At 43.7% G+C, this 144179-nt stretch overlaps 2 protein-coding genes and 1 long non-coding RNA gene across 5 annotated transcripts in view; all 3 read right to left on the reverse strand.

The window, feature by feature from the left end:
• Positions 1-21520: 21520 nt before the first annotated feature.
• rep15 (RAB15 effector protein) lies at positions 21521-22953 on the reverse strand. The gene is made up of 2 exons (XM_034084945.1): positions 22690-22953; positions 21521-22066 (listed from the first exon to the last, which is right to left on the reverse strand). The coding sequence occupies exons 1-2, from the start codon at positions 22951-22953 to the stop codon at positions 21521-21523; spliced, it is 810 nt and encodes a 269-aa protein (XP_033940836.1).
• A 2951-nt stretch (positions 22954-25904) lies between these two features.
• ppfibp2b (PPFIA binding protein 2b) lies at positions 25905-117315 on the reverse strand. Of its 3 annotated transcripts, XM_071203423.1 has the most exons (22): positions 117144-117314; positions 102490-102576; positions 81667-81780; positions 65661-65807; positions 58400-58492; positions 52499-52610; positions 50090-50151; positions 49881-49956; positions 49708-49790; positions 49485-49552; positions 48192-48257; positions 47986-48046; positions 46802-46952; positions 41814-41949; positions 41580-41699; positions 34638-34788; positions 30820-30931; positions 30648-30736; positions 30299-30421; positions 29859-29984; positions 29595-29783; positions 25905-27613 (listed from the first exon to the last, which is right to left on the reverse strand). In XM_071203423.1, exons 1-22 carry the CDS (start codon positions 117279-117281, stop codon positions 27470-27472), a joined length of 2448 nt encoding a protein of 815 aa, XP_071059524.1. In that variant the 5' UTR covers positions 117282-117314; the 3' UTR covers positions 25905-27469. The 3 variants fall into 3 exon arrangements, with proteins under 3 accessions (XP_071059524.1, XP_071059525.1, XP_033941298.1); XM_071203424.1 differs by lacking the exon at positions 65661-65807 and having other exon boundaries at positions 117144-117315; XM_034085407.2 differs by lacking the exons at positions 102490-102576; positions 117144-117314 and adding an exon at positions 83080-83229.
• A 16061-nt stretch (positions 117316-133376) lies between these two features.
• Positions 133377-144179, reverse strand: part of LOC139434040 (uncharacterized) — a 71460-nt gene continuing 60657 nt past the window's right edge. Inside the window, exons 2-3 of the long non-coding RNA XR_011643429.1 lie at positions 135644-135745; positions 133377-133447 (exon numbers count right to left, since the gene is read on the reverse strand). This is a non-coding gene — a long non-coding RNA (uncharacterized lncRNA). The remainder of the gene's footprint in view (positions 133448-135643; positions 135746-144179) is intronic.

Raw genomic sequence — 144179 nt, forward strand, 5'->3', positions numbered from 1 at the left:
GCTTTATTCATGCGGGATGCGTAGGAGATGTTTCCGTGTCCCACCTGCTCCCCCACCGCCAGCAGCACACTCTCCACCATACTGTTCTCCTGAGGGATCACCCTCACCCCGTGTCGCAGGGACGGCATCTCACAGGAAGCCATCCCTGCAGAGAAACACGCTTCTCTCACGGAAGAAAAAACTAACTACACTCACAACAAACAAGACCAATAAACAATCATACAATGAACAAAGTAGAAGAAGAAAAAAGTGAAAACTTTTTCGAAAAGTTACCATCAAACCTCACCACGCTCTCAACTCACCACCACCGAACTCCTCACACACTGTATAGGTTTATATATGTTATCATATTTATTGGCTTATTCTTCCTTTATTTTAGAGATGGATCATTATTTATTTTATTGTGATGTGTGCCTTGTTGAGCACTTGTAAGAAAACTGCTACACAAATACTGATACGAGGAGTGAAGCAGGTAGGACCCAAACGCAGATAACACTGATAATTCCTTTATTTCAAGGGCTCTTATCTAACATAACACATGGACAAACAAAACACTCCACGGTAAACTCGGTCAAAAACAAAAGACAAACCCGCCGAACACAGGAAGAGACAAGACTAAATACAGGGAGGGGTAATCACAAGACGAGAAACAGCCGGGCAGGGGAGGAGAAACACAACGGCCACAGGTGAACACAATCAGACAACTAGACACACCAGGGAAACTAACGACAGGAGGAAAAACACAGGGAAAAGGACCAGACAATAAACCAGGAGGAAAACATGACAGGGAGAACAGCAAAACACCCAAACCTAGACATAAAAACGTGACATAACATGAATATCGTGACAGAACCCCCGCCCCCTCAAGGGACGGATACTAGACGTCCCTAAACACCAAAAAAAAAAAAATCAAAAATCAAAAACCTCCAGCAGGGTGGGTGGAGGGGGTCCGGAGGATGGGCCTTGACTGACAGCCCAGGGCACGGCAGAGGACCAGGAAGGGGTCTCGAGCGGACGGCCCGGGGGCAAGGCAGAGTTCGAGGAGGGGGTCTCGGGCGGACGGCCCAGGGGCAAGGCAGAGTTCAAGGAGGGGGTCTCGGGCAGACGGGCCGGAGGCAAGGCAGAGTCCAAAAAGGGGCGAAGACCACAGCGGGCGAACCCAGGGGACCGGGCACTAGGGCGAAGGCAGCGGCAGGAAGAGTCAGGGGGCCGGGTCCGAGGGCGAGGACCGCGGCCGGGAAAGTCAGGGGCCCGGGCTCGAGGGCGAAGACCGCGGTACTCAGGGGGCCGGGCTCGAATGCGAAGACCGCGGCTCTCAGGTTGCCGGGCAGGAGCCGGTGTCGACCGGACAGGATCCGGAGCCGGTGGGACAGGTGTCGGCAAGATCCCCCACGGAAGAGGACACAGGGCCGGCAGGACCCCCGGCAGGAGAGCAGTCAGCGGGACCTCCAACGGCACAAGACATAGGGTTCGCAGGACCCCCGGCAGAAGAGTAGTCGGCGGGGCCTCCAAGGACACAGGGTTGGCAGGACACCCGGCAGAAGAGTAGTCGGCGGGATCCCATACGGGACAGGACATGGAGTTGGCAGGACCCCCAGCGGAACCTCCAACGGCACAGGACATCGGGTTGGCAGGACCCCTGGCAGAAGACTAGTCGGCGGGACCCCCAACGGGACAGGACATGGAGTTGGCAGGACCCCCAGCGGAACCTCCAACGGCACTTGAGTAGGGACTTGAGTGGGGACTCGTGAGAGGGCTTGAGAGGGAACTCGAGAGGAAACTAGAGAGTTGACTTGAGAGGGATCTCGAGAGGAGACTTGAGAGGGAACTCGAGCGGTGACTTGAGAGGGAACTCGAGAGGTGACTTGAGAGAGAACTCGAGAGGTGACTGGAGAGGGAACTCGAGAGGAGACTCGAGAGAAGGCTTGAGAGGGAACTCGAGAGGGGACTTGAGAGGGAACTTGTGTCGGTCGGTACGCCAACAGGACACGGGGAGCTGGCGTTGCCTGGAGAGCCAACAGGAGACGAGGTGCTGGAGTCGGCCGGTACGCCGACAGGACTCGGGGAGCTGGCGTTGGCTGGAGAGCCAACAGGAGACGAGGTGCTGGAGTCGGCCGGTACGCCGAAAATGGGGCGAAGCCAGCGAGCTAGTTCAGGCAGTCAACTCCAGCACTTATGCTGCATTCATACATAACGCCCCCGTGCCACTCTACAACCAACCAAACAGAGTCTCCTTAATATGCCGCTCTATTTAACCTGCCAGATCTCTCTCCATTCATTGCTTGCTGCTGCTATTGCTACGTCGCTGCTGCTTGCCTGCCCCACCACCACCCCAGCTTCCACCTGTAGGCTCGGGGGTTAGTTATTTAATCATCACTCATCGTGCTATGTATATCTGTGGAGTGATGATGCCCGAGCCTAGTCGCCAAACTTAACTATATGCTGCTTCTAATAAACATGTTAAAGGAACACGTGAATTGTCTGACTGAACTGGAGTCGGGACCATGGCTGCTGGGGCCGGAAATGGGGCCGGAACCATGGCTGCTGGGCCCGGTACTGGGGCCCGAACCATGGTTACTGGGGCCAGGAATGGGGCTGGAACCATGGCTGCTGGGGCCGGAACTAGGGCCGGAACCATGGCTGCTGGGCCCGGTACTGGGGCCGGAACCATGGTTGCTGGGGCCAGGACTGGGGCTGGAACCATGGCTGTGTGGGACGGTTCTGTAGCCGGAACCATGGCTGCTGAGCACGGAACCGGAACACGGAACCATGGCTGGTTTCTCCATAGCCATCTGGCGCGCCTCTGACAACACAGCGTCTCGTTGCTGAACTCCAGACACTCCCTTCCATCGATCTGAGCAGGAAAAATCCAATAATTCCAGCTCGAACGGATCTGCTGGGCCCATTTCACGGTTGGTTGGTTGGTTGGTTGGTTCGTTCTGATACGAGGAGTGAAGCAGGTAGGACCCAAACGCAGATAAGACTGATTACATTACATTACATTGCATTTAGCTGACGCTTTTTTTTTTTTTTAACAACTTTATTTTTCAGTTTATCACAAATACAGTATGTCCAACATTTATGACAACAAGTTGAAAACGCCCCAGATCCCACCCCCCTCCCCCTCCAGGTGGTATTCCCCAGTGAATAGACAAACGACAAAAAAAAAAAAAAACGAATGGTCATAGAAATAAAATATAAAATATAAAAAAATATATAAATACAAGTAAATAAATGAAAAATAAAAATAAGGAATAGACCAAATTAAACACATACAACAAAAATGACGATAATAGACAGTATACGAGTAGATAATCAGATATAAGACATCACACACATAACCCAAAAAAGCCTTTCAGTTTATGCTATTCTTATTGCCAGCCTTCTAAACCCTTAGTCTGACAAGGTACGTAACAACTTCCATCCCAAAGTTAGTGACCCCAGAGTGCCCAGGTCAATAGTCAAAGACAGATGCAAAGTGAATCAGGTGAGGGATAGGCCTCTAACATGGGTAATAAATAGCGACCAAGTTTTGCCGTATTTGTTGACTAAACCGCGCACCGCATATCTCAATTTCTCCAAGTCTAGCCCAAGCATCACTTCCCTGATCCAGTGAATATAGGAAGGGGGATTTTTTTCTTTCCAATTCAGCAGTATGAGACGGCGGGCATGCAACGATGCATAGGCAACCGCATTTTTGTGGAGGGAGGAGAACCCTAGTCCAGTATTAACAGTTCCAAAAATAGCTGTTTGAGGATTAGGCGATAGTATCCTGCCAGATATTGCAGAGAGTGACCGAAACACAGAAGCCCAGAAACTGTTTAATGACGGACATGACCAGAACATATGGCCCAGGGAAACTGGAGAATAATGACACCTGGGACAGGTTGGAGCGACACTGGGATAGATCTTAGCTAATCTTTCGTTGGAGTAATGTAGCCGGTGTAACACCTTAAATTGGATTAATCCATGTCTAATACAGAAAGAAGAGGTGTGTATACGTGAGACAATGTTTTCCCAGGCTTCCTCTGAAATAGAATCACCAATATCTCCTTCCCATACTTTTTTAGTTTTGTCCCATGTGGGAGGGCAGTTATTCAGAATCAATGTATATATTTTGGACACAGCCCCTTTATTAAATGGATTCACATTAAGAACCGAGTAAGCTAGATCTTTAGAGGGTGGACATGGATATCCTGGAAAATGTTTAGACGCAAAAGACCGAGCCTGGAGGTATCTAAAGAAGTGAGATTTTGGTATGTTGTGTTCCCTACACAAGTGTGTAAAGGATGCAAAACTGCCATCACTAAAAAGATCTTGAAAATAGACCAAGCCACTTCTATGCCAAAGAACAAATGCCATGTCCAAACGGGATGGTATAAAAAGGTGATTAGACATTATTGGCGAGAAACTGCATATGCTTTTCAGATTCATATGTTTCCTAAATTGACCTCAGATCTTTATTGAGTTTTGGACCACTAAGTTTGAGTTAAACTCACTTACTTTAACATTCAATGGAAGGGGGGCAGTTAAAAATGAGATTGGGAGACTGGGAGTGTGGACTCCAACTCCATTGTAGCCCATATTGGGCCCTCCTTGTCTGCAAATGTGGTAATCCAGTATGTGAGTTTAGCAATGTTAGCTGCCCAGTAATAAAATAGGAAATTAGGTAGACCCAAACCACCTTCAGATTTAACCCTCTCCAGATTTGCCTTCTTTGTGCGTGCAGGCTTTTTATTCCATATAAATGCAGAGCTAAGGCTGTCTAGTTGGGCAAAAAAGGATTTTGGGATGAAAATCGGAATAATTTGAAACGGGTACAAATATCTGGGCAATATTGTCATTTTCACAGCATTTATCCGCCCTGCTAGTGTGACAGGCAGCTTCGACCACCTATCTAGATCATTCTTGGTGCGTTCCAAGATAGATTTATAATTGTACTTAAAAATGTCCTTAACCGAGCCTGCTATCTCAATACCCAAGTAAGTACATTTTTCATTTTCAATCCTAAAGGGCAGATGACCATAATCCTCCAACCTTGCCAAGTCATTGAGAGGAAACAGTAAAGATTTTGACAAGTTAATTTTGTAACCTGATATGTTCCCAAATGTCTTCAGCAAGGAAAGAACACATGGCATGCTTTCTATTGGGTCTGATATTTGCAAGAGCAGGTCGTCCGCATATAGAGATGTTTTATGCACTGTGATGCCCCTGGAAACACCCTTAATCCTATTGTCCGTTCTGATAGCAATTGCTAAGGGTTCAATTGCAATGTCGAATAAATAGGGTGACAGGCAGCATCCCTGCCTTGTTCCTCTGTAGAGCATAACATATTCGGAAATAAGACTGTTTGTTCTAACAGCGGCTGTAGGAGCTGAGTATATTGTCTTAATCCATTTACAAAAACAGGTCCCAGTCCAAATGTTTCCAAGCCAGCAAAAAGATAGTTCCACTCAATCCTATCAAACGCCTTTTCAGCATCAAGGCTCAGGATAATTTCAGGCCGTACTGTGGATTTAGGGGACAATAATAAATTAAATAACCGCCGCACATTAAAAAATGAATGTCGCCCAGAGATGAAACCTGTTTGGTCTTTATCAATAATGGTAGGAATAAAGGCTTCTAATCGCTGCGCAAGGACTTTAGTTAATATTTTATAATCACAGCAAAGAAGGCTGATTGGTCTATAGGAACTACACTGTGAGGGATCCTTGTCTTTTTTCAATATCACTGAAATTGTCGCATGAAAGAGTGTTGGTGGCAATTTACCATTAACCAGTGATTCTTCATAAACCGATTTTAAAACCGGCACAAGTTTTGAGGAATATTCCTTATAAAACTCGATGGGAAACCCATCCGGACCTGGTGCCTTCCCTGTACTAGACAGTCTGATTGCGTTTTCTATTTCTCCAACCGTTAATGGCTGCTCTAAGGAGCACTGGGAGTCTGGTGAGAGTTTTGGGATATGTAAGGAATCCAGAAACGACTGAGTTTCAGACGAGTTAACATCTTCCTCTGATTGATATAATGTAGAATAGTATTGCTTAAACTGGTCATTCATTATTTGGGGATTATGCGAAGTCGAATCGGCACCTGTATTGATCCTTGGGATCGTTTGTCCAGCCGCCTGCTGTTTGAGCTGAAGTGCGAGGAGTCTCCCTGCTCTGTCCCCATGTTCATAGTAAACCTGTTTAGTTTTTAAAATATTTGTTTCAGCTCTCCACGTCGAAAGTGTGTTAAATTCAGATTGAAGCAGTACTTTTTCTTTAAAAAGATCTGCCGTGGGCAAGAGAGCATACCGTCTATCAACATCTGCAATGCTGTGTGTCAGTTCTTTAAGTTTCTTAGATCGCTCTTTATTTTTATGTGCAGTGTATGAAATAGCCTGTCCCCTGATGTAAGCTTTTAGGGATTCCCATAGAACACTCCTCGAAATATCCCTAGTGTCATTAATTTCTAGAAAAAAGTCAATCTGGCCACTGAGGTAAGTTTTAAAGTGTTCATATGAAAGCAAATGGGGGTCTAGACGCCAGGTGCGTTGGGGTGCTATATTACCAGGAAACATCATATCCATTTGTACTGGACCATGGTCTGATAACACAATGCTGTGGTACTGGCTCCTGGGGATTAAGGGAAGTAATTGGTCATCTACAATGAAATAATCAATCCTGGAATAGCTATGGTGGACAGGGGAGAAAAACGAAAATTGTTTAGTATTAGGATGTTTTGCCCGCCACGGGTCGGATAGGCCACAGGAGCGCAGGAAGGAGTTTATAGCTATCGCAGATGTTGACAGGGTACTACCAGGTCTAGGGTTGGATCTGTCAAGGCGGGCATGGAGAACGCAGTTAAAATCACCACCCAATACCAATTTATAGGTATTGAGGTCAGGGAGGGCTGAGAAGAAGTTTATGAAAAACTTTGAGTCATCCCAATTCGGTCCATAGATGTTAGCCAATATTAAAGGAGTATTAAACAACCTGCCAACTGCAACAATATATCTACCATTGGGATCAGATATTATTTCAGAGAGTTCGAAAGGTATCCCTTTTCTAATTAAAATTGCTGTGCCCCTGGTTTTGTAATCGAAACGCGAGTGATACACTTGTCCAATCCAACTGCATCTTAGTCTCTTTTGGGAGTTAATATTCAGATGTGTTTCCTGCAGAAACATCACATCAGACTTCAATGAGTTTAAATGGGCAAGTATTTTACTCTGTTTCACCATATTATTTAGGCCTTTGACATTCCAGCTGATGAAAGAGAGTGCACCTTGTTGTTTATCTACAGCATCAGGAGCCATAACTCTGCCACTGGATACATGGTCTGGACTTGAAAGTTGGCAAAATCTGAACACACATGTGCAATCTTGGGTTAAGACATGAAACAATAGAAAAACAAAAAAGTACCATAAAACAGACAAAAGTTAAGAAAGTAACAACAAATAAACTCTTACCATCCTGGATCCCCGGGCTGGTCTTCTTAAAGCCTGAGACTGCCCTACAAACACTCGTCCTACTCTTAGGCATATAACACGTCAAGACTAACCTAAACACTCGACTGAACTGTGCAAGGTCAGAACAATATGAATTTAAATGAAACATGGCCTTTCACATAGCACCGACATTGCTGTACTTATGTGGTCGTAACTTAAAACAGCCTTAAACACCTACAGTTGGGAGATATAAACAGTTGTAACTTAAGAAAATCTGCATTGTTGTAATTTCCCTGACTCATTGTCCATAGTCCACACATAAAGCGCAACCAACTGTAGTGTAATTAACAGTAGAAAATGTAGTCATTGTGACGCAGGCTGTGACATTATCCTGCAGCTCCAACAGTACCTGTCATGGCCCCAATATTGATTATCACTCTCCCTCCGGGTCCCGCGGGTGCAAATCCGTCTCAATGTAGTGCTTTGCCTTGGTTGGGTCTTCAAATGACTTTTGCTCTCCAGCTGAGGTTGTGATTTTAAGTGTGGCTGGATACACAAGTCCATACTTCACACCAGGGCATCTGCGCAGCAGCCCCCGGACCTCAGTAAATGCTGCCCTCCTTTTCCTCACCGAGAGCGTGTAGTCCGGGTATATGTAGAAACGCTTGCCGTTGTGGAAGATGGGACCCGCTCCCATGGCTTTCCGTATAATATCTGCTTTCTCCTGAAAGTAGTGGAATTTAATTTGTAGTCCAGGCTCAGAGCATCCTGCAGTAGTTGAGCTACGGCTTTCTCTGGCCGAATATTCCCAGTCCCTTCCGCCACACCGACTAGTCCACCAACTTGTTTACTTGTGAGGACAGCGTAGTAACTTTAGACTCGAGTTCCACTACCCGGTTAGCATAGCAATTAGCCCCCTCCTCAAGGCCTTCAATGCGCGTTACGAAAGTTGCGTTCTCCTTCCTAACATCTTCAACAACCTTAGTAAACTCTGTGCGCACATTGAAGATTTCTGATCTTAAGTCCCTCGACAGATTGTCTATTTTTGTGTGCAACAGTGGCAGCCGCCGTCACTGTTGAGTCGATCTTAGTTAGCACACACTGCTCAATCCGCTTTAGGGCGGCCATGATTGCCTGTGTATCCGACAGCGGCTCCGTCGACCCGGCCTCGTCTTCTTCAGGCGAGTCCGCGGCGTTTGGGCCTGTTTACGATCTTTGGGTCCTCTGCATTTTTTGAGAGTTTTATGTACAATCAAATCAAAACACGGTCACTTTTAGATAGCTGAACACTTTAGAGACACATTTGCCCCACGGGAGCGAGAAAAGAGGCGAAAATAACTTTTGAAATGTTCCTTCCAAGCAGAGCTCAGAAAACTGCGTCCTCACATGTCGCTGCTCCTACGACCCTCTCTTAGCTGACGCTTTTATCCAAAGCGACTTACAATAAGTACATTCGACCAGGAAGACACAACCTTGAAGAAAACAGAATCATATAAGTACATCAGGTTTTATAGAGCCAAGCATTTCAAGTGCTACTCAACTGGCTTTAGATAAGCCAGTCCTTTATTAGTATATAAGTGCTCTGTTAGCAGTTCTTTGTTAGTAATTATATCGCTCGAGGTGGAGTCGAAAGAGATGAGTTTTCAGTCTGGAAGGTGTGTAAGCTATCTGCTGTCCTGATGTCAATGGGGAGCTCATTCCACCATTTTGGAGCCAGGATAGCAAACCCACGTGTTTTTGCTGATGGGAACTTGGGTCCCCCTCGCAGCGAGGGTGCAGCGAGTCGTTTGGCTGATGCAGAGCGGAGTGCACGTGCTGGGGTGTACGGTTTAACCATGTCCTGGATGTAGGAAGGGCCAGATCCATTCGCAGCATGGTACGCAAGTACCAGTGTCTTGAAGTGAATTCTAGCAGTTACCGGAAGCCAGTGAAGGGAGTGGAGGAGCGGAGTGGTGTGGGAAAATTTAGGAAGGTTGAAGACCAGACGAGCAGCTGCATTCTGGATGAGCTGCAGAGGTCGGATGGCACATGCAGGTAGACCAGCCAGGAGGGAGTTGCAGTAGTCTAGGCGTGAGATGACGAGAGCCTGGACCAGAAGCTGCGTCGCTTTCTGGGTCAGCTGGGGACGTATCTTCCTGATGTTGTAAAGCGTGTATCTGCAGCAGCGGGTTGTAGCAGCGATGTTTGCAGTGAAGGACAGGTTGTTATCTAGGATCACACCCAGATTCCTTGCAGTCTGGGTCGGGGAAACAACAGAGGTGCCGATGTTGATTGTCAGGTCAAGAGTGGGACAATCTTTTCCTGGAAGGAAAAGCAGTTCAGTCTTGTCAAGGTTGAGCTTGAGGTGATGAGCGGACATCCACTGAGTGATGTCAGCTAGACAAGCAGAGATGCGTGCGACGACCTGGGTCTCTGAGCGGGGAAAGGACAGAATTAATTGGGTGTCGTCAGCGTAGCAGTGGTATGAAAAACCATGCGGGCTAATGACTGATCCGAGCGAGTTTGTGTACAGGGAGAAGAGGAGGGGACCAAGAACAGGGCCCTGAGGGACCCCTGTAGTTAATTGACAAGGGTCGGACTCGGACCCTCTCCAAGTTACCCTGTAGGTGCGGTCTTTGAGGTATGAGGTGAGGAGGGAAAGTGCAGAGCCTGTAACTCCAAGTTCTTGGAGAGTGTGAAGGAGGATCTGATGATTCACCGTGTCGAATGCAGCAGACAGGTCCAACAGGATGATGACAGAGGAGAGGGAGGCTGCTTTAGCCGTGTGCAATTCCTCAGTGACAGCAAGGAGGGCAGTTTCTGTGGAGTGACCTGCCTTGAAACCAGACTGATGCGGATCCAGAAGGTTGTTCTGATGGAGATAACAGGATAGTTGTTTAAAGACAGCGCGTTCAATGGTTTTAGACAGGAACGGGAGGAGAGAGACAGGCCTGTAGTTTATAACATCAGACGGGTTGAGAGTGGGTTTCTTTAGGAGAGGGTTTACTCTTGCCTCCTTGAGAGTGTTTGGAAAGTGACCAGAAGTTAGAGAAGTGTTGATGAAATGGGTGAGAAACGGTAGAATATCAGGAGCGATAGTCTGAAGGAGGTTTGAAGGGATAGGGTCCAGAGGACAGGTGGTAGGGCGGGCAGAGGTAATGAGGGTGAGAACCTCACTTGGAGAGAGAGGGGAAAAGGAGGTCAGTGTGTGGGTGGAAGGAGGGTCTGGTGTCCCAGCGGTGAGTAAAGGTGAGTCAGAAAAAGAAGAGTGAATATCATCAACCTTTTTTTCAAAGTGGTTAACAAAGTCGCTTGACAGAAGTGAGGAGGGGGGAGGGGCTTTGGGGGGGGGGGGGGGGTCCAAGAGGGTGGAGAAGATGGAAAATAGTTTTTTGGGATTGGAATAGGAAGATTGGAAAGAAAGTGCTTTTTGCTGAGAGATGGAAGCAGAGAAAGAGGAGAGGAGAGCCTGATAGGTTAGGAGGTCGTCGCGGTGTTTGGATTTCCACCGTTTCCGCTCTGCTGCCCGAAGGACGGTTCTATTAGCATGCGGTGCGTCATTTAGCCAGGGAGCAGGAGGGGACTGACGAGCCTGCCGAGATGTGAGAGGACAGAGAGAGTCCAGAGAGGATGAGAGAGTAGAGAGGAGAGTTTCTGCAGCAGAGTTTGGAGTTGGAACGAGTCAGAGGAAGGGAGGGCTGAGAGCACCGAGGAGGCAAAGGTAGGGGGGGAGAGGGAACGGAGGTTACGGCGGACAGGTGCAGGATGAGAAGAGATTAGTTTGTTATGTTTGGAGAGGGGTAGAGAGAATGAGATGAAGAAGTGATCGGAGGTGTGGAGCGGGTTTACAGAGAGGTTAGAAGTAGTGCAGTTCCTTGAGAATATGAGATCAAGGACACTGCCAGCTTTATGAGTTGGTGGGGACGGAGACAGTGAGAAAGCAAAGGCGGTTAACAGAGATGTTAGTTCGTCTATCTTCCCCGTCTGGAGGTTGAAGTCTCCGAGAAGTACAGCGGGAGGGCCAGTTTCAGGGATGTGTGAGAGGAGATGATCTAATTCCTCCAAGAAGTCCCCCAAGGCGCCTGGTGGACGGTAGAGAAGGTTCATTGTATAGGATGGGTTACTGTGACGGCATGGAATTCAAAGGTGGAAGGAGTGAAGTTAGGTAGCTTGAAGAGGGAACAGCTCCATTTGGGAGAGAGCAGGAGACCAGTCCCACCTCCTCTGCCAGTGGGTCTGGGTGGATGGGAGAAGGAATATGCTCTGGAGAGAGCAGGAGACCAGTGCCCCCTCCTCTGCCAGTGGGTCTGGGTGTATGGGAGAAGGAATATGCTGTGGAGAGAGCTGCTGGGGTGGATGTGTTGAATGGAGTAATCCAGGTCTCAGTGAGAGCAAGGAAATCCAGGGTCTGCAGGGACGCGTAGCCAGAGATGAAGTCAGCCTTAGGAACAGCTGACTGGCAGTTCTACAGGCCACCTGAAACTAGATGCTGGATGTCAGTGGCGCACGTGGGATAGACGAGAGCAGGCCGGTTATAGCGATTAGGAGATACACGGGGCCAGTGATAATTGCGAGAAGACACATGAACAGGAATGGAGAAAACACACATGCTTATAGCATGAGGGGCTAGAAAGCTACAGAAAATAAAAATAAAACACCAGCAATACTTAGCTCAATCAGAGTAGGATTTGCCTCCTCTTTGCCACCCTCGGGACTCCCGCAGGACTCCAATGTCTTTGTCAGTCTTACTCCGGCAGGACTCCAATGTCTGACGCTGACGCTCCAGGAAAGAGCTACCTAAAATGGACGCCTGATTGCTGAGTTCTCACAGCTGTGGGGCCACGCCCCTCTAATTAGTTAACTCTCTACAGCTGATGGGCGACAGCAGAGAGGCCCTGCCTATTATAATGCAGGCTTGAGTGCCTACTGAGACCTGTGTAACGGGTTCACGTGATCAGATCTGAGATTTAAAATCTCTCAAAAGCGCCGTTTTAGCTACAATAACTACAGAACAATTATATAGAGTAGAATAAATGAAACAGAGAAGTCTAATTAAACAAGAATATAACTTACAGTGGTTGCTGCGTCAATAGGTATTGTCGTCACCCGGTCTAGATGCACACATAATACCCGATAATACCTTTATTTTAAGGGCTCTTATCTAACATAACACATGGACAAACAAAACACTCCACGGTGAACTCGGTCACAAACAAAAGACGAACTAATACTGAACACAGGAAGCGATAAGACTACAGATGTAGCACTCCAGATCAGACTCAAATGGGTGTGTCCCAGTCAAAAGCCCAGCGGATGCCAGTGGCTGGGGGTGTTGCCAAATTGCTAGAGGGCATTGCCCAATTTCCCCATTTGTTCAATTACAGGATTTAACCATGAGATGGCGCTTCATTCACAAAATACACAATGGGTGTTTTAGAAACATCAATATTTTAGATCAAATAAAGTATATAGTTTGCTTTATGCATTATATTTATTGTAATATTGTACAGTAGATTGAAGTAAATCAACTTATACATTAAGATAAGATAAGATGGACCTTTATTAATCACGTCGGGAAATGCAGTAGTTCAAACAGCAACAGGGTCAGAGTGAAAAACAGGACAGCACAGATTCACACAGATTAATGAAATCAAAAATAAGATGAGCAATAAAAATAATAATAATGAGAAACTATGAAATAAGAAATGAATAAAACTAAAATGTAATTATCATATCATATATTATAATGTATTGTATTATTAAGTAATATCATACATTAACCCCATTATAGCAGATGCCACATTGAATGGATGAACACATGTATGCATCAATAATTACAACAGAGTATTTCTAAATACAAGTTGTAAAAATACTTATATGTATTTAATATTAACCCTTTGGAGTCGACCGTCACGCCGGCGTGATCAGATCACATGACCTGTTCAAGCCGGTGCCGCATAAAAATAACAGTCCGGACAACATTGCCGTGTGTTTCTGTCGAAAGTACTGGCTTGAAACTATATCCCAGTCTTTGTTTCATGCAAAAATACCCAGTAAACACGGAGATACGATGATATAAAGTCAATACATTTCAAAAGTATGAAATATGGAAGCACATATTTGAATATCTTCGCCGTACTTGATCAATTTACAAAACGGAAAATACTGGAAACTGTAGATCCTGCTCAACAGGATGTATATGTGTATTTCTGTCGAAAGTACTGGCTTGAAACTATATGCCAGTCTTTGTTTCATGCAAAAAGACCCAATAAACACGGAAATATGATGATATAAAGTTAATACAGATATATTTCAGAAGTATGAATAATGGAAGCACATATTTTAATATCTTCACCGTATTTTATCATTTTACGAAACGGAAAATACTGGAAACTGTAGATTCTGCTCAACAGGATGTATTTACCAGGGAGGGGGTGAGGTAATCAGGTAAACGGAGTGATACAAAACGAGACGAAAATAGACGAAGAGGGACGGTGGGAACCGAAGAGAGACGGCGGGAAATGGAGAGAGACGAAGATATACGAAGACAGGCGGCGGGAGACGAAGAGAGACGAAGAGAGACGAAGAGAGACGGCGGGAGACTGCGATTGAAGTAAAGTGACAGACAAACATTGAGAATTTAGATATAGTTAGATAGATTTAGAGTTTTGAAGATTCAACTATGATGAAGAGAACTCTGAACGTGAGTCAAGCTTTAAGCTTGTTTTTTGACCTGGAGGAGGAGGAATCTGTGATGTTGCCCTCTGTGTCGTAGTTGACAGAAACCACTTTGAAGCGTGGCACAGATAAAGACAGAACAAACTGATTTTTGTACATAATGTGTATATATATATATTTGTATTATATTTATAATAACACTTTTGCCTTATCAGAATGAAATCCCATGCTAACTCAATCAAACTTTCACATTATCATAGTGACATCCCATGTATATATTTCCAGCTTTTAAATGGTTTCGTTGTGTATGTTTGTGTTACCTATATGAAAAATAATATCATTTTCAAAATCTGTTTTTACATTTTTTTTGTGCAAAATGTTCATATAGGAGAAGATCACTGCTCTAAACAAAGTCAAAAATCCTACATCCATACGAAATAAATATAATTAATTATGATGAATACGTTACGTCTTGTTCATTGTTTTTCACTTTTATTAAATGTTTGATATTTCCGGTGGAAATGGTGGACTATCGGACATTCAAAATGCAGCATATTTTCACTCTTACACACATATATTCTCCTTTTACATACATACATTTTCACTCACACATATATTCTCCTTTTACATACATACATTTTCACTCTTACACACATATATTCTCCTTTTACATACATACATTTTCACTCTTACACACATATATTCTCCTTTTACATAAATACATTTTCACTCTTACACACATATATTCTCCTTTTACATACATACATTTTCACTACACACATATATTCTCCTTTTACATACATACATTTTCACTACACACATATATTCTCCTTTTACATACATACATTTTCACTACACACATATATTCTCCTTTTACATACATACATTTTCACTACACACATATATTCTCCTTTTACATACATTTTCACTCTCACACACGTATATATTTACACTCACACATTCATACATTTTGCTCTCATATTATCATATTTCAATGCACACATTCATACATTTTGTTCTCATATAATGTAATGCTCATATTTATACATGTTGCTCTCATGCGAAATATACTAAAACAAAGTATGTCATGGTGGTCAGCTGTTAAACACAAAAGTGTATCTTAAGGGCTGTAAATATAATAAGCCTGTTGTCAATTTTAGACACAGGCTTATTATATTTACAGCCCTTAATAACATTCATTTTCTAGACTCAATGTGTGTCTTGGCCGTTTTCTTTGTTCCAAGCAAACGAGTGCTTTTTGTTTTGAAATAACCCGAAGAATCTACGAAACAAATTATCTAAAGATATACTAACTATGGATGGCATTAATTTGGCCTCCAGTGAGACTGTAAGGAATCTTGGTGTTATATTTGATCAGGATGTATCCTTTAACGCCCACATAAAATCAATTTCAAGGACCGCCTACTTCCATCTACGTAACATTGCAAAAATCAGGCATATCTTGCCTCAAAACGATGCAGAGAAACTAGTCCATGCATTTGTTACTTCTAGACTGGATTATTGTAACTCTTTATTATCAGGGAGTACCAAGAAGTCAGTCAAGTCGCTTCAGCTGATTCAAAATGCTGCGGCTCGTGTACTAACCAGAGTTAGGAAAAGGGACCACATTACTCCGTTCTGGCTGCCTTACACTGGCTCCCTATAGAACACAGGATATAATTTTAAATTCTTCTTCTCGCCTACAAAGCCCTTAATGGGCAGGCGCCATCTTACCTTAAAGAACTCATTATACCCTACTGTCCTACTAGGGCATTGCGTTCCAGGAATGCAGGGTTGTTGGTTGTTCCTAGAATCTCTAAAAGTACAATGGGAGCCAGAGCCTTTTCTTATCAAGCTCCACATTTGTGGAATCAGCTTCCAGTTTGTGTTCGGGCGGCAGACACCCTATCCGTTTTTAAGAGTGCGCTTAAGACCTTCCTTTTTGATAAAGCTTATAGTTAGGGCTGATTAGATTCAGCCCCTAGTTTTGCTGATATAGGCTTAGTTTGTCGGGGGACATCTTACTTCTTCCTTCTCTCCTGTCTGTACCTGTGTCCTCTCATGTTCCCATTAACCCAGCTTCCCCACATGTCTTTCTTTTTGGTGTCTATATACGCCTGGATCCGGAGTCATGGATGATCCTGCGGTCCTGTGTCCTGGATCGCGAGCGCTGGATCTTGAGTCGTGGCTGTGGTCCTGGATCATCGGTCCTGGATGGATATCCTCATGGATTCATCTTCCTATTATACACACATGCATTTCCAAACATCTGGACTACCTATGTTGCAAATGTATTATCTTTTCAATTTACACACGGCATCTATTGCACGTCTGTCCGTCCTGGGAGAGGGATCCCTCCTCTGTTGCTCTCCCTGAGGTTTCTCCCATGTTCCCTTTAAACTGGGTTTTCTTCGGAAGTGTTTCCTTGTACTATGTGAGGGTCTAAGGACAGAGGGTGTCGTATTGTCATACTGATATTCTGTACACACGCTTGTACTAGCCGACTTCAGGCAGACATGAAATCACATGAAGAAGAGGTACAGAAGTGAACATCATGCCCGGCTGTTTCTCGTCTTGTGATTACCCCTCCCTGTATTTACAGATGTAGCGCTTCGTTTCAGACGCCTACCCGTGCGGGTCCGTGATTGGCACGGGGTGGGCCCCTGCTGAAAAGGAAAACCCCCCGCAGGACTTGAAACGCCCCATTGATAAATACATTTAATTATAATGAAACCAGCTGCAACCTGGATCCACCAGGGGGAGCCGTGAAAAGCTGCCACACTGGAACTCATGTGAAATAAACAGCTGATCTACAGGTATCTGATATAGCGGATATTTGTTAAGATCCATATATGTCACGGATAGGATCATATTATGTGCTTAAGTAAGAGACATGTAATCATTTACTAAACATCACCATGTTTTTATTTAACAAAATAATGTTTAATTCACGTTGGCGTAAGTACAAAACCATCGCTATGTTTTTAGATCAGGAAATGCATCCAGGGTCAAACAAACGATGTTCGATCGTCATCCTCGCGATCATTTAATGTATCATATGTTTGCGAGTTGAAATGAATGCACTAAATGTAATCCACGTGAGTTTACAATATCACATCCGACCGGAGGAAAATGCAGCGGCTCTCACTACCGATCATCCTAATCCCACGGGCAAACAATAATATGTACAGTGTTAATAGTTTACTGTATTATTAGTGTCTAATATTACTGGGGATTTCGGAATGGTACTGGATTTTGATTTATTGTATCGGCTTCATATCGCAATATATTCCCGAAGTCTGAAATGCAAAAATGTCCCACATTAGGGCAATTCACCCAACATTTAATCATTCAAACAAAATCATATTTTGTTTCTTGTTAACGAAATAAATGTGGTTTAATCCACATAATTTACTGTGTTAATTGTTTACTGTAGTATTGTGCACATTACTTTTCGCTGCTTGTTGCACCTGGTGAGAAGCTAAACTGCATTTCGTTGTCTCAGTAGGTCTACTTGCAATATGTGCAATAACAATAAAGTTGAATCTAATCTTGAGCAGGAACAAATGTATTTAGGCTACTTAGTACATATCTGACATAAACGATTAAACACATTTGTGCATTCTTTAAACCGAGTCAAGCCGAGTCCGGAGGCGGCGGCACATTAAAGTGTGCACCTGATTGTTTAACTTGAAGGTGCCTGATGACATTTAATCATTCAAACAAAATCATATTTCGTTTATTTTTAACGAAATAAATGTGGTTTAATCCGCATCATTTAGGCCTACTGTGTGAATTGTTTACTGTAGTATTGTTTAACTTGAAGGTGCCTGATGCAGAGTCCTGCACGGGTCTGATTTTCAAGACCCGCTCCCGCCCCGCGACGTGCAATACCGAACCCGCCCCCCGCACATATTGCCAATTAGTTCCGCAACCCGACCCGTCGGCACAAGATCCGCAACCCGACCCGAACCCGCATAGCCTAGCCTATATATGAGTAGTGAAAACGTGCAATTATTAACACATGCAGTTGCATATTTGTCTCAAAAAGCGTGGGATGCTGGTTATTTCCTCCATCTAGGATGACACCAAAAGCCTCCCAGACGTTGGATTTCGCTCTTGAGGAAGTGTTATTGAAAATGCTGTATTCTCCACTTTCACCTCAGCCATTTAGAATGTGGCGCGCACAGCAGCAGATTGATGCGCTGCAGAGGTTATGATTATGCACAGTCCCGCGGGGGAGAAGTCTGAGGATATAAACATTAAACTAAATTATTATTATTTTAATATATTTATTATGCGAAACCCGCGACCCGACCCGCATCATCTTTGTTTTACCCAGAACCGAACCCGGAAAAAAGCGTTTGAAAAAATACCACCCGCGAATCACCTTTTTTGCGGGTCACCCGATGCAGGACTCTGGCCTGATGTGAACATTTCCAGAAGAACTCTAGCTTGAATGGCCTTTGTATGTATACAGTAGGCCTACAGTACAGCCCAACCATGTACACCTTCCTTTTTTCCCGCCCAAAGTTTGAATTGGATAAAGGTAATGGTTATCGATGGTGCTTTTATAGCCTATTGTATAATAACTGTGTGATTTATATTGCTTTTCAAATGCATATGGCCACCCATTTACATGGCTCTTCCCGTCAAGAATATGAATAGAACTTAATTAGATTACTTTACATTTCTGCAAATTAATTTGTAATCACACACGTCTCTCCACGTCTCCCCGTCCCGAAAATGATAAATAAAATAAAAAGAGGAAACAAGTTCAGTTTTCAACGTTTTATTTAAAATAACTGACATAACAGACACCGTATATTGTAGGCCTATCTGCTGCGGAAACCAGGACGCTATTTTGGGATCTGTTTTTCGGGGGCTCCCTCTCATTTACCCGGCTGCTGATCTTATGCCACTGGTCAATGTTCAGATTTGGGAACCAATTGGAAACATAGGACTCAATCTTTTTCAACCTCTTGATGAGAAAAAAGGAAGGTGTAAATGTTTGAATGATGACTAAACAGTGAGGAGGGGTACAGTATGAATACACTAGATATACACAGCAGCCCAGCCTGTAGCAGTATGAACACCAATGAGCACTCAGCTCGAGATACCAGCGAGTCGAGAGAGAGAATGATATCTGCATTTTCTCTTTTGGTTTGATTAGGACACATCCTGGGGATTGTGTTTACAAACATTGACCAGACCATTCACCAGCCCCCACCCCCCATGTTGCCTATGCTGTCCTGTGTTTAAAACGAATTGGCCATCGGAATGTGTGGAGGAAGGGTCACATTCAATCAATCAATCAATCAATCAATCAATCAATCAATCAATCAATGTTTATTTATATAGCCGGCTGCAGGAGCCGCTGACCCTGTGACATTTACACTCCAGAGACATGAAGCGCTGCACCGCCTAAAGGGACACAGGACGTGAGATCAGAGCAGAGTGTGTGTGGATAAATAAGATTCAAAGATTCAAAGGTTTTATTGTCATATGCACAAAGCTTATTCCATTATATTTCAATGTAAATACTGCTTTATTTTATTTTACTATATTTTATCTTATTTTTTAATGTTTTTATAGTGTTCTTAAAATAATTCTCTATCAGTGTTTTTTTAATTTTTGTTTTATGTTTATATATGCACCATGCCACCAAGTGAAATTCCTCGTATGTGTCATCCTACCTGGTAATAAAACTGATTCTGATTCTAAAGTGTAGAAATGGCAATGGAAATCTTTTGACCTGAGGCCTGTACTACGAAGCCGGATTTTCACTTAGCGAGTTAACTTCAGGGTTAACTCAGGGTTTCCGGTCCTACGACGCTGGTTCGCTTCTTACCAGGGTAGATCTCACCAATCAGAGCTCAGTGTGCGGAGCTTAAATCTATCAAGTCATATTACAGGATAAAGGAAATACAGAAAGACGGCCGGCAAAAATCACAGTGTGAACGTGAAAATTAATAGAATATCACCTCCCATCTTCAGAGCAATCTGACTATTATATATATACTATTATTATAACATTAGCATTAAGAAAGCTTGCTTAAATATCCGTAACTGGATCAAAGTAACATTATGTACAGCCCGCGGCACTGTGAGTGCATACGTCGATGTGTGTCCCATTATCATTCATATCACATTCACATCATCAATCACATCATAATGTATCACATATCTCCTGATCTGAGTCAGCTGATCCGTATCTGGCCGTGCAACACTCAGCGTCACAGACTGGATGCAGAAGTATCATTTTAAGCAACACATTAAGTTGACGAAACACTCGAGTCAAATGTAATTAAAGTCAGATCCACTCGTGTTTTAGACGGGGCATATCATAAAACTGTTCATGTACGAATTCAAACACCAGCTGTTCTGTATTCTCCTTGCAGGTGCAACTATGTTGCTTTTATCCTGGGTAAAGTGTTAAAGTCATGAAATTAAAATGACAAAAAAAACTAAAGTAACAAACCTGTTTTGAAAATGTAAGAAGTAGAAAGTACAGGTATTTCTGTTAAAAATGTAAGAAGTAAAAGTTAAAAGTCGTCAGAAAAATAAGAAGTGGAGTGTTAGTGTCTCTGTTAGTTTTGTTTGTGTAAAACAATGACTCATCAGCCCCTACATTAACATGTTTATTTTCTACTAATCCCAAAACAATGCCACCATTTTACAGAAATGCAAGACTCAAACTTTATTTAAATCCATTACAATTTGCAATGCTAATTCAAAGACAACAAGAAAATGTACCTCAAGCAAATATACTCAGGTTAATGCTTAAATACACATTTCGGAGTAAATACAAACCGTTAACAGTATTGCCTAAACGCAACTTGTAGCTCAGGTTGATTATAAGCAATATGCAAGTGGGCCAAAAGCAGCCAACTGGTGAGACACTACGTTGCTGTTATTGTTGTCAATCTTTCAACACCAGGTTGGGATTTTATTAACATACAGATGTGTTTTCACTTGCATGCCGGTAAACACATCTGTATTAATCTTGTAACATTTATCATTGTGAGTCTTACAATTAGTTTGTCTCATTTGAGCCTTCCCTCCAATATCAAGTGAAGTTGTTTTTCTTTTCAAAACCTCTTAAAGCAGCAGTTTGTAATGAAAACATTTAAGTGATTTGCAGCTTTTATTCATTTTAAAAGGTATAGATCATTCCAAATGCTAGTTGTGACCCTCTGCCAAACCGTTATCATGAGGTTGGTGCTTTAGAGATAATTCCACTTGTTTCCCTGTTTTCTATCCAGTTATCATGTAGTGAAGTTATCACACTGAAAAGGTCATAGGCATTTTCTTTCAAAGGCATTATACTATATCAAACCCAACATCTCTGTCAATAAAGTGTACCATGTAAGGTTTTACTACATATCAATGTATCATGTTATTATACAACGTTAAAGGTGCTTTGTTTTAGCTGAATTTAACCATGAGAGTGAGAGAGTCTCCCTCCTTTTTGGTTACAATTGCTTGCATCATTCCTGGAGGTGTATGCAGATACCTCGAGCCTTTGAAGAAGTTTTCGATAAAAGCTCTGTCAATCTTGTTGCACTTTCCGATTGCAGCCTCAAAGTTGTTGCTGAGGACTCCGTAGATATTCCCCTTGTCGTTTTTCTTTCCCAGGAACAAGAAGAGGGCGTAGCAGTCCTTGCCGATGGATGTGCAGAAGTCCACCAGTCTCTCGTATGTGGTCTTGTTACTGGACTCCTTTTGCGCAATCTGGATGGACTCGGTGCAGGCCTCTTGGGGGATGTTGTTCTCCTCGGCAGCCTCCCTGTCAGGGAGGTGTAGGACCTGCACAGCGATCTGGATCCGAGGGTTCTTGGTGGGCTTCTCAAGCATGGCCCAGACCCAGTCAGGCCCTAAGAGGATGCGTTGCTCAGGCGTCATGGCCGTGCAGTTGAATCTGTCTGTCATGTTCAGGCTGACACTCTGAGAGATGTAGGTCATTAGGAAGACCTGTTAAAGGGCAAGATGTTTAAAGACCACCGCAAAGACATTTTTGAATTCTAAAGAGGTTTTTTAAGTATAGATTTTAAGAATAGTTAACTTTATTATATAGCACTTCTAAAAAATAGTTACAAAGTCCATTATGATTAAACAGATAATAATGAGAATGTAACAGCAACAATAATAAACACACAATTAAAAACACAAAATGTCACAAGACATAAATAAAAAATACAAATCTAAAAGACAGTTTTTTTCAAAGGCGAATTGAAAGACACAAAATGGTTTGCAGCCCTGATTCTAATTTCATAGTTTAGAAGCCCTGACTTGATTTCCTAGAGTTCAAACCTTAGCAGTATAGTTTGGCTGAGCTGGAAGGATTACTTTACTGGTGCCAAGGTGCAAGGTGTTACAGTTATCAAATCAACTAAGTATAAAGGGCAGGTTCTTGGGAGAAATAAATGATCTGATCCCTGAATATGTTTGGATTTCTGCAATGCTGGGTTATTGAAGCCGAAAGAGAACCAGCAGCAAAGAGTTCAATATACTGTATGTAAGTGCACTATCTGTGTGACCGGTAATGGTTATAGGTCTAAGATTGTTAAGATCACAGCTTTCAAAGGATGGCCTACCTGGGTGAGCACCTCAGAGCTTGCTTGGAACTTGTCCTCTGGGTCTTTGAAAAGGAGGTATTCTCGTGTTCTGGATGCAGCGGCAGAGATGCAATCATTGAATAGCGGTATGAAATCATTGGTTTTGGTGATGAGGGGCCTTCTTAATGTGGAGAAGATGCTTGGTCGAGGGGCCATGTTCTGTTCGTTGGAGCTGGGCGAGCTGCGCTTTAAAGACACGTTGGAGTTCTGGGGGTTGGTTGGTTTGCTGATTGCCTGACCCATAGTGGACTAATGCGAGGATGGGAGATCAGAGGGTGGTGTCCCTGGTACCCTGGAAAGATATTGATTGTTCCATGAGTTTTTGCGTAAAAAAGAAAATCCTCATCTGTATTATTTCTGTCCCACAATATGGAACCATTCCAACTGACTTTCACAGTGAGCAACCGTGTATCCATGTTGCACATTAGAAATGTACACCATTTCTGTCCAATTATGTAATGTGCTAATATAGTAGAAATTACAAGGTCTGAAATCTGATTTAGAAAAAAACGCATACAAAATTATTGCAGATACTCACCAGGATGCTCTAGATGTTTCTGTATTTCCAAGTACACTCCCTGCCTTCTGCTCCAGTCCTATCTGAGATGCAGTGTTTGAATGGTGCTGTGAAGCTTAGTCTTGTCTCCTGACATGTACTGAACCTTCAGTAGAATAGAGAGGACCCTGTGTGACAAGGGTGTGGTGCCTGTAACGTGTCACATTGTATAAGGCTAGGTACACAAAGACTCATCTTACCAGTTCACCTTGGTGACCCTGAAGGGTTTGATGAGTAAACAAATGGCTTTCTGAAGGAAGCACAGAAGAAAACATGGGTTTCAGCCGCTTCACCTTTGGCTCTATATTTTAATGTCACGCTAGAGAATAAGAAGAACATTGTATTTGTGTTTTTATTATGAAAGATTACATTGAATTATAAATAAAAAATCTTAATCTATCACCTTGCAGAAGGGTACATATTTAATAGTTACCCAGAATCTTGCCAATACAAAGCCCTGATATAAATGTATCTTTAACACAGATTTATTTGAGCTCCAACTCTTTAGAAGACAGAATAAGAGGATGAACCCCTCTGTAAGGGTCACACATGCAGAGCACACAGCACACAGTGACATGTGGCCTCTGCATTGAACCCATCCTAGTAGTAGGAGCAGTGGGGAGCTATTGTTCAGCGCTTTAGAAACATAAACTGGTTCTGTGGCTTCTAGAGCTCCATCATATCCTCCAAATAGTGACTCGCTACTGACTATGTCTGCCTGCTTCTGGTGCTGAGCAGCTGATTAGGACTAATGCATGTCTGTCAGAAGTGTTGGCTCTGAAAACAGCTGCCAGCTGCTGAGGTAGGAACAAGGCTGACCGCAGCATTGCAGTAAACCATAACAGTAAGGACTGTGGCCGTTCCAAAACAATGAGCTAACAAGCTCTCCAGGTAGATGATGGTAGTGCAGCTTTATTTATTCAGAATTGTGACCAAAATATGTGGGACAGTTCATATTTAAAATGTACAAATTATTTTATCGGTTACACTGTTTCAACATTTCCTCATATCTGTTTTTCTGAAATGGATAATATCCATGGAACTGAATTGTTCCAACCATCAGGTCCACCTTCACAAGCTGCTAAAGTTCCTTTGGTTAGCACATCATATATGACCCTACCTGACAGATTAACTGTTCAATTGTTGGATGCTAATGTTTGCCTTTTGTTTAAAGATATCTTTAGATGGCATTTTACTAAGGAGCGCCCATCATCTCCAGTGACTCACTGTCTCGTCTTTAACGTTTCATGGGTCGAAAGTCTTTAGCTATTGTATCTTAACATATAACTTATAATATGAAAACTTATTTCCACTGAATATTTCCCTCCTAAAATAATAGAACAACTTTTAACAAAGTAACATGGCTTAAATAGGTTTGTGTCCTATTCAGCCTTTTCACATCAGCATCATCCTTATTGTAAGTCACTTTGGAGAAAGAGCTAAATGAAACGTTATAGAATGCAGTAATATCTTACAAATACACAACAAGATCACACTGAGAAACTTACAGAACAGATGCTCATCCAGATAGTATACCCAACAAAGTAGTTCTTCCTTTATGAATGACCTTCACTTCCTTGGTCAGTCAGCCATTAGGCAGCCTGCACAACACACAACTCAATCATGATAACATACACCTGTGCCTTTGGTGCATTGTATCCAACTGATCCCAACACTAAACCAGCGATGTGGATTTAGGAAACTACCAAGACATGGTTTCACCTTTTGTTATCCAAAGCCTTCAGGGTTCAAGTATTGAGATGACTTCAGCAAACCCAGCAGGAGCAGAAGAACCGAGACGTATTACAGCAAGTGAGATACCAGCGCACAGGTTCCTCTCTCGTTGCCGCTATAAAGGTTCTCTCTCAGAAAGAGAGTTGTTTATAACTAACTCATAACCAGCAGCTGCTGTGAGGGCGATGCTGCACACACACACACACACACCCACACACACACACACACACACACACACACACCCCCACACACACACACACACACCACACACACACCACACACACACCCACACACACACCCACACACACACCACACACACACACACACACACCCACACACACACACACACACACACCCACACACACCCACACACACACACACACACACACACACACACACACACACACACACACACACACACACACACACACACACACACACACACACACACACACACACACACACACACACACACACACACACACACACACACACACACACACACACACACACCTTGGCTTCAGTCTATACCAAGTCATCCCTTCTGTAATACATTACTGACTGGAGTGATGCGTGTTTCTGCCGTGTGGTATTTAGCAGCTAGCGCAGCGCAGCCATGACAGCAGGACAACGTGATGGTGATGATGAGAATTATGATGGTCGTGGTGGAAGCAGGTTACTCAGACATCGGTTTCGCTTTATGGAATGTGTATTCATTTGCCTTTTAAAATGTATGAATAGGGAGACCCCGAAAACAGCACATGCGTTTACTTCCTGAAGTCTATACAGTTCCTCATATGGTATGCATGACATTTATTTGTTTAATTAATCAACTTTACACACGTGATCTTGTATTAAATGGTTTGAATCATTGACACCTGTAAGCTTCCTTTACGGAGCAAGGTTTTATTTACAATACATGTACTATTACAGCGTATATGAAAATGACTACAAAATAAACATGCTAGTATTTGTTCTGCCATGACACACACAAAGGAAAATATTGCACAGCGTTTCTTAACCACATGACAGAATGATGGTATGAACTAGCGCATATAATCATCTGTTGCTGGGGCACAAATAAAATAAAATCACTCAATACTTTACAAGAGATCTTTGTATTAGCTCATTTGTTGGGTGGAATCTGGAGAGGTGGGGATGCGTTACGTCACGGCACACGTGTGGGTGGAATCTGGAGAGGTGGGGATGCGTTACGTCACGGCACACGTGTGGGTGGAATCTGGAGAGGTGGGGATGCGTTACGTCACGGCACACGTGTGGGTGGAATCTGGAGAGATGGGGATGCGTTACATCACGGCACACGTGTGGGTGGAGGTCGGCGAGTGAGGTGGAGATGAATTGTCTCATTTCACCCGTCATGATAGGCAGCATTAGCTTGTTGATAAGCTTGGGATATGAGATCTTTCGTGGTGAAGGCATCTGTGCTATTGTATGCATTATTTTTGACCCAACATTTCTACAGGCAGGCAGAATATGGCACTATTTACACATGAATATTCTAGCCCTTGTCTATTTGTATACCACGAGCTGCAAAATGACCACCTAACCCCACTGTACAGGCGGGTACTTGTTTAGATATACCTGGGCAGGCTCTGTTTTGCCGTGGTATCCTGGCTGGCACCCGCGGGCCGCAGAGGGGCGGCGTAGTTTCGGGCAACGAAGAGTGCTGCTCCGGGGTTGAGGGCGGCGAGTCAGGCGGGAGTAAGCTAGTGTCCACAGCGGAGGGTCACGTGATGTCCCCATCCGACCTGTTGCTACGGTCTGCAGTAGATGCAGTGTTGCTGGCGTTTAGTGATGGCTGCTTTCACCATGTTTGTATAAATGATTATCCACAGATGTGTGTCACTGCTGTGGAAGCACTTTGGAAGTGATGCACGCGCAGCGGAGCAGGTCACGCGCACCTGACACAATTTGTTGTTAGTATTTTTCGCTCCGTTCTCTTTTTTGAATAGAGGGTGCATAACATTCAACTGCCCCGAAGATCCCGGCGCGAAGCCTGAAGAGTAAACACCAGGTTTACTAATCTACCCGCACAATTTGTCTGGTGTCGGAATGTCTCGCTATGTTAGTACATTGTTAAAAAACAAAACACCATTTAATTTCGGGTTAAAATGTGTTGTAACTGCGTTACTGAGCATTGTAACGGGTAATATATTACCCACATGTCATAAGTAATGCGTTATATTACTTTGTTACAGCACAAAGTAATATATTACTGTAACTCCGTTACTTTTGTAACGCGTCACACCCAACACTGCTAGTAAGGCACAGGGTGGGGTTCAGAAGCAGTGACGGCTGATGGTTGATAGAAAGAGCTTTGGTATTGTAATGTTGCTGTCACAACTGTTATCTTGGCAATTGATCATCTCTGCTCTCGTCCATCCCAACCCGGGCCCTGGGGCAGTCTGACTCTCGGTCCAGGACTGCGCTCAGACCCATGAAGCCAGCTTAGGGCTGCACCTGCACTTCATCGTTCACTGCAGGCACTCCTGACCGAGGCAAGGACAACGCTATTGGACACACGTAGTCTTTGGATTCATCTGGCCGTCTCCTCCTGAGATGAGTCAAGTTAGTGAAGCCCAACTTCTTTGGCTGCAAATAAAAGAGAAGAAAAAAGGACATGACGTTCAATCTTCACTGTTGGGAAAATACTGAATGTACTCTTCTAATATCAGAGTAGCACATGATAACAAAGGCCCTACGTAGCTGTGTACGTAACAGGATGTATGACTACATAGAAGAAGCTCATGAGACAATGTGTTGAACACATGATAGCTATGTTCAACGATTAAACATGATGACACGGCCCCTAGGTTCTCAAACATTTTTTTTTTCTCCAAAGGGGGGCTTTGGAGAAAAAAAAAAAGTCGGGCTCAGTGGCGGCGCCGAGATTTATTTTGGGGTGCTTGACGTTTCATAGAGGGTACTCAAACATTTAGGGTTTCCCATTAATGTACCAGTCACTACAGTGGAATGTTCTACTGCAACACTCCCCACGCATATACACAGTGTGACAGTTACAATGAAGGCTCGAGGCATATAGGTGTAAGCAGGGGTAAAGTGCTATTTTTATAGGTGGTGTGTGGACCTCACATAGGGGGGTCCGTGGGCAAGCCCCCCCGGGAAGATTTGTTTTTAAATATTGAAGTTAAAAGCATCAATCTGGTGCACTTTGAGAGCAAAATGAAGAGATCTATGGATACATCTCTCAACACCCAGATGAAACAGAACTGTAAACAGATTTACTATTTCTTTATGGATATTTTACAAATCACCCTTTTAAACTTTATTCTTTTTACTGTTTTTCATTATTCTCTTATTTTTTTATAACTATAATGATCATTATAAACGTGTGCCTCGGAAATAATTGTTTATATTAATGGTGACCAAAACGTTTCAGACCCACTGAGATAACTTAGACTAAAGTTAACTATCTAAACACTGAGAGAGTCCTTTAGCTCACTGAGCCTCTCAGTCTCACGGGAGAGGGCTCTCCTCCACTTTGTTGTTGAAAAAACTCCTTATATCCGTTAGCGTAGCTCGCTAGCACCAGAAGCTAACAACAACGATCTCCGGTACCGGTGCGTTCTCTCTCTCTCGCGAGCTTTAATGAAACACAGAGACCCGTAATAATACTGGACTGCATCATATTATTTTCGAATCAATCATTTTTCAAATTATGATTTTTTTATAGCCATTTTTCCTCCTGGTCTCTCGCGCCCCACTTTGAGAACCACTGCCCTAGGGAGATAGGAATATGACTGCAGAGAGATAGGCATGTGACTGTCATGTTAATTGCTTACGCAGGCCTTAGCTAATCTGAACCAAGGTCAGAATACTGCTTTGAACCAGTATTCTCTCATCTTGTGACTATAACACTCTCTTGTATATAAGGCATGTCAAGGACTCTATTCGGAGAACTATTTGTCCCATGCAACCTCTGTGTGCGATGACTACTTCCATTCTTGCAAGGATAATAAATACATGTATCCTGATATTGAAGCTAAAGCCGGTGACGAGTGATATTTTCCTAACATTCACACACAGCACTACACACTTTGAATTGAACCGTCCTAGAATTGGAAGCATTGGGAAGACACTTTAAAGTGCCTGGGAATCAGTGTGGGGGTCCAGCGCACCTCTCAAGATTACAGTCCACAGTCCGTACTTGGTCTGACTATCCGGTGCCCAAGCCAAGTCCCTACAGACTTAAGCATTTACTGTACATAGTACAGTATATGTGAATACATGTATATGTCTTAGAGGTTTTTCTCTCCAAGTGTCCAAGTTCAGGATTGGATCAACATTGTTGTGTTATGGTGGAATATTCTGCACAGAAGGACCCACAGTGGAGGGTTTAAAGCACTCCCATACTTCAAAGTAAGTCTGTGATAGCAGAGAATGCTGTCAGAGGCTTAAACAAACTTTCGAGGCTCGGAGCTTCAACTGTGATGGCACACCCAGGTCTTACCTCAGATTAAAGTGCCTTTTTTCAGCATACAGGAAGAGAGGGGCAAGTTCTTCATGTTCCATTCCAAACTGTAAACTGTTGCTCGCACATGCACTATATTACCTTGACTTTAGCTGTGATGCTGAGTGGGGTGTTCCCCACTGCCTCTGTGTACACCTTCTTCTCGAGGTGAGCCTCTGCTCCCACCAGGTTGTTAAAGTTGGTTGTTAGGTGGCGCCTCAGCAGTGTTTTCTCCGGTGGGATGTTTAGCAGCATGGCCAGCGTTTCTGGGTTAAACCGAGGCTCCAACATCTAGAGTAAAGACACATTTAGGAGGCTTTCTGGAGAATGTCCATAAACTACAAACAAGTGATATTGTGCACTCACTAGCAGCCCTCCATGCACGCCACTGCCCCTCAGGTTCGGAGCGTACTCTGCCAGGTCCACAGATCTCAACCACTCCATGACTCGGTGGTTGGACCACTGGACAACCTCACTTGGAGCCAACTGGTTCTGTAAAACACACACACACACACACACACACACACACACACACACACACACACACACACACACACACACACACACACACACACACACACACACACACACACAATCACACACAGACAGAGACATGCACACGCACACACACACACACACACACACAAACAAATATGCTCAAATGTAACAAAACAAATGAACAAGTAGAATAAACAGTGTAAATTAATATTTCAAAATATCATTTAATAAAAGTTGAAAGTCTTGATGGACAGCCAGAGTGGTGTTGTTTCCAGACAACAGGACTCTCACACAGCACACACACCTACCTGATTGCTGGGCCTGCGTTTGAGGCAGTTGGAATTGAACTTGTTGACGTGAAGAACGTGAATGGCACTCTTGAGGCTGAGGTGATGCAGCTGGCTGGTCACTTTAAGGAATAACAATTCATTCTGAAAAGAAAAGAAGAAGTACAACAAAGAAAACAGACAAAACGCATTTAGTAAAAGTATAAAAGTTACTGGTATGATACTTTAATCCATAGCGCAAACATGTGTTTCAAATCCTTATGTTATCCAGAAAATAAACCAGAATGTGATGAATCCTGGTTTACCTCTAAAGCAATGTGCCAGTCAGCTGTTATTCGATCACACATTTGATGAATATTGAAAATCATACCACAGTGAGGAACTGCAGCATCTGCCCATCAACTCTTCCTTCACTAAACTGGTCTTTGTATTGAGGGAGCCCGATGTCATCAAGCCAACCTTTGACACATAAAATATTCCGTTTTAAAGTAAGGCAACTTCAGATGAATATTTTATTATGAGTGTGTGTTGGAAGTGCGTACGAGTGACCCAGATGTAATCGAGCTCTGCAGATTTATCAGGCTGTTTGCTGCTGATCGTCTTCATGGCCAATTGGAGCTTTTTCCTGTGGAGCGGATTCTTTATCGCCGGCTCCTGGAGACACAGCGACGGAAAACATGTCTTCACCTTTTGAGAGATACTTAAAAGTAGCAATACTTAATTGTTTAAATATTCTGTTCCAAGAAAAAGTCCTGCGTTCAAAGTCTTACTTAAGTAAAAATATACAAGTATCAGCATCAAAATATACTTAAAGTACCAAGTAGTTTGAGCTTTTTAAAATAACTTTATATACTGCTGCTGGATATCTTAACGATTATTATAAGTCAATGTTTATTTAACAGATGATTCATATTTTGTGTTAGCTAATATTCTGAATATGTAAAGTAATTCAATCAAAAATGAGATGGAGTATAATGTAGCATACAATAAAAATACCCAGTACTACCTCAACATCTTACTTAAGTAGGACACTTGAGAAAGGGTACTTCGTAATTTTCAATCATTGAATATTATTTATATTATTTATTATTGTGGTTTTTGTATTCCTTATTTGACCTTTACTTTACCAGGATAGGTCTCATTGAGATACAAATCTATTTTCTAAGAGAGTCCTGGCCCAAGAGAACTGAACACAATCACAATCATAACCCAATCACAGTCAGAAGAAGACCAGCCACAGCATTTACAGACCCAGCAGCCTGCGTCAGAGTCGCTTTGAGTCTGTTCACAGAAACCAGCTGTTAACGCTACCAATGTGAGCCAGTTTAGACACTTAAGTATTACAGGAATGCACCACATCATAAAACATAAACATGTGTTCTTTATATATAAAAACTAAATACATGTAGTGGAGTAAAAGTACAATGTTTGCCACTGAAATGTAGTAGAGAAAATAAAATGGTAAAGTACTAGTATTCTAAAGACATGTTTAAGTACTTGAGTAAATGCCCTTCGTTACATTCTACCACTGCTGAAATCCTAAAGATTCACCTGATAAAGGGAAAAAATGAGAGCGTCACCATTTGAGTTTTGTCTGTCTAGCTGTGGTTTTATTCTGAAATGCTGTTCTCCCTGGCTGAAGTCGAATAGTCCATTTAGCTTAGGAACCTTCCTAAAGGAGTGAAATGACCCGGAAGTCCCTCAGTGGCAGCCATGATAAGTGCCGTTCGAATTCTCTAGAATGATGAGAATGATAGGAAAGGAGGTTTCAAACTTCCTTTATAACCTCCTTTAGCTTAGGAACCACTGGACCTCCCTAACCGACAGGAGAAGCGAAAATGCTGCCCCACAATGCCTTGCAGCCGCAGCATTTGCCGTCACTCAACAGTCGGCCGTTCACGGAAACAACCGATTATGACCGAGAAATGATATCATGAAAGTTACGGTGCTTATTAAGCATTTTAAAACATAGGTGGTAAGTTGCCAAAGTGCTTTGTTCTGAACGTTCATCAGTATTATAATCAAAAAGAGAAATATGAACGTTAGTTTTTACTGAAATTATCAAATAAAGTCAACATTTCACAGTCTTTACTGAGCTGTGTGGGGTTTGTTCAACTTTTAAAAGATGTTTGAATGGTGATATACACAGTGATAGATGTTAAGGACTAATGTTTATAATAAATACATTTGTATTGATTTTAAGATCTTTAGTTCATACAATCATACGTGTTGGGATCATTGGTATTAATGTGGACCGGAGGGAGATGGGGACGAGCATAAGTTTCACTTTCCTTTTTTATTTCAATTCCAACTTTGGTCATGAAGAATATGTTTCTCTGTTGTCCACGTTCATAAAGCATCAGAGCACGGTGCAGAGTCTCTTGATGAATCCCTCGTTCTTATTATACATCCATGTTGTAGTCCGTTGTATAGAAAACTGACATTTCACTCAGAGGTCAAGGAATAGACGATAGGGTTAGAACTTAGGAGCTGATTTTTAAACTATCCGACTGCAGCCCCTGTCTCTAGTCTTCCTTCATGTGTTTGCCCTCCTGTGTCTGATTGTCTGAATGTGTTCACCTGTTGCCCTTGTGTTTCTGCCTCCCCTGCCCTCCTGTGGCTGATTGTCTGAGTGTGTTCACCTGTTGCCCTTGTGTTTCTGCCTCTCCTGCCCTCCTGTGGCTGATTGTCTGAGTGTGTTCACCTGTTGCCCTTGTGTTTCTGCCTCCCCTGCCCTCCTGTGGCTGATTGTCTGAGTGTGTTCACCTGTTGCCCTTGTGGTTCTGCCTCCCCTGCCCTCCTGCGTCTGATTGTCTGATTGTGTTCACCTGTTGCCCTTGTGGTTCTGCCTCCCCTGCCCTCCTGTGTCTGATTGTCTGAGTGTGTTCACCTGTTGCCCTTGTGGTTCTGCCTCCCCTGCCCTCCTGCGTCTGATTGTCTGATTGTGTTCACCTGTTGCCCTTGTGGTTCTGCCTCCCCTGCCCTCCTGTGTCTGATTGTCTGAGTGTGTTCACCTGTTGCCCTTGTGGTTCTGCCTCCCCTGCCCAGCTGTGTCTTGTCCTGTGATTACCCTTCTGTGTATTTAGTCTCATCTTGTTCTCCATGTCGGTTCGTTGTCTTTCATGTCACCCTCTATGTTTGTCACTATCGGGTTTTGTCTGGATGCTACCTCGTGCTACCTGTTTATAGATTCATGGTTTTTGTTTTGTTTTTCATATTCAACAGATTTTTGTAATTAAAGCTCGCCTTTTGTTACACTCTGAATCCCGCTTCTCCTCAAACTGCATTTGAGTCCTAATAATCCCGAATTCCGACAGAGAGGGAATGAACTAACTATGATCCTGGTGAAATAAGCCGCATTCACACTGCGGTACTTTTCCCACAAAGGTTCATGCGAACTTAGTTCATGCGAACTAAAGAGTTCGCATGAACTAAGTACAGATCGCGTTCACACCAGAATAAGTCCCTGGGGGTGGATTAGGCAAATGAAGCCGCTGACGTCACTTCTTCTTCTTCTGCTTTGGGTTTACTGGCAGGCCGCAAACCACTTCACGGCGTATACTGCCGCCCAAAGTCCCCGGCCGGAAGTCCCGGAGTTGGGGAAGGCTTCAGTAGAAGCTGCTGGGAGTCCCAGCAGCTTCTACTGAAGCCTTCCGAGTAAATCGCCAGAACGCCGACACCTCCTCATCTCCACCGCTCCCATGTTTTATTTTGTGTTGCCATAAGTTAGTCTCTCTGCGTTTCTGCGCGAGGCTATTGCTAATAATGCTAATGCTAATAATGCTAATGCGAGGATAATAAAATGGCGGCTTCACAAAACTTTTTGGGAGTTTTACGGGGCGTGGTTTGCAATTCGCCCAGCCAATCAGGAATATAGCTCTTTTCTCAAAAAAGAGCCGCTCGAAAGTCCCTGCTCTCTAGCAGGGACTTTCGAGGGGGTAAAAAGGTTCGCATGAACTACTTTTAGTACCGGCTCTTTTTGGTGTGAAGGCGATCATGAACTAAGTTCGCATGAACCTTTGTGGGAAAAGTACCGCAGTGTGAACGCAGCTATACAAACAGAGGCCGGGGGTCTAAGGTGAGCAATCTGATCGTGATAAAGGCATTAAGCATCATGGATCAGCCAGGTAGGAGCGAAACAGACTTGACAGGCTGAATGGAAGATTATTTGTGAGGTAGACCAACAGATCCAGACAGATGCATTAATTATGAAAAATGCAGCATACACAGTAGTTGGTCTGCATGTGTGTGTGTGTGTGTGTGTGTGTGTGTGTGTGTGTGTGTGTGTGTGTGTGTGTGCGTGCGTGCGTGCGTGCGTGTGTGTGTGTGTGTGTGTGTGTGTGTCAGTGTGTCAGTGTACCTTCTCTATGTCTTGCATGGTGGAAGACAGTAGAGTATCACCACTGGTGACCCAATGGCAAGCGAGGACGCCATACTGTCCGAGTCCAATTTCCTCCAGCCAGTCACACACCTGCTCTTTGCTCCACTTACAAAAAGGCATCTTCAGATCTCTGACATGGAACAAATAAAAAAAAGATCAACAGAGAACAGAGAATCATGTTTAAAGATTAGACTAATGGACCTGGAGCCACATACAGTTTTAAAGTGTAGGACTCAAGCTAATATTAGCCGTTTTCTGTTCCAAAAAAAAGCCCACAATCGAGTGTGTAGCGGAGTGCTCACTTTATGAAACATTAACCTGTTAAACCCCGAGCCTGTTTTTCAGGTCTCAGTCTCAAAAATGACATTCCCAGAACAAATGACCATATCTTCCCTTCTAAAAGGGCTACATTAATAATCTTTTTTCTCAAAGCAAGGTTACACCTGTGAGTTGGATGTAGAAGTGTCAGAATCAATATAGATGTTTTTATTTTTAAAATAAATTCAGATTGAACACAGTAAAAAATGTCAATTATTGTTAATTACTTATAGTGAAAACCACCCTTGAATGATGGGATGGTAGACTAAAAGCTTTAGGAATTCAAACTACAGCATATAAGTACCCTGTATCAAGATGGATGCAAAACAAGTGAAATGTGACCTTTTTAGAGAGATTTAGCACACAAAAAACCCACTTCTGGGGTCATTTGGGTGGACATGACCTATCTCTGGCCCCCCTTGTTCGATTTTGCTGATTGACATCTCTTTCTAACCGTCAGAGTCAATGGAATCGAGGGGAACTCCCACATACTCCTTAGTTGGTTATGTGTGTGTGTGAGACTGCCGCATAGCCAAGACCGGAAGCTGCGATAACTCTGGTGGCTATCATTAGCAGCTAACTCTTACTCTCCGATTTTTACATAAAAATGGAATTATGGACTATAAATAAAACAAATTATTACCCAGAAACATTATCAACCTATGGATTAACCGATTCAGCCGCGTTTTTTCTCATTTTAATGCCATTGAACACGTCTTTTGATCAGAATGACAGCTGGGTCATTCTACAGAAAAGGTGGAATCTGGGTGATACAAATCTGCTGAAATATATTCCTTCTAAAAACATCTAAAACCTGTTAAATAGCAATAACTAACTCTTAACTTGATGAATCCATAACAAGTAGAGCTTAAAATATTTTTATTATTTGTATTATTTTTATACAAAGCTTATTTGTATAGGAATGTCACTGGTGTTACGTGTTACCAGGAAGAAGAGTAACACCAGTGACAATTTGGAGAAAACACTACCATTTTAACAAAATGGCTGCAATGTGTCAGACCAAATATGGCTTCAGTCAATATCAAAATCTTTTAACTCTCCAATACTGTACAATACATTTTCCCATTCAAATGTTCACCCCTAGGGCTATGCAATGAGTAACACTAATGACAGACTTGAAAGACACACGTACAATTTGAAGATAAAATCACACCTTTAACAAACAAAGTAAGAAGTATCTGACTTTTCTTATGTCTTTGTCCACTGCACTGCCTCAAATGATCTCTTGTTACAGGAGGCACTTCAGAGACAGTACATTACTTCAAAATAAAAGCGTTTTGTGCAGCAGTAACACCAATGATGTAACTTTGGGTGACTGACATTTATTTGATAATATTAATAATAATTTGCGTTTTTGTTACCATTTCAGTGTTATATTTAATGCTTGTAATGTTATGTAAATATAAATTAGATTTATTTATTGAAAAAAAAATGTTTTAAATGAAAACTATAGGCTCCACTTCCATGTATGATCAAAGTGACAAGGCAGTTCCTTGAACTTGACATTTTAAATAAATTGCAATTTACGTATAAAACCATTTTTTATTTAGTACCATTGCAAAGACAATCTCTATTTATTCAACATATATAATGAATGTGAGTATAAGGTCAACGTCATGTATTTTGGTGTCTGCAAAAGTAAGTGACAGCACTTCCACCTTTTCTGTAGAATGACCGAGCTACGGTGAGAGGATCTCCCGGAAAAGCTACGTAAAGGTACGTGTTGTGATGTCTGAGTTTGCTTCCCCTGTCGCGAGTTCGGATGACTCAGTGATGATACTATATACCTAAAGGATCTGTGGAACCTCAGCTTTAATCGGATATATTGTATATGCAGCTACGATAAGTAATAAGGGTATCTTTTATCTTGAGTTCTGTGCCAAAGTGCGTTAGCATATGCTTGCTCTCACACTTTGTCTGAATGAGTTCACTGCTCGGTTTGACAGCACCAGGACAGTGATGTTGGGAGATCAAATTCACACTCACCGGGAGCAACATCCAGTGTCTGCCCGGATGATCTGCTCGATCAAAGTGGCTTTTTGCTCTTTGTTATGAAGGACAACTTACAGACACGTACAAAAAAAGTGAACATATTTGCAATTGGATGTGCTGCAAAAAAGGCGAGTGTGGAGAAAAGACCCAGGCGGTCAGAAGAAGACGCGATGTGAACATGGAGCCTTACTGGAGGGCTATGGGACTTAACAGGTTAATAACTGTTCATCCTTAAGGTATTTAGAAGGCACTGACCACATTTGAAACTGACAGATTAAAACTGTCGGAGGTGTTTTGTTTGTATACCGGCTGAAAAAGTCAAACAAATATGCCAAAACATCACACTAAATAAAAAAATTCTAACTGGTCGAATTCTTGTTGGTTTTATAGAATGAACCGTATCAGTGATGCAGAACATCTGATCAAGCGTACTGTTTTATGTTATTGTTATTTTAAAGGAAGTTACATTGTACACACTTTTTTCACTTTTTCCTCCCCCTACTACAGTAAGTGTGTATTTAGTTGTATTATCCAGTATAATCGTCAAACTGTATATTCCCAGCACGGAGTTGCAGATATTCCATCCATCCACTCTGTCTGCCGTCGTGTCGCACATCTGACGCGTCATCAGAGCCCGTTCATGGCGGGGTCAAATCGCGCCAGAAACATCGCGAGACCACTGCATGAATACACGGAGAGCATCGCGAGATCGCCACACACGAAGGAGTCTGGAAAACGTGGAGTGGATTACAGCCTACTCCGGCCCCTACAGAGATTCACCACATCTTCCAAAGCCAAAATAGAACTTCTGAATACACAATCCCTCAGTAATAAAGCATCATTCATTCACGACCACATCTCTGATGAGAAAATGGACTTCATGTGCCTCACGGAAACCTGGCATCAGCCAGAGGTTTACTCCACCCTCAATGAAGCTTGCCCTCCTGGCTACAGCTACTTGGAGAAAGCCCGCAGCACTGGTCGTGGTGGAGGCCTAGCTGTCATCTACCGAAAGGAATTGGAACTGTCACTCCTGGCCCTGCCTGTATTGTCCTCTTTTGAATGCCTTGCATTTAAATGTAAACCCCCCTTTGCCCTGACAATACTTCTGATCTACCGGCCACCCAAACCCAACTCAGCCTTCATCCCAGAGATACAAGACCTTCTCACTACGCTATGCACAACCTCTGGCAATATTATCATACTTGGAGATTTTAATATTCACGTCGACTCCCCCTCCTGCCACTTTGTCACTGAGTTTCTGCTACTTCTGGACTGCCTCAATCTGACACAGCATGTTAATGTCCCCACACACGGCAAGGGCCACACGCTCGACCTGGTCATCACAAACTCCGCCCCCATCAGCAATCTGCTAGTGTATGACCTGGGGGTGTCTGACCACAAGACCATCTCTATCGAGCTCTCTTTCCAATCCCCACTCAGCAAGCCCAAACGCCAAATCCGCTTCAGGAACCTGAGGAACATCAACCCGGTCACCATGACCCTGGACCTCCAGCATCTTTCTTCCGCCAACTTCTCATCAGTAAGTGAGTCAGTTGCATATTACAACCAGTCCCTTAAGAGTCTCCTTGATCTGCACGCCCCCCTCAAAACCAGGATGGTTACTTTCTCGCGCTCAGCCCCTTGGTACACCGGCGAACTGCGGAGAATGAAGACAGCTGGGCGTGTCCTTGAGCGGCGGCTCAAGGCCTCAGGACTCACTGTTCACCGGTTAGCCTATCATGAACACCAGAAGGCCTATGCACAGTCCCTCAGAGATGCACGGTCCCAGTACTACTCCTCCCTCATCAACAACAGTACTGGAAACTCCAAGCAACTCTTCTCCACCATAAACCACCTCCTCAAACCCCAAAGTCCTCTACACTCCGACTCCAATGAGAAGCAGTGTGGCAACTTTGCCGCCTTCTTCACTAACAAAGTTGACACCATCCGCTCCATCCTCTCTAGCCCCTCTGCACCTCCAGTTACGACTGCTGACCCACAGCCTGAGACAACCCAGCCTCTTCGCTGTTTCACGGACATCTCTCAGCGAGAGGTTGAGGGCATCGTTAGGAGGATGAGGCCCTCCACCTGTGTCCTGGACCCCCTTCCGTCAGCTCTTGTAAAATCGTACATCTGTTCCATGAGCCCCATGATCACTAAGATTGTAAACCTCTCACTCCAGGCTGGCCATGTCCCCTCTGCCCTAAAAACCGCTGTCATCAAACCTCATCTCAAAAAACCCTCCCTTGACCCGGGAGTGCTAGCTAACTACAGACCCATTTCCAACCTTCCTTTTCTATCTAAAGTGCTGGAAAAACTAGTTGCTGCTCAGCTCCAGGACCACCTAAACTCCAACGACTTATTTGAGAAGTTCCAGTCTGGTTTCCGCTCAGGCCACAGCACAGAAACTGCCCTGGTCAGGGTCACCAACGACCTGCTGATGACGGCTGATGCTGGCTCTCCCTCTCTCCTCATCCTCCTCGATCTCACTGCAGCTTTCAACACGGTCGATCACGGCATCCTCCTCCATCGTCTGCACTCCACCATCGGACTCTCTGACTCTCCCCTTGACTGGTTCAGATCATACCTCACCGGGAGAACAGAGTACGTCTCCTTGGGCGAGGCAGAGTCGGGTACCCACAACATCACCTGTGGTGTCCCTCAAGGATCAGTTCTCGGCCCCACCCTCTTCACACTCTACATGCTCCCCCTTGGCTCTATCATCAGCCGACATGGAGTATCATCCATTGTTACGCTGATGACACCCAACTGTACCTCAGGATCAACCCTACCTCCTCTGCAGCCCTGCCTTCACCCACACTCACTGCCTGCCTGGAGGAGATACAGGCGTGGATGAAGCAAAACTTCCTGAAACTCAACAGCTCCAAGACCGAAGCCATTATAGTTGGCACCCCACACCAGGTTCGGTCATCCACCATCACCACCATCACCTTCTCCGGCCAGGACATTACCCTCTCCTCAATAGTCACCAACCTGGGTGTGAAAATGGACGCCCATCTGACCTTTGAGGCCCACATTAAACAGCTGTGCAAGAACTCCTTTTACCACCTCAGGAACATCGCCAAACTCCGCCCCACACTCACTCTGTCTGATGCCGAAAAGCTGGTCCATGCCTTTGTCTCCTCCAGGCTGGATTACTGCAATGCACTCCTCATCGGGATCCCTAACAAAAGCATCCAGAAGCTCCAATACATCCAGAACAGCGCTGCTAGGATCCTGATGAGGGTGCGCAAATATGATCACATCACCCCCATCCTTAAAGCACTACACTGGCTACCCGTGGAACTGAGGATCGAATTCAAGGTCTCCGTCCTCACCCACCAGTGTGTCCATGGAACTGCCCCTCCCTACCTCAAGGAACTCCTCACCCCCCTTACCTCCTTGCGGACCACCCGTTCCAGCAACTCCAATTTCCTCAAACCCCCCAGGACTAAGCTCCGTACTATGGGAGACCGGGCCTTCTGCTCGGCTGCTCCCAGCCTGTGGAATGCTCTCCCCGACCAAATGAGAGCACCACAGACCGTGGAGGCTTTTAAAAAAGGCCTCAAAACCCATCTCTTCAAACGAGCCTTTGCCGAGACATTTTTATCACCCTTTTATTTTTATTTTTTATTTTTTTTTATTTTTTTATTGCTTTTTAATTAATTCTACCGTGTTGTGTAATGTTTATTTATACTGTTCATGCTCACTACTTGTAGCACTTCGGGATTTGCATTCAAATATGAAGTGCTTTATAAATGGAACTCATTATTATTATTATTATTATTAATCGTCTTCTCTGTGTATTTCTCCACATTGGCTCTTAAAAAGAAAACCCTACAAATGTGCATGGAGCATACATCAATAATGTGCTATATGTTTCATCAGTATGATGTTTACTTGCATATGAAATGCGGTACAATTCCTTCCAACCCTGATTTGCTAAAGTGTGTTTTAAACGGCTTGTATAATGCAGCTTTAACAGATTCTCAGTCTGGTGGTACATATCCCAAATAATAATAACAAATTGATTCAAGTGTTAGACCAAAATGCAGTTCTTGAGTATAACATTTAAATATGCTGCATCAAGTTTAAAGTTTAAGAACTGCATAATGTGCAATTGTCAAGTTAGAATTAAATTGGAGGCACAGATTGCATCGAGTGTACTTCAAATAAATAACATTTGACAGGAATACTAAATTTCTTCCAGTATTCCTTTCTTATTTGCAGTATAAGAAACATCAATATTGTAACAAGGCATAACTCAGTGGTCATTGATCGTTTTTCATGCTGTCGAAGAGGCAGGTGATGCACCTATTATTTATGAGAACATGCATGGAGGCTCAGGAAGGAATCTGGGTAAACAGAGAGACCTAACAACCACCTTTGCAGTACCCATTACTTTAATCAGGGGTTTTATTTGTGTCAAGCCAGCTAAGTCAAAGAAACCCTGGCTCTGTTTAACAGGGTTGTTAAACTTGTGTACCTCCTTCCAAACATACACAATGGATCAGCCTTATTTGTTTTTACTTGCTTCTCAGGGATCCAGGGATCTATATACTGTATGTAAGTATAAATGTGTTATACCGTGGGTTCCCTGAACGGGCCAGTCTTGGTCCAGCTGTAGCTCGGAAACCACCCCTCTTGAGCTCTCCCAGCTCGGGGTCGTGACCCTGGGCAGGACTGCCTGATTGGCTGTGACGTATCCTGGGGACAACAGAAACACTTGGTTTTAGGGAAAATATATCCCTGAACGTCACATCTGTGTGTGGTGTCTGTATGTATATATATATATATAACAGAGAAGTCTTTAAAACATACTTCCCCCAGAGTTTCCTAATGCCTCTCTGACTCTTCCTGTTCTCTGGTAAGACAGGAGATTGCTGTCCAGAGTCCACTCCAGAGGAAAGGGGGGACTGACCTGACAGAACACACTCCTTAAGTTGTTCTGGTTGATCTACCAGACACAAACACAAAAAAGAGAGTTCAAACCACACTATGCCATATGGCAGGGCTTCTCAAACTCCGGACCAAGGTCCGGATCCGGACCGAACTGCAAATCAATCCGGACCGAACCCTGTGTCCCATTATAAAAACAATAATAATAATAATAATAAAAAATATATATATAAAAAAAAAAAAAAAAGATCTGATTCTGATGTAAATTAAAGTGGACCTATTATGCTATATTGGAAACAATATATTGTAGGGCCATACCTATACAAATATAGGTCTGTGAAGTATTCAGTTCACCCATTTTAGCCATGCTCATACCCCTCTTGTGCAGCCCTGTTAGAGAAACGCGGATTTTGGGTGGAGCTAATGCCTGATCAGAATTCTACCGGAGATAAAGTTAAATTCTGTCGTGATAAAACGCCATCCTGTTCTTATCCACATCAAGGATTATTTCTGAAACAGTATGGATCTCAAATGGGTTTTCTCTTGCGGGTTTATCACAAGGTGAGTTTCTTTTTTGATTTCCTGCTTTTTAAAACACATGTGCTCTCCAGTACAGGTTAGCTCTGAGTGTTAGCGAGGCTAGCTAATGTAAACAAAGATGAGATTACGTCCAAAACACGTTCAAACCGCGTCAGGCATTGTTTCTGATAGCAATGTTCTGTGGGTCCGCTGGGTTAGGGTTATAATCGTTCGAAATGCCCACGTCTGTTTCCGGTTATTTTTATTTTTAAATTCAGTTCCTGACGGACGCCAAAAAAGCCCGAGATTATGGAATTAAACCAATAAATAAAAGCAAGGATAATTGTGTGTTATTGGTGAGTAAATAACAGTGTGTTATTTTGAAAAGAATAACAAATTAGAAGGAAAAATAGATTTTAAAAATACGAGGCTCTGAGCCCCATGTATTTTCCTCACAGACGTAAGGTAATCTTCGTCATAACTAGCAAACTAAACATCATGTACATGTACTGCACAACTAATCAGAAATAAAAACTCATTACTCGCATACAATGACATCAAAACGCATTTTAATGGCCAAATGAACCTTAAAATAGGCATTTTCCACCGAGAATAACACGAAGGACAGCCATTGTTGTTGATCACGTGGTCTGGGAGCTGTTGCAGCGTCCATAGCAACCACCTTAGCAACCATGAATGTGTACACATTCATGAAGTAATCTTCGTCATAACTAGCAAACTAAACATCATGTACATGTACTGCACAAATAATCAGAAATAAAAACTCATTACTCGCATACAATGACATCAAAACGCATTTTAACGGCCAAATGAACCTTAAAATAGGCATTATGAAGGTCCATGGGACGCCCTGCCCGTAGAAGCCTGACGGGCAAGGGGTCCGCTGTGTCCGCAATGAAGGTCTATGGGACGCCCTGCCCGTAGAAAAATGACGGGAAAGGGTTACCCTGCATGTAATATAGCGACGGGGAGGGGCCCTGACCGTCCGTCAATATGTGACGGGATGGGAGTGAGAACGTGTTGGTGTGTGTGTGCGTGTGTGTGTGTGTGTGTGTGTGTGTGTGTGTGTGTGTGCGTGCGTGCGTGCGTGCGTGCGTGCGTGCGTGCGTGCGTGCGTGCGTGTGTGTGTGTGTGTGTATGTATGTATGTATGTATGTATGTATGTATGTATGTATGTATGTATTGAATGTCTGTGTGTATACAGGGGCGCCATTTACCGACAGGCAAGTGCTTGGACCAGAAGGGGGCCCCCAAATAAGGTAGATTAATCCAATCCAATCCAACTTTATTTATATTTTAAAACCTCCTTACCAAAGTACATGCATAGCGCGCTGAAACTGCTTCTTCATTTCAGTCTCGTTGCTCCGCTGCGGGGGTGTGGGGGGGGGCTTTACTGGCATTGATCCGGACCATTGACCTTGTATACAATTCACAAGTGGACCTTTAACAAAAAGGTGTGAGTACCCCTGCCATATGGTACAATCAACAGATTTCTTGGAAACGTTAACACTGTAAAGCTGCACATTCATAGTTTGGATATTCTAGTAGTGGATGGTAAACTAGATTCCACTGATCCAGGAAGTGTTTCAGTCTTCTCTATGTTTGCTTTATTTGTGAGAGAGATCTGATAAACACAAAAACACTTCCTGCCATGCACCAGACAGGAAGCAGGAAGGTTGCTAAGAGACAGTGCATGCACCCCTACATGCTGCTTTACGTCTGATGGGATATGGAAACATGATTCAGCCGCTTCCTGAAATATTTCAGTTGAACGATTGATGACCAATAAAGTGTTCCTGTTTGATCCTAGCACATTCAGTGTCCATCATGAGATGCTATTATGTGAGACAGAAAGTATGCATCCTTTCTTTGTTAGACAGCAAGTATGCATCCTTTCTTTGTTAGACAGAAAGTATGCATCCTTTCTTTGTTAGACAGAACGTATGCATCCTTTCTTTGTTAGACAGAATGTATGCATCCTTTCTTTGTTAGACAGAAAGTATGCATCCTTTCTTTGTTAATACAATAATGCATTTAAGAACTGACAAACACTGGCGTTCAGATGCAATACCCAGTAACACCACAGTGAAGCCAGAGAGCCTCCTCTCTCCTCTATCCTCTACATCAGAGTATCCTCTGTTATAGCTCCTAGAGAGCCTCCTCTCTCCTCTACATCAGAGTATCCTCTGTTCTGTTATAGCTCCTAGAGAGCCTCCTCTCTCCTCTACATCAGAGTATCCTCTGTTATAGCTCCTAGATAGCCTCCTCTCTCCTCTACATCAGAGTATCCTCTGTTATAGCTCCTAGAGAGCCTCCTCTCTCCTCTACATCAGAGTATCCTCTGTTATAGCTCCTAGAGAGCCTCCTCTCTCCTCTACATCAGAGTATCCTCTGTTATAGCTCCTAGAGAGCCTCCTCTCTCCTCTACATCAGAGTATCCTCTGTTATAGCTCCTAGAGAGCCTCCTCTCTCCTCTCTCCTCTACATCAGAGTATCCTCTGTTATAGCTCCTAGAGAGCCTCCTCTCTCCTCTCTCCTCTACATCAGAGTATCCTCTGTTATAGCTCCTAGAGAGCCTCCTCTCTCCTCTACATCAGAGTATCCTCTGTTATAGCTCCTAGAGAGCCTCCTCTCTCCTCTCTCCTCTACATCAGTGTATCCTATCCTCCGGGTGCAGAGCTGACGATGCGTTTCGAGTTTTGGAGATTGGAGCTGGAGTCGTGTGCTTTGAGTATCAGTTTAAATAATGATACTTTATGTGTAAATTAAAACTATAAGCACTTGCTTGGTTTGCTTTTCCTGGGAGTGAAAGTACGCTCAGTGAAGCAAAGTTGGAAGTCAGTTGCATCTTTGTTTATACTGCGGATGTCTAAGCTATTTTAACTGCATACACCCTCATGCTTGAACTCCCTGCCGCCTCGCAGCCCTCTGAACCCACTGCTTCGAGCTCTGTTCATGAGTGGTGAAGAAGTCCTTTAATCCCAATGTTGAGTTGCTTGATGCCTTTTTATAAAAATAACTGACTGGAAAACATTATTTCAGTCACACAACTCACGTGTTTCTTTAACATGTTTATTAGAAGCAGCACAGTTGAGTTTGGCGTCTAGGCTCGGCTCTCATCACTCCTCAGATACACATAGCACCACGAGTGATGATTAAATAACTAACCCCGAGCCTACAGGTGGAAGCTGCGGTGGTGGGGGGGCCGCGAGCAGCAGCGACGTAGAGGTAGCTGCTGCATTGTGCAGCAATAGCAGCAGCAGCAATGCATGGAGAGAGATCTGCAGGTTGAATAGAGCAGGGTATTACGGAGACTCTAGTTGGTTGGTTGGAGAGTGGCACGGGGCGTTATGTATGAATGCAGCACAAGTGCTTGAGTCGAGCCTGAACTAGCTCGCAGGCGTCGCCCCATTTGTCAAAAGAGCTACACGATTATTTATAATCAGAGCATTAATTGATTTAATGGATGCAAGTAGTAGGAAGGAAGCAGTAGAAGTTCTTCTCTCAGCAGGCCTTCCAATACACTGTGAGCATGGTACACCTGGAGTATTGCCATTTCTATCGCTATCTCCGACTTTTATCTTTTCTTTTTTTTTTTAATCTTTGAAATTGTATCAGTGTCCTTCGCTGTGAAGCGCTTCGAGATTTGTCTTGGCAGATGACAAGCGCTATATAAATCAAATGTATTATTATTATTATTACACTAAAGGGTCTCTCCAAGGACACATCTGCCCCTTAGCCTCAGTGGTATTTTAATTTGGTGGTTTTAACTGCACTGCAAGAGAGTTACCAAAATGGAGGCGAAGTCAAATTAGTATGTAGTTCTTATAGCAGTGAAAAATTAGGTTTGAAAAACAGCACATTTTCAGAAAACAACAAGCTTTTAAAAAAAGATATATAGGTGTCTTTAGTGGAGGTGCTGGCACGGATGTGGGACAAGAGGTGGAGCTGGTATTGGCAGAGTTGAAGCTGCTAAGATATGAGCATGTAAAGACTGGAGGAGACGAAGACAGATGACCTGCTAACAGAGGCCGCCAAAAGGAGAAGCAGATTGTGATCCCTGTGACCGGTCTTGGATTCTTCCATGAGGAAATATCTGGTAGTCAGAACACCGGTTCCACATTTTATTTCCAAAGTCTTAATCACATTTTAAGTCTGCTTAGATCAAGGATTAGACTTCTACATTGCTCTCATTGTTCTTGCACACGGCTCAATGCCAAACTTACTCTGACAGACTCGACTCAACACCTTTCATTGAAACATTTTCTTTTTTCAGAAGTAGAAAATACTGAATGTTCCAAATGGTGACAGGCAGTAGAGACTCAATGGTATGATGTAAAGATGTATGAGTGATGAGTGGAAACACTCACTGAGACCGTAGTGCTCCTGCTGGAGGCAGTGGCCAGGAGACACATCTTCTTCTCCCTCTCCGTCGCCGTGCTTCCTGGCTCTCTGCTCTCTCTTATTCATCATCAGTTTCCCTGGCAACGTCTGGTACCTGCTCAGCTCCAAGTGAGGATCCTAAAGAGTATAGAACAAACCAGTGTGTCATTAGTCTGGTCCAGAACCACATTTAAATAAATGACCCAAGTGTCTGTGAAAGTATAGTAACAGAAGTGAACTAGTCTGTCATGCAAGATCTCACAGTTCACTGACCCCTGCTGCGAAAACAAAGATCCAATGATATTCTGGTGTTTATCTGCTTCAGCTGTGGGATGTTTGAAGCGCATTCAACTGATTTGAAATATAACCGCTTTGTATTTCCATAAAGGCTGGGCAGTCTCATTGCATGTCCTTCATGAGGTGACAGAGGGTTAAAGACGTGTTACATGGAAACATCTGGAGGCAGCCGTGGTACCGAGCACAGCTGGCACTCCACGTGGGGATCGGCCCTTTCTGTGTGTGTGTGTGTGTGTGTGTGTGTGTGTGTGTGTGTGTGTGTGTGTGTGTGTGTGTGTGTGTGTGTGTGTGTGTGTGTGTGTGTGTGTGTGTGTGTGTGTGTGTGTGTGTGTGTGTGTGTGTGTGTAGTCACATATTGGCTCAGATCATTCTCCAAATAGATAAATGCTGACAGAAGGATAAACTAATGTAATTTGCGTAAAAGCGCTTTTTGAGAGTGAATCTGATTTCTTAGACTCTCCTGACGTCGCTAGATTCACCGATGCATTTTTCTAAAGAGGGGAGTGTCTGTAGCCAATCAGATGTCTGCTTCATTTAAGCCAATCACATGATTACGTCCCCACGAGGGGTGTGCCATTGAAGCACTTCCGCATTAGAGTAACCCTGCTGACTGCCTCGTGCACTAATAAAGAGAAACATGCGCATGCACGTACAGCTCTGAGTTAGCAGATCAGCATTCACGCAATCACACATTAAGAGAACATGAATGTTTGTTCTTTATTTATATGTATCTCAATAAATATATCTAGATAAATATATAGTTTATATTAATGCAATAGTCTTTCTTTGATGATAACTTCATTATCTTGTCGAGCTGCCGCAAAAGTTATGGTGGTTCAAAAAAGGCTCATCTATGAAATATATATAAACCAACCTTCTGTAATGATCCACTCTGCAACTCTTCAAGACTGCTGGAGAGCAACCTGCGTTGATGCCTTGAAAGTTAAAACATAAGAAATGAATGCCACCATATCACTTCTTGCTTTCATATATTATGATGACTGTCTAGAATGTGAGTCCATTGAAGGCAAACAGAAGTCTGCGCTGTTAAATACACGGACATAAAAAGCTTCTACTCACCATGACCCATTACAGAAGCTTGTGTCCCCAGTGGACAGCAGTGATGTGTGCAGAGAGTCATGGATGCTACAACACATGGCACACAAAGGTTCAGATGAAAGGGATTACATGACATGACATGTTAGACGCTTTTATCCAAAGCGACTTACATACATTCAGTACTGTGGACAATCCCCATAGGAGCACTTTGGGGTGAAGTGTCTCAGGGACACAACGACATGCTGGCCCAATCCCAAACCACCCCCTCCACCCTACCCCTCCGTGACGGAGTGAACTCCGCCTGCAGCCACACTCGCAGCTCAACGAGGCCCCTCCTGTCAGATGGAGGGAGTAAACACAGCAGCAAGCTTTGGGACGGCCTCCCCTCTCTCCGGCAGAAACAGGAAGTGCCGTAAATGTATGTAACGACGGTTTCAAATCAGCATCTCTTTGACAAACAATGTAAATTAATAACTCAAATAAAACTCCAAACATCTTTCATTGTGTTACTTTTTTGTAAAGCTCTTTTAGTTTTAAACCTGATGTTTATAAGCTAATAGGCTTAACAGGCGGACCCTCCGCGTGAACGCGCAAACAGAGGGGTAGGGTGTAGGGGGCAGTTTGGGAATGGGCAGATGACTGCAGTGGGACTCGAACTTGAAACCCCCTGATTCAAAGTTCAGCGCACTAGCCACTGAGCCACAGCCTCCCGGGAAAATGTGGATGTTTTAAAATGTGTAGTTCTTCAGTGTATCACCTCCAGCAGAGTGATTGAAACTAGATATGGGTGGCTGGAAAAGGCCCCCCTTGATTTAGGAGCACGATATATTTAGAATGTTTTCACTGCTTGTCCTTGACATCAAACAGCCTGTGCAGTCCCACAACAAGGCTGCACTTCCACATCAGGGCTGTGTGATGCTGAGGTAAAGCAGTGAACATTGTTTACATATGTGTACACTTGAACTTTTTTAGAAGGACCTTTTCCTTTTAAACAACATTACATGTCATTTAGCTGACCCTTTTATGCAAAGCTACAAGCAAACACTTCAATTCCTACAGGAGCAATTAGAGGTTTAGTATCTTGCCCAAAGACCTGGAGGCACTGGGGATCACTGACCCTCTGATTCCAGCCCACAGCCACTCCTTCTGTGAGTGAGACACGTTTCGTCCACAGCAGTACATTGCTGAGCTCCTGTGCTCTCGCTGTCTGTTTCTCTTAATTAGTGCAGTGCTGACCGCCATCTACGCTAGGTAAAACACTGAAATGGATAAGCAACTTGTGAGATGCTGCATGTGTATTGTGAGTGTTTATACCTAGAATCAAATCCTCTCTGGTAGGGGGAAGAAGATAGCACAAATGGAGAAGATGACAGCGATGACATCTATGCAAAGGCAAAACACAATTTAGTTCATTTACTTTTGTAAATGTGTAGGGGGTCCATTTTCAGAAGCTGTTTGACAGGACATGAATCCTGTAGGATGATATGCAAAGTGCATTGAATGTAGGTTGGAAAAAAGTGTACACTAATTATCTTACCTGTGACCTGACAATATCAGAGTGTGCTTTATGTGTGAAGGCTCTGACTGCTGAGCTGCCACTCAGATCCTCATCACTAACCCCTGGTAAAACACACACAAAGAAAACCTGTATCTTACATTGTACTTCATCCAAGCCTCATATTGCATCAGAGAACATGATGTAATCCGTACCCTGTGTGAGTGCCATGACTTCCCTCATCTTTCTGTATTGGCCAAGCAGACTGGTCAGCTCCTCTATGCGTCGCTCCTGTTACCAGCAACACACACATATATAAATCAAGTCAAATAAGGGGACCAATTATTGTTCTTCAAAATAACTTTAAACGGAACATTAAAGAAATATGTGTCATGGTAATAGTGGTAGACCCAGTTCCATTGACCTTTTCACCATTTGAAGCTAACAGAGACTCCATCCCAGCCTTCAGCCTCTGGTATTCTTGGTCTAACAAAGCAAAAAGTAGGGGTGGAAATTACATGTTGTCGTATCACAGTAAGCACAAGTCTGTCATGTAGGGCATCTGATGGGAGCCTGTCGGATGTTGGCAGCAGACATGACTGCCATGCTGATGTGAATAAAGAAGCACGACTGGCCACACACAATCACCTGTGACACACACACTGCACATGTCAGGGATACAGTTGTTGCTGTGTATTGCTTCAATGCAAGTACCAACAACCTGAGTAATCCTGTGGATTCCTAAAGGAAATGTCTACACAAAATAAGCTCTTAAAATATTGTCACAAAACACACACACAGCTGAACCACATGCCATTTCATATCCTTTCAAATGCAAAAACACATCTTAAAAATGAACTACACAATATTACACGATAGCTTTGAAGGAGCTTTGAAGATTCATCTTGGGATACAAATTAAGAACAAAAACCAAACCTACAGCTACAGCAGTTATGAGGAGGGGGGTGTTAACGTAAAAGATGCAATTGATGGCATTGTGGTAAAACATGTAAACCTCTTTGCAGACAGCACCAATGGGGTTTGTGTATGGTCGTGCCGGAGCGAGAGAGATTGACAGCACTGTGTAATGTCAGCTCAATATGCAGAGCTCTTCTATAGTCTCCTAAATTCACAATTAGTCCGGATTAGTCTGGTAAAGCCTTAATAAGTAGCATTTATAATTTGATTTAAAATATGCCACTTTCTGGAGAGTAGCCATTGTATAAGTGGGACAAAATCCTCTATATGTATTCATTCCATGTTGCACTACTCAACACTCACAACACTATTGGAAACTCATGCTAACCAAAGGATTGAAAGGATTGAGAGACTTATTGGTTTAATGAAACAGGAAAGTTGACTACAACCCACACAAAATGAAACCAAACACTCCACCACCATAAACCTAATGATGAGGCTAAAGGCTTAAACATGTTTATGTTCTGGATTTGTTTAGATTTGAACTGATATCAGAAAAACGATCAACAGCATTATACTGAATAATTATATGTAACCAACTAACATATCTTGACAACATGGTTGTTACATGGCGTATAAGCAGAGCAGTTGGTTGAAAATGAGACCAGGGCTGAAGTCGAATAGTCCATTTAGCTTAGGAGCCTTCCTAAAGGAGTGAAATGACCCGGAAGTCCCTCAGTGGCAGCCATGATAAGTGCCGTTCGAATTCTCTAGAATGATGAGAATGAAAGGAAAGGAGGTTTCAAACTTCCTTTATAACCTCCTTTAGCTTAGGAACCACTGGACTTCCCTCACCGAGAGGAGAGGAGAAAATGCTGCCCCACAATGCATTGCAGCCGCAGCATTTGCCGTCACTCAACAGCCGGCCGTTCACGGAAACAACCGATTATGACCGAGAAATGATATCATGAAAGTTACGGTGCTTATTAAGCTTTTTAAAACATAGGTGGTAAGTTACAAAGTGCTTTGTTTTGAACGTTCATCAGCATTATAATCAAAAAGAGAAATATGAACGTTAGTTTTTACTGAAATTATCAAATAAAGTCAACATTTCAGTCTTCACTGAGCTGTGTGGGGTTTGTTCAACTTCTAAAAGATGCTTGAATGGTGATATACACAGTGATCTATGTTAAGGACTAACGTTTATAATAAATACATCTGTATTGATTTTAAGATCTTTAGTTCATACAATAATACGTATTGGGATCATTTGTATTAATGTGGACCGGAGGGAGAGGGTGACGAGCAGAAGTTTCACTTTCCTTTTTTATTTCAATTCCAGCTTTGGTCCTGAAGAATCTGTTTCTCTGTTGCCCACGTTCATAAAGCAAAGCAGCAGCATCAGAGCACGGAGCAGAGTCTCTAGATGAGTTCACAGCAGTCCCTCGTTCTTATTAAACATCCATGTTGTAGTCCGCTGTATAGAGAACTGTAGTTTCCATGGTTTCCCCACAGCAGCAGACCCAGCAGACGCACACAATGACGTCCGCTGGCGCATCATAAACACGTCGGATAGTGAAAGTGCATTCGATTCTCTAAAGTACCGCAGTCTCTTCTCCTAAGTCCTTTTGAATTCTCCTATCCACTATCCCTTAACCCCGTGACCTTTCACTCAGAGGTCAAGGAATAGACGATAGGGTTAGAACTTAGGAGCTGATTTTTAAACTATCCGACTGCAGCCCAGTTAAAACAGCACACCATGCCTTACATGTGTTCATCAGCTGCTTGACATACTCCTCCTCTACAGTAGGTGTCAGCAAAGAGTCAGATACAAGTGAAGCAAAGGAAAGAGACATGTTGAGCAGATGGTTCAGTAACGTGGCTGACACATGGGATTGGTCAGTCAGCTGTGTACCTCTCTCTGTGTTTGCGTCAGCTGTGCCGCCTCTTGCCATCAGTTGTGTCTGCAGACATTCGATCTCAGCGTCTTTGGAGGCCAAGAGTTGCTGCAGCTCTGATATGTCGGCCTGTGGAGAAAGAGTACACGTATATGAACTGCAGTAGTATTTCAGGTTTCATTTACAGGTCGATGTCATTTATGTGAGAGCCACATCGAGTCAAGTAGAATAAAATGTGATTTGTCAAATCTTTGGGCTGATTTAATTTCAAAGCACGGTTAGCTGTTGATAATGTATGCATCTCCTGAAAACCCCACTACTACACGATGGGACAAACAAACAGGTACTGAATGATCCATAATCAATCAAGGGAGGCCTAGAGCTCTGAAAGCTCAGATAGGACTTTTCAAAACATGTGCAAAATCCCCATTCCAGCACATTCACACCAGGCTTCGTTTTGCAAGAAAATAGATTTGTATTATTATTTTATAACCTTTACCTTCAAGGTCCCATGTCATGCTTTTCTGGTTATTACACGTCCGCTTGTGTGTTATGTAGCTTTTTCTGCATGTAAACGGTCTGCAGTCACAAACGCTCAAAGTACACCCTGTAGGGAGTGAAACTCTTTTCTCTTTTTCCATTGTTTACTTCTTGGGTATAGTGACGTATTTCGGGTATAGTGACGTAACGTAACGGTTCCGCAGATTGGTCCAAATAGACCAATCCGCGGAGCCGTTACGTTTGGACCAATCCGCGGACTTCCTCACACACGCACTCAGCGGGACGTTGCGCGGCTCGCTGCTGCGAGGAGCAGGACACTGTGAGCTGGCTCACTGGTGTGGGGTAGGCGAGACAGCGAGACACCGCGGAACTCAGCCTGGGCACACACACAAACTCCCAGCCAGGCTGCGGGTGTGTGTGTGTGTGCCCAGGCTGAGTTTCGCTGTGTCTCGCTGTCTCGCAGACGGCCACTGGGCTCACGGGGAGGGGGGGCAGGAGCTCCAACAAGCCGTTTAGGACAGAGAGTGAATACTATGCTGTATGAGAAACCAATGTGAGTTTGGAAAATTGCACAATATACATTTATTTTATTATACCTCAACAATGGAATTATGATCAGTAGAAATGGCCATGACATGGGACCTTTACATTTTGCCAAGAAGATTCTTGCCATCTTGAGGTCAAGAATTGTCAGATTTAGTTTACCATTGTTATGGTCCTAGCCACATTTAAGCCAGTGTATGTGTGTGTGTGTGGGGGGGATTTTATCCTGTGCGTCTTGTTGGGATACAACAAGTCCGGCAGTGGCTCAGTCAGTAGGGGCTTGGACTGTGAGCCACTCGTGTCGCGGAGTGTATGTGAGGAGGAAGAGCGGAGGAATGTTGGGTGCGTGGTGCCGTGTATTTTGGATTTGGAGGCTTCGTTTGGATTACATTTTTGATACTTTGAGTGGTTGATCTCCCCCCCCGAACAGCGAAGCTGTCTGGGGGGCTCCCACTGGATGAAAAGGCAAGAAGGCACGGAATGAAAGACGTGCTTTCAGGAATGCAGACAGCTGACACGAAGAATGCGGAGGTGGAGGAAAGATTAACGGTGGAGAAAGAGGAGAAAACCGTACGAATGGAGGTGGGAAACGATAAGAGGAAGGAGAAGGTGATAAAGAAGAAAACAGTGGAGGAGGGAGAGGACGAAAGAGAAAGATTGGGAGTTTTTAAAACCAGAAAGAAGTTGACGGCCCCTGCTGTAGCTGCGACAGCAGCATTAGCTGGCAGCGTCAAAGCGGGTGAGGGGAAGGAGAAAGCGATCGAGAAGGGAGAACAAATGGTGTTTTCTCTGAAGAAAAGACTGGAAGAGAGACGACAAAAGAGAGAAGAGGAGGACAAGCAGAGTCCTGGTTGTGAAGAACACTTCTGTTTAGCAATGTGATGAAAGAATGGAAAACTGGATTCTGCTTTATCATCCACTAAAGTGTATTGAGAGTCATACGGCCGGAGCGTTTATCAAGGTGTCTCATCATTTGAAATACCCTGACAACACTGAGCACAAAATGGCAGCAGCACCTCTATACATGAAGAGGGGGAAGCTGCTAACCGCGCGCTTTCCCTAATTAGTACCAGACATGTTGAAAACAAGTTAATGCCAACGTGCATAGTTCACACTTCCCCACAGGAAAGGAGAGTGCCTCTTGACCTGTGCCCTCCTCAAGTTACAGGCAAGAGCATAGGCGACTTAATGAAAAACATATCTTTGAAATAACAGATTCTCAGAAAAGCTGAGAATCACGAGACACAAACAGATCCCATTAAAATATTCTTTAACACTGGTGAAGGGACGTCTGGGTGGAAGGAGAAAGCTGACGGAGCGAACCCGGAAATGGGCAGCGGCGGTGAGGAGGCAGACGGGAAAAGACGAGAGAATGCGGGGAAGAGAAGCGAAAACGAAAAAATTGAAGGGGGAATAAATGCAGGATCGAGCAAGGAGAAGGAAAAGGAGGAAAGGAATGAAAGAGAGGAGAAAACGGATGAAAAAGGAAAGGAGAAAGATGCGGAGGATGTGGACTATCTGGCGGAGCTCACCCTGAAAGTTTCCGTGGAAGGTGGAGTAAACAAATTAACAGTGGGGGAATTACTAGTGGGGATACAGGAGATGTGTGGGAGAGTTTTGGGGTGCAGGGCGAAAGGGGAAAGGGAGTATGAAGCGACAATGAACACGTGGGTGGGGAAGGAAGTGCTGTTGGAGGGGCTGAGGGTGAAGGGGCTGAGTGTGAAGGGGGTGAGGGTGAAGGGGCTGAGGGTGAAGGGGGTGAGGGTGAAGGGGCTGAGGGTGAAGGGGCTGAGGGTGAAGGGGCTGAGGGTGAAGGGGGTGAGGGTGAAGGGGCTGAGGGTGAAGCGGTGATGGTGGAAGCACGGGAACTGGTGAAAAAGGACACAATTGTGTCTTTCATGTATTTACCGATATATTTAAGGGATGACGCGATATTGATCAAACTGTTGGAGTGGGGGGTGAAGCCTGTGTCAAAGGTGATGAGGAGGTTTATGCCGGGGACAAAGATAGCAGATGGCACCAGATATCTAAGGGTGGAGTTTGGGAGTGAGATAAGATCCCTCCCCTATTCAACCAAGTTTGAAGGGGTGGGGGGAGCAGAGTATTATAATGTTAGGCATGATGGGCAGAGCCAGGTCTGCAGGAACTGCCTCAGACCTGGGCATATTTTTAGAGAGTGCCCAGCCTTAACATGCTATAGATGCAAAGGGGTGGGGCATTTAGCTAGGAACTGTGGGAAGGGGAAAGAGAGGAGGGAAGAGGGAGGGCAAGGTCCCCACAATAGAGCGGAGGGTAAGGGAGAGGAGGGGTCTCCCCCCCCCCCTCAGAGGGCCCTGCTTCTCAACCCCCCCCAATTATGTGGAGGTTGAGATGGAGGAGACTGAGGGGGGGAGGGGTGAAGAAGTAAGGGAGGAAGGGGGAAAGGATGTAGAGCCTGGGATAGAGGAGGAAGAGGAGGATAGCGAGGATAGCTTGAATGAGGAAGAGGAAAGGCATTGTCTAAAAGTGGAGGAGAAAATGAGAGTGGAGAAGGAAAGGAAAGAGAGAGATGAAAGAATGAGGAAGGAGAAAATGAAGGACTGGAAGGTGATGGAAATAAATATAGGGGTGATTAATAAAAAGGGTGAGTGGGTGAACAGCGAGAAGGATGTGCATCGCCTCACGTTAACGAAAAGGCCGTATGGAAATAGAGAGGGAGAAACGGTGGAAGAGTGGGAGAAGGATTGGGAAAGGAGAAAGGAATGGGCGATCACTGAGACGCGGAAAGATGTAGAAAGTGGAAAATGGGATGAAAAGTAATTGATGGGTGTATGTATGACACAAGTGTGCGGAGGTGGAAAGCATTAATTCATGTGTGTACTAGAGAGATGGTGATGTGTATGCAGGAATAATATCTATGAAAACTGAGATTGAGATGCAACTAAATTGGAAGGAAGCCTTGGGGTCCTTTGTTTTGGGGGGATCGGTAAGGTGGATTATAATGTGTGCAAAATGTAACTATGTTTTGATATAATAAAAGATATAAAAAAAAAAAGTAGGGCCTTGGACTGGGAGCCTTAGGGTCGCCGGTTCAAGACCCCGAACTATGGAGTGTGGACTGGTACTTGGAGAGGTCCCAGTTCACCTGCTGGGCCCTGCCGTGGTTCCCCCACTGCTCCCCGGGCGCTGCCCACTGCTCCCCGGGCGCTGCCCACTGCTCCCCGGGCGCTGCCCACTGCTCCCCGGGCGCTGCCCACTAGCTGCCCACTGCTCCTGGTACTAGGATGGGTTAAAGGCAGAGGCCACATGTCACTGTGTGCTGTGTGCTCTGCATGTGAGACCCTGAAAGAGGGGTCATCCCTCCCATTCTCACATTATATTCTAGGGCTTTGATTTTTAAATAACATCCCTCTTCCTGCGCTTCCTGTAAGAATGCATATAAAAGAATATACAGGGATTAGTTTGTTGCCAGGTACGTCTACACACACAAGGCATGTGCTTTGGTATCTGGTGGTGCGAAAATAAACAATCTAAAAAAATAATAAGTAGGTCAAGAAAATAAATATATAAGGATAATAAAAAATAACAAATACGTATATTGATTAGATGATGTCACTCAGCTGTGTCTACCCCAATCTGCCCAGTAACCAGGTTACCATGGTCACCTGCAGCAGCAGAGGGAGGCTCATTCACAATGCATTGAGGTTTATCTCTGATATGTGGCCTCCTGTTCCAGAACTATGGCTGCTATCAGAACAATGACTTTGTGTGTGTAAGATGTGACGTCTATTGGGAAGCTCGGCGGACTTGTTGTCACTCAGATCACTATGGGCAGAACGGTGGGCCAGTCAATATGACGAAGGCAATGGAGCAGCCTGACTAACGTGCTCCTGGAAGCTGTGAGATGATTTGAATAGCACCACACCAGATATCAGAGGAAGGAACACATAGGAGCAGCAGAGAGGAGGAAGAGGGGCACCTGTGCACTGCGCCAGCTGCTGCTGCTGCATGTGCTCCACTTCCAGCTGCAGCCTGGACAGCTGGCCCATGAGCCACTGGTGACACACATGAAGAGAGTAAGAGATGGAGCTTGACAGAGCAGAGACACAGGAAGAGGATGTGACGGATGAGAAGACATGAGACGAGGAGAGTGGAGAGAAAGAGCTGCAGAGAGGGTTCATAGATACAGACACAGAAGAAGAAGAAAGGAGAGGCACTGGCACTTTGCAATGTGCAACAATGTGTTTAGGGATAATTAGCCGTTACACCCTATTGGTCCACAGTTGTTACGTGCCATAGTGTGTGTGTGGTCGTGTGTGTGTGTTTTCCTCTCTCCCTCTGATTGTCCCCAGGTGCAGCCTCTCCCCAGGTGATCCTAATCGACAATCAGGGCTTCCATATAGGACCGGAGGAGGACGGCAGTGAGGCCCTCTTCCTCTCCTTCTCGTCTGGCTGCGTGTGTGCAGCCTGTCTCTGTGTGAGACCCAGCCTAGTTGTGTGATGTTTATTGTAGTCTTGTGTTGTAATTTGGCTGCTGAGCCGCCTCACTTATTGACTGATTAAGTCTCCTTCAGCATTGAGTTTCCTCTCGTCCGGCTATCTCGTGTGTCGCTACTTCCCTTGGTACCCCTAGATCTACCAGGGAACGTAACACCAGTTATAAAGCCTTGGAGTGCAACCTCATCAGGTACAGTACAGACTTCAGCTTTACCAAATATATCTATGTCATGTGTTCTTGTGGAAAGATTGAGAATGAAATGATGCTGCGCGACTGTGACCTTGATACTTCAGTAAGAGTTCCACAGTACATGCAGGGAAAGGTACTAAAGTATATACTGTATGTGTAACAGCTGGCTGATCATAAAGGTCATGTTACATGTTGGTTTAGAAAGTACCTTTGTGGCTCTGAGTTTTCTCTCATACTGGCCCTTCTCGCCCTGCAAACCCTCCACTTCTCTCTTCAGCTGCTTTACCTCGTGAAGCAAATCCTGTAGAGAAAATAAAACACAGCATTGTTTACAAAAACACTTCTGAACTGTCCACAAGCCAACACGGGAGGGAATGCAAACATCAGGTGACATCAGTGTGGTTATAGAGGTGCCTGGGACTGAACTGAAGTGGTTAGCAGATACAAACATCATCCCCTGAAAGAGATACCTCAACGTGCAGCAGACACCTGAGGAAGCAGAACCAGACCAAAGCTGTCGAGCCTGCACACCAACACATACTGTTAATGACATGTACAGTAGCATGACCCACCCACCTGGTCACTGTAGGAGGACATGGACAGATGTCCACTTGTTAGTAGAGAAAGTAACCACTGTCATGCAGGCAAACCACATGGAATCGGACAGTAGCACCCTGCCTGGTCCAAGGCCTACCAGCCAGAGGTTGAAATGTGTTTTTCCAAATGCTTCAAATGCTTGAGGAGTTGAGCGGAGAAAGCTACAACTATTGCCCTCTTATATTCATGCAACCATTACAGAGGTCACTCACATTACTTATTAGGTTTCCCTATGCTGTTACTGACTCATTCAACAACCTCAATAACTCCTCAGATGCATGGAAGCATTTGGAAAACCAATCAAAGTATCCATGTCTGCAAAAACCAGAGTAGAGAGTGACCCAAGCATCTTGTAGACACACAGACATTCTGCAAAGAAAGTACAAGAGCGGTGTTAGTTGATTGATGATTTGAAATGTCCAATACCGCGCGGTGGGTGGACCGGTTAAAGTGGGAAGGGAGGAAGAGGAGAATGGTGGGGAGGGAGTGAAAGATAAGTTCAGCCATTATGTCTCCCTACGTGTACATTCTGTCCTCCATCGGGCCTCAGGGGGTCGGAGGCAGCCAGGCTCAGGTCTGAGCTGACTGACCCGGCCCCCAGGCTGCGGCCCGGGGGGCCTCTGGCCTCCCTCTCCTCCAGTGCCCGTTTCTCCTGAATGCGAGTGCTGATCTCTTCCTGAAACCTGCACATCTGCTCTTGAAGATCACTGATGAGATTTACCACACACTGGGAGGGACGGAGTGATGGGGGACACATTAAGTAGAAGAGATTCATTGGTGAGACGAAGAGCAAAAAGAAGCGTCCCTTAATAAAAACATATATTTCTTTACGAATGTGTTAGAGGGCTTAAGATTGGACCTCAAGCAGTAATTAAATGTCAAACATTAAAAGGCTAACTTTTCATACGGACCTTTGATTTTAAACAAAGTTGACTTAAGGGGTCAACGTATTTTGCAATATAAAAAGATCATAGCAGACATTCTTTACAGGATAAAAGCACTTCCGCAGACTGTAGCGTTGATATGGGAAGTACTGTTATGTTGATGTACTCGATACATTTTCACATTATTTCTGCCAAACATCCTGCTGATGTGATCTGTCTCCCAGTGGACCATCACAGCCTGTTAAACCTCTATGTGATAGCCCCACCCTGAACTGGGCCTTGACCCAGAGTTTAGCCCCAGACAGAGAGAGTGTTTCTGCAGACAGATGGAGAGGAACAGCAGCAGAGGTGTGTGTGTGTGTGTGTGTGTGTGTGTGTGTGTGTGTGTGTGTGTGTGTGTGTGTGTGTGTGTGTGTGTGTGTGTGTGTGTGTGTGTGTGTGTGTGTGTGTGTGTGTGTGTGTGTGTGTGTGTGTGTGTGTGTGTGTGTGTGTGTGTGTGTGTGTGTGTGTGTGTGTGTGTGTGTGTGTGTGTGTGTGTGGTTGGAATGATTTCCTGAGGTGAAAGTGTTGCCTGCCATTCCTCCTGCCAACAGACCGGAGCCTCGCAGCTGTCACACGGCCCGTCCACACTACAGCTTCAAAAAGCTTGGAGCTGGGCGTGTCTGAAGCTCGACCAACAACCAATCACATGAATCTCCCGCCCCTGACACACAAGCAGCGGTTTGATTGGCTAGAGCTTGTACAGGCATATGATTTGATTGGCTGACGCTTCCACCGAAAGCTTCAGAAACTTCAAAAGTTGAACATTGCTCAACTTTTGCAGCCTGAAACGCCAGGAAAGCTCCGCTCTGCTTCCCACAATGCAGTTTGGCGAAAAGTGATGTCACCCCATTCAGAGTGAATGGGCAGAAGCGTTGGAAACCGTTTTTGAAGCTGTCGAAGCTGTAGTGTGGACGGGCCGTTACACACTCTCACTTACTGTGACTAAGATGTAGAGTTCTTTTAGTTGCCATGTGTCAGGAACAAAGAAAATCATATCTGATATGTTGGATTAAGTTGTGAATGAATGTGTATCAGATCGTAGACAGTATCTCATTACCATGACAATTAAGTATCATTTGTAACTTTCGATCAGGCATTTGTGAATCCATTTTGTATTTGTCGACCAAAAATACGCTTGTGGATCTGAAATCTCCATCCATCCATCCATCTTCTCCCGCTTATCCGTGGTCGGGTCGCGGGGGTAGCAGTTCCAGCAGAGAGCCCCAAACTTCCTTTTCCCCTCATCAACCAGCTCTGACTGGGGGGTCCCAAGGCGCTCCCAGGCCAGCGAAGAGATATAATCCCTCCACCTGGTCCTAGGTCTACCCCTTGGTCTCTTCCCAGCTGGACGTGCCTGGAACACCTCCCTAGGGAGGCGCCCAGGTGGCATCCTAACTAGGTGCCCGAACCACCTCAACTGGCTTCTTTCGACGCGAAGGAGGAGCGGCTCAACTCCGAGCGGCTCAACTCCGAGTCCCTCCCGGATGACCGAACTTCTCACCTTATCCCTAAGGGAGACACCAGCCACCCGGCAGAGGAAACCCATCTCGGCCGCTTGTATCCGCGATCTCGTTCTTTCGGTCATGACCCATCCTTCATGACCATAGGTGAGGGTAGGAACGAAAATGGCCCGGTAGACAGAGAGCTTTGCCTTCTGGCTCAGCTCCCTTTTCGTCACAACGGTGCGGTAAAGCGACTGCAGTACCGCTCCCGCTGCTCCGATTCTCCGGCCCATCTCACGCTCCATTGTTCCCTCACTCGAGAACAAGACCCCGAGATACTTGAACTCCTTCACTTGGGGTAAGGACTCATTCCCTACTTGGAGTGGACAGTCCATCGGTTTCCTGCTGAGAACCATGGCCTCAGATTTGGAGGTGCTGATCCTCATCCCAGCCGCTTCACACTCGGTGGTGAACCGATCCAGTGAGTGCTGAAGGTCGCAGACCGATGAAGCCATCAGAACCACATCATCTGCAAAAAGCAGTGGTGCAATCCTTAGTCCACCGAACTGCAGACCCCCTCCTCCACGACTACGCCTCGAAATCCGATCCATGTATATGACAAACAGGATTGGTGACAAAGCGCAGCCCTGGCGGAGGCCAACCCTCACCGGGAATGGGTCCGACTTACTGCCGAGGACCCGGACACAGCTCTCGCTTTGGGAGTACAGAGATTGGATGGCCCTGAGTAGAGACCCCCTCACCCCATACTCCCGCAGCACCTCCCACAGTAACTCCCTGGGAACCCGGTCATACGCCTTCTCCAAGTCTACAAAACACATGTAGACCGGATAAGCATACTCCCAAGCCCCCTCCAGGATCCTTGCGAGAGTAAAAAGCTGATCCGTCGTTCCACGACCAGGACGGAATCCGCATTGTTCCTCCTCAATCTGAGGTTCGACAATCGGCCTGACCCTCCTTTCGAGTACCTTGGAGTAAACTTTCCCGGGGAGGCTGAGTAGTGTGATGCCTCTGTAATTGGCACACACCCTCTGATCCCCCTTTTTAAAAAGGGGAACCACCACCCCGGTCTGCCACTCCTTCGGCACTGTTTCCGACTTCCACGCAACGTTGATGAGACGTGTTAACCATGACAGTCCCTCAACACCCAGAGCCTTCAGCATTTCCGGGCGGATCTCATCCACCCCCGGGGCTTTGCCACTGTGAAGTTGTTTGACGACCTCAGTGACCTCCCCCCGGGAGATTGGTGTTGATCCCCCATCATACTCCAGCTCTGCCTCTAACATAGAGGGCGGAGTTGTCGGGTTCAGGAGTTCCTCAAAGTGTTCCTTCCAATGCCCTAACACTGAAATCTCTGCCTGTCTTATTTGTTGTTTTGACACACACACACACACACACACACACACACACACACACACACACACACACACACACACACACACACACACACACACACACACACACACACACACACACACACACACACACACACACACACACACACACACACACACACACACACACACACACACACACACACACACACACACACACACACACACACACACACACACACACACACACACACACACACACACCACTCTCGGGGCCCCCTGGTAGTCACACGGCTCCATAATATAACTGGCAAACATGTAAGAATTGCATGCATCGGCCTACAGTGGGAAAATGGTTGAATCTGTTGGAATAGAGTAGAAATATCAAATATCACTACTTTTCTTCTAAATGAAATGCTGACATTACAACATGCATGGTTTTAAACTGCAATGGCAGTGAGATAAAAAAAATGTGGTCTGAATGGAAGTCAATGAGGCATTTTTGGTAGTTTTGAGTACGTTAGAAGTTGTTTAAGTGATTCATGAAAAAAAAGTAGAAAAACATATTGATGTATGATGATTTAATAGCAGTTATTATGGGCGTGTACATTTTTGCCACGAAGGGGTCGAAAGGTTGAAAATTCGAGGAGGGCACAAGGGTTAAAAGTTTACTTTTATTTATCTAAACCAGTGTTATTGTTTAGTACACGTCTTTTACCGACGAGAGGCCCGTAGGCCTACGCCTGGCCCTGGATGTTTGCTCTTGTGTGCACGCGCCTTGAGTTCTAAATAGTTTAACTTTTGGAACGGGGGAGCAGCGCCGTGCACCGCTTGTCGTGTGGAACAACCAGTCACAGGCGAGAGGTATGATTACTTCCGCAAACTCACTTCAGAGTGTGATGGAAATATATGGAGGGGAAGTACATTTTTGTCAGTTTAAGCGCGGGTTTATCGTTACCCTGACTTAATCATCTGTCCGGTATGTCACCCTTCATGTTAAAATAAAAAAATTAAAATGTCGGACGATCTTCAATATCCTCCTCTCTTGTGTCCCAGGTGCCGTTTCTGGCGCACACACACATACAGCCACACACAAACACACACAGAGCACAGCAGAGGAAAGCAGAGACAGACTGCCTCCGCGCCCCTGAAAAGAGGACACAAGAGCAGACATCCAGAGCCAGGCGAACACAAACACTTTGCCACGCTTTTTTTCAAATGTTAGATTATACAACATAGCCTATAAAACGCCCCCCCCCCCCCAAACAAATATAAAATATTAAAAAAATATATTGCTGCCAGCCCCCCCCCCCCCCGACGCTCTCCGAACGCCCCCTAGGGGGAGCTGCCGCCCCCGTTGAGAACCTCTGTTGTAACTTTTACAACAAAGTAATAGAGATTGTTGTCCGGAAGGATAGGCGCATGGACTTCATCTTCAACTCAAGGTAAGACCACCATTTTATTGAAAATGGGATCTTACTAAGAGAGAACAATCCAATATTTAAATGCAGGGCTCAACGCTAACTTCTTTAAGTGGTTGCCAGGCTGGCAACCAGGCATCAGCTTGTGGTCGCCAACACTGAAAATATGGTTGCCATTTTTAGTCACCTTATATTTTAAATAATGAAGATACTATACAGTTATATATCAACTTAATAATGAAAATGTGACACAAAAGAATGTTCAAATGCTTTACAATAAGTAATTAACACAATTATTTGAAACTTAAGTGGTAGTAAACTTGTCCACCCTCAATTGCTGGTATACTACACTGAACAAAAATATAAACGCAACACTTTTGTTTTTGCTCCCATTTTTCATGAGATGAACTCAAAGATCTAAAACATTTTCTATAAACACAAAATAACCATTTCTCTCAAATATTGTTCACAAATCGGAAAAAATCTGTGATAGTGAGCACTTCTCCTTTGCCGAGATAATCCATCCCATCTCACAGGTGTGGCATATCAAGATGCTGATTAGACAGCATGATTATTGCACAGGTGTGCCTTAGGCTGGCCACAATAAAAGGCCACTCTGAAACGTGCATTTTTGCTTTATTGGGGGGGTCTGGGGGGGTCCGAAAACCAGTCTTGCCTCTGTTGCATTCACTGGACACGGGCAATTACAATGATGCCGTCCTCTCATGATGAGGTTCAGGTAAAGCACGGTTAATGCAGGCGACACACTGCATCCAATGATGGCAGGGCTTTCATAACAAGAGCCAAACTGCTCATCATATAACCTCATGCACATGTATACTCTCTCACACACAAGGCATTGTCTTCAGGAGCAAGTAGCCCACGGACACTTCCATATGCTCGCAGGAGTAGTATTGGAACGTCACTGATCTCCCAACAGGGAATGCGTATTTGTATAATTTGTGGGCAAAAGACTTAACATCTGCTAGACAGTGAGTGTCTGATAGCAGGAGGTGATACATTTTGAATAGGTAGGAATGCATATTGCTTTGAAAAAATGAAGTTCTAAAAAACACTAAGACACTGCAGAAGCAGTTGTGACTCACAGGCTGCTAGGATGAGCTACAGTACGTGCTAATGTCAGGCTCACAATGACAATGCTAGTTAGCATGGTTCTTATTTTCCAAGAGCACTTCAGTCCAGCTGGCTGATAGAAATGTCAAGTAAAACAACGAATTGGCCAAGCAGAATTGCATCCTGATGATGACACTAAAAGATTGCCAAAGCCATTACATGTATTGTATCATGAATGTCTGGGATCACAACACTATTATATACAGCACAATATATACTATATGTTCCATATATTTCATGGGAAAAAAGTGTATGGGTTGATATTTTCATTTTGGAAAATGCAGTAGGATCTTTGTCCAAAGCAACTTAAATACAAGCAGCATTTAAGCTGCTAATGGACCCACAGCTGCTCTGCAATCTTTACGGAGTTGAGCAGAAATTGCTCATTCAAACACGCATGCACGGACACACACACACACACACACACACACACACACACACACACACACACACACACACACACACACACACACACACACACACACACACACACACACACACACACACACACACACACACACACACACACACACACACACACACACACACACACACACACACACACACACACACACACACACACACACAGACACACACCTCTGCTTTGTTCTGCTCTGTGTCAATGGGATCTGGATCTGTGTTGGTGTGTGTCTCCTCTATGCTGACCAGCTTCAGTTTCAGGAAGGACACCTCGTCCATCAGATCCAGCTTCTGAGTCTCCAGAGAGGTCCTGCTCATCAGCTCCTGGGAGAAACACATAGCCACTGTCAGTTAGAGTAGAACGAGATAGAAAGCCGAACTTGAACAGCTTTACAAACTACACCTATAGCAATGTCAAACACTCACTGATAGTGGGCATACAAGCAGAGAGAAGTCAGATCCACTCAGAACAATGTTCTCCCCACACTAACATAGCAGGATAAGCAGGGGGCCCAGAACCCATAAGGCTAAACACACACACACACACACACACACACACACACACACACACACACACACACACACACACACACACACACACACACACACACACACACACACACACACACACACAGGCTGTCTGTGCTTCTTTTGTATGGGAAAGAAAAACACAAAGTATGTCGTAGACAGTGAAGCCACCAAACATGATGAAATGTGTGGGGGTTTTTTTCTCTGACACACACAAAACACACACCTCGGTGCTAACTCTCAGTGTGTCGGTGTATATCGTTTTTCTTCTTTAAAGGAATGGTCCACTCATTAGATAATTAATCAAAACGTCAGTATTTAGTGAAACGTTATGTTTAAACCATACCCTGAAGAAATCAGCGATATTCCCCGGTAAATAATGATTTTATAGCTCTTTTTTATCAAGACCTGTATATTCCATCTGGCCGCCGCCATGTTTGCCATTTTCAGTAGTCACGTGATGGTCGTGACGTCATCCATGCGTTCACTTTGTCAACACACGGAAATATGGTGGAGTATTTCAGTTCGGACTCGTCAGCAGAGGAACAAGTTTTGACCAATGTGAAGAGATTGGATGGGGGAATTCAGCCATACATATCAGTATGACAATACGACACCCTCTGTCCTTAGTCCCTCTGTCCTCAGACCCTCTGTCCTTAGACCCTCACATCGTACAAGGAAAAACTTCCGAAGAAAACCCACAGTTTAAAGGGAACATGGGAGAAACCTCAGGGAGAGCAACAGAGGAGGGATCCCTCTCCCAGGACGGACAGACGTGCAATAGATGCCGTGTGTAAATTGAAAAGATAATACATTTGCAACATAGGTAGTCCAAATGTTTGGAAATGCATGTGTGTATAATGGGAAGATGATATAAGATACTATATGTATGCATGTAGTACCACCCTTGCTAGCGATCTCTAGTTTAGCATACTCAGCTTCGTTGTCCCTGGCCATAGAATCACGATTTTATGGGGCCGGAAAAACTGGGGGGAAATACACACTAGCCGGTACTACGCTATATGGAAAGGCCACCAAAAACTGTCCTGGCCTGGACGTTAAAACGGGGCTAGCCGCTGCAATGGAAATGCGCTATAACATACCTTATTCTTACTCCGAGCACTACTTCTGCTCCTCCGTCGCTTCACACTTGCAGAGGGCGATTTCTCTACTGGCCGAACTGGTGTCCTGGTCGGTGATGACACCAGAAAGACCGATGGCACTGCATCTCCATTGAGTAATGGTTGTTCTTTAAATCCCATGTTATGTTTGATCATACTCTCAGAGTAGTCGTCCGGAAATGTGAAATGTTCGCTGCATACATGAGCCTGTAAATCTCTCGGTTCGGGCCGGCCACATTTCGCTAGCCACTGCCTCCGAATGTACTTCTTATGCTTACCTTTTGGCAACAGATGGAACCGAGCATTCCGTGGATTGTTCCTATCCGAATTATGGCAATATTTTGCGATACAGTGAGGCATATTTGAAGAGAGAAACTACAGTAAATAACATGGAGATCAACGTGTCTTCGAAAACCAAACGCATGGATTACGTCACGTCCAGGAAATGGCGGCGCCCACAGTGTTGATGTTATTTCGGTATATAATCAGTTTATGGGCAAGGCAAGGCAAGGCAAGGCAAGGCAAGGCAAGGCAGGTTTCTGGGAGTTTGTTCCAGATATTTGGAGCATAATAACTGAACGCTGCTTCTCCATGTTTAGTTCTGACTCTGGGGACAGAAAGCTGACCAGTCCCTGAAGACCTGAGAGATCTGGATGGTTCATAGTTTAGCAGGAGGTCAGTAATGTATTTTGGGCCTAAACCATTCAGTGCTTTATAAACCAGCAGCAGTATTTAGAAATCTATTCTTTGACACACAGGAAGCCAGTGTAAATACTTCAGAACTGGAGTGATGTGATCCACTTTCTTAGTGTTAGTGAGGACTCGAGCAGCGGTGTTCTGAATCAGCTGCAGCTTTCTAATAGATTTTTTAGTGAGACCTGTGAAGACACCATTGCAGTAGTCCAGTCTACTGAAGATAAAGGTATGGACAAGTTTTTCCAAATCCTGCTGTGACATTAGTCTTTTAATCCTAGATATGTTCTTTAGGTGATAGTAGGCTGATTTAGTAACTGTTTTAATGTGACTGTTGAAACTCAGGTCAGAGTCCATGACTACACCTAGATTTCTGGCTTTATCTGTTGGTTTGAACATTGCAGACTGAAGCTCAGCGCTAACTTTTAAACGTTCTGCCTTGGCTCCAAAAACCATTACCTCAGTTTTATCTTTGTTTAATTGGAGAAAGTTCTGACACATCCAGTCATTGATTTGTTCAATGCACTTACTCAGTGTTTGAATTGGAGCATAGTCTCCTGGTGAAATTGTTACGTAAATGTGTGTGTCATCTGCATAGCTATGGTAACTTATTTTGTTGTTCTTCATTATCTGAGCCAGTGGTAGCATGTAGATGTTAAAGAGAAGAGGCCCCAAGATGGAGCCTTGAGGAACCCCACATGTCATATTTGTCAACTCAGATGTGTATTTACCTATAGAAACAAAGTTGTTTCTATCCTTTCAGTAGGATTTAAACCAATTTAGAACTGTTTCCGAAAGTCCCACCCAGTGTTCCAGTCGGTCCAGTAATATGCTGTGATCAACAGTGTCAAACGCAGCACTGAGATCTAATAATACTAACACTGAAGTTCTGCCACTGTCTGTGTTTAAGTGGATGTCGTTAAAGACCTTTACAAGAGCAGTCTCAGTGCTGTGGTTTGGACGAAAGCCTGACTGGAACACATCGAAACAGTTATTTAAATGCAAGAAATTACTCAACTGTTGAAAAACAACTTTTTCAATGATTTTACCTAGAAATGGCAGGTTTGATATGGGCCTGTAATTGTTCATTACTGAAGCATCTAGATTATTCTTTTTTAAGAGCGGTTTAATGACTGCAGTTTTCAGGGCCTGTGGAAAAATACCTGAGTGAAGAGATGTGTTTACTATATGAAGTAGTTCTGAGGCCATGCAAGGCAAAACATCTTTGAAAAATCCTGTTGGAATAATATCAAGGCAGCAGGAGGAGGATTTCAGAAGTTGAATAATGTCCTCTAGGTTTTTATCATTAATCTGATGGAATTGTGTCATGATGTCTGAATTGATGTTAAGTGGACACAGAGACAACACATTTGCTGTTCCTGATGCAGAGGCACTGACTGCTTGTCTGATGTTCTGAGTGTTGTCAGTGAAGGAGGCAAATTCATTGCACGCCCTGGTGGATAGAAATTCGACGGTAGAAAACAAGGCACGTGCGTTGTTTTTGTTTTTGGTAATGATGTCAGAGAAGAATGATTGTCGTGCGTTTTTCAATTCCAAATGATAAAGGCCAAGTCTCTCTTTATAAATTTCAAAGTGAACCTGGAGATTTGTTTTTCGCCACCTGCGTTCAGCTTTTCGACATTCTCTTTTTTCTGTTTTAACGGTCATGGCCTTTCTCCATGGAGATATTTTCTTCCCAGTCACTTCCTTTACCTTAATTGGAGCAATGGCATCTATAACATTTTTAATTTTTGAATTAAAATGATCTACTAGCTCATTTACTGAGGTGTTAGCAGGGGCAAGTGTGGAAGAAAAATTCTGAGTAAACATTTCCCTAGTATTTTCAGTTAAATATCGCTTTGTGGTTACCTCTTTTTGAACACGTATGTGAACAGAAATAGAGCTCTCAAATAAAATACAGGAATGGTCAGAGAGTGCAACATCAGTCACCACAACCTTAGAGATATTCAGACCCTTTGAGATCATTAAGTCCAGAGTGTGCCCCTTATTGTGCGTGGGCTCCGTCACATGCCGAGTCAGTCCTTGAGAATCCTTGTAGCTGCTAACTAGCTGTGAGTTAGCATACCCTTTTCCATTATTTTGCAACACTGGTAAAGTGGTGTCATTCCCACAACATAGTCCATTCACTTCCACGTTAACTTCCAACCGTTGCATTTTCATTTCCAGCACAGCTATCTTCTGTAGAAGTTTGTGGAAGTCATCTGTCGAGAACGGAGACATTTTTCTACCAACTAGCTTAAGCTAAATAGCATGCAGTAGCCTACCAGGCTTTAGCTGTTGCTAGGCCACGCTACTGTAAGACTGGGGTTGCCGTAAAAATGTTGAAATATGGCTGAAAACCTCCGTCTATTTACGAAGATGAACTGTCCCAGTGATAGGTTAATGTCCAGGAGCTGCTGCTCGAAGTTTTCAGAGAATGAGAATAGGAAAATCAGCATAAAAAGTAAGCAGAGGCAGGAGCAAGCAGAAAAGCGTCTGCACTGTAAGAAAGATAAGCACTACGGGCGTCCCATAGACCTTCATTGCGGACAGCGGACAGCGGACCCCTTGACCGTCAGGCTTCTACGGGCAGGGCGTCCCATAGACCTTCATTGCGGACAGCGGACCCCTTGACCGTCAGGCTTCTACGGGCAGGGCGTCCCATAGACCTTCATTGCGGACAGCGGACCCCTTGACCGTCAGGCTTCTACGGGCAGGGCATCCCATAGACCTTCATTGCGGACAGCGGACCCCTTGACCGTCAGGCTTCTACGGGCAGGGCGTCCCATAGACCTTCAAAAAGCCTATTTTAAGGTTCATTTGGCCGTTAAAATGTGTTTTGATGTCATTGTATGCGAGTAATGAGTTTTTATTTCTGATTATTTGTGCAGTACATGTACATGATGTTTAGTTTGCTAGTTATGACGAAGATTACCTCATGAATGTGTACATATGGTTGCTAAAGTTTTTTAGGTAGAAATGTGTTTTTTCACAGCAGAGTCACCCTCTGTACTTGGACTTATTGGGAGAATCTAAAGGCAAGAACATCCCAAATATTAATTTAGGTCTTTATTTTAGACCTTTAGTGTTGCCGTCTGTGAGGAAAGTACATGGGGCTCAGAGCCTCGTATTTGTTAAATCTTTTTTTCCTTCTAATTTGTTATTCTTCTCAAAATAACACACTGTTATTTACTCACCAATAACACACAATTATCCTTGCTTTTATTTATTGGTTTAATTCCATAATCTCGGTCTTTTTTGGCGTCCGTCAGGAACTGAATTTCAAAATAAAAATAACCGGAAACAGACATTTTGAGCGATTACCCAAGATCCTCAGCTACGCTGATTGGATGTGTTAGCCGCAATGCATTCTGGGATTTGGTGTTTATATGATATGAAATCCGGAAAACATTTTTAAAAGAATAAAATAATACTTAATTCCGAGTGCTCTTGCTTTTCTCTTTGAAAGTCATCACATAACGGCATTGTAATACACGGTTCGGCTGCATTACATATTACAGATCTGCCGTAGTTCTCCATTTATAGAGCTGTGATGAGAAGACCTTTGGAAAAACTGAAGAAATGGCGCCGAAACTGAATACTTGACGTGGATCATAAATATATCAACAATTAAAAAACATCTTCAATTTCTCTTCACACAATACGTCTCCTTGCAGTATCAACACTAATTCGGCTGACAAATAATCAGAAATAAAAACTCATTACTCGCATAAAATGACATCAAAACGCATTTTAATGGCCAAATGAACCTTAAAATAGGCATTATGAAGGTCCATGGGACGCCCTGCCCGTAGAAGCCAGACGGTCAAGGGGTCCGCTGTGACTGCAATGAAGGTCTATGGGACGCCCTGCCCGTAGAAGCCTGACGGGCAAGGGGTCCGCTGTCCGCAATGAAGGTCTATGGGACGCCCTGCCCGTAGAAGCCAGGCGGTCAAGGGGTCCGCTGTCCGCAATGAAGGTCTATGGGACGCCCTGCCCGTAGAAGCCTGACGGTCAAGCGGTCCGCTGTCCGCAATGAAGGTCTATGGGACGCCCTGCCCGTAGAAGCCTGACGGGCAAGGGGTACTCTGTACGTAATATAGCGACGGGGAGGGGCCCTGACCGTCCGTCAATATGTGACGGGATGGGAGTGAGAACGTGTTGCGCGCGCACGCACGCACGCACGCACGCACGCACACACACACACACACACACACACACACAACACACACACACACACACACACACACACACACACACACACACCACACACAGACACACACACACACACACACACACACACACACACACACACACACACACACACACACACACACACACACACACACACACCACACACACACACACACACACACACACACACACACACACACACACACACACACACACACCACACACACACACACACACACCACACACACACACACACACACACACACACACACACACACACACACACACACACACACACACACACACACACACACCGTGTGACACACCGTGTGACACACGTGTCACCTATAGAAGGATAAGCTGCTATTTTTACAGGTAATTTATCATAACTCATCATCTCTGGCTTCAACCACAACCCCTCTTGCAGGCAGGCAGGGCTTAAGCTACATCCCATTGAAGCTACTTCTCCTCCCGGCTCAGTAGCCAGTACTGGACACCAAGTGCGTCATAGGCGGCTATCAGGTTCATTGCACAGCCCAGGCTCTCGCCTCTTTCCCTGTGCCTCACCTCTAAAACAGGCGTCAGGGTAGCACTGGCAAGAGGCAGTTGCAACAAATTCACGAGACGTTCGTTATATGCATTGCTGCCTTTAGTTAAGGCAGTGGTTGTCAAACTTTTTCTGTCAGGCCCCCCCTTTGGAGAAAAAGAAAAGGCGGGCCCCCCCGACACAAATAGTCAGGCTCAGTGGCGGCGCCAGAGATTTATTTTGGGGGTGCTGTGGGGTAGCTTGACGTTTCATAGATGGTGCTCAAACATTTAGGGTTTCCCATTAATGTACCGGGCGCTAGTGGAATGTTCTCCTGCAACACTCCCCACGCATACACACAGTGTAACCGCGACAGTTACAATGAAGGCTCGATAGGTGGTGTGTGGACCTCACATAGGGGGATCCTGGGGCAAGCTCCCCTGGGAAGATTTTAAAATATTGAAGTTAAAAGCATCAATCTGGTGCACTATTGCCCCTTTCACACCCGCGCCTTTTCAGCTCCGGCTCGGAGCTAGAGCCTGAAAAGCGCCGGGTTTTCCAGTTCACACCGGAGCTGCGCCGGCTCTTAGCTCCGGAATCCGCTTCATTTCCAGCTCCAAAAAATTGTCGGTCCAGAGGCAAGAGCTTTGGAGCTAAGAGGTGACGTCGCTTACGTCTCTCTCACGTCGAGGCGTGCAGGAAACTAAACCCACCTCCCCTGAACACGGGTCGACTGTCAGCCTGCCTACAAGCAGTAGTGCCTATAAACACACTTTATAAAGTCAGGCAGCACTAACCAGGCTTCGTGTGGTTCTGTTTATTTGTGCCTTACTTTGACCATCCGTTCACTGTTATCGATCATTGTGGAGAGAGGCAGACGTGTTGTTTTGTATTATTGCAGCTATCGGATGCAAGTAGTCAGTTTAGCTTCGGTTGCTATGCCAACATCACCCGTTTGATACCAGAGAAACTTTCATAACAGCGTTGTGATACCAAACAGTGTCAATTCAGACTGACACACATTCACTTAGGCTAAGGGGAACTGGGGATATGCATCAGCTGCTTGTGTGAGTCGGACAGTGAATACTTTAGAGCGGCCGCTGCAGTGTGAGCTAACCGGGAGCTAACGGGAGAATAAACTCCCGTGGAAGAGCAGCCAGCACTGCAGCGGTCGGTAAATGCTGCAGAAACACATTAATAAACAATGAACCACGGCACTCTGGAGAAAAGTATAAGGTTGGAGAAGTCGTTATTTAATGTATTCTGGCTTCGTGTGATTAAAAGCAACACGATCATCGACCCGACGCAGTTGTTGTTGTGAGCTGCTGTTGGGGGGGCAAATCAGCGATGTAAACGGTGACGTCATGACGCAGCAAGGGCAGCTCTGGGGCGCCAGTGGGCGGTGTGCACAGAGCGGGAGCTGAAAAGGGAAACCGGAGCTGAACCAGAAAAGCTCCCGCTCGGAGCTAGAAACTGAAAAGCGCTGGTGTGAAAGCCGCATATGAGAGCAAAATGAAGAGATCTATGGATACATCTCTCAACACCAGATGAAACAGAACTGTAAACAGATTTACTTTTTCTTTATGGATATTTTACAAATCACTCCCCTTTTAAACTTTATTCATTTTTTAATGTCATATAGTATTTCATACTTGTTTTTAATTTATTCTCTTATTTTTTTATAACCATAATGATCATATAAACGTGTGCCTCGGAAATAATTGTTTACATTAATGGTGACCAAAACGTTTGAGACCCACTGAGATAACACTCAGAGAGTCCTTTAGCTCACTGGGCCTCTCAGTCTGAGAGGAGAGGACTCTCCTCCACTTTGTTGTTGAAAAAACGCCTTATATCCGTTAGCGTAGCTCGCTAGCACCAGAAGCTAACAACAACGATCTCCGGTACCGGTGCGCTCTCTCTCTCGCGCACGCACACAAAATGGCTCGTTCCACACACACACAGAGCCGAGCTTTAATGAAACACAGAGACCCAGACGTAATAGTACTGTATCATATTATTTTCGAATCAATAATTTTTCAAAATATGATATATATTTTTTTTTATATATATATATTTTTTTATAACCATTTTTCCTCCTGGTCTCTCGCGCCCCCCCTGTCATGCCTCTGCGCCCCCCACTTTGAGAACCACTGAGTTAAGGTGAGTTCCAGGCAGTGTTGGGTGTAACGTGTTACAGTATGGAGTTTCAGTAACGTATCTTTGCCGTACGAAGTAACGTAACGCATTACTAATGCAGTTCGGGTAACTACTACCCGTTACAATGCTCAGTAGGTAACGCAGTTCCAAGCACAGTCACGGATGCTGCCCCATCCGCTGGTTTCGGGGGGTTTCTTTCAGGGAAAAAGAGAAGTTCATGTAAGATGATAGAAGAAAGTCGTAATCACCCAATCAAGTATATCAGCATCTATGACTCACCCTGGCACACTTAACTGCTAATTAAGCTAGACTATATCATGGGTCATGTTTCAGTATTTAACTAGGCTAAGTGTATGTTTTTTCTACGTGCACCCTGCACTTCATTCATATTCTTGGGTTCATGCTCACCTGGCTCGTGTTAAGCCAGGTTATGATATTCATGCATCACTGACTGTACTCAAGCTAACAGCTCTCGTACATTACATTGTCTACATATCCCTCTTCGCCTGGACATCGGCTCGTGCTGCCAATCCAAGATCTCTTCAGTTTACCTATGGTAAATATGCATATAACTGGTGGTGGTGTCTTAATAGCATATCAGGGCTTTCGTTCAGATAGGCCAGGGCAAGGCATTTCTCCCTCATCCCAGCAACTCGGGCGGTGAGCCTCCTCCGCCTTCATATCCCGCCTTCCCCCCGGACATCAGTGCGTGCCGGCTATCCAAAGTCTCAAACACTAAACTTGGTAATTATGCATATAACTGGTGGTGGTTTCATAGCACGTCAGCATGTCACTGTGTTCATGTTTAACTTCGCATGTCAGGCTGTGACCTCCGGGTCCGTGTTCATGTTTAACCCTACACGTCAGGCCGTGACCTCCGGGTCCGTGTTCATGTTTAACCCTGCGAGTGCAGGTTGCGGCCAGTGGGTCTGCGTGATGTTTAACTCGCAAGTACAGGTTGCGGCCAGCGGGTCTGCATTACGTTTAACCCTGCGTGTGCAGGTTGCGGCCAGTGGACCTGCGCCATGTTTAACCCTGCGTGTGCAGGTTGCGGCCAGTGGGCCTGCGCCATGTTTAACCCTGCTAGGCCAGGCATGAACCCATGGCTGGCGTTCACATAAGCCTGGCAGCGATTCCGGTATTCTCATCATGTTCCCTCGTTAATCTCTCATTCATCGACAGATCTCCGCAGTCAGCCCGTAAGGGAGGAAATGCTTCACATCTCAGTACTTCATACTTCACTTCTTTGGGGGTTCATCGGAGCGGTTTTCCCCTCCTGAATGATCACCCTGCAAACCGGGGCCTAATCGCCAAACATAATTTCATTCACTTGTAGTAATCCGTCAATCACTATTCCCTCATATCAGGCGTCCCGGTAATAAACCTGTCTTTCATACATCCTGTCTCTCCTGATTGAAATTAAGCTTAGTGCAAGTTCAATGAGGAAGACCAATCCTCTGGTGTTACACGTCATTTCAATACTCTCTCTTCTCCCAATAAGTGATCGGGGGCGTTACTCCCCAGGTAGCCAATCATCGCACCCGCTAACCCCTTTAAATCTGCTCTTCCCTCTCTGTCAGTCGTCATTTCAGGCGTCAACACACAACCCTCCTCCACCCCTTCGCCTCCTGTCTCCTAATACAGGGCCAAGCTAAAACCTTCTCCCTTCAGAACCGGACCGAACCACTTATCACCACCACTAGTGTCTAGACCCCGGGGGGTTCATCGGATCGGTTTTCCCCTCCTGAACGATCATCCTGCAAACCGTGGCCTAATCGGCAAACATCATTTAATTCACTTGTAGTAATCCGTCAATCACTATTCCCTCATATCATACATACATACATTACATTGCATTTAGCTGACGCTTTTATCCAAAGCAACTTACAATAAGTGCATTCGACCAGGAAGACACAACCTTGAAGAAAAACAGAATCATAAAGTACATCAGGTTTCATAGAGCCAAGTATTTCAAGTGCTGCTCAACTGGCTGTAGATAAGCCAGTCCTTTGTTAGTATATAAGTCCTTTGTTAGTATATAAGTGCTTTGTTAGTATATAAGTCCTTTGTTAGTATATAAGTGCTTTGTTAGTATATAAGTCCTTTGTTAGTATATAAGTGCTTTGTTAGCAGTTCTTTGTTAGTATATAAGTGCTCTGTTAGCAGTTCTTTGTTAGTCATTCTATCGCTCGATACATCACGTCTCTCCTGATTGAAATGTAATTAGGGACCAATTGAACACAGTCTGTTGGAGTTACACCAACTTCCTAATAATCCTAGCGGCTGCCTCTCCACGGCAAGGTGGTTCCGTGAAAACTCCTGATTTGAATACCTTTTCTTTGTCTGTCTCTCTAGACAAATCTCTCAAAGTACAGCACCTGCAAAAGGGGATGAATTATCAAAGCTAGCTGGATAAATATAACAAAAAATGTCACAGGGTTAGAGGGGTACTTTCTGTTGAAGCTGTTGCCTTTTCCTCTTTTGTCTTGAGGACAAAGAGCACAAAGAGGCTGTTGGGGCGTCCACACAAAGAGGCTGTTGGGGCGTCCACACAGAGAGGCTGTGGGGCGTCCACACAGAGAGGCTGTGGGGCGTCCACACAGAGAGGCTGTGGGGCGTCCACACAGAGAGGCTGTGGGGCGTCCACACAGAGAGGCTGTGGGGCGTCCACACAGAGAGGCTGTGGGGCGTCCACACAGAGAGGCTGTGGGGCGTCCACACAGAGAGGCTGTGGGGAGTCCACACAGAGAGGCTGTGGGGCGTCCACACAGAGAGGCTGTGGGGAGTCCACACAGAGAGGCTGTGGGGCGTCCACACAGAGAGGCTGTGGGGCGTCCACACAGAGAGGCTGTGGGGCGTCCACACAGAGAGGCTGTGGGGCGTCCACACAGAGAGGCTGTGGGGCGTCCACACAGAGAGGCTGTGGGGCGTCCACACAGAGAGGCTGTGGGGAGTCCACACAGAGAGGCTGTGGGGCGTCCACACAGAGAGGCTGTGGGACGTCCACACAGAGAGGCTGTGGGGAGTCCACACAGAGAGGCTGTGGGGCGTCCACACAGAGAGGCTGTGGGGCGTCCACACAGAGAGGCTGTGGGACGTCCACACAGAGAGGCTGTGGGGAGTCCACACAGAGAGGCTGTGGGGCGTCCACACAGAGAGGCTGTGGGGCGTCCACACAGAGATGCTGTGGGGCGTCCACACAGAGAGGCTGTGGGGCGTCCACACAGAGAGGCTGTGGGGCGTCCACACAGAGAGGCTGTGGGGCGTCCACACAGAGAGGCTGATTCTGTGGCACACGGAGCGGAGCTCGTGTTACACTCAGCTGACACAACTCATGAGTCAAATAAATACTCACCTCTTCATACTGGCAAGTAAGTGGGACCAGTCTACATCAGGGTTAAAGAAGGGTAGTGGTGGACATACTAATGATTTAAAGAATATATATATATATATATATATATATATACATATATATATATAAACTGCCAGCAGACCAAACTCAGTGCCCGGAGATCTCAAAGGAGAGCTGTGTAGGATGTAGCTGTGTTTGTTCTGGGCTACTGTAGAAAATGGTGGTGCAACATGGACATGAACATCTCTGTGAAAGAAGATATTAAAAGGTCAAAGTTAATTAAATCACAACAATTGATAGTTTGAGGGGATTACACTGAGGACAACATCATGGAACAACTGGAATAACAGCTATGATGTTCCATCTCCACAAATAGCCCCCCTGCTCTTTTAGGAATTGAAATCCTACAAAAAAACATGGTTAATGTTGAGCACCGACAGAGAGTGTTATTCAGCAATGCAGTTGAGAAAAACTGGCTCATTCTTAAAGAGATCTTTCTCAGAAATGTGTCAGTGTCTTTGGTAAAGGTAAACTGGCCACATGTGACGGTTGCTCATTCCTGTTGGTCTCTTCTATCTGCGCTGACACTGCTGTACCGTCATACGGAGCAAGCATGTGACCAAGGGCTGATAACAACGCTGGGCCTGTGTCCACATAGGGCCTTTCCTGGTGGTGCTGGCAGGACGTGAGCAGAGCCTCCGCCCAGCATTTCAAATAACGCCAATCTATTTATTATTGTTTCTATGACAATATTTCTAAAGCAAATATCCGCTGTTCAAATACTGAGTAGCTTCACCCCCTTTGATTAAAGTATCTGTTCGTGCTAATCAGAGTTGGGTGTAACGCGTTACTTTGTAACGCGTTACTTTGTAACGCGTTACTTTGTAACGCGTTACACCCAACTCTGATTTGTAACGCGTTACTGTAATAACATTACTTGTGTCGGTAACGGAGTAGTGTAACGCGCTACTTTTATAATTCAGTAATCACACTACAGTTACTAACATTGCCCCGACACGCGTTACTTCGTTACTTTCTAAAATCAGTCATAATCAAACCTCAACAAACACCTGCTAAGAACACATGCTAGGTGAAGCTAACGCGCATAGCTGTTGTTTATTTATATCACACACACGTAGTTCTTCTTCTCTGTTTTCCGGTTGTTGCTTGTTTTGAATGACGAATACACACTACCGCTGCCTGCTGGTAAGGAGAGTTATTGCCACTCACGCATGCGCAGTTCGTACGTGCTCGGCTGAAGTCTGGCTCCAGTGCAACACATGGCCAACACGCAGGAGAACACGCTGACGCAACAGCGTGAGCAGAGATAGACTGCGCAAAATATACAGATAGCAGGAGACAGAGGACAGCCACGGTCAGATAGCAGGAGACAGAGGACAGCCACGGTCAGATAGCAGGAGACAGAGGACAGCCACGGTCAGATAGCAGGAGACAGAGGACAGCCACGGTCAGATAGCAGGAGACAGAGGACAGCCACGGTCAGATAGCAGGAGACAGAGGACAGCCACGGTCAGATAGCAGGAGACAGAGGACAGCCACGGTCAGATAGCAGGAGACAGAGAACAGCCATGGTCAGATAGGAAAACATTCAGGAGCTATCTGGATTAGTCTTATGCGACAATGGAAACTGAACTAAAGAGAACATTTGAAACTTTAGCAGTCTGCGTGATCTGCCTGTAGGGAGGGGCGGGCCGGCCCTGCGAGTAAAGTAACGAGTAAAGTAACGAGTAAAGTAACTAATTACTTTATGTAGATAGTAACGAAGTAGTGTAATATATTACTTTTTTTTTAAAGTAATATGTAATATATTACTTTTTTTTAGTAACGACCCCATCTCTGGTGCTAATACATATATTATGTTTCACCATGAACATCAACAGGAAGATTCTTGCTCTTAGAACTTGTATGAATGAACTTCAGCTTAACCCACATGCGGAGAAAAAAGTACAACACTTACAGGCAGCAACATTCAGGGTCCACTCGGATAATCCGCTCCAACTAAGCGGCATTAGGTCTTTGTAAAGAAAATTTCTGTCTGAAGGACATTGGCCCAAAAGAAGCTTCTCTCTGGTGATGTACCCAGCACTTTTTTGAAAAGTAGAAATATCTTCAAGTCAAAGCACTTGGAACAGCCACACAAAAATGCTGCTCAGAAAAAAGCAGCTGGATGCAGTATTTCTCTTGAGGCGGAGACATGTGATAGCATCTGCTCTCTCCTGATTGGAAACAATTGAAAAAAGATGCTGCCGCATAGAAATCAGCAATACGTAAAGACGGGCGCTGTGAACAATAACAGAATATTTCAGTCCTCATTATATTATTATGTGCTTCACACTGACAAAGTATTCAGTAGTAGCAGAGCAGTCCACAGTTCTTGATCAAAAAGGTCACCTTCGCTTTGTTCTAAATATGACATGTTGTCTATACTCATAACATTACACTGTGTCTACAGCAGTGTACAGCTCCAGCTCCCGCCCTCAGCAGCTTCACCTGTATGCCGCTGGGGGCGGCCTCAGGTTCTACGCCTCTGCCCTCTCTGTCTTCCCGAGATCTCCCCCAAGCTGAACTTCACAGCGGACACAGAGATCTTCTGCACAGCTGGCCAGGTTAATGATTCACTGAAACAGCCAGTCACTCGAATATCATGGCAATGATTCATGGCTTCACTGGTAACTCATGGCACTTTTTTTCAATGAACATGAAGCCAGTGTGCCAAAAAGCCCATGAATTATCGTTCACACATTTGATTACAAAGGTCCTTTACCCTTGTATTATGTTCACATTTTGCACCTGGTGGTACTGTTCGGGTCACATTTACAGGAGGCATTATTTATGTTTAAAATAAAATGCAAACATTAAAAATAACATATAAAGTCGCTAATAAATATTTTCTTTATCTTAATTCCTAACTGTAGCATTTATGATGAATGTTTCCAAATACTCTCTGCTAGATCACTTTCAAAAATTGAAGTTTAATTCGTTTCTTGGGATAAAGTTATAACTTATGTTCAAATCCACATCCAAAATAATAAGACTTGGAATACATATTCAGGCAAATCCAGCAACATACAAATTGAACTCTTCCTCTTAATGTTTATTATTTTGAACATGTTTTACTTTATCTTATTTATAAAGCCGCAGACAAAACACAGGTTTGAACAGCACGGAAAACACCTAAATCAAATGTTGTTTTTGAAGAAGTATATCTCTCCAAAATTATTTTGGACTGTGTGTGTACGTGTGTGTGTGCGCACGTGTGTGGGTGTGTGTGGGTGTGTGTGTGTGTGTGTGTGTGTGTGTGTGTGTGTGGGGGTGTGTGTGTGTGTGTGTGTGTGTGTGTGCGCGTGCGTGTGTGCGCGTGCGTGTGCGCGTGCGTGTGTGCGCGTGCGTGCGTGTGTGCGTGTGTGTGTGTGTGTGTGTGTGTGTGTGTGTGTGTGTGTGTGTGTGTGTGTGTGTGTGTGTGTGTGTGTGTGTGTGTGTGTGTGTGTGTGTGTGTGTGTGTGTGTGTGTGTGTGTGTGTGTGTGTGTGTGTGTGTGTGTGTGTGTGTGTGTGTGTGTGTGTGTGTATGTAGTGTATGTGTGCATTACCTGTTGCAGCATCACCTCTGTAGAGGCCAACTTTTGCCGGTGTTCCTCCAGAGAACTTTCTAGGTCTCTGATCTTCTCTCCCTGCGCCTTCACCTGGTCTGTCAGAATGCTCACCTGAAGGATCAGAATCCGATCAGAACCAGAATACCTTTATTAGTCCCACAGAGGGGACATGTACATAGTTACAGCAGAACAAAGTATGTTAGTTAGGACGCAGTGAGAGACAGAGCTGAATTGACTAACACACACACGGAAGGTCTCTGTTTGCAAACACAACCAGAGACATGGAAACACCCATACTGATGGAAACACCCATACTGATGGATACACCCATACTGATGGAAACACCCATACTGATGGAAACACCCATACTGATGGAAACACCCATACTGATGGATACACCCATACTGATGGATACACCCATACTGATGGAAACACCCATACTGATGGATACACCCATACTGATGGATACACCCATACTGATGGAAACACCCATACTGATGGATACACCCATACTGATGGAAACACCCATACTGATGGAAACACCCATACTGATGGATACACCCATACTGATGGAAACACCCATACTGATGGATACACCCATACTGATGGATACACCCATACTGATGGAAACACCCATACTGATGGATACACCCATACTGATGGAAACACCCATACTGATGGAAACACCCATACTGATGGATACACCCATACTGATGGAAACACCCATACTGATGGAAACACCCATACTGATGGATACACCCATACTGATGGAAACACCCATACTGATGGATACACCCATACTGATGGAAACACCCATACTGATGGATACACCCATACTGATGGATACACCCACATTCATACAGACACAGACAAAACAGTTGTTTTGCTAACTTGTTCTGTTGGAAAACACCAACCCATCTTTTTTGCAAACACACACAAATATGCACATGCATACACAAACATACATGCACGTGTGTGCACACACGCACACGCCATGTCTCTTTGCCTTCCTTCACGCCACACACACACATTCCTCCATGCATACCTCAACAATTGCACATTTACTACAATCTCCTGAGCGACGCATTGAGCACCTGTGAACCAGGACACACCCTGCACGTCTCCTGTTGGCCAACACTCTGCCAGATCCCTGAAGGAGCACATTACTGTTCACCACGGCTCCTCTAACTGTGAGCCCTGCAGCCAGGACCCACAGCATGCTGGCAGCTAACAGTCATGACTTCAGACACTGTGGTTGTTTAGCACCTAAAACATCCAATTGACCATTTCCTGACTAATGTAATCTATATCTTATATGTTAAGTGTGTAGTATCACAAAGCACTTAAAATACAAAGCAGGGCTTTGATATGCCTGAATAAACTCCTAAGATTGAAAATAAAGATGCTTACCTCTTCAGGGCTCTGCTGCTGAGCTACACACAGTAAAAGTCCCTACTGGGAGTGAGTGTATGCTGCTGACACAGAGTGCTTACGGAGAGGCATGTGAATGAAAAGTAAAGCAAATAACCTGAAGCAGGCAACCTGTCAACAGACAGTGACATGTTGTGTCAGCGAAGCCCCTGTCACCTTGTGTGCCAACCAATCACAGCTGGTCCTTGATGCAGAATGTGTAACTAGTAGGTGTGTAAATGAGTGAGTGAGAGACAACTTGAACCAGTCATCCATGGGGCTCTGCACTCGCTTTCATTGTTGTATTTTGGGTTTCGACAATAACAATTGTATGCTTTCATGGTCAAAAAACGGAATATACCTGTATATGTCTAAAACGTTATGTGTTGCTGTCTGTCTCTTCAAGCCGCCATCGCGGAAAAGGCTCAGTTTGTTCTGATTGGTCAGTGCTCCTCTGGGCCCTTATGGCGCATTTCCACTGCAGGGCCTCGCTCGGCTTAGTACGGTATAGTTAGGCCTTGGTAGGCCAGGCTCACTTTATGCTGCGTTTCCATTACAGTTTAGTAGCTGGGGCAGTAACTATAGTAACGCAGTGTAGGGGGAGCTGTGACGCCATCTTCAATGCGAACCACAGAAAACCAAAACACCAGCCGTTAGCTGTTAGCCCTCAAGCTCACAGCTCTTCATATCTGTTCAGAAATTAGACAAAAGTGAAACAAGTACAAACCACAGACTGCCTGTGTCATGGCGAATACAGTCGCTGGTTTATTTATGTCTGTATAGGCCGTTGTTGTGAGTGTGGACGGTCGGAGCATATACTGCGTTAGCTTAGCCGATCTCCATTCAGAAAACACGCATTTTAAAAGGTTTTTCGCCTGCCGTCTGTCTACAGACTCAAAGCATTCATTCATGGTGTTTACTAACCGGTATCAGTATGTTGTTACTTCGGCATCATTTAGAAACGTGTATTACAATTAAATCACGGTCAAATATGTTCATCGTGTTGTAGTTGTAGCCCCCTTGCCAGCGATTCTCTCTCTAGTTTAGCATACTCAGCCCGACTCAGCCTGGTTGTTGGCCCGCTAAGAACCTGGATTTTATGGGGCCGGAAAAACTGTGAAATAGTACCCGCTAGCCGGTACTACGCCAAGTGGAAACGCAACCAAAGACGGGCCGTGCACGAACCCGCCTCGGCCGCCACTGCGTCAGGCCATTGTGTCCTTGGGCAAGACACTTCACCCAAATGTACTCATATGAAAGGGAGCTGTATACTTTTCAATAATCCAAAAATCTGTAGAATATGATCACAACCAATAACAAATCATTTAAACTTGTTTATTCTTATCTTATGTTACCTAGTTATTATTCTTTATTTTTCTTTATGCATATTTGACTAATCACTCCCCTTTCAAACTGTTTTTTTTTTACTGTCCTATAGTACACATTGGAATGATTTCTTACTTTATTTTTTACATCTATATTAAATAGTTAAAGGTGTGCTCTCTCTCGCTTTCTCTCTGTCTCACTCGCTCACAGAGGCTGTGTGGCCACAGATTATTTTAATGTATTAAAAAAAAAAAGTTGGCTGGTGCCCGTAGCAGCGCCGCTGCTGAATGTATATAGGGGAAACACTGCACAGTAATGACTTTTACATGTCTAATATGTGTAATGTGTAATTGTTAAGCGCTTTGAGCACCTGCATGTGATGCATTATTATTATATATTGGCAGGGCTCTCCAACACGTCGATCGCGGTCAGCTTTTCAGTAGCTCGCCACTCGATTATAGCGTTGCTTCTTGATTTTTCGGCCGCGGCTGGACAATAACGTTTTTTTTATTTTAGAATGTTTTCTGTCACATGAATATCAAATTGGTCCGTAACGCAGTGATCAGGGAACAGACGTGACAGCGGCACAGCAACACCACACATGGAGCAGTCTGCCTTCTCCAGCAGCACCAGTCCAAAATCAACAGCAGAATGACCTGCTCTGAATCAGGCCCTGGCGCTGCGGCTCAGAGACACACAGGGAGGGATTTGTGTTTTTGAAAAACACTCGTTATCGTCATGTCAGGTTTTTGGTGGATTTAATCAAGTCTTGGATTGCAGAGTATGAATGTCCTCTTGCTATTTTCAGTTGATAAATACTTGTGTAAAGTTTGTGAAGGCCTGAAGAAAGCTTCCGCGATCACCGTCTCCTCTCCCTTCCTCCAAACCCCGCCCCCCCTGAAAATAATGAGTGACAGGCTGATAGTGACCCGATGGAAACTTTATTATTCACTTAATCACTGATTGAGATGATGAAGCTAACTTAGTCTCATACATTCATGGGATTTATGTAACAGTAAGACAGAGAATAAGTGTGCACCCACATGCACAATACTCCTGTTGTCTGCTGTGTTCAGACTCAAGTCCTGTGTGTGATGCCTCATTCAGGACATTCAGTATCCTTTTCTTTAACAGAAGACCGTGGCTAGAAGCTGCAGCTAGACTGCAGAAGCATTAGTTTTTTGTTTTTGAGGATGGAACAATTTCACACACAGATATAGGGAGGCTAGACATATACCGTTTATTTATTATGGTTTATAATTTCATGTCAAGAAGAAGAAGAAGAAGAAGAAGAAGAAGAAGAAGAAGAAGAAGAAGAAGAAGAAGAAGAAGAAGAAGAAGAAGAAGAAGAAGAAGAAGAAGAAGAAGAAGAAGAAGAAGAAGAAGAAAAAAAGATGGCTGAACTGTTCAGTGTCAATCCTGTGGAGATGGAAGTTATAAATCTCCAAAGTCATGTTCAGCTTAAGTCTCAGAAAAACTCACAACATTTCTGGAGCCTTGTAGACCCAGAAAACTATAAGAACATCACCAAGCCAACCCGATATCACGGCAAGACGTGAACATGTGACGATTTACCATGCTGGGAGACGTGAAGATGTCACGATGTCATCCCTTCAAACGTGACAGTTACACGGTATTGTTAACCCATGTTAACCATTGGAGAAATAACCGGAAATGCCAAGCAAATGCTACCCCGATGGTCGGTTGTTATTGTCAATATTAATATAATAATGATTTATTTTTTAATAGTCACACTCTATTACGCCAATTTTTTTGTTACCCCAGCTGGTCGACACCTCTTTTAGCAGAAACAAAGGCTACATTAATGTAGCAAATCGATGTTAATCCATGCGTGTAGATCTGGTGTGGATGTGGAATTAACGGACGTGACGTTGTGCGATTGAGTTGCCAGGCAAGAGCTTCGGTTCATGTTAATTTACAAACTCTTCAACTACAACCGTAGTTATATTTAAAAACATGTTGGAAGGCCTCACGAAATACTTTAATGCAAATTAAAATGTAAATGTGAAGGAATGTGTGTATAACAAAATACATCGGTGATAAATGAAACCGGAAACTGACGTAGGCAAGATCCTCAGCTCGATGATTGGATGGTTTAGCCGCAATGCATGCTGGGATTTGGGGTTTATATGATATGAAATCCGGAAAACATTTTTAAAAGAATAAAATAATACTTAATTCCGAGTGCTCTTGCTTTTCTCTTTGAAAGGCATCACATAACGGCATCGTAATACATGGTTCGGCTGCATTAAGTATTACATATCTGCCGTAGTTCTCTATGTATAGAGCCCTGCTGAGAAGACTTCTAGACAAGCAGGAAGAACTGCCGCCAAAACTGAAAACGTGACGTGGATCATAAATATATAAGCAATTAAACAACATCTTACATGTCTTTTCACACAATACGTCTCCTTGCAGTATCAACACTAATTCGGCTGACTTTTATATTTGATCCAATTGGTAGATAGGCTGTATTTACACCATAACGGTGCAGAGCTGATAGAAAGGGACACCTGGGGCCTGTACTACGAAGCTGGTTGAACATAACCTGGATATGTATGAGTTAGCCGGTTGGCCTAATCCAAAACATACGCGCTCTCGCTAAACTGTACTACGATGCTGGTTATCAAGTGGATCGCTCAAGCCAGCCGTGTCCTATCTAGTTAGGTGCGCGTTCACATGAAAGGGGTGGTATTTGGAGCATTCGACCAATCACAAACATGGAGAAGCGCACTGACAGCGCAGCGTCATACTTCCTGAATGAAAAGTGAACTTTAATACTAGTCAAAAATGAAGAAGTTAAACTTTAAACATCCATGACTTAAACACTTTATCCAGGATCAAAGCCACAGAGCTGCACCTGCAAGGTGAATACAGCTGGTAACAGAACAAGTGTTTGAATCCGTACATGAACAGGTTTATAATATCACTGCCCCGTCTAAAACACGATCTGACTTTAATTACATTTGTCTCCAGTGTTTCCTCAACTTAATGTGTTGCTTAAAATATTCCTTCTGCATCCAGTCTGTGACACTGTGAGTGTTGCACGGCCAGATACGGCTCAGCTGACTCAGATAAGGAGATATGTGATACATTATGATGTGATGTGCCGCGGACTGTACTTAATGTTACTCTGATCCGGTTACTTATGTTGTGGCCGATATTTAAGTAAGCTTTCTTAACGCTAATGTTATAATAGTCAGATTGCTCTGAAGATGGAGGTGATATTCTATTCATGTTCACGTTCACACAGTTGGTGATTTTTGCCGGCCGTCTTTCCTGCAACGGCAGCTTTTCTGTATTTCCTTTCTCCTGTAATATGACTTGATCGCTTTAAACTCCGCACACTGAGCTCTGATTGGTCAGCAGGCAGTGCTTTCACTGAGTTGAGCTCTTAGCCTGCAACCTAACCTGGTCCCGACCAGGTTAGCCGCTAAGCATAAGTTACCATGGAGATCTAGCCTGCTAAAAAGAGAACCAGCTTCGTAGGACCGGAAAGCCGGAGTTTCCCCTGAATTTAGCCGGCTAAGTGAAAATCCTGCTTCGTAGTATACCCCCCTGGTGGGTAAAGCATGTTATTGAATTGTATTATTTATTATTAGATATTAATAGGAGGATGTGCAAAACAGACAAACTAATAATTCAAACATTAAAGAGTACTTTAGGTTAAGGTCTTCTTTTGAATAAGAAAAAAGCTTTGGGGGTTGCAGGGTATTATCATCTGATATTTAAGAAGTGTGTTACATTTGAAATGGCAGAAGGTCTTGTTGCAATTTCCAGATATTAAAAGAGGTCCCTTGAGTTTCTCTGGTAATTATCAATAGTAGCAGTTAAGTGAATACTGTTCAAACAATACCTGTGTTTGTGTTTTATATTGATTTCTCTGTTTTATCCTTTCATAAATGTGAGGACTAACATGGCTATAAACAAAGGGCTAGTTGCAGTAAACAGGGTTTTATTGCTCTATGGGGAGGTGGAGGTATGCAGGACAGGGTGCAAGGTGGGGGAGAGTAGATTCTGCTTAAGATCTCTAGCATGTCATGTTTCAGGGAAGTCTACATATCTTGAATAGTATATGTGTGGGTTTAATTACTTTGTATTAATAATAAGCAGTGTGTGTAACCAGAAGTTGGAGATATGAGAGATGAAATTGTTGTGTTATCTTTGTGAACAAGACCCCACTGTGGTCTCTGGAATGTGGGGGGATGTGTGTGTGTGTGGAGGCTGCAGAAATAGGAGACGGTGAATGCCAGAGGTGTTTGTTTGAGATGACCAGAAAAGACGACCAGTTAAACTCCACCCCTTCCTGTTTCTGTTGGTATTTGAGAGCCATGCATCCTTTGGTTCTCTCTCTCTTCTCGCGCGGCCCGGACCGGAAGGTCGGGGCAGCCCGTGAATAAGGCCAGGAGTAGGCATATTCCTGACATTACGCATATGATATGATATGGCTTTGTATGGTAATGTATTGATTGTATTGCATTGTCATATTACCATTAAAGTAGATTATTGTTTAACGGTTAATTGTATTCTCTGGATTCCTTCCTGTACGATAACCAGCTTGTTAGGGACGCGCGGAGATTTGAAAAGCGGACAAGTTATCCCTCAAAATCTCTATCAAATGGTGACTCGACGTGCCTGATAAACAATGCTGAGGAATAATCCAGACGACCGGAATGGGTCGGGAAAAAAACGCTTTCAAACATCTCAGACAATCAGCAGGGCCCTGCACAATAAGGTACGCAGACGCCTGCTATGAAAATCGACTGTCTGTAATTGGATATGCTAAAACTTTAGGATTGTCTGTAGGCGTTTCACAGTGTTTTTAAAGTTTAAATGGAATATACAATGCATATTTTACTATGTTAGGAAAGTTATATACAAAACGTTAACGTTGATCGCCAGGTAGACAGAAAGTCCTGCGTAACGTAAATAGAGCAGTTTGGCGTGGATCTACAGGTAGTTTATTCCTGAGTGGCGTGGAGACGGTGCAGTTTGTGGGTTGCGAGGTTTTATTCCTGCACGACAAAACCTGGAAACTCGATATTTTAGATTGGGTCGCCGTTTAAAACTGGGGTTAAATAACAGACCAAGGCTGAAAGCTAAAAGCCAGAGGTCTGTTATATGTTAAATTCCTGGGAGAGAACGCGAACCTCACCGAAATTGTGACGGGACCGGCTCTCGTTTCTCTTTGTCTGTAAACTTAATTTGGAAAGCTAACGTGTGATAAAGGGCTCGTTACGACCTAGGTTTTATGCCCCATGGAATGGTCACATTCTTTAAGAGTGTCGAAGCATCATTCGAGGTCTTGCTTGTCTGTTGAAATAAACATCACATTATCAAGATGGACAAAATGTACGGGGAATAAATCTGTGTGATTTTTACCTAAAATACCTGTGTGAGCGATTGTCTGTGGAACTCAGACAATGCACTCAGAAGAGTGAAGCTCATTTGTGGTCTGCTGCTGCCAAGGGGGTAACACACCCTTGACATTTTTGTATTACATTACTGGCCGGTATTGAAGAAGGGAAGCACGTTAATAGTAACAACGACAATAGCCCAGTATATTAATACAAGTGAACACATATTAATTAAGTCAGATCAATAAAAGCGAAGTGAATATGGAACGTCAGAATGGTTAAGACAATTCTGAAATTCCAGGGAGTTACCGGGAGCAATGGGAACAGATTAAGAGATTGATTTTAAGTGGAATCAAACAGGGGGCTAAAGAAAAGGCTTGTACATTTAAATAAATAAGAAACATTGCATTGTGAATTTTGTGGTATTCGTCATTTACTGAGAATTGTACTTATATTTCAGAGCAATTAATTGAACGTTGAGGGGAAGTAAGAATGGGTTTTGCTGAGTATATGAAGTACATGCAGGTTAAAGTTTGATTCAAATTTAACATAATAGTGGATTATTCCACCTAGATTGGACATGGAGAGATGATAATTTGTTGGGCATTGGATGGCGAGCTCACTGTGAGAAATATCATGCAACAGTGAGGCTAAACTAGTGGGCCAGCAAGTTGGCATATTGAGGGTGGAACGAACAATGAGAATAGATTAAGTTGTTTTGTCTTTCATGCTTTTCACCAAGGCTCATTTGAGTGGTTATTGTCTTAATGTAGTGTTGTTTTTGTGTTATATTGTGTAAAATATGATGTACCCACAAGCATGTGGTTTATTTGTCACAGTTCATTTTAAAGTCAGCCCCCTCAGGGCTAGATCTCATCTCTGAGAGTCCATTGGGTTAAGTAAGAGGTCATTTTGTTCTTCAGGCCACATGTTCAGGAGGAGCAGCATCCAAGTAATTTCACCCCATGAGGTCAGGAGTCATTCTGTTAGACCACAATCTTGTGTAAGACAAATCATTGTTCTTTTGTCACATTTTGAATTAAACGATAATTAGAGGGAGTTTTTGTAATATCATTAGTAGACATTAATTGTGTTTGTAAGTTTATGAAGAAAGAGTAGAAAGTAAACGGGAGGTTGTTATAAGTTTGTCAGTCAGAAGGAATCTGTTAAATGGTTACGCATGACAGAGGTGTTGCACAAACACACAGAGGTGATTGATGAGGGGAAACTTGGGCCGGCAGCTGCAGGGCACAGGGAGTAAAAGAGAAAGAGAGACAAGAGAAGTAGATGTTTTGAAGAGTCCAGAGAGAGTAAAACTTGTATAAAGTTAACTGCTATTCTAAATAATGTCATATTGTTTTGTGAGTAAACATGAAATAAAAATATATTTACTAGATATAACAACAACATGCTTAACTAGGTTGACAGAAAACTGCTATTAACCAGTTTCAGCAGCTACTGTCCTAAAGAGAACATACGTTGCATTTACAATTCATATTAAGGAAGTTCACAATTGATACCATTAAAGACCGTTTTGGATTAATAGGGCGTGTCTGTCAAACACTAGTGCTCAGATGGAATAAAGTGTTGAGATGTTCTCAAGAGTGGGAGTTTTCACAACGCTTTTTAGTTTGTATTGAGACAATTAACTGATAAGGACAGAAAACAGTTCCGTGATGATTTCTTTAGGTTTTAGCTTTAGTAATGGAGATTACATTTTGTGAGGAAACCTTTCCACCAATAATAAGTGTTCAAAGATATATGTTCATTAACTGTGATCAGATTACTTGTTTTTCAATTATAGCGCTAAATACAGTTAGTTTTGTATTTTGTTACAGATCTAACCTGCTTGTAACACAACTTAGATAAACAGTTAAAGAATAGAATAAGCAAGTGGTTAAAGGGGGTTTCCCTGTTTGGCTCATTTGATTTAGAACTGAAGTAAGGAAGAATAGTGTTTTATGAGAACTGTCATTCCTCATGGTTTCTAAAGATAAATCATCAGTTTGTATGGACTTTGATGGAGAGATAGGATCATGGTGGAGAAGGAAGACCTTTTTTGGTTTCAAATTAAAGAAGATTTTAAAGATGAAGTTTATTTTTTCTGACTAGAATTTTAGAAGCAGGACTAGACAAAAGAGATTTTACAATGTGGTTTTACTACTTTTAATGGAGTAAAGAATCTGGGTAGACTACTGCCATTGGTTTGGTTTAACATTCACATGTTTCAGCATTCCTGAACATATAGACACTCAGCCGTTTTATTTTGTAACCCTTTGGGGGAGAGATTTAAATTGAGTTTTTCTCCAGTTGCTGATTTATTGTGATTACAGCGGCACTGGAAAGTTGTGCGCCAACTTTGGGTTGTACTCTGAATCAGTGTGTTGGTGAAGAGTTGCTCACTACAGAAACAGAAGAACTGTGCAAAGAACGCATCTCTGAGGAGGGTTTGACATTTTGCGTGTACCTCGTTGCCAAGGCAACAGTGGTGTGAAGAGGAACAGCAGTTTTTGGGGATTCCTGCTGTGCAGAGGACAACGTGTGTCTGCTGATTGGACCACATTGATCCAGAGGTTCCTTCCCCCTCAGGACATCCCAGTGCAAAACAAGAGTTTCATTGATCCTATTGACTACAGCTGCAGAGGACAACGCATCACTGACTGTTCACATTAAGACAAGATCTTGAGACAGGCTGGTCTCAGACTGTTCAGACTCTGAAGAAATTATGCGATGATTTGACAGCATAACTGTGCAAGAGTTTTCCAGAGGGTGGTGTAGAACAATAGGGTTAGTGTTTGAGAATGGAGGCTGATTGTTTAAACGATGGTCTGGAATACTGAAAAGATTAAAGTTTAATATCCTTGTTTGGCAAACAAGTGTTGAGATCTCCATAACAGGTTGAATACTTAAAACGAAAGTTAGTTATAATCAAATATAATCAATCATATTCTTGTATGAACCCATAATGAAAATACTTCTTGATGGTTGATCAATATGTATGTATGCTTACAATTTTAGTTGTTGCTGTTTTATAACTTTGCGTTTTAAAAAGTGGGTATTGCGATCTCCATAACAGGTTGAATACTTAAAACGAAAGTTAGTTATAATACAATATAATCAATTATATTCTTGTATAACCCACAATGAAAATGCTTCATATTTTATGTTTTTCTATATTTACAGTATAAACCAAGTGGTTTGTTAAATTGAGTGTAAGACTTATAATGATTTATGGGTGTCACTGATAAGAGAGTAGGCAGTTTCTTCCCTCTCCTCTCACAGCAGGGAGGGGGGCTCCGGACTCAAGGAGAAACACATTGAGGCCTCAAAAAGGTGGTTATGTCATAGTCATAGAATATGTCTAGTCATGTTTTGTTTTACACAAACTTGGGAAGGTGTGTCTTATGCCAGAGCCAATAGAATATGTTGGTTGGGTATAGAGGAAGTGTTTGTGGGTTTTCTATCCGGTTTTTTTAGCATATAAAGACCGGCTTTTTTGGATTTCGGGGGGGAGAGAGGGGGAAACCCCTGGTATACTCTCTCCCGGTAAGCTCTGTCCTTCAGAGCTGGGTTAATAGCTCTCGGTAAGGTTCTCTCAAACTTGGTAAATATCTCTTGAATTTCTTGGTTGGAATGCTGAGTGAATTTCTTTGAATGAGGGAATTTCTTTGAATGCTGAATGGAATGATTTTATGGAAGAAGCGTTTGTGAGTATTAGTACCTGCCTACGTGAGGAACTGCCTCCGAAAACTGTGGGATAGGTATGCGTTTGTGAGTATTAGTACCTGCCTACGTGAGGAACTGCCTCCGAAAACTGTGGGATAGGTATGCGTTTGTGAGTATTAGTACCTGCCTACGTGAGGAACTGCCTCCGAAAACTGTGGGATAGGTATGCGTTTGTGAGTATTAGTACCTGCCTACATGAGGAACTGCCTCCGAAAACTGTGGGATAGGTATGGGTTTTTGAATGTTAGTCCCCGCCATCTGTGATGGAAAATAAAAAGGTATGGAATCGATGTGAATTGATTTCGTGAATGAAAAGTTGAATGTGCTTTTTATTATCACCGGTCTTTTTATGAGGAAATGCCTCTAAATTCTATCGGGAGATTTTAAATGTCACAACTGAATTGGGCAGTTGAAGTGAAACATTTTGGTAATAAATGTAAGACTGTGAATTAAAGTTTCATATTTGAACATGATCACAGCATCATTTTGTTTGTTTAGTATGATTATAATGTTGTAAAGAGAGAAGGTAAAAACCCTGTATTAGTTTGGACCTATTTTTCTTCAAATAAACTGATCCCACCTTTTGGACTGGGACAATTTAAAGGACATCTGTGCTCTCCTCTCCTGCTTCAAAGGTAAGACTGCACCCTGCCACACACATGTTTAGGTAGGAACACACCCCATTTACTGATATCAAAATCCTTCGGGATCGCTTAAACAGATTAAAAAGAGTTGTCTGAATAGAAACAGCAGTTAATTGAACATGGTTCTTCGGGGAGTTAATAGCGGTGAGATCTTGCTGACGTTTGGTGGATCTGAGCCAAGCAGTAAACTTACATAGACTCAGTAACTTCGGTCAGGTCAATTAGTGAGGTCAGAGTAATTTACCGGAATAAATGATCAGGACCTCACCTATACTCTAAACACAAGACATCTGATTATTAGGTCACACATAATAATTTAGACATATAAACTAACTATGAGTAAAGGGATGAATGGAGTTCATATCCTAGGGAGGGTTAGTTATGTTGCGAATACTTCGCAGGGTATTTGCTAATGTATTTTGAAGAACAAATAACAAGGACACAAGTCCAATTTTGTTTTGTTTTTAGATTAAATTGTCCATTACCAAAACTGTTCACCTTGTGTCTAGATTTGGACTTTGATGGTAAGGGAGTATTTAGGCTTATTTTTATACATCTGACATTTTAAAATATGTTGGCTATTCACTAGATAGACATTGGTTAAGAACTTTTCTGAAGATTGAATAATTGTTCCATTTCTACATATTCCTATTTAAAAAGTAATTTTAGAGTAAAGAAGGCTGATGCTGAAATGGGAAATAATGTGGGGCCTTCAATCACCCATTGTAAGGGTGCATACTATTGACGACCAATAGGGAGGAGGGGTCACTCGACCCACCCTGCAGTGGTTTTTAAAATCTTACTTGCAGCTTCACAGGAAGCGCACGGCACCAGATTATGAGTTTAGAAGACTAGCGTCACCACCTCCTAATGGACATTCATTTAGTTAGTAATTAACTGACATTAAGAGATGTTAAAAAGTAAAAACATACCTACCATGAGGGATAATTCCTAAGTTCAGCTACAAACCATTGATGAAATTACTTCTGTTTTTAGGTCCTTGATAAAGGAAGGAGTGATTGTTACATGTTCGGACACCCAGGGTTCCACGCACGGTTAAAGACGTTAACATTGTTTTTTAGGTATACCAGCATTGAATATACATGGGTATAGTGACCGATGAAGAGCTACACAGGTCGTAGTAGAGGTTTGACTCAAGATAATAATTGTGTGCACAAGTTTCTGAAATAGATCTATTGGAAATTTTGATGTGGATTATATGTGGATGAACTGCAGTGGTGTACAATGGGGAAGTGACATTTTTTGGCTTGACACTTTTCAGGGAATGTGGGAAACAGCTGTTCCAATGAGGGGTTGGAGATATTTTGAACATTATAGTTGTAATTGTGAATTAATAAATGATGGCGCTCTATATATACAGATTTTTATAGACGGAGGATGCTGGCCTGTGCTGGAACATCTCTGCAGAGCACGACACATGGCCAAAAAGACTGAGACGAACTGACCTTTGACCCTGACCGACAGGGTAACTTGAGAAGGCACTGTAAATGACTGACTCTGAGGTGTACCTGACCAAACCTGACTTTACAACCTGACAGTGTGAGTGGGAGAGAGTGTATGTCTGCATCTGATCAGTGCAACTGCATGATTTAAAACAATGACTAATCAAGCATGTTTTTGGACTAACACATTATTTCTGGGGCTCTGTGGGAAATGAGAGGTTTCCTAACATTCCACAAAAGGGGAAACCGCACATGTGACCCGTTTCTAATCTACTTGATATTTCACTCCCACAGGAGGTGGCAGTTTGCAGAATGTGAAACTAAAACAGGAAGATTCTGTTTCTTTTAGGACTGAAAGATGGAGAGAAACACTTCATTTCACTGAAGTGTTTACTGTGGAAATGATGGATGTACATTTGGGAAAAATGTTTGGTATTTTCTTATAATCCATTATTACCTGAAGGTTTTCTTCCCATACAGGATTTAGTTTACACATGAGTTAATGTGTAAAAAAGGGGGAGTGTAAACTTCACAATGTACATTTTTCATTTAGGGACTGAAAGGAACCGGCTGCCCCAACTCGATTGTTCAATCTGACCATTGATTGACAGTTTTAGAATTGACCTGCTCCATATCTGGGGATGTTTGATGAATGAACATGTCTCTAATATTGATTGAGTTATAGCAGGTAACACAGATAAAGAATCAGTGGCCAAGGGGCTGCCAGAGAGATGTAAGTCCAGAATGGAATACTGAAGAAGTTGACCTGTGAGTAATGTTTCAACTAATGTTTCAACAGGTATTAAAGTAACTGAGGTTTGAAATGTAGAAAGAACATATTTACAGTTAAGCTAAAACATAGTAATGTAATGAGACAGAATTTAATTTAGACAACATCATGTAACTAGTCTGGTAAAGAAGTAAAAGCCATAGACTTTATTGTTTAGGTCATTATGGGGATATACATTTCATCTAAATTCATAATAGAAAGACATTTGATGACAGTTTGTTGGAATTCTGTATTCATTTTTTCAGCGGGATAATATCTAAGCACTGACGGGTAGAAGCAGTATCACCAGGAAGCCATTCACTTTGTTAGTATTGTGATTTTGGTTGTTTTTGAATCCATAACATTAGTGTGTTTCTTTACCAGAAACATTAGCAGTTCAAATCATATTTAGATTTTTAATGGGATCTCAAGGATTTCATTTAAAAATAAACACGGATGCTTGTCAGAAATTCAGAGCTATTGACATATGTTATTTAGTTTACCTAAAGATGTTGGGGTTCTTATTTAGTTGGCACAGTCCAAGTATTAAGATTCTGAAGCTGCACAATTAATTTAGAAAAGCTGTTCACAAACGTCTGTTGTTTTAAGACACCCCACCAACAGTCTCCAAGTGACCTACGCAGTGGTGGGTCAAACAGCCGAGGGCCCCAGAGCCCGGAGCGTAGGCTTGAGGGATTTGTATCAGATTTCTCCACACAGGTTGTTGACACCAAAAGGGGGACCCGAGACACAGCAGAGTTCGTCTGGCTGAAGGTCATCAGGACAAAGTGGATCAACCCCAGGCTCTCCGGCCCCGACCGAGTGACCCAGCGGATCTCTCATGCCATCCGCATAGGAGGAAAGGGGGACAGCTCGTACCACGGGAGCCAGTGTGCGGGTCGACTTGGATGCTGTCATCAGCGGACTGGAGGAGAAGGACCTCGAGGACATCCATGCAGCAGACGACTTGGAAGCGGCTGGCAGTGGGATGGGGGACTTGTCGAGGCAGCAGAGGAGTCTACTTCTCTCTGATCAGTTCCACCCGTGAAGGGAAAGCCGCATCTCCCCCTCCCTATCAGCTGTCGTTGTGGGCTATTCCTTTGGGGGGGGGGGGGGGGGGCGGGCAGGCGGGCTGATGATTCACCACCAGGAGACTGCTTCTTAGCACTCAGCTGCCCCCTCATGTGCCCCTTTCACACCAGCGCCTTTTCAGCTCCGGCTCGGAGCTAGAGCCTGAAAAGCGCCGGGTTTTCCAGTTCACACCGGAGCTGCGCCGGCTCTTAGCTCCGGAATCCGCTTCATTTCCAGCTCCAAAAAATTGTCGGTCCAGAGGCAAGAGCTTTGGAGCTAAGAGGTGACGTCGCTTACGTCTCTCTTACGTCGAGGCGTGCAGGAAACTAAAGCCACCTCCCCTGAACATGGGTCGACTGTCAGCCTGCCTACAAGCAGTAGTGCCTATAAACACACTTTATAAAGTCAGGCAACACTAACCAGGCTTCGTGTGATTCTGTTTATTTGTGCCTTACTTTGACCATCCGTTCACTGTTATCGATCATTGTGGAGAGAGGCAGACGTGTTGTTTTGTATTATTGGAGCTATCGGATGCAAGTAGTCAGTTTAGCTTCGGTTGCTATGCTAACATCACCCGTTTTATACCAGAGAAACTTTCATAACAGCGTTGTGATACCAAACAGTGTCAATTCAGACTGACACACATTCACTTAGGCTAAGGGAACTGGGGATATGCATCAGCTGCTTGTGTGAGTCAGACAGTGAATACTTTAGAGAGGCTGCTGCAGTGTGAGCTAACCGGGAGCTAACGGGAGAATAAACTCCTGTGGAAGAGCAGCACTGCAGCGGTCGGTAAATGCTGCAGAAACACATTAATAAACAATGAACCACGGCACTCTGGAGAAAAGTATAAGGTTGGAGAAGTCGTTATTCAATTTATTCTGGCTTCGTGTGATTAAAAGCAACACGATCATCGACCCGACGCAGTTGTTGTTGTTGTGAGCTGCCGTTGGGGGGCAAATCAGCGATGTAAACGGTGACGTCATGACGCAGCAAGGGCAGCTCTGGGGCGCCAGTGGGCGGTGTGCACAGAGCGGGAGCTGAAAAGGGAAACCGGAGCTGAACCAGAAAAGCTCCCGCTCGGAGCTAGAAACTGAAAAGCGCTGGTGTGAAAGCCGCAATGGTTCCTTCACTGCCATGGGAAGTGATGTTCTGTTCCCAAAGATTTCAAGTACTTTGGGTCTCAGTTTCTGATAGATTTATACGATATTGGGGGACAGACACAGTAGATATGTTTCAAAATGCCTTGTGTAAGTTTATCTCTTGAGAAGGAGATAAAAAGGGGGATTGCAGGGTATTATCATCTGATATTTAAGAAGTGTGTTACATTTGAAATGGCAGAAAGTCTTGTTGCAATTTCCAGATATTAAAAGAGGTCCCTTGAGTTTCTCTGGTAATTATCAATAGTAGCAGTTAAGTGAATACTGTTCAAACAATACCTGTGTTTGTGTTTTATATTGATTTCCCTGTTTTATCCTTTCATAAATGTGAGGACTAAAATAGCTATAAACAAAGGGCTAGTTGCAGTAAACAGGGTTTTATTGCTCTATGGGGGAGGTGGAGGTATGCAGGACAGGGTGCTAGGTGGGGGAGAGTATATTCTGCTTAAGATCTCTAGCATGTCATGTTTCAGGGAAGTCTACATATCTTGAATAGTATATGTGTGGGTTTAATTACTTTGTATTAATAATAAGCAGTGTGTGTAACCAGAAGTTGGAGATATGAGAGATGAAATCGTTGTGTTATCTTTGTGAACAAGACCCCACTGTGGTCTCTGGAATGTGGGGGGGTGTGTGTGTGTGGAGGCTGCAGAAATAGGTGTTTGTTTGAGATGACCGGAAAAGACGACCAGTTAAACTCCACCCCTTCCTGTTTCTGTTGGTATTTGAGAGCCATGCATCCTTTGGTTCTCTCTCTCTTCCGGACCGGAAGGTCGGGGCAGCCCGTGAATAAGGCCAGGAGTAGGCATATTCCTGACATTACGCATATGATATGATATGGCTTTGTATGGTAATGTATTGATTGTATTGCATTGTCATATTACCATTAAAGTAGATTATTGTTTAACGGTTAATTTTATGCTCTGGATTCCTTCCTGTATGATAACCAGCTTGTTAGGGACGCGCGGAGATTTGAAAAGCGGACAAGTTATCCCTCAAAATCTCTATCAGGGTATAGAAGAAGAATATGGAGGGATGAAACCCTCTTTAATGGTAACACATGCAGAGCACACAGCACACACAGTGACATTTGTATCTACAGATACATATTAAGCCTGACAAAGTACTTAATATAATTGCTTTCCTGCAATGTTAACTATGTTTAAGCACTTATTTGTTTATTATTTGTTTATTATTAAACTGATATTATACTGTATTATACTCTTATAACATGTATGTAGATAGTATAAGAAATTTGCAGAATATGACAGTTTAATGGTGGAGGTACACACATATTGATAGATGTCTTGTAATGCACTGTTGAGGAACCTGCGACCCAAGTTTTTCATTCATTGCATAACTACACCGTAGTTGTGTATAATATGTCAATAAACCTTAGCTTAGAAAATCTTGAAAGGGGTGTGGAAACTAGTCATTATATACAGTCTGTTGTGACAACACAGTCTTTAATTAACTATTAGTCGAGAATAAAGAGTAATGAATATACTTTATCGGGATCCTATTAATATCTAATAATAAAATAATACAATTCAATAACGTGCTTTAACCACCAGGTGTCCCTTTCTATCAGCTGTGCACCGTTATGGTGTAAATACAGCCTATCTACCAATTGGATCAAATATAAAAGTCAGCCGAATTAGTGTTGATACTGCAAGGAGACGTATTGTGTGAAAAGAAATGTAAGATGTTGTTTAATTGCTCATATTTATGATCCACGTCACGTTTTCAGTTTTGGCTGCAGTTCTTCCTATTTGTCTAGAAGTCTTCTCAGCAGGGCTCTATAAATAGAGAACTACAGCAGATATGTAATATTTAATGCAGCCGAACCGTATATCAAAATGTTGTTATGTGATGACTTTCAAAGAGAAAAGCAATCACACTCGGAATAAAGTTTTATTTTGTTTTTAAAAAACATTTTCAGATTTCACATCACATAAACCCCAAATCCCAGCATGCATTGCAGCTAAAACATCCAATCATCGAGCTGAGGATCTTGCCTACGTCAGTTTCCGGTTTCATTTATCATCGATGTATTTTGTTATACACACATTCCTTCACATTTACATTTTAATTTGCATTAAAGTATTTCATGAGGCCTTCTAACATGTTTTTAAATATAACTACGGTTGTAGTTGAAGAGTTTGTAAATTAACATGAACCGAAGCTGTTGCCTGGCAACTCAATCGCACAACGTCACGTCCGTTAATTCCACATCCACACGCATGGATTAACATCGATTTAATACATTAATGTAGCCTTTGTTTCTGCTAAAAGAGGTGTCGACCAGCTGGGGCAACAAGAAAATTGGCGTAATCGAGTGTGAATATTAAAAAATAAATTATTATTATATTAATATTGACAATAACAACCGACCGTCGGGGTAGCATTTGCTTGGCATTTCCGGTTATTTCTCCAATGGTTAACATGGGTTAACAATACCGTGTAACTGTCACGTTTGAAGGGACGAAATCGTGACATCTTCACGTCTCCCAGCATGGTAAATCGTCACATGTTCACGTCTTGCTGTGATATCGGGTTGCACCAAGCAGCACTGAACATGTCTGCTTTATTTGGTTCTGTTCTACAGACCTTTGTGAAGCAGCTTTTTCTGGCATGAATGTCATGAAATCTAAATACAGAACAAGACTGACTGATCAACATTTAAATGACTATTAGAGTGAACATAAGTTGGTACACTCATACACTCTATGGTGGACTCCATGCAGCGCCAGTCATCTCACTAACTGTAAAAAAGAGTATGATGTAAATGCACACCTTGTAAGATGCTTGTAAGGTGGTGCTTAAATTGGGTTAGTAATATAATATTATGTGAGAAATGTTTGTTTTCTTGGACCTTGATGTGAAGTTAAGATCTTTGATAAGCTTTAGGTATTGCAATTTCACACGTGTACAAAAGTAGCTTAATTCATGAGGGCTATGTGAATACATGTAAGCGATGTGATGCAAGTAGCTCTTGGCCACTTTCATTTGATCAAAGTAGCTCTCAGATGAAGAAAGGTTGGAGACCCCTGCCTTATGGTCATGACATAGCTGTGTGCTGTGTGCATTTCTCTGTGGATTAAGTGTTTCAACACTATCACAGTTTTTATATAGCACCTTCACCTACTAGTATACAAAAGACATCTAACGATTTTAACAATATAGGACCTTTAACTTAACATTTATAACATATGCACCACAATATCTTACCCAAATACACATTACATTACATTTAATTTGGCTGACGCTTTTATCCAAAGTGACTTACTATAAGTAATAGACGAATACACACATGTGAAGAGAGCCAGAGGAGCAGTCTGAGGACTGTGATGTTATAAGGAGCCATGTACAGACAGATCATGCAGTGCAGAGAGATATCATGTTAGAGCTCACTGTACAAGTCAGTAAACACATGCTCAGACTGTTTATGGTGCCTGGGTATGTTTGTTATGAAATATCTAAAGCACTAGCATAAAAGACCAGAGACTATAAGAAGTGTTTCCAGTGTGGCATCAGTCCATGCAGACAAACACCTGGTTCATTTGTACAGAAAGGCATTTTAAAAATGTGGTTGAAAGAAACAGTACTGAACAAGAATAACAGCTGTGATTCCATGTTCTTTATTTTTAAATGGCAAAGGTCTCCCTGTATCGAACACAGATGTCTGCCTGGAAACATGAGAAGAGCTCAGGGAATGACATGCTACACACACTTCCTGCTGGAACTGCACAGGGACTTGTATGTTTTAAGAAAGTCTGAACACACACATGCACAAACACACGCACACACACACATATGCACGCACATACACACACACATGTGCACAAACACACACACGGTGCGCACTCTTACCTGTAGCACCAGAGACTCCTTGTCTCCTTCTAGGCGGAGCAGTCGTTCTTGGTAGGTGTCATGGTTGGCTGCAGAACACTGTTTGGCCTGAATACAGCCACAGACAAACAAAGACATTAAGTCATTTCTGCTGGATCTCGTTGTTCATACTTGAATGAGTGACAAAGTTTGATTTCAAACAGTACCTTGAGTAACTAAACTTTTGACAGAGGTTTAAATCCTTATGCCAACACCTATAAAAGTGTATGCTTTTTTGGCAGAATTCAACTCATTTTGCAGATAAGAACAACTCCTTTTAAAATGTGCAAAACATATATCAATGCAATCGAAGTTGAAAATGCATGTCCTGTGACCCACACAGTGTGTGATCACAATTTTATGTTTATATTTAATATCATTTTATATTACCTGTTTAACAATGGACAGCAGGGGGCAGTAGATGGCAGAGTAACACTGCCATAAAGGGGTTTGTTATTATTTACGCGTCTACCGTAAAATGTCTGACGTGATGACGGAGCTGACGTTAGCTTGCCATTCTGGCAAGACCCGCCAAACGAGCAGTAAATGGAATTCTCTGCTCATAATTTCTCCTGTTTTACAGGAAATACTATCTGTCATCGCGCCCTGCATAGCGGGGCCTGTTACAGATTCTTGGGGGCTCGTCCGGGATCAGCATCGTTTGAGACGACCACATGCTGATCCAGTGATATTGGACCTAAAGGACCGGACTGACGACGTGTTGCCGGAGTGAAGGTGCTTCCAGTTAGCGACTCAAGAGGTAGAGAGACCAGGTTGAAGGGGATCTACGCCTAGGAGTGCAGAACTGTTTGCCACAGTTGCCCACTACACACAGGATGGCGGACAACGAGAGGAAGAGACTAAGCTGGTCCATCAAGAAAAGACTTCATCAGCTAACAGCAGATGAAGCGTATGAAGTTGCCACACACCTCGATCCAGTGGAAGAACTTGACTCATCAGAGCTAAACAGGGACGACGACGAGGGCTGTGTTGAGTATATTGCTGCGAATATGAACAGTATGACTCTACTAAACCTAGAAGATGAGGGAATGTCAATGTTGTTGTGTCTACAAGATACTGTTAATTTGATTATTGCAAACCGTAGCAGTGGTACCGTGTGTTCCAAAGAGGGTGAAATTGATACTTCTGTTAAATCACCTCTGATGTTATCTGCTACTGTTAACGCTAACCAACAACTTGAGCCATTAGACAATCCAACTGAGACTGGCATTCATGACGCAGACATACAGAAACTGTTAAGGGGCTTAGAGGAGGTGCAAAACAAACTTCAACGCAGTGTCACCACACCTAGTTCAGACACACCGCAACCTCACTCTAGCCAACCCAGTAAGCAGCATACACCTAACTCACCACATACATCTACAGAAGGACTCTCTAATCCCACCCGAGAGAGCATGATTTCCCTTAAAGATCTTTCATTTCTGCACAGAAGGGAGTTTAAGATTCATGGAGGGCAGATAACTGACACTTCATCAGACATTAGCTTTAACAGCTTATGTAAACAGATTGAGGAAGGCTGCAGAGAGCAACACACTGATGACGAGATCATTAGAGGGGTGTCACGCATAATAAAAGGTGGAAACTTTAAAGACATGCTGACAAACAAGGAAGATCTTACAGTCACCGAGCTGAAGAGTTTCCTGCAGTCCCACCTTGGCGAGAAGAGCAGCACAGAGCTCTTCCAGGAATTGATGTGTGCTAGACAGCATGAAAATGAAGCTCCACAGCAATTCCTATACCGCATGATAGGACTGAAACAAAAAATAATGTTCACCTCCAGGCAGGAAAATGCACTTATTAAGTATGATGCGTCTACACTGCAGGGTGTGTTTTTGAATGCAGTCTATCAAGGCATGGGAGAGAGACATGAGGATGTCAGACGGGAGCTGAAACCTCTGCTTGCTGACCCCACTGTGTCTGATGAAGCTCTGTTAAGGCAGGTTATCAAGACTACGATGGAAGAAAGTGAAAGAAAGCGCAGACTGGGACGCAGTTCCAACCGCAAGTTAACTCAAGCACACAGCATACTCGCTGAACCTGAAGAGATACTCAGCAGTGTGGGAGAGACTAAAAGTAAGGATAATGTCATCCAGAGATTGAGTGCACAGGTTGAGGCTTTAACACAGGCAATGGAAACACTGAAACAGCTATCAACAACAACCCAGGTGCCTGAGGGGCTACATCAAACCACTCACCAGTGTTGCTCTGACAAAACCAGACCAGAGAAGAAGACCAGGAGACCGTATGGGTGCCCACAATGCATAGCTCAGGCTCAACCAAATTGTAGCCACTGCTTTTTCTGTGGGGAGGAGGGTCATCGTGCTATAGGCTGCTTGAAAAGACAGAAGCAGGCGGGAAACGGGCACCGGTCAGGGCAACGGGACGACCACTGAAAAAAAAAATAACGAACAACACCCAATCAAAAAGATAGCTCCGCTAATTGGTCGAAAGTCGCTATTGAGATGTAGCATGAACGGTTACGCCATAACCGCTCTTTTAGACTCTGGGGCCAATGTGAGCATAATAGACAATGCTTGGAAAGACAGATACTTACCTGGACAAGATATTAGACCCCTCAGTGAACTCATGGAGGATGATCTCTACGTGACGGCTGTCACAGGAGATGCAGTACCTTATGAAGGATGGATTGAAGTGGTAGTAAACCTGCAGGGAAACGATGATCCAGACTTATCTATTCGAGTGCCTTTCCTAGTGAGTCGAATAAAAATAGACAGACCGATAGTTGGTTTTAATGTCATCCAGGAACTCTTTAGGAGTCATGAAAGTAGACCCAAAGTGATATCTATCCTTGTCAACTTGCTTACGGGTGCTTTGGAGATGGACAGTGCAATGGCAGAAGCTATGGTGAGTTTCATAAAGACTGAGCAAAAACAGAAACAACAGAATGCTGCAGTAAAGATAGGCAGGAAAGAAGTCACTATTTATCCTGGCCAGGTAGCTTATATTAAGTGCAGGGTACCAGTAGATATTAGTGAATCTGACTCACTTGTGCTTTTCGAACCCAATCTAGAAGCTACACCCCTGGCACAGCTGAGTGTTGGAGAAGGACTAATGGCGATCCAACAGACAGAGAGACCTTTCGTAAAGGTGCCTGTGTCAAACCATTCCAGAAGTGCTGTGACTCTGCCCAGCGGTACTGTTCTAGGCAACATCGAAACCATTGACAGAGTGATAGAGACAGATAACCAAAGCAGCAAGGACAATCAAGCCCAGGCAAATATAGCCAGTTCTTCCACATCACCACACTCTAACAGTGACAAACCCACTTCTGCACTGTGGCACCCACCTGTGGATGTCAGCCACCTGAGTGATGAGCAACAGATGAAGGTGGAACAGATGTTACACGAGGAATCGGCAGCCTTTGCTAAAGATGATGGGGACATAGGTTGCATTCCCAACCTGCAAATGTCCATCAACTTAAAGGACAACATCCCAGTTCAGCGCACATACAGTGCAGTACCTAAGCCCCTTTATAAAGAGGTTAAAGAGTACATCCAAGACCTGCTTGTAAAAGGGTGGATAGTTAAGTCCAAATCTCCATACTCAGCACCTGTTGTCTGCATCAGGAAAAAGGATGGGTCCCTAAGGTTATGCATCGATTATAGAATGTTAAACCAGAAAACGGTACCAGACCGTCACCCATTGCCTCGTATTCAGGAACTCATCGACACCCTAAAAGGCCAAAGCTGGTTCAGCATTTTAGACCAAGGCAAGGCCTACCACCAAGGCTACATTGCTGAAGGATCCAGACACATGACGGCTTTCAACACCCCTTGGGGGCTGTATGAGTGGGTGAGGATACCTTTTGGACTCTCCAACGCCCCTGCTGCTTTTCAGCGCAGCATGGAGGAAATGTTGGACTCTCTGCGTGACAACTGCTGTATCCCTTACCTCGATGACATCCTCTGCTACTCCGACTCCTTCACTAGCCATGTTGAGGGAGTACGTCAAGTCCTGAGAGCCTTGCAGTCCCATGGTGTCAAGCTTCGACCAACAAAGTGTGAGCTGTTCCAGAAAGAGGTCAGGTATGTTGGGAGGCTGGTCTCTGCAGACGGTGTCAGGATTGACCCAAAAGACATTGATGCCATTATGTCTCTGAAAGAGAAGAGGCCAAGCACAGTTGGAGAAGTGCGGAAGTTACTGGGTTTCCTAAGCTACTATAGAGCCTATATTCAAAACTTCTCAAGCATTGCAAAACCAGTTTATGATCTATTAAAAATTAAAGGAAACTCTACCGTAACACAGGGGAAACATAAGGTGGGAAAAGGAGCTCAGATGCCCTCAAGGACACCTGTCCTGTGGACTGATGATCACCAAAGGATTCTTGAACAGCTGATTGACACGCTTTCACACCCACCTGTGTTGGCCTATCCGGATTTCGAACTGCCATTTGTGCTCCACACTGACGCCTCTCAGCAGGGACTCGGCGCTGTGTTGTATCAACGACAGGATGGAAAATTGAGAGTCATTGCCTATGGTTCAAGAACTCTGTCTCCCGCTGAGAAGAATTACAACATGCACTCAGGGAAACTGGAGTTTCTTGCTCTTAAGTGGGCGATATGTGTGAAATTTAGGGATTACCTGTTCTATGCACCCCATTTCACAGTATACACAGACAATAATCCCCTCACATACATGATGAGTACGGCCAAGCTGAATGCTGTGGGCCACCGATGGGTAGGTGAGCTAGCAGACTTTAGGTTTGATGTCAAATACAGGCCAGGAAGAGTGAACATAGACGCAGACACGCTCTCTCGTCTCCCTCTTGACATTGACATCTACGTTAGAGAGTGTACTGAGGAACTCACAAGAGAAACCATTCAAACCACATGGGATGGTTGTGAGTCTGCAAAGAGGCAGGATGTTGCTTATGTTGCTGCATTGGACCTGGCTTCATGCTCAGAGTCACCTGTGAATGTGTCACCCCTTACCATTGACCACAGTGAGCTAGTCAATGCTCAAAGGGAGGACCATGCAATCGGTGAGCTTATCAAACTTAAAGAGGCCAAGGCAGTATTGACCAATGAGGACAAGAAGAGAGCCAGTGGTACACTCAGAAAGCTCATGCACGAGTGGGGAAAACTGCACATGGAAAATCAACTGTTGTACCGGACGGCCAGTCAGCGGCAGCAGCTCGTCTTACCATCACGATACCACCCCCTGGTACTAAAGCATCTCCATGACGACATGGGACATGTTGGGGCTGAGAGGGTCATCCTCCTGGCTCGAGACCGTTTCTACTGGCCTTTCATGAAAAAGGACATTGAAACCTATGTAACCAGAAAGTGTCCCTGTATCAAACAAAAGAAACCTGTGACACACGTCAGAGCACCAATGGGCAGCATCACTTCATCTGCACCACTTGAGCTTGTGTCTATAGACTATATGCACCTGGAAACTAGCAAAGGGGGCTACGAGTACATTTTAGTAGTTATTGACCATTTTACCAGATTTGCTCAAGTCTACGCAACAAAAAATAAATCTGGCAGAACAGCTGCTGAAAAAATCTATAATGACTTTATTCCAAGAATCGGCTACCCGGCCAGGCTCCACCACGACCAAGGCAGAGAGTTCGAAAATGACCTGTTCAAGACCCTGAGGCATCTGGCTGGAGTTGCTCATTCAAGGACAACCCCATACCACCCCCAAGGAAACCCAGCTGAGAGGTTCAATAGAACATTGCTCCAAATGTTGAGGACCCTGGGAGAAAAAGAAAAGAGCAACTGGAAAGACCACTTATCCCTGGTTGTACATGCATACAACTGCACCAGGCATGAGGCAACAGGCTTCTCACCCCACTACCTCATGTTTGGACGGCACCCGTGTCTCCCAGTAGATTTAATGTTTGGCCTGTCAGCCAAAGGTCAGACTGAAACAACACAGGGCTATGCTAAGAAATGGTCTCTGAGAATGAAAGAGGCTTACCGGATTGCATCTGAAAACAGTCAACACTCCAGTGCAAGAAACAAGAAGTACTATGACTGTCACATCAAGGGAGTTGTGCTCCAACCTGGTGATAGAGTCCTAGTCCGCAACATGAGTGAGAGAGGTGGACCTGGAAAATTGAGGTCCTACTGGGAACAAACTGTGTATGTCGTCAAAGAACAAGTTGGCTTCGCCCCTGTTAGAGCCAAGGAGACCGCCAGGTCCCGTTATGAGAGGAAACATTATCCCCAAGCAACGAGGACAAGGAGGCAACTCCTCCCGGTCTTCCCGGAGATGTTGGATGAAGTGTCGGTCTCGTGGAGGGAGATCCAGGGTGCCTCCTCCCTAGACTGCGACGGTATGGAGAGGCTCGGCCTGCTCCGCATACCGCCGATGGAACTGATGGTGGCAGCCCACCTCCTACCGAGGATGGGCCCGTCACCAAGCAGGAACCCCACGCTGCCAGCGAAGGTGGACTGTTTCCAGTCGACCATGACTGAATGGTCCTACAGAGCCGCAGCGTTGTCCGCCAGGGCTCTGAACGTTTCCTCGCTGCTAACCGCATACCAAGCGGAGCTCTGTGAGGATGTGTCGAGTAATCCTGGACCGGCCGTTCTGGACGAGTTGGCCGCGGCACAGACATTTGTCTGACAATGGGGATCATGGTGGTGCAGGAAAGAGCTAGATGGCTCAACCTCACCAACCTCCCAGACCGGGAAAAGGAGGATGTGCTTGACATGCCCATCGTTCCCGAGGGGATTTTCGGCTCTGCTCTTGCCTCCATGCAGAGGAGATGCGAGTCGAAAAAGAAGGAGGACGAGGCCCTCCACCTCTGCCTCCCTCGAAGGGCCCAGCCGCTGCCTTCGCAGCGGCAGCCCTTCGTCCGAGCTGCCTCGAACCCTGCTCGGTTCAAAATACCGAAAACACAGAGGTCGCAGTCCGCCCCCAGTCCCCAGCACAGGCAGGGGACGAGGGCGAGCTGGCCTAGAAAATCTCCAGTTCCGGCTGCAGCCCAGGCGCAGCCAACCCAGAATTTCGGCCAGCAGTCAAGGAAGAAGAAGCGAACGGCGTGACAGCCCCTCCTTCTCCCCTCTGTGACAGAGCTGTAAGTCTACGGTTCCCCAGCTCTAAATGTGTTCCCGCCGCCTCGAGAGATGCCTCAACACCATCCTCAAGTCCGCATAAACACATGTCACACACTTATTGATTTTTCTGTCATAAAACATTTTCCGCTGACGCATCCAGGCTTCGAGCCAAGGGTGCAGCTCGAAAAAATGAAAAGAAAAACAATAAAAACAATAAACAGTCAACTGTTCCCCTTCTGAGAGCAGCTACGGCCTCTCTCAAAGGGCGGACAATTGACGGGTCTGTAAAGGCACCACCGTCACGCGCATGCGCAGTGCCGGCTGGGGTTGTGAAGGCACCACCGTCACGCGCATGCGCAGTGCCGGCTGGAGCTGTAAGGGCACCACCGCCGCACGCATGCGCTGTGTCGGTGGGGCTTGTCGAAATGGGGCACCACAGTGCTCAGACACTGGAGGGCCCCATGACACAACAAATAGAGACTCAAAGGGGAAGAGACGTGACATCTCAGCTTGCTCTAAGGAGCATACAGTGGGAGATGCACACGACATCTGCTTGGGTTTCTCAAGACAGTTACACGGAGCTACAGACTCCAAGTCACCGTCACCCCCCCTCGCTTCTCGGGCTATCTGTATTCACAAGCCCGGGGAGAGTCAACCCATATTCTAGAGAGAGAGATTCTCTCTCTCCTAGAAAGGAGGGTTTTATCTATAATGCCCGCCGAGCAGAGTCAGATTACGCAGACAAATGTCCTCGTAAAGCACCTGCTCAACATGGGTCCCAACAAATAACTAAACCCCGCACGCCACGGCGTGCGGAGAGTATTGGTTATTATGAAATGCGTAGTGGCACTACGCCATTGGCCGCACCCGACTTTTCTAGTACGGGGCGTGCCTACGGGTGCAGTCCTTTCACGGAAGGTGGTCACCACGGACGCATGTCAGACAGGCTGATAGGGTATTTACGAAGGTCACCCGGTGAGGGGTCTCTGGAGCAGAGACCTCCAGCGGGCGCACGTAAATCACCCGGAGCTTTTAGCGGTGTTCCCCACCCTAAAACGCTTCCTGCCTTCTCTCAGAGGACACCATGTCCTCGTGAGGACAGACAACACGACCACAGTATCGTGTATGAACCGCCAAGGGAGGTTGCGTTGTCTCCAGTCAGACACACTGGCACACAAACTGATCCCTTGGAGCGGCAGACGTCTTCTCTCTCTGAGAACGACACAGGTACCAGGAGTGATGTACCTCGGGACAGATCTGCTGTCCAGAGGTGCACCACTCTATGCAGACTGGACTCCTCATCCAAGGATCGAGAGTCCGCTGTGGGTGCGTTACGGCGGAGCCGCGTTAAGTCTGTTCGCATAAAGAGAAAATGCTCAATGACAGCTGTTCTCTTTAATGCACGATTTAAACGCACCGTTGGGCGTGGACGCACTCATACACTATTGACCTCCGGGTCTTCTGTATGCGTTCCCACCCCTCGCTCTGTTACCCCTAACTCTGGCCAGAGTGAAGGAGCAACGCCACACACTTATCCTGATGGCTCCGCCATAGCCCGCAACGTACGGGCTGGTGGAGATATATCAGCTGTTGTGCAGGCAGCCATGGCAGCCTCCACTACGCAGGGACTCAGGCGGGGGGGGGGCGATCCTTCACCCATGCCCAGAGCGCGGGGCACTATGGGCCTGACCCGTGAGTGGTACAATCTGAATACAGTGGGACTCCCTCAGAAGGTGATACACACTATTCAGAGTGCGAGAGCTTCCTCCACCAGGTCTCTTTACGACTGTAAGTGGAGGGTGTTTGAGGAGTGGTGCCTTCAAGAAGGACACATCTCTTTTCAATGTCCTGTCGGGGTGATTTTATCATTCCTACAGGACTTGATCGATAAACACAGAGCTTTCTCCACGATCAAGGTGTACCTGGCTGCTATTGCTGTATGCCATGTGGGCTTTGAGACGGCTAGCCAACATCCTTTGGTCTGCCGTTTTATGAAGGGAGCTCGCAGGCTCCTCCCTGTCTCCAGGTCACTGGTGCCCTTATGGGACCTGGCAGTGGTTTTAAATGGGCTCAGAATGACCCCCTTTGAACCCCTGGAAGGAGCTGACATGAAACATCTGTCACTCAAGACAGTGCTGTTACTGGCCCTGGCATCCGCCAAGCGGGTCAGCGATATTCATGCGCTGTCTGTACGTCCTTCATGCACTCAGTTCGCCCCAGGGCAAACGAGAGTGTTGTTGAAGCCCAACCCTGCCTTTACACCAAAGGTGGTTGGTTCGTGTACCCCAATTGACATTGAGGCATTTCCTCCGCCGCTGGTTTCCTCCGGGGAGCAGCAGCAGGATCTGTTGTGTCCAGTCCGGGCTTTACGCACATATATGGACAGATCAAAGGAGCTTCGTCTTAATGACCAACTCTTTGTGTCTTGGGCTAACGCTCACAAGGGCAAGCCTGTTACTAAGCAACGGCTCTCCCACTGGATTGTGGAGCCAATTGCTTTGGCCTATACGAGTCAGAGTTTGCAAGCACCTTCGGGTCTGCGGGCTCACTCGACTCGGGGCCTGGCTACATCCTGGGCTTTGTTCAAGGGTGTTTCCATCCAAGACATCTGTACACTTTTGTTCGCTTTTACAGGCTAGACGTCTCCGCTCCAAGCGTGGCCCGAGCAGTGCTGGGCACCTTGTTGAGTTGGGACTCTACCTGTTAAGTTCTGGTTGGTTGGTGATTTTCGAGATAAGCTCGTCTGGCAATACGGGAGCTACAATATCCCATAGTGAGACATCGAACGGAGTGTTATGAATGAGAACTATAGGTTACTTACGTAACCCCAGGTACGTACTCAGAGTAACATGAAGTGAGATGTCTCACCAGACGGCCCTCCTTGCTATGGTGAAGCGAGAAGAGGTGCTTATTTTTGAATAACGCATGCGTCGTGGCGCAAGCTACTTATAGGGGGTGATTTCCCCTGACGCTGACGTCAAGATCACCAGCCAATCAGGATTGGCGTAATGAGATTGATGCTTCTGTTTGCTCCGCGATGAGGCGCATCCCATAGTGAGACATCTCACTTCATGTTACTCTTAGGACTGGGGTTACGTAAGTAACCTATAGTTAGTGTTGGTGTCTCCTGGGGAGTTTTCATGAACATATCGGACTTCTCTTATGGATTGCTGTGCATTAGACTTGTGTTGTGTCGTTTATACTTTATTCCAACTTGTAATATTTTAATAACTGAACACACTTTTTATTTTATAGATAAAAAAACACATCTATGTATTTTCAAGCTAAATGTGATTATAGATTAAAGCTCCTCCAGAGAGCCTTGGTCGAAGTGCATTTAGAGAAATGAGATGTCCTTCAACATGGCGCGCTGAAATCCATTTCCGGGTCACTACCGTAGGACCGAGGATTCGAGGAGGGGAAATTAGTGAAATGAGAATGCCCAAGGTCGTTTCTAGTTCCTTTCCAACATTTCTAGAACTTCTCCCATATTTTATTAAAGATATCAGACTTTCCCTTTAAAGCATAGGTGAATTTCTCTAAGGCCAGACAATGAAAGATATTATTTTGTTAATGTAGTCTGGTATCGGATCGCAAGAAACACCGCTGTCATCAGACTGGCTGTTACTGGCTGTTACTGGCTCTTCTCCACCACCCTCTGTTTAAATGCACTCAGTAGCGCCCCCTGCTGCTGTGGAGAATAACTCAGGTCATTAGGCGCATTCACACTGCGGTACTTTTCCCACAAAGGTTAATCCGAACTTAGTTCATGCAAACTCTTTAGTTCGCATGAACTAAGTACAGATCGCGTTCACACCGGAATAAGTCCCTGGGGGAGGATTAGGCAAATGCAGCCGCTGACGTCACTTCTTCTTCTTCTGCTTTGGGTTTACTGGCAGGCCGCAAACCACTTCACGGCGTATACTGCCGCCGAAAGTCCCCGGCCGGAAGTCCCGGAGTTGCTGGGAGTCCCAGCAGCTTCTACTGAAGCCTTCCGAGTAAATCGCCAGAACGCCGACACCTCCTCATCTCCACCGCTCCCATGTTTTATTTTGTGTTGCCATAAGTTAGTCTCTCTGCGTTTCTGCGCTGGGCTAATGCTAATGCTAATAATGCTAATGCGAGGATAATAAAATGGCGGCTTCACAAATCTTTTTGGGAGTTTTACGGGGCGTGGTTTGCAATCCGCCCAGCCAATCAGACATATAGCTCTTTCCTCACAAAAGAGCCGCTCGAAAGTCCCTGCTCTCTAGCAGGGACTTTCGAGGGGGTAAAAAGGTTCGCATGAACTAATTTTAGTACCGGCTCTTTTTGGTGTGAACGCGATCATGAACTAAGTTCGCATGAACCTTTGTGGGAAAAGTACCGCAGTGTGAATGCGCCTATTGTGAGAAAATCCTCATGGTGGAATATTCCTGCCAAAAGTCACATGTTTTTTTTGTACTCGTAGAAAATATGTTTGTGTACTTCCATGCTGTATTTGTTTCTGAAACATAATTTACTAGAAATGTAATGTGTTTGTTTGATAGATGTGTGTTGTACTTGCTAAACAAAATGCATTAGTTTGTATGGTGTTTTGTATTTGCAAACCACACTGTTTGTTAGTGAATCATAGGCTGTTTGTAACACATGTTTAGTTTGTTTGTGGAGTTATGGCAGGAAATTAGCACCATACGGCTGCTTCACGTAAAGTGTTGGTCTGTTGAGATACTCATTTTTTACAAAGCACATGATGAAGAGTAATGAAAGATCATCTGACTTATCTGACTCCCATTCATCCAGAATTAGAACAGCTATAAATGAAAACATTTTACTGAAACTCATGTGATGATTTGTTTAGCCTACCTAGTGGGAGAAGGCTCTGTGTAAGGTCCTGCCATTACATAGAAATGCTGTGTGCACATCTTGCTTGGTCAGAAGCTCTATAGCGTCAGTTGTGTAGGTCCTAGCTATTAATGTTATTGGAGAATTATAATGTCAACGACAATAAAAATGGAGATCGAAGCAGAACTATCTATCTTACTACCTGTAGGTTAACCAGTGACCCCCATCACCCCAACCACAGACTGTTCTGTATGCTGGTCTGGCAGGCGGTACCGCAGCATCAGGACTAAAACCACCAGACTCAGGGACAGCTTCATTCCACAGGCCATATGACTGCTAAACACCTGAGCTTGCACTATTTACATTTGTATTGTTGTGTTTTATCTTTAGTTGCTATGTCTTGTAAACTGCACTGTTGAGGAACCTGAAATCTAAGTTTGTCATACATTATGTAATCACACCGTAGTTGTGTATATGTTATAACGATAAACCTTGAATCTTGAAAATGATGTCTTCACTACAGCTTCCATTTCTCTCTAAACAGTCCAACTATCCTGTTTTACAGCGTGTGTATCCAGTGTTGCTGACTCCTTGACTCCTTGACTCCTTGACTCATAAGCCTGCTGCTGCTGCTGAGAAGTTGAAATAGAGGAAACATTAGTATAGCTGTAAAGCCTGGACCTGAACAGATAATGCTTCTGCTTCTCCCAGCTGCAAAGAAGAACCAAGGAACAATAGTCCTTTAACTCTGTCTCATTTAGAATGTCATTAATCAAGAATGCTTACATATATTTTGAGGTTAAAAGACTTTAAGCAAATGTAATTGTGTAGTTCTACCAAATGACACACTAGTAGCTGGATGTTGGTTACAATAATGTTCTGCCCTCTGAGCCTGAATTCCATCAAATTGTAATTTATGTAAATTGTGTTTGCGAGCAACTTAGCCAGACAACTTGAAATGGCAGTGTCGTGTGCACAGGTTGTTCACGCTGAGCAGAAGTGGCTAAAAGCACTAGTGGCTAAAAGCACTAGTGGCAGGATGTTTGGACAGACACACATTTTAAGAAATACTTGAACATCAAATAAAAACTGATGTAAAATGATAGCTCACCTCAACCATTCATTGGTATGTCAATGTTACAATGGTGTGTGTCAACAGTACACCTCACAGCTGTTCCACTCCATACATAGTATATATATATAGGAATGGATACGAAATGCCTGCATGTGTGTACAGTGTTGATGTAAATGCTTAAAAAAGCCCCCTCCTTCATTCATGACAATGACCCAGTTGTGAAAGATGGAATGTAAACATCTGCATTCTAATCTTTAAGCCAATAAAATAACGTGATGCAACCTAACTACTGTAGAAAATGTAAAACAAGCGACAGATACAAGTCCACCAACATTTTTAACCGAAAATAAGGAGTGCTGGGTAGCACATGTTCATGAACATGTTACATTTAAATGAAATAGAGCACCAATAATAAGATACCGTTTTAGCTTGACAGCCAATACATCATTAAAATGTAACCCTTGATAATCTGTCTGCAGCTGAGCTCAGTGACTTCAGAGGATGCATACTGACGCTAACAATATGGACACATATTACATACTATTGTTGACCCTGTTAACATAGTGTTGAAAGGTATGGCAAACATGGCAGTTTGAAAAGGGCATGTCTAACTCCTAACGCTTATGTTTTCATTACGGTAATGTATACTTTGTGTTTTGTTACTTGCAGATGTCAGGAAGTATGCTAGATATACAGTACTGTGATCACAGATTGATAGCAGTCCCATCAAACTGTAGCGAAGCTGGGTCACATCAGCAAGGTGATACTGTAGCAGGACGGGGAAATAAAAACAACCTGCTGGACAGATTCCCTGATTAAAGGGGCGTGGCAAACCAAGCTACCTGAGAGGAGCTGGAGGAAAGCAATCAAGAGCATGATGACACCTGTATGCTGTGGAGAAAAAAGGCATGTCATTCAACTGCAAGAGAGAACAGAGAGGGAGTCGGATCCAGTCAAGAAACAAAGTGGATTCTTCAGGACTTCTTCAGAGAAGAACCCATGGGCTGTTGGGGACAATGATTAATCTTTGTCCTGCTTAGCTAAATCTGCAATGCTGTAATGTACTCGCTTTCACCCTCAGATACATGTGCTCTACACGACAGCATCTCACTGCACAGATCTCATTAATGCTAGTCCAGCAGAACCATGCAGGGGAAATACGGCACAAGACAACTCTAAACCAAGCCCACACTCAAGACCTCTATCCACAAAGCGTGTCCCTGAATACCACAAAGTCTGTCATACACTGCGTTGTCAACAACAGTCAGCTGATAGGTTAATACTTCTAATCTGATAATGGGTATTCCTCACACACACACACGCACACACACACACACACACACACACGCACGCACACACACACACACGCACGCATGCACGCGCGCACACACACACACACACACAAGCCCTACACCACAAGTACATATGAAGACCAGGGAAATTACATCAAAAATCATCCTGTTGAAGGGAAATAAAAAAAGTACAGGATAATAATGTAGAGTTGCAACAATCATTATCTCTAAGAGAGAGAGCAGTTTGCTTCTGGACATTGCTCTTCTCACTTTCCGAGAGGAAACACTGGTATGTCTTCTAAGGCTTCAATCTAACAGAAGGGAAGTTCAACGAGGAAAACAAAAAAATGGAAATGAAAGAAATAAAAAGTCAAATGAAACCTCAGCGCTCACCTGTCTGAGCCAGGAGAAGTGCCTGTGGAAGTCAATGGGAGCGTCCATGCTCCCAGCCCACTGCCCTGCCAGCTCCCCCTGTGTGTGTCTGCTGTATCTTACTGTGTGAGAGGGGTCCTTAGCAGACTGCTTTAGCATGTGAGCATGTGATGCAAGTGTGTGGGTCTGCTGTATCTTACTGTGTGAGAGGACTCCTTAGCAGACTGCTGTAGCATGTGAGCATGTGATGTAAGTGTGTGGGTCTGCTGTATCTTACTGTGTGAGAGGACTCCTTAGCAGACTGCTTTAGCATGTGAGCATGTGATGTAAGTGTGTGGGTCTGCTGTATCTTACTGTGTGAGAGGGGTCCTTAGCAGACTGCTGTAGCATGTGAGCATGTGATGTACGTGTGTGTGACTGAAATGTTTACAGCTGTGGAGGTGGGCCATCTACGATCTCCTCCTCCTGACTGGGACGACTCCCCTCTTTGACCCCCTCCTCTTACAGTACTTCTCTCTCACCAGACTTTCTTTCTTTACTTCCCCACTTATCTCTCAAATCAACAGAAACTCACTGCCTCATACACACCCTCCTCCCTTTCTCTCTGCTCGTTGGAATTGTAGCATGTGTTATCTTCTCTTCCTTTAACTCCAGTCACTTTTATCTATCTTCTACTCCCTCTTCTCTCCATTTTCCTGCTTCTTTCTCCCTGCTGTGTCAGACGGGAGGAAGAGCGGGGGTTTATCTGTCATCTGTTTGTGTCTTGGCCCATAGTCTCTCCCTCTGCCCCTCCCTCTCTCAATATCTCTCTCTCCATCACACACACACACACACACACACACACACACACACACACACACACACACACACACACACACACACACACACACACACACACACACACACACACACACACACACACACACACACACACACACACACACACACACACACACACACACACACACACACACACACACACACGTCAGACTTGGGAACAAAGCAGCAACAGGCTATAATGTCCCCTTTGCTTGTGTTATTTTTAAATGATGGTTCATATCTGTGTCATATTTTCTACATATTCCAATCCATTAGTTTATGTTTCTATTTCCTGTTTATTTTACAAAACCGTTTACCATAAATATGTCAGCCATTTGTCTGAATTACAAATACTGCTTTCCTTTCCTTTACTTACAATGTGCAAAAAGAAGAAGAAATAAAAACGATAGTTAGATTGGGTTATTTATTTACCCAATGCTGATGTGTTATTAGTTTAACCTGTTAAGCCCGAAGGTCCACGCCGACGGGGACCCTGGTTTTTTTGTTCAAAAACGATCTTTAAAACTTATATTTTCTGCACAAACTACATATCATCTGAAAGCTGATACTCCACAGATTATTTTTGTTATAAGTATCATCACTGTAGGACACAAACTCACTGAGTTGGCAGCCAGAACAGAGAAGAAAAAAAACAGCAGTTTTCAAAACCATAACAATAATTATGTCTTACCGTTGCTGTTTTGTGATCAAAGCTCGTGTTCAAGGGAATAAAAACGCTGTTTAAAGTTAATCCAATGTCTCTTAGTCACTTTAGAATTGTTCCTTATAATCTATCATTACATTCATGGCAGCAGGTATAGAGTAGGTATAAAGTTTTGCAGTCCGGAGCTAATGCTGTCTCACATGCTGTTTACGCAAACCTCTCTCAACTTGACGTAAGTATTTAGCGGGACTTACTAACTGTCACTCGATTCTATTGGCTCCAAAGATATGATCCTGCGTAGTATAAACTACGCCTGCTCCGGCTCCATTACGCATTACGCAGCCAGAAGGGAGAGCTTCACCACAGAGCAGGTGCTAGGGATGCTAGCTGACGATAGCTATGATCATACCAGATGACTCTTCGTCGGATGATGAAGATCTCCTCCAGCCAGACCTGGATCCGGACAGTAGTGACTCGGATATTGAACTTCCACCACGGGAAAGGTATGAAATCTCTCTGTTTTTATATATTACTTATGTGTTTGGTGAAACTGCGTCACAGTGCTAGCTTAGCCAAGAAGCTACAGGAATGATTAGGCAAAATGCTAAATAGTGTTACTTGTCCTTTTGGAGTTACATTTTCTAAATGAATGGCCAGTGAATGAATATATACATGTGTTTACTTATTTATTTGGTGTAATATTATTCATTTATAGTCCAATATTATCCTTTTTATATATTACTTATGTGTTTGGTGGAATTGCATCACAGTGTTAGCTTAGCCAAGAAGATACAGGAATGATTAGGCAAAATGCTAAATGGTGTTACTTGTCTTTTTGGAGTTACATTTTCTAAATGAATGGCCAGTGAATGAATATATATATGTGTTTACTTATTTATTTGGTGTAATATTATTCATTTATAGTCCAATATTATCCTTTTTATATATTACTTATGTGTTTGGTGGAATTGCATCACAGTGTTAGGTTAGCCAAGAAGCTACAGGAATGATTAGGCAAAATGCTAAATGGTGTTACTTGTCTTTTTGGAGTTACATTTTCTAAATGAATGGCCAGTGAATGAATATATGACGAGTTTGGTTCCAAAACGCTATAAATCCATGTTGATTAATTTGAGTAAAAATGTATTTTCTTTACCAAGAAAAGTGGCAAGTGAAAACCACTATTTTCTGTTTCAAACTTTCACATAGCATCTTGAGGTTATAATAACATTACAAATTAAAATCCAGAATTAGATTTTCAAAGATTTATTTTAAAAACTGATCATTTTTTCCCCAAAATGCAATAAATCCATGACACGTTTTTTTCCCTCCAAAATGCAATAGATCTATTTTATTTTTCATATTAAAACTGTGCAAAAATACACAACAGTAACAGAGTTCCCGTTAGCCGGCAAATCTAAATCTCTTCGGTCAAAATCATTTCCTTTTAGCGCAATACCGCTTCAGTTGCGCCACTTATGTGACAGACAAGAAGAGTATGTGACAGACAAGAAAAGTCAATTGTAATGTCTAACACTTAATGTGGAGAAAGAGATGTCCTGTGTGGGTTGATTGTGCGTTGATCTGTTGGTAATGCCTCGGGGTTCCGGTGGGCATGTAAACAAATGCATAATGCTGCGCAATACTTTGTGGCCTCACCCAGTTGCACAGTGACACTTATTGTGTAGGTGTCTTTTAATAAGCAGGTAGTCATATCATTAGCTAGAACTATTTGCATCTGATCGATATGGACATAAACGCGAGTGAAGTCTAATCTGACGGGGGAGAGAGAGATCAGCTGCTGCTGACGAGTGGACACGCAGCTCTGCATGATCACATGCAGCGGTGAGCGGACAAAACACACACACGTCAGGTTAGAATATCACACGTAGCTATTTTAATTACCTCTCAAACTACCTAAACTAGTTATAGATTGGCCTATGTTTAGTTTTACTGTCGGGTCACTCATTACTGATCCGCGAGCTGCATGATACTGGCATAATAGATTGCCCGATCGGGCAACCAGCAGGTGAGGCCTCATTGCCCGAGCTAAATACTAGATGGCCCCGGGCCATCGGGCAGTCCTTAATGTTGAGCCCTGTCGCTGTTGACAACCTTTGGACATCTCCGCTGAACTTTTTTGACAGTGATCAGCTGCAAAAGGACTTGATCCTGCTCGATTTGAGTAGATCCAGAGTAAAAACACTGAACGTTTTTTAATAGATCCCCTGGGGTCAATGTGTCTGCGTGACAGAAGTTTGCTTTTGTATGAGAATGATAACAAGCGACAGCCGGCATTTTTCCTCCTCCCGAGTGTCTCATTTTCTTAATCTCCTCACGTACATGATTACATTTCGATGGCTTGCGTTTCTTCCCCACCGCAGAAACCACCACAGGTTCATCAATGCCGTCAAAATTATTCATGTTTTTATTGTTTGTTGAATTAGATAATGACGAAAGCCGGTACATTCAGGGTGCCGCCATTATTGTTTACACTGCGTGGAATGCTCTGTGATTGGTTGAGGTGCGTGGAATGGTGCGCTGTGATTGGTTGAGCGGATTTATCGCATTCTGTAGAGAAGGGAGACTGGCATTTGTCGCTGTTTGGAAAGAAAGTGAGAAAACAGGACAGAATAACACGGCGGATATCGCGTTTTGCGGAAAATTTAATGTTGACTTTTCAATACCGACGAAATACAATACTGATTTTGGCGGGAACTCATTTTTTTCAAAAGTGGCGTTTATCACGTTTTGGAACCAAACTCTTCATATATGTGTTTACTTATTTATTTGGTGTAATATTATTCATTTATAGTCCAATATTATCCTATAAGTATAAGCCAGTGAATTAATCTAATCTCTTTGTTTTTCCACATGTGTTAGATGAGGTGTGACCCCAGCAGGACAAAGCCACACACCCAGAAGACTTTCAGGGAGCAGCTTGCTGCAGAATTGTTGGAGTTTGCTGAAGGCCCTGCTGAAGGCCCTGCACCTCCACCACCCCCTCCTCCACCACCCACATGCATGCCCGAGTATTATGGGGAAGATGCCACCAAGGTCAGGAAGAACTGCAGGAGGCGCCTAGATGCTGGACTCAAAAGTACACCTACACACAATGACCTACAGTGTAGTTTATTGTATAGTGCGTTGGTACAGTTACATACACACACAGCTACACTTACAGCTACACATACCCACACAGCTACACTTACATACTGCAGCATCTGATATTTAAGAAGTGTGTTACATTTGAAATGGCAGAAAGTCTTGTTGCAATTTCCAGATATTAAAAGAGGTCCCTTGAGTTTCTCTGGTAATTATCAATAGTAGCAGTTAAGGGAATACTGCTCAAACAATACCTGTGTTTGTGTTTTATATTGATTTCTCTGTTTTATCCTTTCATAAATATGAGGACTAAAATGGCTATAAACAAGGGCTGTTTAGAGTAAACAGGGTTTTATTGCCCTATGGGGGAGGTGTAGGTATGCAGGACAGGGTGCTAGGTGGGGGAAGAGTATATTCTGCTTAAGATCTCTAGCATGTCATGTTGCAGGGAAGTCTACATATCTTGAATAGTATATGTGTGGGTTTAATTACTTTGTATTCTGTGTAACCAGAAGTTGGAGATATGAGAGATGAAATATTTATGTTATCTTTGGAAGCAAGGAAATATCCTTTAAGACACATCTGAGGTCTCTGGAATGTGGGGGGGGGGGGTGTGTGTGTGTGTGTGTGTGGAGGCTGAGTAAACTCCACCCCTTCCTGTTTCTGTTGGTATGAAAGCCTATTCAGCTTTTTGTTCTGCCTCTCTTCTCGCGCGGCCCGGACCGGAAGGTCGTGGCAGCCCGTGAACAAGGGCCAGGAGTAGGCATATTCCTGACATTACGCATATGATATGGCTTTGTATGGTAATTGATTGTATTGCATTGTCATATAACCATTAAAGTAGATTATTGTTTAACGGATACTTGTATGTTCTGGATTCCTTCCTGTATGATAACCAGCTTGTTAGGGACGCGCGGAGATTTGGAAAGCGGACAAGTTATCCCTCAAAATCTCTATCAATACCCACACAGCTACACTTACATATACCCACACAGCTACACTTACATACACACCTACCCACACAGCTATACTTACATACCCACACAGCTACACTTACACACCTACACTTACACACACCTACACACTCACAAACATATTTTTAACATTTTCTTTTTTTTTAAGAATTTTTTTTTTTTTTTGTGGGTGGAATGAATACCTATAGTGATGATTCAATGTAATACAATGATTTTTATAGTCTGGTACCTGAAAAAGGTCAAATGTGCCCAAATGTGCCCAAAGCTTATTCCGCCTGGACTTTATTTTCATAAACCTCTCTAAAAAGGTCAAATGTCACTTGTTTTGCCTCAATCTTGATACAGGGTACTTATGTTATACTTTGGATTCCTAAAGCTTTTAGGCTACTAACCCATCATTCAAGGTTGGTCTTCACTATAAGTAATGAGTTTTCTTTAGGCGGAGACAGGAATCTACATTTTTTTGCTATGTTCCATCTGAATTTACTCTCACACAGAAACATCTATATTGATTCTGACACTTCTACATCCAACTCACAGATGTAACCTTGCTTTGATAACAACAATTATTCATATAAACCTTTCAGAAGTGAAGTTATAGTCATTTGTTCTGGGAATGTCATTTTCGAGCCTGAAACCTGAAAAACAGGCTCGGGGTTTAACAGGTTAAAGGGGTAACACGATTATTAGTGAAGGTGGGAGGGTTGTTAAAATCGTGTCAATAAAAAAGCAGGGTGGTTCTGTGTCTAATCATACCACGATCTGTACTAGACAGTTACAACTTCCTGCCAATAACACACTTATGACGCTTCCTGTGTTTACACTCACATCTGTGAGTGTGTGTTTCCTGGAACGTCTTTCACAAAAGCCCACAGGAGGCAGACTCATTGCAGAGCACATGTGTCTTTAAACTGGTTTCTGTAGGTCAGCTGGGAGAAGCAGGAAGGTGGAGAGGACAAGACCCAGGTGTTTTTGTTACATCAAATCGAACCGTAATTTAACATAACTGTTACGTTCCCTATTGGGCTAGGGGAACTAAAGGGAAGAAACAACCAGATTGGTATTGGTATCATTGGAAGTGGTTTATTGTACATTGCAGCGGTAAACAAAATGGCATGCAGGCAGCATGAAACAAACAAAAAGGGCCAGAAGGGCACCGGTTGACAGATAACCAAACTAAGGGAGGACTCAAAAGGAGTCTAAAGGCATACAGGGGAAATACATACTAATATACTAAATAGAGAACGAAACAAAACCTCACTTCAAGAGTGGTACAACTAACAAAGGGAGTCTGGACAAAACACAGCTAAACTAAAAGCCAACAGTCACAACATCCTAATCTACTCTAAACACTAACTAAGCTACTCTACACTCTAACTAAGCTACTCTAGACACTACTAATCACACAAGTTTAACCAGTTAACAGAAGTCTATTAGAGCAAGTGGCGAGAGGCGTCTGTCCACATGTCAGAGCCTCCAGAGTGGTGATGGTCCGCAGCCTTTGTACTCCTCCCCAGCAGGTGTGCGCCGGCTGTGCGCTGCGATTGGACGTCGTCAATCAAATCACCGCCTTCAGAGTCGGACCAGGGGATGTGCAGCCAAGGATGCTGGAGCAACCACACAGCTCATTTACATAAACACACACACAGCTGAAAACACTCACAGGCAGACTAAGGCGCAGACAAACAGCAACCGTAACAATAACCCTGGCATTCAAATTCAATCAGGCTTTTTTTTAAAAGTTGAAATCTAAAACTGGACCAAGTGCCTTGATGTTTTATGGTTCTGCGGCAGTTTGAGTAGCTGGTCATATCTTACCTGTCTTTCATATCATTTTCTGTCATCACTTTAGTTCAACTTTCTAATTAAATGTGGATAATGTCAATACATTAAAAAACTAAATGCAACAGAAATACTGTAGCACACACTTTCTACTTTGACTCAACTTTGTGTCTAACCAGCAGCTTATCTTAATTTCCCTCCCAATGTTCTCTTTACCATCTAGGTATTCTGAAAGAGCACTCTGTGGTGAACAAGTGCAGACAAGTGTGCAGCAGGAAACACAACCAGTGTGGGTGTGTGGGAATACCTATTGTAACCCCATCTGCTGTGTTATAAGGTTTGCATGTGTTCATATGAAACCCATCAACCTTCCTCATATTATTAAATGTCTTTCAAATATTGTAGAGGTGTCTTGCTGAAATATTGCTAAAGACAATCAATGGCTAGTGGTTTCTAAAACATATAAGCTTTTTCTCCAAAAAATGTACCTCTATATATATAAGGTGACCAGACTTTCAAAATTAAAACCGGGGACATTTTGATTTTTGCTGTCAAAATATCACTATCGTATCCAATTTTCTTCACTGTTAATGAAAAAAAGGGGGACAATTCTGGTTCAATTTAAACATTTTAACTGTTGGATACAAATAGAAGGACGATGGCTCATATATGAGACTTCCAAGGTATTTTATTTTGAAACTCTACATCAGATTGTCCAGATTCTCTCGGAGTGATTAGATGGGGTGTCCTGCTATCACCCTGGAGTGAAATAAGTCTTTGATCATTTGACAGTTTTTTATTTATTCTTGTATTAAAAGTTTTAATACAAGAATAAATAAAAAACTGTCACAAAACACTTTTATTTTGAAGGCAGTTTTTATAGGCCTCTACCGTAATGCATAGGATATTCGCTCACCGCAATACAACGTGCGGGCTGGCTTGACTGTGTTTTCCGAAGTGGGGGCTGGCTCGACCGCAGTCTGTTTACCCAGTGTTTCCTGACATGAAACGTTTTATTTCACCTTGCTATGTGTTTTTAACGTATATTTAAAAAACGGGGGCATTTCCGGGACAGTTTCAACCGGGGACAGGCCTATACAAACGGGGACTGTCCCCGGAAAATGGGGACGTCTGGTCACCCTAATATACATAAATAAGGTAAATTAATAGATTACAAGACAACACCATCATATTACACTGCATTCATTGTGTTTCACAGAGGCTAAACAAAACTGAATTTGGAGGGAAAGTCAGGGCAGAAACCAGGAATGATTTGATGGGACTTCCGGTTTGACTAATGGAGGAATAGGTCACACCCCGGGAGAGCTCTGTCTAATATTACAGTATACTCACTTAATTACGACAACTAACGTGTGCAAACATGTCTAAAATACAAACGAACATGGGGAAACCTACTAAGAAGCAAAGTCAACCTACAGACAACAAATCTTATGAGAGTGACACAGCTAGCCAAAATGAGGAACTGAGCTGTCAAATCCACCTGCACAGCCCTATCCAGGGCAAATGAGAGCCTCAAGTTTAAGGTGGACGACCTGGAAAACAGATCGAGACGCAATAATATCCGCATAACTGGCGTACCTGAAAAAGTTGAGGGCCCACTGCCGACCACCTTTATGGAGTTGTTCCTGGCAGAAACGTTTGGTGCCGAAGCCTTTCCTTCCCCCCCCTGCGGTTGACCGGGCGCACAGAGTAGCTACTGCCCGCAAGACGCAGAGCGACACCCCGCGCCCGTTCATCGCTCGAATCCACAACTTCCAGACCAAAGAATGCATCCTGAAGCTGGCGAGGGAGGCCGGTCCGCTCTCTTTCCGCGGAGGCAACATACACATTTTCCCGGACTACAGCGTGGAAGTATCAAAGAAAAGAGCCACATACGCCGCGGTCAAATCGGAGCTGAGAAATGCGGGTCCTGGATACAGGATATGTTTTCCTGCCAAGCTTCAGGTCAGAGACAAGAATGGACAGAAACACATTTTTTTCTCGCCCGGAGAAGTTTCCTAATTTCTTCACAGCAGCCGTTCAGGTGCGTCCTCCTCACAGCCTATCCCATAAACGTGTCTAATAACTCTTAAATCACTGGGTTGATATTATAGATGCTTTTGTCTTTCTTAGTTGAATATATTTTCTTTATTATTATGGTTGGTATTTTATAACACTGTTTGGTAAGCGTCTTATGTGTGGAACTAAACTCGGGACAGTCACTGACTTTTGTTGCGCTGCTCCTTTATTATACCTGCTTAGGCCACTATCACACTGGAGCCTGGAGACGTACACATATGCGCATACTGATAGGGGTAAACTCATACATGTCTATAAAGCAGTGAATATATGCATGTTCTGTCCCCTACATATATATTACTGTTTTCCTCCATGTTACCACTATTGTTATGAATGTATATACCCACCTGTATGTGGCAACACTCTTTAATTGCTCCAATCGTTATTACCGGCCTTTCATGGCTTCTGCACAATTCAATGTTACATTTTGTATACTGTTTTTGTTGATGTTACTATTAACAACAGAGTTTTAGTGTAAGTTAAGTATTTTTGAGCTGGCAATTAAGTGCACAGTGCAAGCCCCACGTCTCCTCTGGGATGCTGTTTTTCACAATGTCAGAGGTTTTTATGCCATCAGTTTAGTTTTCCCTTTTTTTTCTCTCTCTTGTCCCATTATTCTCCTCACTAACACTTCCGCAGAAATCTCTCATTCAACCTTATGGGAGACCCTCAAGGCCTTCATCCGTTGGCAAATCATTGAATACTCTTCCAGGGCAAAAAAAGTAAGGGACTCCAAACTCATTGACATCTCACGCTCTATTTTGGAGATTGACAATCTCTACTCGTCCTCCCCATGTCCAACACTTTTTAAAGAAATCTGCGTTTACAGACAGAATACAACTTACTTTCCACAGACAGAGCTACACATCTAATTACTAAATCTCGATTTGCTGTTTATGACTCAGGTGATAAGGCTGGGAAGTTGTTAGCCCAACAGGCTCGTCAAGCTCAATCCACTCGTCTTATCCCTAAGATCTATAGTGAAACTGGAGAAACAGTCACTGACCACAGGGACATCAATGATACCTTCAAAGAGTAGTACAGCGGTTTATACAGCTCTGAATGTGATAATCTCTCATAACTCAACCATTTATTTGATAAACATACTTTCCCTTCAGTTCCAGCCAAACAAAACTCTCTATTAGGAGGCCATATTTCCAATGAAGAAATTCTAAGAGCTATTAAATCGTTAAAATGTAATAAAATACCTGCACCAGACGGTTATAGTTCAGAATTCTATAAGAAATGTGCGCCCCAACTTTGCCCCCTGCTCAAAGACGTTTAATGAATCCCTTTAATCTGGCTTTCTTCCACCTACTTTACGACAGGCTGCAATTACTCTCTTACCAAAAGGGGGCAAAGACCCACTTCAATGTGCCTCCTATCGACCAATCTCCCTGCTTAATGTGGATTACAAAATGTTATCCAAGGTCCTAGATTCGCGCTTGGAGAAGGTTACTCCATAGATTATCTCGCCAGACCAAACTGGCTTCATTTCAAACAGACACTCAAGCTCCAATCTTCGGAGGCTTTTCAATATTGTCTACTCATCTTCTTCTTGTTCCCCCGAAATGGTGATATCTCTGGATGCTGAAAAAGCGTTTGATCGAGTTGAATGGCAGTATCTTTTTTTTTTACTCTTAAAACAATTGGATTTGAGGATTCCTTCATTTCATGGATTAAACTCCTCTACTCTCAACCACTAGCCTCTGTAATCACTAATGATAAACAATCTGAATATTTCCCTCTTGGCAGGGGCACAACGTCAAGGCTGCTGTTCATCCCCTCTATTGTTCGCCATTGCTGTCGAACCTCTAGCCATAGCTCTAAAACAGTCTGAGGACTTCCTGGGCGTGGTGCGCGGAGGCTTTAGACACAAAATATCCTTATATGCCGATGACATTCTCTTATATGTTACGGACCCACTAACATAAGTCCCCCCTATTCTCAAAATCCTAGATCAATTTGGTAAATGTTCAGGCTATAAAATCAATTATGAAAAAAGTGAGATGTTTCCCCTTAATCCCTGCATCACACTTTCCATTCAGAATTGTCCAAAAGGGCTTTACATATCTTGGGATTGAAATCACACCCTCTTTTTCATCCCTCTTCACTAAGAATGTTGGCACACTGTTTGAAAAATGTAAGAAAGATATGACTAGATGGACGAACCTACCTTTGTCCATAATCGGCCATGTTCATCTGATAAAAATGATTGTATTGCCAACATTCCTCTACCTTTTTCAGAATATTCCTATCTTGATAAAAAAAAGTCAAGATTGGAGAGAGAAGCATTTCATCATTCATTAGGAATGTCAAGCCCCGAAAATAAGGAGAAGTGCCCTTCAAAGACCTAAAAAACTTGCCGGCCCTACCCAATTTCATCCACAACTACTGGGTGTGCAATATAAAAGCAATGCTACAATGGATGAAGGAAGTTGAACCTGGCAATGGTGAGGCCTGGGTACAATTGGAACAGGCCTGTAGCCCACTTAATCTACGTTCCATACTATGCACTCAGTCCCCTCCTTCTTTACCTCAATTCAGCTCTAATCCAGTGGTGTATCACTCCGTCAGAATTTGGTCGCAATTTAGAAGGCATTTCAATTTGCGGTACATTCTCCACTCAAGAATAATTACAACTTCCCTCCCTCTCCGACTCTACTTTTGGGATATGGGATACAAATGGCATTAAATCTGTTCGTACTGTGTATGTAAATTCGGATAATTTACACAATTATTTAATTTACTACAGTCTCACTTCTTCAGATATCTCCAGATTAGACATTTTGTGTTACGGTGTGTGAAGCAGGTAGGACCCAAATGCAGATTAACGTGAAAATTCCTTTATTTCAAGGCTATACTAACAAAGACAAAACAGAACACTCACCGACAAACTAGTCATGACACAAGACGAACCGACAAAGACAGACGGAAAAACCAGAACTTAAATACACACAAGACTAATCACACAAACAAGACACAGGTGAGGAGGGAGGAGAAAACACAGGGACACCAGGTGAACACAATCGGGTAAATTAGACACACCAGGGAAACTAACGACAGGGAACCACAGACAGATTTAAACAAGACACAACGCAGACAGAAACAGGCAAGAACGGAGGTGAAGACCTTTCAAAATAAAACATGAAGAAAAAGACAAGACAAAACACAATACAGACAGATCGTGACATTTTGTTAAGACAAATATCTCTTCTTTCCCTGACATCCCAATGAACAACGCAATTGATCATATTCTCTCACTATCGCCGGGTAGCAAAGGGCTAGTATCTCTTCTCTATAATAGTATAAACAATATCGTTGCTTTTTCTCTGCAACATGTCAGGAGTCGTTGGGAGAATGACATTGGTGAGGAAATGGCAGACCATCAATGGCAGAAAGTGCTTAACTTAATACATACCTCTTCCCCATGTGCTAGGCATAGATTGATTCAAGTGCACTTTACCAAAGCAAGGCTGGCAAAGCTATTCCCTGACCTAGACCCTTCATGCCCTCGCTGTAACAGTCAACCAGCAGATCACATTCACATGTTCTGGTCCTGTCCCAACCTCAGCTCATTCTGGGGCAACATATTCATTGCATACTCCAAGATTTTTCAAAAAGACATCACACCCAATCCTGTATGTGCTTTATTTGGCCTCACCCCTGAAACCGGCAACCTGAAAGGTAAAACTCAGGTAGTCATAGCATTTACCTCCTTGATTTCCAGGCACCTAATTATCCTGTCCTGGAAGGATCAAGCACCTCCCAATTTTACTAGATGGATAAGAGACACTATGCACTTCCTTAAACTTGAGAAAATCTGGTACACTCTAAGGGTGCATTCACACCTAATAGTCCGCTTCGCTGGTGCGCACCAGACGACAGTTTGTTACATTGTTTCATTTTTCAGAAGGTTCGGTTTGCGTTCACACGGGCAAAACTCAAACGGACTATAAACTTTAAACACAAGTCATGTGCACGGAAATGCTGTTCAACCATTGGTCAGACATTAAGGGGGTAAAAACGCAAATCCCGGCAATTTCTACCGGAGCCTCCGCCATGGAGCATCGGCACTTTTGGCAGGTTATTCTCATGCTGCTGTTAATCTGGAGATCAACAGACACTAGCGGCCCGCGCATTTCCCCCAAATGAAGAGAATTAAATTAACATATTATAGCATGAAGTGTAATACAGTGTACTTTTTGGTATATTCATTTTAATGTCTCCTGATATATAAGAAGTGTGTTTTTATATATTCATGTGTGTACTTAATTACTTTGTATTTAATAGTAGCAGTTTATATGAACAACAAGCTGGAGAGATGAGAAGTGAAAACTTCCCTGTCAGGAGAAAGGGACATAGAGGAAATACCCTTATATAGACATATGATAGAGGCAGCAGAGAGAAGGGTGTGTGTGTTGCAGTAAGCCATGGTCTGTATAATAACTGCTCAATTATACTGGTGCTTGTGTTTTTATTGATTTCTTTCTGTTTCATTATTTCATGTTGTGAGTACTAAATTGCCACAACGTTGTGCAGTAGGTGGCTTAAATGTGTTTAAATTACTTATGTGAAATAAGGAGCAGGTTGGCATGACAGGAGACTGGGGATGTGGGGAGAGGACACATTCTTATCTAAACACAGACTGCCAAGTAGCTAGAACATACATGTCTAAAATATATGTGTGTGTTTAATTACTGTGTATCAATAATAATAGGGAGTTGGAAATATGAGGAGTAAAACCATTATGTAGAGTAAAATGTGAGCAGGAGAATGCCCTTATTTGAAGATAGCTCAGATCTCTGAAATGAGTGTGCGTTCTCTGTATATGTTATGTAGTGTCCGGGCAGGACACCCAATGTGTCTGTGTTACCTTAAATGGTAAAAGAAGGAAAATGAGTGTGCGTGACACAACCTAAGGGAAAATTAGTGTGCGTTCTCTATAGAAGCTGAGATTCTACTATTTTACTGCTTGAGAGCAGAGGTAATGTTTTCCTCATTATTATTGATATTAAAGTAGTACATATATTGTTTGTATTAGTCAACTATAACAAAAGTATGTGAAACTGTGTGTACATTGAACTAAGGGGGAGGGGGGGGGGCGCAGAGAGGGAAGTCTCTGCAAAATGTGTGGGTGTGTGAAAGTACACCCAATGCGTCTGTTTTACCTTAAATGGTAAAAGACTCTTGTTTCTGTCGGTCCTCTGCTGGCACGCGCTGATTCGCTGCGACAGAGCATCTTTTGCATCTCCCAATGAGATGATCTGAAAAGATGACCAGCTGACCCAACCCCTCCTGTTTTATTCTTGTATGAAAGCCTGTTCGGCCTTTGGTTCGCTCTCTTTCCTGCTGCCGTCAAGATGATAAGTTCTCCCGGCATTAGGACCAGAGCAGGGGGAGGCCTGACCCCTTTCAGAAGTGTATTGTATTATTACCATTTATTATTAAAACAGATTATTGTTTAACCCTCGTCCTGGTTGTTTTGAGTTTTACTTCTTTTAAAGCAAACTCATATAGGATCGGCGCGGAGCAGAGATATCTACTCCAACAATTTCGGCGCGGAGCAGAGATATAATCTCCAACAAACCTGAATCTGCTGAACTCTGATGGCAGTAGATGTATGAACTTTCCTTTAGTGTAGCTTTGTTCCCATCCCTTGGATTGATTTCCAATGTGGTGATCCTCAGAATTTGTATGCAGCGCCATCATCAGTTGAAATTCTTATTTGTCCAATAATTATATATATATATATATTAGGGCTGTCAAGTTAACGCGTTAATAACGCGTTAACGCAAAAAAAAATTAACGGCACTACGCGATTAACGCATGTGTATCTTTTTTCCACGGCCGCCCCGTAGTTTCAGAGCGCATCGAGTTTAAAATACCATCTATAAGCTGATGCTGACAGCCCCGCTCCTGCCGCCCGCTTGTGGCAGACCACACTTCCACGCTCACCGGCAGGCACCGACTGGCCATCGGGAGGACCGGGAGGGTGTGTGTATGTGTGGCACGAGCGAGCGAGAGAGAGACCTTACGTGCATTGTTGTTGTTAGCATCTGGTGCTAGCTAGCAGCGCTAACGGATATAAGGAGCTGTTTAAATGAAAACAGAGGAGCGACATTTCGCCACAACTGCACCGAGCACTTGACTTTATGCAAGAAGCAGACAGCGGGACATTGTAGGAGAAGTCAGCACACTCAGCTCGGATAGTGTGCAACATGATTGCAGCGTCCAGGTAGCTCCTGTTCGAGCATATGCCTTGAGTTGCACATAGCTCCAACGATCCATCACACACACACACACACACACACACACACACACACACACACACCATTTGTATTGTATTATTGTATGAGAGAGATTCCAGGTTGAATTGAGGCGAATATTTGTAATGTTCAGAGGTTGTTGTGTTTAATATTCATGAGAAAAAAAAATGAATTCTTCAAGCTTGGACAGCCTGAATAATTAACCGAGCAGAAGTCAAGACTGCTGCTCATCTTCAGCCATTTCTTCATGTTCAACATCTGACCAACCCTTTGTGACTGCCTTCAAAGCTCAAACACAAATAAAGGCAGAAGAACTGGATCTTTTAATTATTTTGTTGGTGTGGCTGTACACCAAAGCAAACATTATCTTAAGACTATCATAAGACTATACATGTGGAAGCTGAATTGAAGTATTTCACTGTGAAGTACTCACAGTTCCAGTCTGCAACCAGTCTATGAGAAGTTGTGCTGTTCCTGCAGGCAGCTGTGCTCTCAGGCTGTCTCTCTCCTCCTGGTTTTGTTGGAGCTCCAAGGCAAGTTTGAGCTCCTCAGCTAACTGAAGGGGAGCGCCACTGACGGGGGAACCCTGCTCATACATCCTGTTAGAAAACTCCACCGCTGCTGCTTTGGAACCTGGAGAGTGTGTGAAGCAGAGAGTTGAGAACAGACTATTACTTAGCATAAAACTGAAATATTCTTGCAAAACAAAACTGATCTGCTAGGTGTATTACCAGCCATTGCACACCCTGTATGGAGCTTTGAAAACTCTTTATTTTCCTGTTCAACCTACAATATTATGAATCCAACGTGTTGTGCTCTCGACAAATCAAAGAAATCTGGGGATTGATATGACTGCACATGGACCCTTGATCAGAGTGTCCTCAGCAACATCGGTAACTATCCTGCTCAAAAACATATAGCCTAAAATTATATAATTATTATTATTCCTACTATTATGGACCTTCTGTCCCACAATGTAAAATCCACAGATTTTTTGTCAAAGCACTTAAGATATTCATTGCTATCGGAATGTTAAGAGCATTCCATGGATTATAACAAAAAGTGTATCTCGAGCCGGTTTCTCAAACGTACCTACCGCACCTTTAAGGATGCCAATATTGTTCTGAATTTGCAACTTATTTGACGTTCATCACGAAAGGTTTTGGCATAATTTCTCCTTTGTTGAAATGGTCCAGCTTTTTAATTCCCATAAACACCATCAATAAATCGCATGGGTGTGCGTGTTCTTAAATTCTAATTCATTATAGAAACTTGGCATATTTAATGCATTTCACAAGTCAACTCTCATTTGGGGGACCGTTACAGCTTTACTGTAAACTGCTCAAATCATTACAAAAATATTCTATAAAATAAATACATTTCATCAAATGAGAACAACCACTGTGAGCTGATAGGAGGAAGAAGCACACAACAGGAGTATCACAATTCTCCTCCTGCGTCATAACCCACCAGGCGCGTTTCAAAACGTTGCGGAAGCGGAGCGTCGTGTGTGCAGCCTCACAGTATTCCACCAGATCCGCTGCGCCGCGCCGCGTCAAAAATAGGATTCATCCTATATTTTAGAAATTCCTTGCGGCGAGGAGCTTCTGGGACGCTTCGAGCCGTGGCGCAGCGCGGCGCAGCGGGTCTGGTGGAATAGCACCCATTGACTAGAGTGGCCGCGATCGCTAAAAACGCTGCAGCTGCTCCTGGTGGGATTAGGGGGTAAGTCAGCATGGTGCGTATTACTATTTTTTTTTTTATGTGATGGTATACTTTTTTAAATCTCTAGTATGGAATAACATTGTAATAACATTGTAGTGGTAGTTTTAGCCCCACCCTACTAATTGGAGCACAATGTTGGAGCCTAGAAGCCTCTCTGGTGACACTGCACGCTTTGACTTAGTTTGAATGACAATCCTCCTGAGCACAGATATGGGTTGCCAGGATAGGTCAATATGATTGTAAAGAATGGTGTTGGTTGTTGGACCTGAGCATGTGATATCCTGTGTCTTGACAAAATCAAAAAATGCAGCAGATGTTCCAGAAACTAGCATGGGAGTCAATAGAGTGGTGCAGTAATGAGTCCTAGAACCCGGAAGTGAGTCAGCATGTTACCACTTCCGGTTCCCTCGTCTCAGAGTCAATAGGATTTCTCCATAGGATTTTGGAAAATAGCTGGAAATAAGGTCTGTTGTTGACACAAATTCAAGAGACGGATCACGTTTTGTTCTACGACATTAAATACATCAGCAGTGTTTCATCACTGGTGATTTCTGAAGAGTTTACGTGTCTGAAAAACGATGGTTGTTAACATGTGGCTGAATAGGACTTCAGAAGTTGTCGAGGACGTTGCACGTGCTTATGCCGAACACGTCAACACTCCCGCTAAGTTTGTTTGCCCCTGTTCTGCTTGAAAGCAAGTACCTGCGCTATTGCAAACTGTTAAAACAAACACTTCAACTTGTACAATTTTGAATCTGTATTTTTGAATATCGATCTTAAGTTGGCATGACGTTGAAGTTGTGCAACCCTGCTGTACTCGGCTGTAGTTCGTTTATAGCATAACGTTAGCATTTTGCTTCTGGCTGTTCGATTTATGATTAAAAAATGATAAAAATACGGTAGACATGTGGATATTATCCGGCTGAACAAAACGTGCATTTATCTAAGGTTTGTTTTCCACAGAACTTATTTCGAGCTATTTTCCAAAATCCTATGGAGAAATCCCACTGCTTTCTGTCGAGGGAACCCATGCGTAGTTCAAAAATACGTCATCCCTGCACCACTCTATACACAAAGACAACTCAGCTACTTTGTAGCTCATACCTGCAATGATGTCATCCATCTGCTCCAGGGCTGCCTCCAGCATGTGACTAGCCTCTGTATCCATGATGATGGTGGAAAGGGCCAGATATAAGGTGTTCTGATCTTGAAATAAAAATAAAAATATGTATTAGCCTTTTAGCACTGCATTTCCATTTCAATTCAAGGCTTATCATTTGTCATGTGCACTGTAGCCTGCAGTGTAGATATGTCAATGAAAAACTTAACCTGTTAAAACCCAAGCTAGGTTCAGGTTTCAGGCTCGAAAATGACATGCCCAGAACAAATGACGATATCTTCACGTCTAAAAGGGGTAAATTAATCATCTTTATTTCAAAGCAATGGTACACCTGTGAGTTGGATGTAGAAAAGTCAGAATCAATATAGATGTTTTCTTCTAAAGTAAATTGAGATTGAACATAGTTATAGCGGCGTTCGCTCATCAAAAAAAGCCACTCATGGAGGTTAGCAGCCAGAGTTCCCAACGCGTGTTGTGGTGAAGGATGAGGTCCACCATGACGGTCATTTGTAATGCTTTATTTCTTTATACAATGTTAAAAGGTTCTTTAGGCCTATCTAAAAGCTTGGTTAACATATCACAATCACGCACACGGTCAACACGGTTGAAAAACGTGTGGCTTCCTCTCTAACCTCTCATCCCCACGGATCACCTGTGCCCACATATAGCTTGATTACCTCCGTGCTCCCAGGTGCGCAGATTAGATGACGCGTTCACACACACACACACACACACACACACACACACACACACACTTGTGACTGTATAATAAAGTGACAATTACACCAAAACACTCAATTATTAGTAAAGAGCACGAGAGTGTCTCGGTCCATACCGTCAGTCAAAAAGGGAAAAGTAATCGGAACATAGGGATCTATGTCAGTTCTTCATTCAGCTTCCTGGAGAAGACAGATCTTGGTGACTGGTCGTTCCAGTATACTGCATTTTGTCTGGACTTTAACAGACTGCACCAGTCCATGTGCGTCAGGAAAGGTCTGCAGTATTTTCCCTAGCAACCAAAGATCCACGGGGGAGGCAGTAGAGTCTGCAACGATGACGATGTCTCCTGTGACGAAACTCCCTCTTCTCCTTTGTCCACCGTTGATGTTCCTGTAACAAGTGGTAAGTACTTCTCCCGGATCCATCTGCGCCAAAAGAGATCTGCCAGGAACTGAACTTGCCTCCAACGTCGTTTGGTGTACAGGTCGCCTTTAGCAGCCTTTAGCAGGTTTCCTTTTAAGCAAGAGCAGATGATTGGGAGTCAATGGTTCCAGATCATTAGGATCATCAGAGACCTTTGTAATGGGACGGTCATTGAGAATGGCTTAACCTCACACAGAAGAGTGTGTAGTCTCTCATCATCATCCACATGTTTGCTGGTGAAGAACAGAGTTAAGCACCTTTGTGACCATATAGAATGATCTCTCCCCATACTCTCCTCCATGACGTGATGCAGCAGGAGGATTACAGCTCCACTTAACTCCCGACTGATTGTCTTCTGATCCAGAGCACACAGAGCTTCTCTCAGTTCGCATTCTGCTCCCACAAAGTTGGTTCCGTTATCTGATCTGATGCATGAAACTTGGCCTCTTCTAGACATGAATCTTGGTATGGCATTTATGCAAGATCTGTTGTCTAATGAGGAGGCCATTTCCAGATGCACTGCAGCGGCTGGCCACGCAGGTGAAGATAACCCCGTACCGTGTGCAGAGGCTGCGGCCTACTTTCACACCGCAAACGGCCCAAAATAGTCTACACCCACATTCGTGAATGGTGGAAGGGTGAGGCTGAAGTCTTCTTTTGGCAAATCTGCCATCTTTTGTTCGCACCAGCTTTCAGCGATCACGCCTACAGACAGTGCACGAGGAAATACCTCTTCCTGGCAGAAGCATTGCTGTTGGTGATCCAATACTTCTGCCGAAGTCTAGAAAGCAGATGATTTCTTCCACAATGTCCAAGCTGCTCGTGAATGTGGCGTAAGATGAGAGTGCAGATGTGTTGATCGTTAGAGAGAATGACTGGGTGTTTCACGTCATTAGGCATTGCTGATTTGCTGAGCCTGTCCTCCCACTCTTAAAAGGCCAGTGTCTATCACTGGATCAAGTTTATAAATGTGACTGTTTGCTCATAGTGGCATACAGAGCCATCAGTGGGGTTGATATACCTACATTATTAATAATTACATGGTTAACATGATTTGCAATTAATACAGCTCATGTTAAGAGTGTGGTGAGAATTGTCTGTGTGTTTTATGATAAGGAATGGTTGGTTTATTGTTGGAAAAATGTAGTGTTATCTAGCAGTATGAAGTGTCTAACTCCGACCAGCAGAGGGCTCGTTCGGCTACACGGTGTTGGGGGACAAAGAGAAGTCTGGCGTGAATACGTTCAGAGAACGTAAACACACACTTGATTGAAGTCACGGTGTTTGTGTGTGTGGGGCGAACTGTGATAATAATATATATATTTTGCTCTTTGCAGGTAAGAACGGAGAGTTGAAATTGTGTAATTGATGAGTGAATATGTTATGTGTGAGTGTTATGATCCCGGTTGGATTTGATGTAGTAGTGTTTATGAACGTTACTTGTTCAGCAAACGTAACGTACTGAAAATGGCTAGCCAGCAGTTAGCACTGGTGGCCTTGTTAGCTTGAGCGAGCGTGAGGCGGGAAAGTAGAACAATGAGCCGGTCTAAAGAGCCCGGACTGCTCGTGTATAGTTAATAGATAAATAAATAAGTTAAAAGAGATACATAAGTGATTTGGTTAATGTGACAATGTTAGGTAGACATGATTGGCTGACTGTGTATCGGAGCAACAAATTGATATTGAATGTACAAGATGAAACTGGTCTGGAATAGCAATGCAACAGACATGATTATTGGTTGGATGTTGATGCAGATGTTCATTTTGTTTCTGTGTTAATATAGTAAATACGTGCAGAGAACGTAAACACACACTTGATTGAAGTCACGGTGTTTGTGTGTGTGGGCGAACTGTGATAATAATATATATATTTTGCTCTTTGCAGAACAAAATAAAAGACTTTCAGATTAAATGTGTAGTGGAGGGCTACTTCACTCTGTACCACGCTACACTCACTCCAGACTTTATTCCTTGCAACGAAGTGATTTCGTCATTAAACCTTTCCATTTGACAGAATTGAATGATGGCTCTCTCTGCTGTGTCAATATCATCCATGGACAAGGTTTGACCGCCCAGTGTGGCTCTGAATCTTTGCATCTCCTTTTCAACTGTGTTCTTATGGTGAGTCATATCAAGTGCATTGCTTAACGCAGATGCCTGTATATCCTTTCGTTTTTTACTCAACATCGGCAACGTCCTTTTAACCTGCAGAAGCCATGCAACGGATGTTTTCAGCCTTGTCCATGATGAGAAGTAGGTTATCATGTGGTTTGTTGTAGTCTGTCCATCCTTGACAATGATGGCGTTCACTGTCGCCTCACCTTTGACCTCTGTGTCTTCCAGTTGCTGTTCAGGCACTCTTTCTGCATAGCCCTTTTGTATGACATCGCCCAGAAAGTTGACATACTCGTTAAATGTTGCATTTTTCTTGAATTTCCTTTTAAGACACAGAGCCCTTTGCTCAGCAACATGACGATTGTTTGGCATTGAAACTTTCTCTTCTCTGAAAGGTAGTTTCAGACTGTAATGTCCATCAGTGAGGTCGTCAGCTGATCTCTCATTGAAGTCGTGGTTGTATTGCTTTACCAGCAGTTCCTCCAAGCTGGTCAATGATATGTGATTGACTGCAATGGTGGGACAGCTGTTTACAATTTGGCGGTCTCCTCTCAGCAGTCCATTGACAACCCACCCTAGCAGGGTTCTGACAGCATAAGGTCCATCATCATTGCTGTTCACCACCTCCCATGGTTCCATGAGTTTTGAGACATTAGCTCCAATTAGCAGCTCCACGTCAGCGTAATGACAGGAAGTTTCACAGAGTTTAAGTGGGGCCATGCACTTAACTCTTCCTGTTTTGGAATGTTGTCACGAGTCACAGGCATTACAGTTTGTGTGAACACATCAGGTAGCTCGTAGTAATTGTTACTGTTGAGTGCAGCCACCTCCAACCCAGAAATGATGTGACTACCCACAAGCTTTTCCTGATTCATTGTTCTCAACAGGAATTTGGATTTTCTTCCTGTCATCTTAAGCTCCCTCATCAGTCGCTCTGAGCAAAAGGTGGCCGTGCTACCAGGATCTAGGAAGGCATAAGTGTGTATCACTGTGCTGCCTTTGTAGCCTTGATCTGAATGGGCACAATGGGCAAGGCACACTCCTGTCCTCCAGCCCCAATATGGCCACATGTTTTGGTAGAAACTTTGTGATCCTCTGTTGATGTTTCGTGCTGTATGTCCTCTGATGAGACTTCCTTTCTCGGTGAATGGATGTGGAGGATAGTGGGATGTTTTAAATCACACACTTGGCAGTACAGGCGGCTGGCAGTCCTTACTCATGTGTCCAACAGCTAAACAACCAAAACAAGCACCCTTTTCTTTCAGAAACTAATTTTCTCTGTGTGCATCATCCTCTCCATTTTGTAGCACATCTCCAACTTGTGATCCTCTTCACACAGCAGACAAGATATCCTTCTTGGCCTATACGGTAGGCTATTCTCCTTTGCTTTTCAGGTGCAGTTCCACGATTGACAGCTTCAACAGAAGTAGCAAAACTGCTTCCTTTCTGGCGGCTGCGAGGCTGGGATATGTTGTTTCCACTTATGTATTTTGGTGAAGAGATGGACGTGTCTTGAATGTTTCCAAACAGTGGATCAGAGGCAATACATACTTGTCGCTCAACAAACTTGACAATATCGCTGAAACTTGCTTGACGATGTTGCCTCTCCTGTAGCTCGTAAGCAAGGTTTCTCCATCGTGCCCTCATTGTATAGGGGCAACTTAAGATCATCGCCCGCATGTTAGTTGGCATATTCATCTCTGACATGTAGCTTATGTCCTCCATGGCATTGCAGCAAACACGGAGAAACAAAGAAAAAACTTGCAAAGCTTTAGAATCCTCTGCTTTCACTGGTGTCCATCCAAGCGCTTGCTCCATGTATGCAGTGGCTATTATCTGTTGATTTCCAAAGCGTTCTCTCAAAAGTGTCTTTGCTCTTTGGTATCCCCTGTCGGGTGGCATGTGTTGACAGCTTTTAACCAGTTCTTTGGGTTGTCCCTTGGTGTATTGTTCCAAAAAGTATAGGCAATCAACATTGGTAGCAGTCTTTGCTTCCACTCCATGTTCAAATGCTCGTATGAATGCCTATACTCCAAAGGGTCTCCATCAAAGGTTGGTATTTCTCTTGGTGGCAGTGACAATGTTAACTGTTGCTGCACCAACAAGAGCTGTGATATCAGTTTGCCTTGCATGATGTTGATAATGTTGCCTTGATTCATGTTACCTTGCACTGAACCCGTATGTTGGTTGGTTTCCTGCACCAATGTGTGTCAAGATCATGAGTGACTTGTGTGGCAGAGAATGTCTGCTGACATACTTGAGATGACGTGGGATTGAGTTCATCGGCTTTAGATCCATTTCCTTCTGGTATTGTTGTGGCTGTGAATGCCTCCATTGGCAATAGAGTGTTACTGCCACCTACTGGTGGATGATGCAACTGCTGGTTTGAATCTTTGGGGTGCGCACCCATTGACAGAGCAAAGTTCTTATCCTCTTCTGTAGGATTATGGTACTGCAAGTTTGCATCGTTGTGCAGAGTCTCCACTGACACTACCGCTCTGCTGCCCCCTGTTGGTGAGGGGTTGAACTGACCTTCTGAACCTTGTGGGATGAATTCTGTAGCAGAGGGTCTAAGAGAGAGTTTCCTTTTGGCTCTGTCTAGATATGAATCCATTCCATTTGAATCAGCCCTTGAGCTTTGAACCTCAGATCCTCTGTACCTGAGCACATTGGCCTTTGCTGTATGGGCAGCAATTCCACTTTGCAATTCAAGCCACTCCTTGCGTTGTCTGATCTGCTCCTCTTCACACTCCAGTGCATGTTTTTCTTTGAGGATAGCCGCCATAGCACTGAGAGCAGCCGCTTCAGCCTCCGCCTTGATACATGCAGACGAGATGGATGACATGTTGGACCTGTGGCTGGAGCGACCAGCTGATGTGCACGTTCTTCTGGTTACATTAGAAACGCTGTCATTTGGACTGATATCATCAATTACCACAGTGTTGGTTGCAGCGTTGACATTTACCACATCATCATCAATTGAATGTGTAAATTGCTCCTTTGTAGTTTGCAACCACCTTTTCATTGTATTCATCATTTCTCGATTGCCGTGCATTCGTGTTTGAAACCATTCATTTTGTTTTATAACTTCATCCTCTGGTATTAATGGTTTCAGGGACTCATGCAACTCATTTCATTCGATCATTGTTTTCACAAAAATGTCACACATGGATTCCACCTCAGACACATTTGGCTTGAAAGTATCAATTGTTCAACATCCTTTGTTAATGTATGCAGTTTCTTTATCCTTGAATTCCTTTCATGTTGAATTGAAGTTATTTTTAATTCCAATGCTTTAACAGTGAGTTTAGGCTGTCTTTTACCGAGCCCACTCCCTGTATCACTTTGAGTGGCAGGCGCTTTAGGCCGACTCCCCTCTTGGCTCTTTTTGACAGTAACGCAGCAGCTGCGGGAGGTTTTATTTTAGAATTGTCGCAGGATTTACCTTTACCCTGATATGAGAAGGTCTTTGCAACAATTCTTAACGATCCTACCGTGGTTCCTCGTGGCTTTCACAGCGTTCACATGTCAGCAATCATCTGGAGCTGTGTGGGAACGCAGCAGCTCCTTCTTCCGTCCAAGATCCTCCGATTCATTCATTGGAACCAGTTTTTCAACAAGTGTAGCGGCGATCGCTCATCAAAAAAAGCCACTCATGGAGGTTAGCAGCCAGAGTTCCCAACGCGTGTTGTGGTGAAGGATGAGGTCCACCATGACGTCATTTGTAATGCTTTATTTCTTTATACAATGTTAAAAGGTTCTTTTAGGCCTATCTAAAAGCTTGGTTAACATATCACAATCACGCACACGGTCAACACGGTCAACACGGTTGAAAAACGTGTGGCTTCCTCTCTAACCTCTCATCCCCACGGATCACCTGTGCCCACATATAGCTTGATTACCTCCCGGGCTCCCAGGTGCGCAGATTAGATGACGCGTTCACACACACACACACACACAAATTGGCTCCAACAATAGTAACAAAATGTCAGTTATAGTTACGCTCTGAAAACTAAAAACTAGGCTTATTGCCATAAATATGATGATGGATTATCAGTAATAATTTCAAAGGGACACAGAGACATTGGATTAACCTTCATCAGCGTTTATATGTGTTTTAACACTAGAACCGCCAGAGGTCGCTGTATACCTAAAACCGCCAACGGGTCAAATGTACCCGCTATTGATTTTCAAGGTACAATGTTCTTTTATTTATCATACAGAACAGTGAGTTTTGATCGCACAGGGATGACATTTATATCAATATAATCTGTGGACTCTCATATTTTCATATGACAGTTTGTGCAGATAACATGAAGTATAAAATATCGCTAAGAGTGCTGATTTAAACGCTTGGTGTTAGACTTGTGTTTTGTTTAGGTACAAATCTCTCTATCTATCTATCTATCTATAACTATCTGTCGATCCATCTGTAATGTTCTGTTCTATGGACATATAATTGTCTACATAATCAGACAACGCGGACTACTTCTCTCATTCCGAGTTTCCATCTTTATTCAACTGGCACGTAACCTGCATGCATTACGTTCTCAGTCATCCAAGATCTTGTATTCTCCAAGATGTTACACTATCTATAACTATCTATCTGTCTGTCTATCTCTCTATCCATCTATCAATATATATATCTATCTATCTATCTCTCTCTCTCTCTCTCTGTAGCAACACGTCATGTTTACGCTGCATTTTCCATGAGGTAAATATTACCCGCTGGCGGATATGGGTATAAATGGCCTTTTTTTTGGCGATTTTTTCAATCTGACTTCATATTGACCATTTTTAACAACAGAGGGTGCTACATAACACACTTTCAGGAAAGGTCACGGACTGGGAGACTTCAATATGTTATTGAAAAAAAGTTACATACAATCAAAAAACTGCTACGGGTAAAATGTACCCGTTGGCGGTTCTAGTGTTAATGCCATTGAACACGACCTTTGATCAGAAAACAGCAAAGGGAAGACGTATTTGCCGTTTTGGCCCCGTAAAGTGAAGTTGTGTGTTGTCTTTGCTGGCTTTCGATGCCGTGAGTTTTGGTCGCACGGTAATGATACTTATACCATTGGAATCTGTGGAATCTCAGCTTTCATATGATATCGATCTCTCAGGCAAAAAGGACTTTCTTTCAAGATAAGATCCAATCTTCCTATTCCAATCCAAAAAACTATTTTCCATCTTCTCCTCCCTCTTGGACCCCCCCAAAGCCCCTCCCCCTCCTCACTTCTGTCAAGCGACTTTGTTAAC

The sequence above is a fragment of the Pseudochaenichthys georgianus genome, chromosome 6 (assembly GCF_902827115.2).
Source record: "Pseudochaenichthys georgianus chromosome 6, fPseGeo1.2, whole genome shotgun sequence".
Classification (NCBI taxonomy): Eukaryota; Metazoa; Chordata; class Actinopteri; order Perciformes; family Channichthyidae; genus Pseudochaenichthys; species Pseudochaenichthys georgianus.

Excerpts from the sequence above, each read along its gene's own strand:
- rep15 (XM_034084945.1), bottom strand. The coding sequence starts at position 22,953 with ATGGGTCAGGCAATCAGCAAACCAACCAACCCCCAGAACTCCAACGTG. Across the intron at positions 22,067-22,689 it reads GCTCTGAGGTGCTCACCCAG|GTCTTCCTAATGACCTACAT; the intron begins GTAGGCCATCCT and ends GCCCTTTAACAG.
- ppfibp2b (XM_071203423.1), bottom strand. The coding sequence starts at position 117,281 with ATGCTAAAGCAGTCTGCTAAGGACCCCTCTCACACAGTAAGATACAGC. Across the intron at positions 41,700-41,813 it reads ATTAGGAAACTCTGGGGGAA|GATACGTCACAGCCAATCAG; the intron begins GTATGTTTTAAA and ends TGTTGTCCCCAG. Across the intron at positions 29,784-29,858 it reads GCGTGCATGGAGGGCTGCTA|ATGTTGGAGCCTCGGTTTAA; the intron begins GTGAGTGCACAA and ends TCTTTACTCTAG.